We start from the raw sequence: 121,896 nt of genomic DNA on the forward strand, positions 1-121,896 counted from the left end.
ATCTCTAAGGGAAGCTAACAATACTGCATTAGCTCTATTTGGGTGAGTTTCTACACTGCCCTCAAGAGAGACGTTCATCTCATAGCAGAAAAGGATGCACCCTGAAATCCATTTTGACCGCCTCGGGGAAGAAATGGCCTCTCCTTTCATACAGTCCATGAATGAGACAAAACAGTTTAGAAGACTTTCGGGAAAGTCTTATTCTGTGCAGGCAGAAGGCAAGAGCCCTATGCACGTCCAGTGAGTGCCACACTGCTTCTTCTCCTTTACTAGAGAAGAGTTGAGGGTAAAACACAGGTAGATGGATACTTTGGTTGATGTGAAAGTCTGACACCACCTTCGGGACAAACTCAGGATGCAGCTCCTCAGAAACCTTGTCTTTATGCAACACTGTACAGGTATGCTAAGTCATGAGCACCCCAAGCTCCCTGACTTTTCTGGCCAGCACGATATTAACCAAAATTCTACCTTCTTAGAAAGATGTAACAGAGAGCAGGATCCCATGTCTCAAACAGAGACTTAGTGAGGGCTGATAAAATAAGGTTCAAGTCCCAGGATGGTACCAGTTTTGATACCAGAGGGAAGTCTTAAACCCTTCAGGACACGAGCAGTTACTGAGTGGGAAAATACAGAGTAGACGTCTATTGGAAAATGAAACAAGCTGATGGCCAACAGGTGTACTTGGAGGAAGCTAATAGGTAACACCAAATATTGTAAGGACAAGAGGTAGCCCAATATGTCTGGGGTCTTAGCCTGTAAAGGGGAAATTCCTTGTTGTTTACACAACAACATAAACCTATTCCACTTCACTTTATAACATCTCCTGATAGAGTACTTTCTACTGCTACTCAGGATGTCCTGGACTTCAGATGAAAGGGCCCTCTCTAACTCCAACAGCTTCCAAATACTACGTCCTCAGATGAAGCATGACTGGGTTGAGAAGGCTAGTCCATCCTTTGTCCTGGGTTAGTAGCTGATGTATCAGGGGAAGATAGACAGGTCAGGCCGATAGCTGCAGAAGCACCGGGTACAAGACTTGTCAGGCTCAAGCTGCCACTATAAAGATGACTTGTGTTTTGTCGGGGCAACAATCGAGGTAAGAGGGGAATCAGGGGGAATGTGTACCACAAGACTCCCAAACGTTGTATAAGAAACATGTCACCCAGAGAGCCCAGGCTACAACCACCTCTGGAACAGAACTCCTTGCACTTATGGTTCAGATGGAACACAAACAGGTCCATGGATAGAAGACCCCGCACCTGGAACACCACCTACAGAGTTACATCATGCGGCTCCCGCTCATGTTCTGTGGAGAAAGGTCTACTCAGAGAATCTGCCAGGTGTTACGGATCACAGGGAGGTGGACGGCAGTTAGGGTAATCTGCATGGGAATACACCAGTCCCAAAGGGCAATGGCCTCTGTGCAGAGCTGTGAGGAGTGCGCTCATTGATATAACAGCCTGCCATAATGTTATCTGATAGTACTTGGACTGACTATCTGCAGATGCAAGAAAGGAATTGTTTGCAGGCCAATCTGATTGCTGTTAGCTCCAACACACTGAAATGAAGCATAGATCCCTGAGTGGATCACGTTCTTTAGGCAACCTGACCCTCTAGAGGTGCACCCCCAACCTAAATGGGATGCAGCTGTGGTGATAGGCCTTGTTGGGAACAGTAGGTTGAATGTTACCCCCATTACGCACACCCTTGCTCTGTCCTCCCATGAACTAAGGGAGGTTAAGACCCTGTGGGAATCATATCAAGCAAGTCAAGACTGTACTTGTCTGGAGTGTAAACAGGCCACAGCCAGTCTTGTAAACATCTGAGATGAAGCCTCATGAATGGGGTCACATAAGTGCTCATGGCCATATGACCCACCAGTGTCATGCAGGATCGGACAGATGTTCTGGAGCTCGAAAGATTTGTACGAGCCTGATGATGGAGAGGAAGCAGCCATCTGGCAAGTATGCTGTAATAGCACCCAACCTTGCCCTGATGAATTCTATCGACTGTAAGGGTTCCAGGGTGGACTTTTCCAGGGTCACTCTGAGGTCCAGCATTCTGGTTGCATCCCACATTTCCTGGTAAGATTGCACTTTAGCTGTCAGTCATCTAGGTAAGGGTAAACAATTTCCTGTTGCCAGTGAAAGTGAACTTCTACCACCAATAATACCTTAGTAATCATGCACACTGCCGTCAAAAGCCCCAAAGGGGAGGACCCTGGAGGGATAGTGCTGTTGTCTGGCCAAAAATCTTAGGAATTTCCTGTGTGCCAGCTGAATGCCTATATAAAAGTAGGCACCTCTGAGACTGAGGGCTGTGAATCAATTGTCTAGATCTAGTGATGGGATAATAGATGACAGGGTCACATTCCTGAACTTTACACAGTGGATAAACTTGCTCAGTTCCCTGAGGTCCAGAATGAGTCTCCATCCCCTGTTTTCTTGTGGACAAGGAACTATCTTGAGTAGAATCCCTTTCCCCTTGCTGCTGGAGATACTAGTTCTATTGCCTCCAGTTCCATTTTCCCTCATGCAGAAGAATCCTCTTGTGAGAGGGGTCCCTGAAGAGGGTGGGGAGGGGGATGAGGTTGGGCAGGGAAGAGAACTGGATGATGTACCTTGAGGAGATGACCTCTAGCACCCATTTGTCCACTGTGATTTCTGTAGCAGGAAAGTCAGCCTCCAGAGGAGGGGAAAAAGCAGAGAGGTTGTGTAGATCTGGAGGGACAGTTGGTGTACAGCTCTCAAAGGTCCCATCAAACACTGGTTTCAAGGATAGAAGAGGTTGGAACATGAACAGTTGTTGACTTTTGGCACCCTATGTGTCTGAAGCTCCTCTGGGATTCCCAAGGAGAAGAGCCATGACAAGCATCTCATCACCACAGCAGTCGCAATGTATCTTGCCAGTGTGTCAGCCACGTAGGGCACTCTGAAGTGCCGATCTCGTTACCAGCCTACCTTTATCAATCAGGGCATGGAACTGGTTTTTAACATCCTGAGGAATCTCCACAGTGAAGCTGGTAAAGATGGTGAAATCATATCTGGTCATTAGAGTTTGGCAGTTGGAAATTCAGAATTGTAGGCAGGCTGAGGAACACTCCCTTCTCCCAAAGAGGTCAGGCCTCTTAGCTTCTTTCTCATGCAGATTAGACCTAGATTGTTTCTGTCTAGTATTCTTGGTGGCTACTGACACCATCAAGGAGTTGGGAGATGGATGAAAGAATAAGTATTCTAACCCAGTGGTTCTCAAAGCCGGTCCGCCGCTTGTTCAGGGAAAGCCCCGGCGGGCGGGACCGGTTTGTTTACCTGCCGCGTCTGCAGGTTCGGCCTATCGTGGCTCCCACTGGCCGCGGTTCGCTGCTCCAGGCCAATGGGGGCTGCGGGAAGCGGCGCAGCCCAAAGGACATGCTGGCCGCCCTTCCCACAGCCCCCATTGGCCTGGAGCGGCGAACCGCAGCCAGTGGGAGCCGCGATCAGCTGAACCTGCAGACGCGGCAGGTAAACAAACCGGTCCGGCCCACCAGAGGCTTTCCCTGAACAAGTGGCGGACCGGCTTTGAGAACCACTGTTCTAACCCATTCACTAATACCTTTTTCCAGACTGCTTGGACACTGATGCACTTATGGCAGCTGTATGTCTGATGGCCTTGGCAGGTTCGAGGATGGCCTTAATTACAGGAAGAGCCACTCTGCTTGGACCCAAACTATGTAAAACGTCTAGCAGTTTGAGTGATGCTTCCTGGACCTCTTCAAGAGGAATCTGAAGTGACTGCCGTTCTGCTAATTAAGTCCTAAAAGGCTTTGGGATAGTCACGGTGCAGCTGGGAAGTTAGAATCACCACATCATCAGAGCGAGAAGAGGACAAAGTCACAGAAAGATTCTCTCCCTTCACTCCTCTTCCTCATGCTGCTGGAGCTGTGGCTCTTGAAGAGGCTGATAAAGTTCCTATTCTACCCTGGAAGCCCTAGAGTCCCTCAGGTCTTCACTATCACGGGGTTGATATATTGGACAGAGATCTTGCGAGTCTTCCAGGACACTATACTGCCACTGTAGGATCTAACTGCTCAGAACCAGCTCCCAGGGTATTGGGTACCAGTGGCTGTAGGGAGGTTATTCTCTAGAATTAGAATAGTAAGATGTGCTGGACACTCCTGATACAGTCTGGGCTGAATCCTCTCAAGGAGCCTCTCTGGGCAGGGTGTCTATCGTAGTCCTCTTCCAATTCCAAAGTTTCTGATCCTGGATCCAGTAGGGGAGCCTTCAGTACCAGAGGAGGCAGAGATGGCCTGCCTCTATTCGCTAACAGTACCAAAGACAGTCTGGCTCAACCCCTACATGAGGGCAGGGATGGAAAAGTGTACTGAACTGATAATTGGTATTCACTGGAGTCCTGGTTCCAGCCATTAAAGCCTAGAGAGGGTGCAATGACACTGGTTCCAGGAGCAGTAGACGATCTTCTAGATCCAGGAGGCAAACTGGAGTTGATAGAGATGTCTCCACTGCTCAGATTTCCAAAGAGGATGCCCTATCCAACAGTAACAACAAGGGTTTTGGTGCTGAAGAAGCAGCCCTCGTACTAGTGGATGCTGCGGTTTTGCCCTTAGAAGAAGTCCCACTCTGGAGCACAAAGCACGCAACAACTTGGTATGGGTCAGGGACTTCTGCCTCTTTTTAGAGGACTTGGATGGGGAACCTTCCCTCTTGTCCTTATGAGAGCACTTATGTCTCCCTTCCACACCCCACCGTACCCCGCGTCTGCCCTAGCCCTGCTCTCCAGAGTCTCTCGGAGCCAGGGAAGTGAGGGTGGGGAAGCAGAGGTCTTGGAACCACTCAGAACTGAAGAAGAAGAGGGGCCACTCCTGCCTTCTTCAGGTAGTAATACAGGTGGTCTCTCCACTAAGAGGTTGCTCCCACCTTCATGGCTTGCTCCATCAGGAACTTGCAGCACCAGTACTTCCTGGACGGTTTAGTCCTACTCAGGAACCACCTGCAGATACTGCACCTGGAAGGGATATGCTCTTCCCCAGGCAGTACAGACAAGTGTTGGGATAATCTGTGACTGGGAATGACTTGTAGCACATATCGTAGCTCCTAAAGCTGAGGATCCTTGGCATACTTCACACAACTGTTGGAAGGCTGGGTCAGGGCAGATATGGAAAATGGCTCCTCACCTCAAAGGGGGATTCCCAAGGGAACCAACCCTTAGAACTATCTCCTAATGAACTAAATTAAGAAAATTAGCTAAGAAGAATTTTAAAAGTATTTTGAACAGGAAAAGGCTGAAGTAGTCAGCACAAACACTGAAGCTCCATCCTAAAGCATAAGTGGTAAAAAGGAACTAAGATGGTGGTGGTTTGGCAACCCCCTTTATTCCTTTGGTGAAGAGCACAACAAGAGCTGTGGTGCATGCACAAACCACATGGACACTGCTAGAGAAAAATCCCCAGCCCTCAGCGCATGCACAACCTGAAGGAACAAAAGTGTACTACACATAGGGGCAATCAATCGAAGAAATAATAGTTCCATTCTATTGAGTGTAAGTCTATATTTTTAAGGGGTTTACTTTTCCCAGATAACATGAACTCATATAGTCATTTTATATCATATTCCTCCACACATCCTTACCAATGGGAAAAAACAACTTTAAGATTTTATCAAAACACAGTATATTTTAGTAATTTTCCAGTCATTTTAAGATATCCCCCACTTCTGCTCCTGCAAGTACAAAACTCCTATTGGCCTTAGAGATGCTTTTTGTTTTGTTTTTTAAAAAACACAGCATTTATAATCCAAGACTTTTCAGATTAGTGATGATGAAAGATGAGGTAAAGACAGCCACTGAAAGAAAACTGGAACTTGCAGGAATAAAGAAATGACTGGCCTATGTATGCCCCAATCATCAGTCAACCTGCTTCCAAAATTGGTAATGTTAGAAAAACAAACACAAGGTATTCTATTCAAACACACAGCTCTCAGCAGTAAATCAACAGGACTAGTCAACATTCAATGTTTTTGCACCTTAATGCCGGTTCTGTCTCCTTGCAGAAGAATCAGTATCATCTTGCCCATAAACATCAGTCTTCCAGTCAGCCTTAGATCTGAAGTCCATTTTTCCACAGTTTTGACATATTTTGCCTTAGCTCTCATGTGATCTAAATGCAAAAGGATAGTCCATATACCATCCTCTGTATTTATGCATCTTGACAAAGTACTTTTTTCATTGCAAATTGAAGTTTCTGATTGCCCAATGATGTGCTTAATATTCTGTTGTATCCAGAGGACCAGCTCATGTACCATGGGTTCAGAAAGATGTCTCTTGGCTTGCTCAAGTAATCTTTCTTTCACATCCTTACACTGTGCCCTTGTAAGCTGTTCTGAATTAATGGAGATATTCGGCAGGCTTGAGGGATAACCGACCGGCAAGTGAAATGACAGCTTTAACAGTATATCTGAATCCAAAAGTCCTTTCACGCTGGTTTGAATTCTTAATGTGATTCCATCTGTCTCTGGAAGGCATCCAAAAATAATCATAAACTGCATATAAATTACGAACTTCAGTAGCACGTAAATAAGTTAATACATTATTTTCTTTCTTAAAAAATGCAATTCAAGTGACTGATACTCTTCATAGAAAATTTCTGAAGTCTCTTACAACTCGTGACCTAAGCTGCAAGTCTCTTGCTTACATGGAATCCTGAATGAAATATTTGCATTCCATTCTAGCAGGAAAGTTATTAACATATTCTAAGAAAAAGAGTCTTGACAAGTCAATAACACAAACGATTTTCTCACAAGTAAAAATCTGTATGAGGGGAGCAACAATGAGGGCAACTGAAATAAAGATTTTTTTCAAAAGCACTCAGCATTGTCTTAACTCTGCTCCTACCAAAGCTGATAGGAGTTTTACCATCAAATTCAGTGGGAGTGAGGTTAGGCCAATGGTGAGTACTTGTGAAGATTCCACCTTTAAAGAGCAGTTCTACACTAAAAATAACATTCTGAGGTTCCATGTTCTCAGTGACTTCCAGACCAAATTTTCTCAATTTACAAGTTAAAAGGTGTTTTTTCCAAACTCTTTCTTGGATTAAAGTCAAGCTTCGTTTGTGGCTCATCATGAGTAATAAAGGTTCTGAAGGCCAAATTCTATCCACAGTTATACTTATACAGCCTTCAGTGTAGTTGGACAGTTAGGCACCCGAACAACTTTAACTCTGCTCTGTAGTGACACCATAAGAAAACAATATTGAATAGATCTTCAAAAATCTAGTTAATCTCAGCTGGACTGACAAACACTAAAATACCTCCATCATATTCATATGGTTGTTGCTTGATGTCACTACAGGGAAGAGTTAAGGTTGTTTGAGTTTCCTAATTGTGTGTTTCCATATCTTAACATGTTTAGATTTCTTTGAAGTTGAACCTTAGCTCTGAATTTTCAATGTTTACAACACTTGGTTTGGGAGAATGAGAATAACATTTCTGTAGTGCATTTTACCCTAAATTACTTGTATGCATTCTCAATCTTAACTCCCTCAAAATAGTTTTTTGTTGGTTTGGTGGGTGGGTTTGGTTTGGTGTTTTTTTGGCCTGGAAATATTTTAGAGTAAAAATCATACTTGAAGTGTTATAAAGGGACATTTTCGAGTAAGTAAAGTACAGACCTTGCTCCATGCTAGAGTTGGGATAAAATGACTCTAGACAGCATTACAGTTTGATTCCCACATAAGTATAAAACTGACTGTCACATAATAAGTCACATAAACAAAGGCAGTGAAATTGGAAATTGCATATACAATTATTTTTGTTATAAAACCCTTTTTTGATTAAGATATGGTTCAAAGAGAAATAAAACAAAACTTCATTACATAAAAAGAGGGGACAAAGACCTAATCTGGCTACACAGCAATAAAAGAAAAAGAGGGTATTCAAAAAAGAAGCTCTTCCTCAGATCATTTCTGCTTCAACCTTTTGATGTATTCCAAACACTTCACCCCATTTCTTAAAGAATTGCTAAAATGTCAAGTTGTTTTTAAAATGAGGGCAAGAGGAGACAGATTTGAAAGGCAGAGTAAAGCTGACTTAAGTTTCAGATGAGTTCTTTTGAAGTGACTTGTCTTCTCAGTGCCCTTGTTTTACTTTCCCTTACATGATAGGCAGTTGAAGAATGTCTAATTGTCATTGCTGACACTGCCAACCAACCTCAGTGCCCCTCTATAAAATAACAGTTGAGCCCTGTTTAATAAGTGAAACAGCCTGAAAATGATCTGGACACTCTTTTAAGAGATTAGCCAGAGTTTTGTTTCCAAAGCCTCATCCTGGTTCATATGCAGAACCCTCTGTAACACTGTAGTAGAGTAGAGTAGAGTAGAGTAGAAAAGAAAAGAACCAAGCCCTTCATACTGAATGATCAAACACTAACATTACATTCAGAAAGGTCTCCAAACACTCTCAGTCATCCTTATTCTGAATAAAAACACAGGGCCAAATCCACCAGTGGCACCAGCAGATGCAAATCCATTGAATTCAGTTGAATTGTACCGTCTTATGCTGATAGTTTGTTTGGCACCTGAGTACTAATACCAGGATTTTCAAAAGTGTCTGTGGGCATTAAGGGCCAGATTTTTAAAGGCATTTAGGCACCTAACTCCCATTTAACAGCCCAATCCTCATTCGCTTTCAAAAGGACTCCTTTGAAAATCCCAGCCTTTACAGTTTTTTAGAAGCAAATTTAGTGTTCATGAAAGGTGCAGGTTGAGAGCAGATTAAAGTCTCCAGATCTATGCCTAACGTAGACACATCCAGGCTCTCCCTCTACAGGCAGCAGACCGCTGGCCAAGCAGTTGTTGGCCCACAACACTTCCAATGAACCTCAACCCCGACCTAGAAAGATTGCTTCTCAGGGTAAGAGATGAGTTCAGTATTCATCCCCCTTCGGTCCTTGGCCTCTCTGCTGAAATTGCCCATTATTATTATTATTTGTTTTATTATTGTGAGAAGTTTGTGTATAGTTCACATTTGTTTGTTCTCTCTCTCTGTATACATATAATTTCATAAAAAGTTAATAGGGAAAAATATTATTTGTTTTGTAGTAGCGCTAGGCTCTGTACATACATATACACACACGACAAACCCTGCCCTGAAGAGTTTATAGTCTAAATACTATAATGTGTAACTACAATCTAAGTAACTATGATGGTAGTTTTGTATAACATGGACAACTGGACAATAAGAACTATAATGAGACCGTCATTTTGTCTCACACACATCACTAAATAGCAATCAATGGTAATTACTTGGTCATTACCACCTTAGGTCAGACTCAAACTGGAAAAGGGCTCTATATTCCATTTCCAATCTTTGAGTCACACAGTCCTCCCCTCCCCACTCTGCTTTCTGACTGAAACAATTTATATTATATTCATAACAAAGCATAAGAGTTCACCATTAATGTCCAAACTCTCTGGGCTGACATGAAGGGGGAGGAATCCTCACACAGACCACAGTTCTGCTATGGAGTCTCTATACAGCCTTCTCATTGGGGAGACAGGAAGATCCATCTAGCAGCAGATTCTCCAGCTTTATCACTGGCCTCCCCGTGCCCCCAACATCTTGTGTACTGCCACACAGGGACCTGGCACATACTTTAGCTCTCTACTGCACATGGGATAACCTGTACATCCTTCTCACTCTAGCCTCTGTCAGCACAACAGGTGCATTGCCAGCAAAGGTGAAGGCTGTATTTGCTCCTAATAGTACTAAGCATTTTTATATTCCTCTCCTTGAACCATCTTACTTAACAGTGTTGCCAGTGAATTTTAAAGCTCAGACACTAAAATCAATTGGAGAAAAATTCATTTCCTGTTTAATTACTGCAACAGAAAAAGATGTTGCCATTCTGGTAATCCTACCATGTTTTTTTCACTAATTTGTGGTCCCAGATCTCACTGACTCAGAAGTAACTGATAGGGAGACAGACAAGCCAATCTTACCCCTCCGGCAAGAATCTCATGCTGCAGCGATAACATCCTTAAACCTACAACAATCTCACACCTTTCACTGTGGGAAACACATTGCTGTGATGGTGAACTAATCTGAAAGAAGCAGCACAGCAGCAAATCTAGAGGTGTATCACTCTGAGCCATCATGAAAAAGGGCAATAAAAACCAGCCACACTCATTTACGTCTGCTGGCGGCAGTTACTTTTAAACAGAGGACTCGTGCAAAATCTTTGTGGTCTTAGAATTTTTAAAAAAATCTAGGTTTCAGAGTAACAGCCGTGTTAGTCTGTATTCGCAAAAAGAAAAGGAGTACTTGTGGCACCTTAGAGACTAACCAATTTATTTGAGCATGAGCTTTCGTGAGCTACAGCTCACTTCATCGGATGCATACTGTGGAAACTGCAGAAGACATTATATACACAGAGACATGTATATACATATCTTAAATATATCTTATATATATATACATGTCTCTGTGTATATAATGTCTTCTGCAGTTTCCACAGTATGCATCCGATGAAGTGAGCTGTAGCTCACGAAAGCTCATGCTCAAATAAATTGGTTAGTCTCTAAGGTGCCACAAGTACTCCGTTTCTTTTTTAAAAAATCTCAGTATATTTACAGTTGATTTAAGCATGATATTGGCCCTTTTATACACTCAGGTTGTAGACTGCTTGCAGCACAAAGACAGCAAATGATCAGCACCCTTCACAAATGTATTCTACAGAAACTGTTCCTACATTCGCACAAACTACAGCACCTGAGTTGACTTTATTTCGGCTATCACATTTTGATATGAAGAGCAGCGTATTACCATTCTGATGACATTTAATGTGCTAATAAAACTGAGCCCAGTACAATTTTTTTCAAACATGTCCTCCTTCCCCTTCCCACTTACCCCTAGCATGCTTATCAGTAAATTCAGCTCTGGCATACTTCAGATTTTTTTTTATGTTCCATGTCAGGCAGAGAGATCCCCTCCTCCTCTGCCAAAACACACAGTATGCAACACATACATTCCACTTTTAACTCAGAAACTACCTACAAAAGTACAAGCTTTGAATATGTACATATATTTTTATTGCAAGATTACCAAACAAACTAGAAAGAAGACAGTGGATTAATTAGTAAATTATGGAATTTTATCTGTAATACTAATCCTTCCAAAGAGGCATGTAAAGTAAGAGAGACATACTGTAATTAGCTCATTTAAATTAATCAACACATCATTTTTAATAAAAAACATCTTTTGCATGTTGAGCACATCATTGTTAAACCTTGGAAAGCTAAAGGTTTTAGTCTACCAAGAGATGTGCAAGAGCTTCTCCTTACATCCCTCAAAACCATCAGTCCCTAAAGGCCCCTTTTCTGACCATGTGAATCAACCCAAGAATAACCTAAATTTCTCAGAGATCACATCATTTAACACAGAAACCTTAATGTAAAGTATCTCTGTGCACTGTTTATTAATGACAAGTTGTATTATCAGAGAAAATTAAGCATAAGCAAATAGCATAATATAATAAATAACATAAGCTGTAAGACCTTAGTTTGCACAAACTCAGGGATTCTCTAATCCAAAAGAGCTGGAAATTCCCTACAAAATCAATCAATTACAAAACAATGTCCACACCCAAAGTGTTTTTCAGATTCCAGTGGAGAATGCTAGAGATCAGTCTGAGAAATAAGAGACCAATGGATCGTAAAGAGAGCTTGGTTAAAAGCCATGCAAAGTCATATAACATTAAGGTAATTTAAATCTAGGAAGGCTTTTGAGCCTTTTACATTGAATCACTTATGAACATCTGAGACTATTCTCTCTATATATATGAAAAAAGGCACAACAACTCTAATAGAATCCAAGAAATACATGAGTGTGCAATATTTGGGAAAGACTGGTATTTTAATATAATAACCCACTAAATTAGTTAACTATAGTCTGGATGCTACAGTTTAAAATCATGCTTGGAATAATTTTTCTGAAAAATCCAATTTTTGTTTTGTAAAAATTAAACTTCAGCTGTTTCAGTTAAAATGTTTTAGCTAAGATGTTTTAAAACCATGACTTTTAATTCTAGTCTAGGAAAACTTTAATGTGTGTCATGTCAAGGGTACCCAGTTACAATACAATTCTATTTTGCAGTCCAGACAGATCATTAAAAGTGCCCCTGAATCGTGCTAATTCCTTTGGCTGTCTAAGAGTTTGTGTACAAACTACCACTGAAGTAACTCAATCAGTTTAAATCACACCTTTTATTTTGGTGCAAGTCTGTGTGTGGACATACATTTCATAATAAAACTGTCTTACTTTGATTTAGTTTAAGTCAATACCCTACTGATTTAAGTTAACTGAAAGAAAAGTGACATGGTAAGTGAGGTAATATCTTTTAATGGACCAACTTCTGTTGGTGGAAGAGACAAGCTTTCAAGCTACATGGAGCTCTTCTTTAAGAGCATCCACACAGAAACTTGCACCAAAATAACAAAGACATGAATTAAAACCAGTTAAGTTATTTCAGTCCCAGTATGCTTGTAGATAAACCCTAAGGCTTGATCATGGTTTGGGGATAAAGCTATGGTCTTCTTTAAACAGGGTCCTGCAGCTCTGATTGTAACTGTAGGGTAGGCCCCTTTATATCACTCCAGCAGCATAAAGGGATCTTCACGTGGGTAAAAATGGCCCCCTCAGAATATCCTATGTGCAGGGGCCACCCTCGAGGCTCTAACAGAACTAGTGTAATGGCTCTACATTTACCCTGTTCCCCAGCCTTCAGCATAGGGGGCCTGACCAGAGTGCACATTATGGCTATTCTCTGCTTCCCCAGGGCTCATAGGGAGTCCTGGGAAGCAGAGCATAAATTACAGAAGACCTGAGGATGGTCTAACTTACACCAAGCAGACCCCATGCAGTTCAAGAATATGGGGAACACAAACGTGCACAAAGCCACCTGTGATCACTGCACCAAGTGTAGGGCGGGAGTGACTGACTGAGATTCAGGCCCCATGTGCGTAATGATAACTACCACCTATTAAACATTATACAATGCTATGTGGCCTCCAAGCCTTGTTACTTATCTGAAGTATAACTGCTTATCAGGTTAGTTTGCTACTGGCAGGTAGCAAATTCAGATTGGTGTCATTAGCCTATTGTTATTTACTGAATGCAGGTGAAATGCTGGGAACTAGAGGAGATAGCAAATTCTGACAGGAGAGTGACACCCATTAGGATTTACCCTGTGCCAGAGATGCAAACATAAAAGTAAAGATACATGGTAGGAAATTTACAGGCAAAAGACACCTTTCTGAATTTGCTACCACTAATAAAAGGCAAGAGATTACATGAGTACTTACAGTAGCATTTTTTGTGACGGGAAAACATGCAAAAATAGATTAAGATGTCAGAATTTGCTATGAGAAGCAAATTCTGACAGTCACGCATTTTATAATGCTACAGTCCAGAGAAACTAAGTGTTTCTCCAACATATTGGAAGCATATTTTATGGGCATTCGTATTGTTTAGTAGCCTAATAGTGAACTTCAGCAAAGCACCATAGAGGAGTCTAGGGTTCTTTAGCGGTGGCTGGCAGCAGAAAAGAATGCTTAGCTCAGCTCACAAGCAGATGCTAGGAGACAGGTACAATACAAGGGGTAGTGCTTGCTGTGAGGGTATATTATGGAAAGGTTTTTAATTTTCATAGATATTAGAGACCTCTTAGATCATCCAGTCTATTGCCCTGACAGCACAAACCTGGAGAGAAAGTCATCCAATATTAAACAGACAAAAAAAGGAACCTGATAAAAAAGGAACAAGCCTGGGAAAATCATTAAGGGGTATGGAACAGCTTCCATTTGAGAAGAAATTAAAAAGATTGAGACTGTTCATCTTATAAAAGAGACAGCTAAGGGGGATATGAAAGAGGTCTATAAAATCATGAATGGTATGTATGGATAAAGTAAATAAGGAAGTGTTTTTATGACTTCACATAATACACAAACCAGGAGTCACTCAATGAAATTAATAGGCAGCAGGTTTAAAACATACAGAAGTACTTCTTCACACAACACACAGTCAACCTGTGGAACTAATTCCCAGGGGATGTTGTGAAGGCCAAAAGTATAAGTGGAGTTTAAAAAAGAATTAGAAAAGTTGATGGAGGACAGGTCCATCAATGGTAATTAGCCAGGATGGCCAGCAACACAACCCATGCTCTGGGTGCCCTAAACCTCTGCCTGCCAGAAGCTGGGAACAGATGGATCACTCTGTAACTGTCCTGTTCATTCTCTCTGAAGCATCTGGCATCAGCCACTGGCAGAAGACAGGATACTGGGGTAGATGGACCACTCCCCAATCTTATAATCCACAGAACAGCAGAGAGTTAAAGGAACAAGATACCAGTTTTCCAGAGGAGAAGACACCCGAGGAGGTATCCCTTAGAACTTGTCTGACAATGCTTTCCTCAGACCAGCACAACATCCTGCGCAGGATGGGACCCCTGAATTCAGGACAGACTTGGCAAAAGTCTGCCTAGGACTGGGTGGGAAAGGGGGAGCTATGCCAAATACTGGTCGGATTAGACACCCACCACCTTTGCCCCATCCCACCTTCACTGACCCGCTCACCCACTACAACTGATAGGAAATCTCCACGGACACTCAACCCGCGAAGGGGCCAAGTCAGTGGGCAGGAAAGGAAAGGAAAGGAAAGGAGGCGGGGAAGGGGGCAGTGGGGGACTTGCTACGAAGTGCTACCTAGCGGTCAGGGGCTACTGGCTACTCGGCCTTGGGCAAAGTGGCATGTCTGCGGGGAGGGGACTGGGGGCTGCTGAAACAAGCGCTGCCGTGCGGCCTGACCCAGCCTCGCCCCACGGGACCCGCGCAGGCCGGGGGCTCCCAGCTCCCCGAGCAGGGTCTGCGCCGCTGCGGGTCGGGCCGTGCGGGCAGCCGGCACAGCAGCCCCGCCTGCGGCCGCGACAGTCACCTGACACCGCTAGCACCGCGCACTCATCCGGCTGGCAATAAATAGCCGTCAGAGCCGACAGCTCCTCCAGGGCCAGCGCCGACATGGCGACCACCGGCCCCTGCCAAGCGCTCCGAGGCCCGCCGGGGCAGCCTGCACAGGCCTCTTCCCCTTCCGCCGTCGCTAGAACCCGCCTCCGCCCTGCGGCGGCGTGAGCCGGACCCGCGGCCGCCAGGGGGCGCCCTGGCCCCTCCTGTCGCAGCCGCCGCAGGTCAGTGGGCCGGCCGGGCGGAGCGAGCCGCCTGACTCGTCACCTTCCCAGCGCGGCTCTCAAGAGGGGGGCATTCCAAGGCAGCGGGCTCACTGGCCGCAGAGCGCCTTTGATGGGCCTTGTTCGTGTTCAGCTCTGCCACCTCCTTGTTGGTGGCCTTGGACAAACTCCTTGAACCTCTCTGGGCCTCAGGCTACTCCTCTCTAACATGGGGATAAAAACATTTATGAGCCTCACAGGAGCGTTGTGAGGCTTAAGCAGTGAACAAAGCTAGCAAAGTGCTTTGAGACAGGCCATGAAAAGCACCATTTGGTACTAAACAGTAATAATAAAAATAAATAGTCAAAGCAGGGGGATTATAGTGTTTATCTGGTAGCAAATGCTATAGTTGAAATGTCCAGTGAGGGGAAAGAGACTGCAGGGCACCTAGCACTTTTGCCTCAGAGATCAAGTACGGTTTGTGGAATCCTAAACTGTCAGTGAGTGGCTTTTCTAATTGCCCCCATCTGAATGGACACTTCCCTATATTTAGTGCTGAATCAGCTTAGTAGAGACAGAGCCAGTTGTCAGACTTATTTCCTTTTTTAAATTGTTGCCTTAATCAACATAGTGATAGCATTAACAAAATTCTTCTAAAACCATTAATTCCAAATATTATTGTTTGTATTGCATTGGCATTTAGTGAACCAAACCATCATGCTGTGCTAGACATAGTAAGAGACAGTACGTATCCTGTAGAATTTACAATCTAAACAGACAAGGTGGGGAAATTATCTTCTTTTTACAGATGGGAAACTGAGGTACAGAGAGAGGAAATTACTTATTCAAGATCACTCAGCAAGTCTGGGCAGAGCCTAGAACTGAACCTAGGTCTCTTAAATCCCAATCTAATACCTTCATCACAAGACCATCCTTCCTTTCTAATTGTCGGTCTAGAGAAGGCCCCTCTAAATTCTCTCTCATAGATATAAACCTGATAATTCCAGCTAACACCAAGATAGTATAATGAACAATAAGATAGTATTAAATATTTTCGGTATTTAAAAGTCCCCACACTCCATATGTGGCAGGATGTTATAAAGACTATACAAAAACTGACATCAGTGGGGCCCTTTTTTTTTTATTAAAATTTTATTTTAAAAGCAGTTTCTGAAAACTGCAACATAAACCCGCTGCTATTTTTAATTCCTTAAATCCTGTTAAAATAATGAAGAAATATTGGAGGCTGAGCTGCAAATGAGTGAAATAGTGTGAAAAAAACAGAACTGAAGCTGTCAGAAGAGTTGCTAGGTAGTTCCTGAAGCTGTCAGGAAAGCATCTGTGGAAATTAGCCTTAAAATCGCCTCATTCTGTTATTAAGAACTTTCTTGCCACCAGTTCCCCCCCCCACACACTTTTCCTAATCCACTTTGCATATTTCATTTTACATGTTTAAATAAAAAAAAGGTCACTGTAAACGTCTCTTAAATTGACACTATCACAAGACATTGAGGTCTCCATGAATAAGTTACTGCACTCTGACATTTGGAAGTCATCAGATAAGACAGTATAATATTAGCTTGATATTTCTCATAGTATGAAAATATCAGCTTCACGTCAAAGATCTAAATTCCAACTTAATGTAATAAATGTTCTTGTATTCACAGACTGGTGAAATTGCTACACATTTATATGTGAACTGAACTTCTGCAGTACAGCCAAGCCTTCATATTCCATTGTTATTAAAATGTAAGTCAAGATCTCTTTTCCTCTTTTTAAAAAATTCTTCAAACATTATGTTTGATAGAATATCATTAACTGCACTCACTTCTTCAAACGGATGCTTTCCCAGCAACACAAGAGAAATAGTTCAAAATTCCTCAGTTCTTTTGAGTCAGTCTATCTTAAAACAGCTCTGGCATCCTGTCATAAAATGGATTTTACTCTGATGGAGCTAATATTTTCCACACATAGCATACAGCATTTGGGCCTTAATATATAAACACCAACAACTTTGGCAAGACTCTGATCTTCCCAGGGCTGTTTAAAAAAAAGATATTGTCCTACACTATGATCACCTGCCCCAACAACTGAGAGACTGCATCATCACTCATTATTGTGTATATATAAAGGGCATTTTAGACCTCTCTATTCCCCCAAATTATTTGACTTGAAGAGGAACCCACAGCAGAGCAGCAGGAACCCAGCTGGAGAGGAAAGAGTAGCATGGAATGTTGCACGCCATATATTTACCACCAGCTTCTCCACTTATTCTCCATACAGGCTGCCTGTACAAAATTGAAAGGAGGGCGGCCTTGCTACAGTGGACTGCCAGGGAACAGGTGGTCCATGTGCTCCATTTCTCTTTGTAATGGACACCTGGCACTTTGTAGGCATCCCTACAAATGTGTAGAAGAAGGATTTCATTCATTATGCTCAAAGTGTCATTATCTTTCCCCTTTTAGGGGTCACAGAACACAAATCTTGACTATGAGCCAATAATAGCATTGTAACTTGGATGGCTGAGATGTGGGGGTGAAAGAAGCATTGAGGGGTAAGATTCTCTGTATAACTAGGGAGGGTTCCACTTAATTTGATCCAGGTTTCCAATCCCTGACCTATGTCTCCCACCTTCTACAGCACAGGCACTAATCACACCAGAATATGGGCTGCTGCTTCCGAAACAGATCCTCTAATCCTCCCCAACCCTTCGGGAAAATGCTATCCCTTGTCTCCCCCCGCCCCCCAACCCCAGAATCTTTTTATACTGAGCACAGAAAGTGAGAACCATTAGACTCTGTTCTGACAAACACATACATGAGTAACTTTACACGAGTATAAACTATGAGCTCAAAAGGACTAGTCACCTATGTAAAGTTACTCGTGCCTGAGTGCTGAATCAGAATCATAATTAACTTGTGGGACTTTTAATAATAGCATAGTTGCTTTATGACAACATTGTGGAGTGCTATGCAAACGTGACTAACAGAATAAAGAGTGCATTTTTAATAAAAGCTTTCCATTACTCTGTAATGTAAAAAATGCATAAAGATCTCAAGTAATTTGTTCTTGGGACAAAGCCAGAGAACATATGGTAAACACATATGGTATTTGTAGCCTTAGCTGAAATGAGAAACCACAGGTTACCTAATCCATCCAGGGTATGAATATATGGCTTACGATTTCCAAGCAGATGCTTCACCAGTTTGGAAGAGCTTATTTTACAGCTTCAGATTAGATGTCATAACAACAAGCACTTGTAAGTCTCTTTATAACAATAAAGATACTGATGAAAAACCAACTGCACATTATACATTGTAAAAGAACTTTGATTTTAACTTTAAAAAGTACTTAATATCTACCTGACAGACACTGTACTTCTCAAGGAACTCAATATGCTACTGTATTATACTGCCGTTTATGTTAGGAAAAATAAACCTGTTGTGCACATGTCATTCCCAGACTTTCTAGACAAACATAAAATTCTACTAACTTGACAAAACATTTCTTCTCTCACTTTCCCAATACACACATTGATAGACACCACATTAATTTTGTCTACAGTAGCATTTGTTGGGAAATCTCCTCCTGTTGCACCAGGAATAGTGCAGATCCTACAATCTCTGCTGACAGAGCACAGGCATTTTTACCACATAGACTTGTTCTGTGTAGGATTAGATAACATGGAGGTTTGAGTTAGCAAATGGTCGATATTAATACTTCCACTGTAATAGTCTTTTCAAAACAAAATTGGTCTTTTCAAAACAAAAATTTTGTCAGAAAAAAATTATTTAATTTGAAATTAAAAAATAATTGATGATAAACTGAAAAACACTTTTACAAACAAAAAATTGTTTTAAATGTTGGTGTTTGTTTTTTGAAACTGAATATTTTGGTTTTTGTCAAAAAGGAAACAAAGGATCAAGATGCCTAAGAATATAGAAAATATCCGATGGTATTTGGCAAGATTTCAAGGATAGGCAAATATACATGAGCTAAATTGATGGGTGGCTGCATTTCAGTAGCAGACAAGAAGATCCCTATATATCTCATTGTTACCTCAATGTATTGTGGTAGTACTGGAGGCTTTCAGCAGGCAGCAAGGTTCCATTAGGCTAGGCACTGTATACACATCTAGTAGAAAGACTGCTAGTCTCAAGAAGCTTACAATTTAGTTATATGATGACAGAGAACAAGACGATTAAAACAAATAAAGGGCGCACAAGATAACGGAGACAATTATGATAAGCTTGATAAGCTGCAGTCATGGCACACTAGCTGCCCAGCCACCACCCACTGTGCTGTTTCAGGCATTATATAATTATTTATAAAGCACATTTATATCCTGACAATAAATTCATTATGTAAATATCAGATTTGTATGGAAGAGATGTGCTTGTATGTTGTGCTTTGCATGTTCTGTACTTCTGTATTTTACCAGTGTGTGCCAGCAGAAGCTATGATAGCAACACAAAAGTGTATTTCATTCCTGTATATAGTTTGTAAAGTACTTTGGTAGCCACTGTGAAAAGAGCACAATAGTAATAAAGAAAAGGAGTACTTGTGGCACCTTAGAGACTAACAAATTTATTTGAGCATAAGCTTTCGTGAGCTACAGCTCACTTCATCGGATGCATCACGAAAGCTTATGCTCAAATAAATTTGTTAGTCTCTAAGGTGCCACAAGTACTCCTTTTCTTTTTGCGAATACAGACTAACACGGCTGCTACTCTGAAACCTGTCACAATACTAATGTAAGCTTATACCTCAGATAATACCATTGTTGCCAACTCTTGCAATGTTATCTCAATGTGCTGTTTATCTTAAAGCTAAATGAGAATCTCAACTTTCATTAAAATAATAAGTTGCTAGCTGTCGTGGTTGCAGAGAAAAGCTTGAAATCATGAACCACATACACGCTAAAAGCTAAGAAATTGGAAAACAAAATGAACCCATTTTTAAAAAACCTCATGATTTTTTGAGGATTGACTGGTTTTTGAAAATGTGGGATTGGCAGTGCTGTAATATATAGAGCTTTTCAACCATAGATTTCAAAGAACTTGGCAGAGCTGGATAAGTATCATTATCCCCATTTTACAAAGGGCTGATAGTATAGTAAGTATGTTTTCGCTCACAAAGCAAGCATCTGGCAGAGCCTGAAACAGAACTCAGGTATCTGGACTTTCAGTCTGGTGCACTATCAGTTGGGATAGGTTCCCTCACCATGGAGCCACAAGAAGAAATCTGTCCTTTCTTTTCCCTTCCTTGTCTGGTTTCTCATTTCTTTCCTTGGGCTACCCTCATTTTTTCTTGAGCTTCTTGCCCTCAAAACATCCCAGATCCAACTGCCTTCTCCTACTCTAGCATTTAAAGCAATAATTCTCCACTATACAGAATTACCCTATAAGGACTTCAATCCCTTCTAAAGGTGACCCGCAACAGATGAAAATGGACTTGTGACTTGGACATTTAAAGGTGTGAAAGTTTGGGTTTGTTTGTTTTAAACAGGGATGTTTCAGGGCCGGTGCAAGGATGTTTTGCGCCCTAGGTGAAACTTCCACCTTACACCCCCCTCCGCCCTGAGGCGCCCCCCCCCCGCGGCAGCTCCCCGCTGCCCCCCTCCGCCCTGAGGCACCCCCCCCGCAGCAGCTCCCCGCCCCAGCTCACCTCTGCTCCACCTCCTCCCCGAGCACGCCACCGCCGCCGCTTCTCCCACCTCCCAGGCTTGCTGCGCCAATCAGCTCTTTGGCATGCAAGCCTTCAAGAGAGAGAAGCAGAGCGGGGCCACGTGCTCAGAGAAGGAGGCGGAGCAGAGGTGAGCTGGAGCGGGGAGCTGTTCCCCTGTGCGCCACCTCCCCCAGCCCCGTTACTTGCTGCAGGCAGCCCTCCCCGCACCCTTCTGCCCCAGCTCACCTCCGCTCCACCGCCTCCCCGGAGCGTGCTTTTGGCTGCCCCCAACCACTTGGCGCCCTAGGCGACCGCCTAGTTCGCCTAGTGGTTGCACCGGCCCTGGGATGTTCTGCTTTTTTACATTACAAATTCAAGTCCTTTTTTAGCCTGGAATACAAAATAGTAACATCACAAGAGTTAAGAAAATGTAAGCTGAGTAACTCTGGGGGGAAGAGCGTTTTAAATCAGGCTGTTTAAATGTTTGCGGTTCTGATGTATGAGAACTAACAACTTCATACTCTGAGATACTCAAGTTCTCCAGCAAAACTACAAAAGACCTGTGATGATGTTTCTGATATTCCTCAAATAAAATCAACACTTACCCTCGCTATTTGGAGCTAACATTAGTCCAGTTATCTGAAAAATAAAATTATCTTGAAGTATTTTCAGGTCTAAATTTTTATGACCTAAAGGGACTCATTTTATGAGAACACTCCCCTTCCTTAGTGTTTGAAAAAAGTAAAGCTCTGGCTACACTGCTAGCAAATCTGGGTCTGTGCGACCCATGCCTGGAGACTTGGTGTTTCCAAACCCGTGCTTGAGCATCGACACTGCATTGGAAAGCTGGGCCTCACAACCGTGCTGGCATGTCCATACTACACTACAGACCCATCACTACTTCTACTTCTGGGGGCTTATCCCAGGGTTCCTAGTGCTCTTGCCAGCTGTAGCCACTCTACGACTTGGTTCATAATGGTTTGTGGGAGAACTTATCTGTCCAGCTCATTGAACTTGACCAGAAGTGGGTTGAGCCCAACACATCCAGCTAAGACACGTCTGTATCCGAACACTCCGAGCAGCTAGGAGTCATCAACATGAACCCTGACCCAGTGGAAGAATGTCTTCAGCTCACACTGTCAGTCCTATTTCAGGAATCAGGCAGAGCATCTGTGAGACACTGGCAGTGATATCTGATCTGCCAAAGGCAGATTTCAGAGGATGCTATTGACATGGCAGCCATGACCCAACGGATGCAGTTCATGCCTGTTGCCGCAACCTCACATTCCCCAGTGCTTCTGGAGCAGAGCCACAGACACAGACTGGTGGGATCACATCATCATGTGGATCTGAGATGACAAGCAGCAGCTCCAGAACTTTGTCATGAAAAAGCAGACATTCTGGAGGTTTGTGATCAGCTTGTCATGACCCTCTAACACCAGGACACACATTAGGGTTGCCATGCCAGGCCAGAAATGAGTTAATATAACCATCTGAAAAATGGCTACTTAGGACTGCTATAGGTCAATGGCTAACCAATTTGGAGTTGTCAAGTCACCTGTGGAGGCTGTTGTGGCAGAGGTTTGTGAGGAAATCAGGAGTGATGTACCCAAAGGTTGTGGGCACTACAAATGTTTCTGAAATAATTGCTGGCTTTGAGAGAATGGGCTTTCCCAACTGCACCAGGGCCATTGATAGGATTCATATGCCCCCAGTTTGCCCTCCACAAGAAGCATGAATACATAAACTGCACACTCCACTGTTATGCAGGCACTGGTCAATCACAGAAGCAGATTCATTGGACACTAACATGGGATGCAGCAGCAAGGTCCAGGGACGTGATCGTTCCCCTCTATTCGACATTGGTGAGGCCTCATCTGGAGTACTGTGTCCAGTTTTGGGCCCCACACTACAAGAAGGATGTGGAAAAATTGGAAAGAGTCCAGTGGAGGGCAACAAAAATGATTAGGGGACTGGAACACGTGACTTATGAGGAGAGGCTGAGGGAACTGGGGATGTTTAGTCTTCAGAAGAGAAGAATGAGGGGGATTTGATAGCTGCTTTCAACTACCTGAAAGGGGGTTCCAAAGAGGATGGCTCTAGACTGTTCTCAGTGGTAGCAGATGACAGAACAAGGAGTAATGATCTCAAGTTGCAGTGGGGGAGATTTAGATTGGATATTAGGAAAAACTTTTTCACTAGGAGGGTGGCGAAACACTGGAATGCGTTACCTAGGGAGGTGGTGGAATCTCCTTCCCTAGAAGTTTTTAAGGTCAGGCTTGACAAAGCCCTGGCTGGGATGATTTAGTCGGAGATCGGTCCTGCTTTGAGCAGGTGGTTGGACTAGATGACCTCTTGAGGTCCCTTCCAACCCTGATAGTCTATGATTCTAGGTGCATGATGCCAAGAGTGTCTGGAGATTGGGACTTTATCTTCATGGACAAATTGGGACATTATTTCCACTGAATGACATTGTTATAAATGGAGTTCTCACTGTTATTTTAGGGAAATTCCACTTAATTCTTTTGCCATGACTTCTGAAACAGTATCCTGAATTTCAGAAGACCTGGCAATAGAAGGTTCAACGGCACACTCAGTAGCTGTAGCATGATGGTACAATGTCTGTGAGGACAAAGGAAAATCCTTTCACCTGGGTGAACTCAAGACACTGCTGGACTGCTGAATCAGTACACACAGCCAGAAAGTGCACCTGTCATTACTGGAGCTGGATCCACTCATGCAACACAAATCAGGGTTTGCATGGTCCCATGCATGAGGGGGAATGAAATGGTATTTTTAATTGTGCTGTTTGTGGATGTGGGGCAGCTCTAGGAGATGTGTATTATTAATTGTGAACACTTGTAATGTACTTCTATACAGAGTGTAGTGCTCACTATGCTGACACATATGGAGTTTTTAGTGTATTTTATAAAAACTGGCTACATATATAGCAACAGCTTATGGATTACTGTAATGAGATTTATTGAATTTTACTGAGACTGGACATATACATCAACCCACATCTTATGGATTACAGTGATGAAGTTCTACTTCATGACATATAATTAAAACTTGCTAATGAAGCCTTGTGTGGAAAGTCACTACGTTACTTCAACTATGACATGGCACTGTAAAAACCAGAAAGGTAAGCTAGCTGCCATCATAACATACAACACAATAGCCAAACAATGCAAAAACAATGAAAGATGCATATTAATGCAATGGACAACTATTTTTGGGTGTCACCTGTCTGTTATTCTCAGCCTTTCTAGTTCATTTTTGTCACGGGTGCCACAACAGGACTGGAGTGGAGGAATGCACTGAGTATATTTGACTGTTTCATGTACTAGTACTCATTACCTGTGACATGGTCCAGCCAACACCTGAATCATCCAAAGGCCGCATAGGCTGATAGCATGGAGGGAACTGACTGTGCATGGCTGAAGCAGGAACTAGAGCTGGCACTAGAGCCTACAATCTGGTGGACATGAGTGCAAGTAACCGCTCAAACAGCTCTTTGTGCTGCACTGTCTTCCTCCCTCAACCTGCTGTCATTTCCCCAGAACTGTGCTGCCACTCTCTCCTCACACTGTGTGGTCTCTTTCCCCATCTTTCTTGCATCCTTATTTTTCTGACACTCAATCTGTTGATTGGTTTTATCAAGAACCTCTCCCATGAACTCATCTTGCCTATAGTTGGAGGGTCCACTCCCACAGGTTCCTAGCTTACCGTGTGTGCCATTCAGAGGTGACGCTCGAGGGCCTTGAAAGGAAAATAAAAGAGCATGTTATCTGACCATGATAAAAATAATTACATTTTCTACTCTTAAAGGAGCTGCTTCAATTCAAGGTCAGAAGATTAAAAAGTATCATCAATGGATTTTATTTTATTCACACAAAAATCACTGGCCAATTTAGACATCCTTTAGAACATGGTAACATACACGTACAAAATTCAATTAAAATGATTAATAAATCCCCACCATTATTTTCTGGGCAGGACAGGAGGTGTCATATGAGGGGACCTTGTCACTAGCTAGTATCCTTTGTGCCTGGCAAGCTCTGGAGGACATTGATATTCTGAAGGTCCCCGAGTGGAAGCGGGAACTTTTGTTCCAGACCAGTGGAACACAGCTATCTGTGTATGCAACAGAGCTTCTTAGGCACCTAGTGGCTGACCAGCACATCGCCAAAAGGAGGGAGCTTGTGAGCTAGAGGCAGCCCTAAGTAGGCCCTGCCCTGGTGCATAACCAAGCATTTGGAGTTCCTACTCTGTGAGAGGTTTTCCATTCATCCCCAGCCAGCAATGGGTGAAAATTCTCAGTAAAATCAACAAGATGCTCATTTAGCATGGAGACATAGTACAGCCTCCTCATATGAATATATACAGAGTGTATTCTCCAGCGAAGGCTCTGACAGTTCTGTGTAGTTATGTAACAGATGTAGAAAGGCTAGTCAAGTACAGGGTGTAAACAGGATCATTTCATTAATCACCAAACTTGGGGAAAGCCATCACCAGCACTAACAGCTTGGGTCTAAAACTAGAAAATATTACAACAGCAAAGTAAAAAAAGTTCACTTTATTAAAACAGAGAATCAAATGACAAGATATCACATTTAAGTAATAGTATTCAAGCATTGCAAAGAATAAACCTGAATCCATACCACAGTCAGTGGAGCATACTAGAAAACAGGTAAACTCAAGTCGTGGTGTATATGACATCTTCTGGTTCTTCATTAAATGAATACTTCAATGATAATGAAGCCACTATGTTTCTGCAATCATTGAGGTAGGTGAGGGTTTTGGTTTTGGCTTTTGTTTTGTTTTTTTTTTTAAGTTTTTGAATACCGATTTAAGAATTGCTACCGTTTCTGTTTTGCATGAGACATACAGCATCAGGACTGTATGTATCACAAGTATCAAAACTGATTTGTAAGGTGTGAGGACACATCATACAGGGAGTATCGACGTCATAATCTCAACTGCTTATGTTGGGTTTGTAACCCTTCCACTAGCAAATGTAGGATTTTATGAGCTGTCCACTTATCTTCCTAGTAGCTCTGCCTCTTCTTGCACAATAGTAAATCAATCTCAGGTGAATTATTTATTGTCCAAAACTGCCTTCAATTCAGATGGCTATAGAACAGGATTATGCTGAACAAGGACAGAGAGAGAAAATGCACCTCGGTTATGTTAGACTTTAGGCTATGCAATACTTTCTGGAAGCCTCTGAAGGGGGATCTTTTCCTCTGGACAACAAAGGTGGTCTCCACTACAAGCATCAAAGTAGGAGCTATATGAGATCACTTCCTCATGAAGTGAAAGTCACTTGATTGCAAAGCAGCTCTCTGAAGGCAGCTTCCTATATAAATCCAATTACACACAGTCCTTCATCCAAAAATTAGGATTATGTACATATTGGAGAAATTTCCCACCAGAGGGACTAGAATACGGTATTCAGTTACTCCTATCAATCCAAAGTGAGATGCATGGATGGATCAGTCTCAAGAACAGGACATGCAGGAGGGAAGGAAAGATTAATTTAAACTTTACACTAAGCTCCTGGTACCACAGAACCCCGAAGTATGATTTATAGGGTATATCAAGTTTGTAATAGTTTTCTAAGTAATTTCCCTTCCTATACACATGTAAGATTGTTCAAATTGCTACACGATATGCAATAATTTTCAATATCTACGTTACGACAGCAAGAAACAGCAAGTTAAATCAACAGCTTAACATTTCTGATACCCTACATTTATATCTTTTACATGACAACACATTTCAGCATACAGTAATTTACTGTCTACCAAATCTTCAAAACACTGCCTAGAAATTTTAATTTAAAAATATACTCTATAAAGTGTGAAAACTGAACACTGTGTCCAATTATCTTTTCTTTAAGAGAGGCAGTTACTTGCCACAAAAATTAAAATTTCACACACAAGACTTAATTCTGCTTTTCACCGTGTCCATGTAACACCTACTGAAGGCAATGGGCTTTTAAGTACCGGTATATATACACAATTAACTCAAACCCTATGGATTTTTCATAACTTCAAAAATGAAACTTAACTACTCTGAAATGTCCATTTTATTTCCTGCTTTTTGGAATACAATACAGAGGCAGCATTTTAAAAGAAAAAAGTAACCATCACACTGTTTCAAATTATTAATTGCATTTCTTTTTAAAAAAAGTGTTGAAAATAGGCACAACTCTTTCTACATTAGTTTCAGTTGAACATACCTTTAAAAATATTCACATGCCATATTTTTTATTTAAACAGTTACTCCAACTGAAATCATCTCAGCAGATTTAGATACGGATGAGTAAAATACTGGTATATAACTGTATATAAATTAATTTGCAACAATAAGTTCTCTACCTAGATTTTTACACCCACCATCATGGTATCCATATACCACTTTTAATGACCAAGTAAAAACATTTACAAAACTCCCACTTTTTGTCATCTATACTGCAGTAGTGCCTAAAGGCTCAATTAGCATCAAGCCCCATTGTGCCTGGCATTTTGTGAGAGTCACTGATTTTGTGTAGTTTAGTCTTAATTGACTGTAAAGTACACAAGATTTTCCAGCTAGGAGAGAACTTGACCACTGAAATAAACCTAAATAGAGAAAAGCATGTACCTTACTTTTAAATTAAAGATGGTATGAAGTATCTGTTCATACAAAACTGCATAGTGTTTTCCCCCACAGAGAAGGACAATGTTGGTTAATGAAGATAAGCACAGTTACTATAATCTTTATTTAAAGTTCAAATGGCAGCTCATCTTCAATCTGAGAAAGTACAGTTTCAGTGTAGTTATGAAGTCCAACGCCACCAAGCTACTTTCATTCTGTCCCATACAGCAGAGAGAGAATCAAATGCAGGACGGACATCCAAGATGGTGAACTGATAAGAATTATCTACTTCACCACCATCATAATAATCAATAACATATCTGACTTCCTTCCCACAACGATCAATAATCCAATCATGTCTGTCAAAAGGAAGTTCATATCTGGAAAGAGAATTCAGTAAATTAACACCAGCTATGAAATCAAGATGACATTTCATAAAATGGGCACAAGTCATATGTACTATATAGGCTACTCCTGCCTCTGTTCTGGTAAATAGAGTTTAAAATTGTCGTTCTAAAACATTTTTAAAAAAATCTACTTCTACATCACATTTCAACATATAAGGAAAAAACCCCACATTTCTGGTCCTGTAAACGTACCCCATCCATGAGCGAATTCTGGCTCTGGGTGAATACTCTTTAGCTTTACCTCCAAACCGGATCAATGATGGTCCACATGGGCATTCCCTAAATACATTTTAAACAATTAAAAAGACACTTTCAGTTTTAAGACAGATAATGTACAGTTTAAGAACTTGTTTTACTGATACATAAATTATATATTAGAAAAAGTTGTGGTAAAAAATCAGTTATTCAAATAATAAAAGTTACTTTAATAAATCTTTAAAATAGATTTACAAGTCAGCAGTAAGCCCTCAGTAAATGTGAAAGTAACAGCGTGACTAACATATCTCATCGGTATCTCCATCGGGGAGGACAGCAATAAGAGTACCCGTGACAGAAGAAAACACTAGAGATCATTTCTGGTCAATGGGATCACACTGGGTCAGATTCTCTTTTTTGAATAGACCACTCAAATAAAGGAGGAGACTGTGGCCAAGCATTACCCACAGCAGGGGAGCGCTCAGTTGGTGTAAAAATGGCAGAGTTGGATCCTACACCAAATAGCCGCTCACCCCAGTGTAAAGGGTGCGTCAGAGGGAGATGGTGAGGTGGACCTCTGCTGATTCTCAGATGACATATGGTTCCCTAGGGTGGACACAATAGAGGTCGATAAAATCATGAATTGTGTGGAGAAAGTGAATAAGGAAGTGTTATTTACTCTTCACAGAACACAAAAACCAAGGGTTGCCCAATTAAATTAATAGGCAGCAGATATAAAACAAGCATAAGGAAGTACTTCTTCATACAACACACAGTCAGCTTGTGGATCTTCTTGCCAGGGGACGTGGTGAAGGCCAAAAGTATAACTGGGTTCAAAAAAATAATTAGATAACTTCATGGACAAAAGGTTCATCAACGGCTACTAGACAAGATGGTCAAGGATGCAACCCCATGCTCTGGGTGTCCTTAAGCCTCTGACTGCCAGATGCTGGGACTGGATCACACAATAGTTTCCCTGTTCTATTCATTCCCTCTGAAGCAATAGCATTGGCTACCATCAGAAGACAGGTTTCAGAGTAGCAGCCGTGTTAGTCTGTATTCGCAAAAAGAAAAGGAGTACTTTTGGCACCTTAAAGACTAACCAATTTATCTGAGCATAAGCTTTCGTGAGCTACAGCTCACTTCATCTGATGCATAAAAGTGGAAAATGCAGTGAGGATGTTTTTATACACACAGACCATGAAAAAAATGGGTGTTTTTCTCCCCCCACCCCACTCTCCTGCTGGTAATAGCTTATCTAAAGTGATCACTCTCCTTACAATGTGTATGATAATCAAGGTGGGCCATTTCCAGCACAAATCCAGGGTTTAACAAGAACGTCTGGGGAGGGCAGGGGAGGGGAGGAAGGGGGTAGGAAAAAACAAGGGGAAATAGGTTACCTTGCATAATGACTTAGCCACTCCCAGTCTCTATTCAAGCCTAAGTTAATTGTATCCAATTTGCAAATGAATTCCAATTCAGCAGTCTCTCGCTGGACTCTGGTTTTGAAGTTTTTCTGTCTTTCATCAGAAGACAGGATACTGGGCTAGATGGACCATTGGTCTGACCCCGTATGCCCAGTCTTATGACCATATATTGCCAACACGAGTTAAAGAAGCCCCTAGGTTATTCTAACTTACTCTGAGAGACTGGAGCATTCTGACCCACATGACAGGATCCATAACCAGCTTTCAGATAGCCTCCGCCACCAATATCCTGCACAAAGTGCATCTCAGATGTATGATAATCTAATACAATAGATTTTAAGGCCAGAAAGGAATTTATGATCATCTAGTTTGATCTCCTGTATATCACAGGTCATAGAATTTCACCAGTAATTCCTGCATGTAGCCCCAGCATCCTCTGGCTGAATTACAACATATCTTCTAGAAAGATAGATCATTTTGATTTGAGGACTCCAAATGATAGAGAATTTACCCCATCCTTGATATGTTCCAATTGTTAGCTTACCCAGTCAATATTTTCATCTTGTTTCCAGTTTAAAAACATTGCTGACTTAAACTTCCAGTCACTGGATCTTGTTAAACTTTTGTTCCTAACTAAGGGATTTTGGTACTACAGCCAAAAAACACACAAGTCTCAAAGTCTTGGAATTATAAACATCAGGTCATTTTCTGGATAAATTGAAACCATTCCGACTTTTAAAGACTTACATTAGCAAGAACCAAAGAAATTTTTTGTTTTTCCATCTCAAATGTACTTACACAGCATGAAGAGCTTCCCACTTTAAAATCTCTTTCCAAGCCTGCTCATTGTTCTGATTGTGAATCTTGATAATATTATTCATATCTTTGGGGTTTATGTCATCATCTTTCCACCTCCATCTAAGAAAGGAACACTATTTTGGAAATTTTTACAAATATTGGAGCTTAAATTCCCCACCTCCTCCGAGAGGTGAAAGATCTGCCCCAAGGTTACAGAGCAACTCTGTCAGAGTCAGAAGTCATGCATTGCTAGCTTCCAGTCCCCTGCTTTAGTCCTCTTAACTTTCTACGTACAACTTATAGTTATCTAACACTAATCATAGCTTGAACAAACAGCATGAGCTAAGTCATGGTATTGGAATGTGCTGACAAAGCTATCTATAGTTAGTTTACATTTCACAACGCTTAGAAAATTTTGTGCAGGATGCAACCCAAATTCATTTTTGATAGATAAATGTACTAGATAAAGAAAAAAAATCATGTAAGAGTCATGTACAAATAACTCTTATTCCCTAATACGGCACACACGTATACATGCGCTTACATTTAAGTTAAACATCTGCATATGGGTTTGCAGGATCAGGGCCTTAGTGTTAAGATCGTTTATAATAAATGGACTAAAGTTTTACTACTTTGAATACAGTGATATAAATAACTACTGTATTTTATCATCAATTGGACCTTAAAAAGATAAGTTTAAATATGACAGTTTCAACAAAAACCCACTTTACACATGTATTATTTGTATGAAAAAAAAAGTTGTCTCACTCTCCCATTACTGATCCAAAGCATTTTTTAGGCTAAGAGACTTGTGCGCTTCATTCAGGCCTCGTCTACACTTAAAAAAAAAAACAAACCCACAACACAGAAATCACACTATTGCTAAACCCATTTCTATACTAGTCAACACTAGGCAACCCATATTGCTACCCAAAGCTCCTGCAGCCACCAACATTTTTAACACCACTTTCTCTTAACCTGTTTAGTGAATGTCTAACTGATACTGACAGACACAGAAACCTTGTCTACACGAGGGGTTCCATGTTGCTAACACCAGTGGACCTGATCTAATGTTCACAATGGAGGAACTTTCGTTAAAAAAAAAAAAATCCACAGTCACCAAGTTTTTAAGACCTCTTGGGAAAACTTTTTAAAGGGATACTGACTTCTCTGAACAAGCTGACTGATTACTGCCCGCAGCCCACCAACCCCTTAATTAAATGCCTACAATATCAACACAATGATTTATTTTGCAGTCTTCTGGCTAGCACACATTCTACTGGGTAAAATCAGTTTACTTACCCTTTCCTTAGCATAGCATTCCAAAACATTTGTTCTGACGGATAAACCCATTTTTGTTCTGAATGCGCTCTAGGAATGGAAGACTCTTTTCTGATAGTTGATAATGGAAATGGTTGATTCAGGGATGGCATTTGATTAGGCGGTGGCATCTAAACACAAATGATTGCTTTAACAAAATCTCAGAGCCAAAAGTGTTTTGATATATCATAGTATTTTTTAAAAAACAATCACACTATAACTATACAGTTGCTACAGACATCAAAAAGCATGGCCCTCTGAAGAAATAACTATTTCTCTTCTGAAGTTGGTACTCCTCATCCATGCCTAAGACTGCCAGATGTCCTCTTTCTCCTCTTTAAACCCAAAGCTCCACATCACGATTTTACTTTAAACAGAGAGAACCTTCCTGAGGCCCTGCAAAAGACCGATCTGAGGAACTCCATCAGGTAGAGCTCATCATTCAACATACCACAGTGCTCACATCCCTGTCAGCCTTGGAAATATTAAACGAACCCTTAACACACACATAGCAGTGGCTCTATGGGCCATCTTGTCTTTGTTGTTAAGTAGACATTTATAATTGTGAGGGCATTCCCCACCCCAGTGGAATGATTTTAAAAGAAGATCAAATTTTAGGCCTTAACTATTCAGCAGTTTATCTTCAAGTGTATTCGCAACACAAAGATAGAACAGCTTTAACATCGATAGTTCTTTTGTCTGTGCCAGTGCTACTACTGAGATCTCGCTTTCATAGCCACTTTAGAACGGAACAGGTCTTAAGACACACAGACTACACAAAAGTTACCATATTTCTAGGATCTATGTCATCTTTCATTTGAGATGTACTAGATTTCATCGGACACTCCACATATTCATATGCTCGTTCCTGATGTGCAGGAATATTATTATTTTGGTTCTCAGCACCTTGGTCAGGAGATTTCATGTGCATTGGACAACCTGAAAAAAAGAAAACATTAAACCATGGATTAGTACAAAAATACAATTCATAATCAAATGTAATGGGACTTGGAAAGGGAAGAACATGGTGTGCAAGTAGGTATACAAGTCAATTTTCTTAGAGCTCACCAAACCACAATGTAAATATAAACCAACCCCCTCCCCCCATCACCCCTTTGCTCTTTTCAGTTGAGGAATGGTTCCAACTCCCTCTGAACAAGAGGATATTATTTCTTATTTTTTAAGGGACAGCAACATAATGATATTGAGAGTTCCAATTACACACAAGTACTCGTCAGTCAAATAATTGGCAGCTTTTTTCATTCCTGTGCTTGTCGTTTCAACACACCTCTTGAATTTATATTACCAATAACAAATTTTGCAGCTTTTGCATAAGTAATCTGATGATTCCTAAGAGAATGATATCCACAGATTTCATCTGATAAGTAACACACCAAAGTCTCTTGTTAAATGCTGACACCAAGCAACGTGAAAATAATTCACCTTATTTTTTTACATCCATATACAACAAAAACCCCTGTTCCTGAAATCCCAGACCCTATGTGGAGCCCCACTGACTTAGTTCAGACTCTCTACAGGTCTGCCTATACAGATGAGATTGCCTGGGCCTAAGGAGGGAATGATGAAAAAACCAGACTTAATAGAGAAGAGTTAAAACACTAATTTTGTAATCACTTGATATAACAGAGCAGGTCATTAATTTAATGGAGAACCTATAACAGTTTCTGTGATGAACTCTCCTTAAAAACAGCACTCCCATAATTATTATTGCAAGTGCCTAGTCGTGACCAATACAATTCAAGTTCCAAAAGAGTTTCTATTATAAAACCTTTTCCACATATTCAAATCTTTCAAACCCAGTTTATTTGGGACTGATGTTTCCATGCTTGTTTCTGCTCAAACATGAATTTATTGGGATGTTTTCCCCCAAACTTTGTAGCCAACCAAATTCTCTAAGGGTATCAAATTTGCCCTGGAAGTTATAGGGAAGCAGACAGAATTTCACAATGCTATACTTACAGTCATTTCAGAGAAGACGCACACTTCAAGAACATATATTTCTACATCCCACAGCATTTGAGGCATCTTAAACGCCAAGACCACATTAAAGATTTTTAATTACTTTTAAGAATTCTAAAAACTGCAATTTAAGATTCATAGTTAGTTACCAACAGTCAAGAAATACAAATGCTAAGGTTTGGGGGAAAAAGAAAATCAACTCTGCTGCTTTGCGCATATACTGTATTTTCTGCTTCTGTTTTTCTGATTAAATGTGTAGTCTAACCATGTTTGCAACAGTATATACATAAGACTACAGGGCACGCAACACAGCTATGCAAATATTGCTGTTTGTTAGAACCTAGTCTTCTGCATGTTAATCATTATAAGTCAGAAGACTTATGTTCTTACTGTGGAACCCCAAACTTTAAATTAAATTAAAGTAGCTTCTGGCATTTACAGTTTAAAAGATCTCAAGTCACTAAGACTAGCCAGACTTAAAGAGTACATGCCTATACATTTTAAGAATGCATTTGGGAATCAGCTCCTCTTATCTTCCAAGACCTCAGTTCAGAGTTCTGTAGTTGAGGACACGAACAACAACTATAGCAATGTAAGAAATGAAACTTTAGACATCAGACACATCAGTCACTGTTACAGGAGACAGAATCCTGAACTATCACTTTAGCAGGTAAAACAGCTTGGTAAGAAACTCACACCTCTTTACCTTTAAAAATACAACTACTTGCAAGTTGCATTTTTGTGAAGGAAGACACTTGTCATACTAATACTCCTTTACTGATAAATAGCTTTCCTTTCTTGCCAAATATCTTTCAAAGCACTTTTCTGAGATTTAGATTTTGTTTCACTCTATTTTGGTAGGTAGTTACCTTCCATTTTTTCCTGGTGCATGGGACATTCTGAAGGTGGAGATGCTGTTTGAGGGTGTAGAGATACATTTTCTGACTGAGCAGCAATAGATGGAGATGAAGCAGACAAACCCATCACAACTTCTAATTTTAGATCAGATTTGAAGAGAAAAAATTGTACATCTAAAAGACAAAACCATAGGTAATTGTTACTAAAACATAACCATGAATACATTTTCCACAGCAAATCACTAAAAAGAAATTAAAGTAAAAAACAGGCATTGGATGGTCAGCATATATAAACAGTTAAACAGTCAGCATTTACAATTAATGATGAATTCATAAACACCAGCAAAATATCTGACTTTTTAGCAAATGTCCAAGACTATATCTATAAAGCTATATCAGAGCAATGTAAAAATGTTATTCCAAGTCCCTCACTCATCAATAAAAAAAATCAGAACTATTATTTTTATGACAGTCACAAGCACCTTGAGTTATAGTCCGGTTCAGCCCCAATTTACCATGTGACCCCCAGTAAGCGTGGGTCTCCTCTGAAGAGTATCTTTAAAAATAGCACCTTAGGCAAGCCATCTGTTTCCTCTGTGTATACTGCCACATATACCAAATCTGGTGAAAAAAAAATAATTCCTTTCACTGTTTTTTTTAGACCTACATGAACTCATTAATACTGGTAACGGAGCACAAACTGAATTTTATACTATTTCCTATATCAACAAAACTGCTTGTTTAATTCTATTTGTAAGGTTAAATTTTACCATCACCGTACTATAGCCTAATTTGAAGAGAAGAACAGTCCTGAGGTTAAAACACTGTATGTGGATTTGGGAGATCTGCATTGAACTTCTAATCCTGCCAGACTTTGGGTGACCTTGGACAAATCACTAGATTTCTCTGCACTTCGGATCCCCAGCTGCAAAATGGGGAAGATGCTTCTCTACCTCCTTGGGTGGCTAGGAGAACAAGTGTGAGCGTCTCCGGCAGGTGCCTAGAAACTACGGTGATGGGGCCGTACACATCCAGCCGTAACCCAAGGCCTACCTTGAACAGGCGGGGGCCCAGGTCTAAGTGGGGCCCTAATCTGGCCCGGAGAGGGGCGCCCCTCGCAGTGTCATGCGGGGGGCGAGAGCCCCGGCCGCCCAGGGGCGCAGGCAGCCCCGAGCCCCAACACACGCGCGGCTGAGGGAGCCCGAGGGGCAGAGGCGCGCAGAGGTCACAGTGTACGGGTCTCCTCCAGGCGGTGGTGCCCTGCCGGCCTGGCGGAGCGGCAGAGAGACGGCGGACGGGCGTGGGGGCCGGCGGAGTAAGAGCACCCAAAGGCCCCAGTCCGCTCGGGTGGGCGCCAGGAACACGGGGGTGCCAGGCCCCCCGAGCCCGGCGGCCTCCGCTCTCCCAGCGGGACCTGGGCAAGGTCAGGGCCGACTCCTGGCTGGCCCCCCAGCGCCTCTCCGCGGAGAGCGGCCCACGCGCCCGCCCAGCCACGGTACCGCAACGTCCAACGCACCCGGCCAGTACCGGCCACCAGCCCTCCCCGCGGCCAACAGAACCCAGCACGCGCTGCGGCTTCTCGCGCAGTTCGGCATGCGCCGCGCGATCTGCGCATGCGCCAAACCGGACGGGGGGTGGAGCTAACGCGATGACGGAAGGGGCGGGGCCTACGGAGCAGCAGGGTGAGGCGCTGAGTTTTGCCCCTGCGGGTCGGGGACGTGAGGGGTGCTGGGCGACCGAGCAGCCGTCAAGGAGGTATTTTCTTTGACCACTTTTAAAAGGAGTGTCATGTAAACACCTTCCCTTCTTCCCCAAGCGGTGTCAGGCTGCGACCAGCCGGTAACAGCCGCAGGGGTGGTGAGAAACGGTAGCACCTCATGATAAAGGGGCTGCCCAGTTACTTCCTTTAGCTGCGGGTCCCTGAGGCCGGACCTGAATGAGCTCTTCATTGCCCGCTGCAGCGTTTTAAAGTTGTGTTTACTGTGCAGCTGGATTTCCTGCCCTACTAGCCTTTGCTTTGGTTTGCAATCTGTAATACACCACGTCATATCAATTTAGAAGTGGAGCTCCGTCAGCTTTCGTGGACGCTGGAAAATGACAGTACGATTCGTGGATTTACAAAGCCCTGACCACTAGCCCAGCCCCTCTAACCTAAAGTAGCTGAAGAAACCTCTCATTTGTGTAGCTGCTTCCTCAGCTCTGTTCAGTTCTCGCAGACAAGTGGAAGTGGGCAGCTTATTTAATGCTGCAATGCAGGTCGAAGCAGGAGAGGTTGACGCAGACTTACATAAGGAACCAATTCTTCCCCTTGCACTTAAGCATGTAGCATGAAAATTGTTATGATGAATTCTCTAAGTCAACTACTATTTCTTAATTTAATAATTAGGTCACTACTATGATAGAGTAACATGTAAAATGTAACTGAACATAGTTGAATTATCACTAGGAAATCAAAACACATTACCTTGCTATTGGTTGTGGGTACAGCACTGTTCTACTACATTTCAGATGAAGTTTCAGGTTGAGAAGTGAGAGATAGTATTTACCTTATGGTTATACCAAAGAGAGAAGCCTATTTAACAATGTAGTAGTAGTTATAAAAGTTACAGAAAAAAATCCAAGTACACGAACCATAAAACCTTGTGCTGAAATCAACACACTTGCCAGTTTGGGTAGAGATTTTTTTTTTTTTTAGGGGGAGTTTAAAAAGAAATGAGAGAAGGAGAAGGTGGGAGTGGTGCATTGAGAACTTAGCATTTTGGGTGCCAAATATTTGTCTATGGAAGAAGGAAACTATCCCAATCACTTTCCTGCTGGTGAAAAAGTTTTAGTTTAAAGCATTGAAGAAAATGTAACTAGATGATGCATTTTACCCTATATAGTTAAGTGTGACTAGTAACTGAATACACCAAAAATAGCTATAGAATATTCTGATTCTAGCCTCATCAGTGTTCACAGGAATGACCAGAGTCCTCTCATTTAGGAGGTAACTTTCACCCTCGGCTAAGGCCACCCACTTGAACACATTTGCTTTGAGGAAAAATATGGATCAATCATGACCTACTTCATTCTGTATGGCAAAATAGAAACACAAGTATTACTCATCTAGTAGTACTATAAGGAGGAAGCATGGATGTTGTCTCAGATGCACTCAGGAAAGCCTCTTCCTTGGTAACAAATCTCTCTCAATTTTGGGATATACTCTCTGACCTAGTGTAGTGGGTGACTTCCTTGTGATTCATCTAGGAGTTGATGCCCCACGAATTGCTTTGAAATTTGCTAAAACATCCGCTAACGTGATTATGTATGTCAGGGCTCAGATTCAGTCAGTACTCAGGCTACTACCTATTTCTCTAGAATCTCAGTATTCAGTTTTAAAAAATACATTAAGGCTCTCACGGTTATGACTGCACAGAAAAGTTAAAAAATCTGAACTCTGTAACCAGTGCAGAGATGTCTACTAGAGCCTACAGAGAGCCTGGAACAATAACTCAGAAAGACATGCACTCCACATTCATCTCAATGAGATGTTCACTCAGGGTACATCTACAGATTTCTTACTCCTGGGGAATTTTGCACCACTGTGCGCACACAGAATTCATGTGCCCTGCAATTTTTTTTTCTCTGCAGAAAATACATTCTGCCAGAGAGGCTCTGCAGTTATGCCTTTTGCCCACAAAGGGCTGCTGTGGTGCCAGAACAGAGGCAGCTGGCTTACCACTTACAGGCTGTAGCAGTCAGCAGCTGATAAGGAGAGAGCAGAGCCTGCATTCCTCACAGTACACTGTCCATAGGGCCAAGTGAGGAGGCACAGGATATTGGGGGCAGGAGACAGAGAGAGCAGAGCACAAGGGGCTGCTGGGAGGTCACATAGACAGGGGTTCAGAAGGGCTAGCTGGGGGGGGGGGGGGAAAGCCTGGAACAGGGACTGGATGGGAGTGGGGTGGCATGGGGGGCAGAGCCAGACAGGGGATGGCTGAGTGGGGGGGTGCAGGGACCCATGGAGATGCGGGGCAGGGAGGAAGGGACACATGGGGACAGGGGCAGATGTGCCTGAGTGAATGGGAGAGGCTAAGGGTCAGCCAGGATCTACATGGGTGGGGGAGCTCCCTAACGATCCTCAACCCTCCACTCCCCACCAAAAAACCTGTTCCATACTTCTCCCACTAGCACCCAACAACCCTCCACTTTCACTCCCCGGCTCCTTCCCAGAAATTACTTCCCTTTCCCTCAGCTCCTCCGTTACCTCTGACTCCCCAACATTTGCACTGTTTCTGAGGGGTGCAAAATTTTGTTTCTGTATTGTAGTTTAAATGAATTACTCAAAGTTCTGTATTAATATACCTGATAAGGATCTATTTGTCAAAAAAACATTTCCTGAATCTTTTATGTTGTCTATATTGTTACAGACATAGTTGTTGACCGGTATTTTGAAATAAATTACCAAAATAATTGAAACTGGCATGATTATATTGTGTTATTTTGACAAATAAAATATGCAGAATTTTAAAATATTGTGCACAGAATTTTTATTTATTTTTTTTTTTTGGCACAGAATTCCCCCAGAAGAAACTTTTGTTGACATAGTTATATTGGTCAAGGGGCATGAAGAGGTGTGATCCCTGATTGACATATAGCCATGACAGCAGAAGCCCCTAGTGCAGGTGCAGTTATACCAATGAAATTTGCCCTTAGCAGTACAGTTTGTTTTGTTTGTAGGGAGCAGTTTTACTATTCCAGTACAAACTGCAGCTTTGCCTGTATATAGACATTATCATCTCAGGAATCTGAGGCGATAATTTAAATGTCAACCTTGTTAACTGTTTTATTGCTTATGTAAGAAAGGAGCAGGAGGATTACAGATCTGCACAATTTACTGCAAGAGATATCTCAATTTGGTGTCACAAGCAGGTGCCGTGCCGTCCCCTCCCCCCACATCCATGAAAGAGGTAAGCTGAGGGAGCCACCAAATCCTGTAGGCATATTCAAGCTTCACCAAGGGGCGACCCAAGCTCAATGAGCACAGTGGAGTTCACAAAGCAAGCATGATCATAAGCAACCGTGAGTAGCACTGCAATTTGGTGTCTCACATAGGTGCTTATTTTGTCGGTAGAGCTTGAAAGACTTCTACCACCTCTTCCCCCCAACCCCAATTTTACTCCTGCATATGGTAAAACCTAGATATGCAAGTAAATGGAGCAGGAAGAGCGGGATACAAAACTAATGAGACTATAAGACTGCCCACAAATGACTTACCAAGGAAAATGGTCAATATGTTGGATCATATTAAAGACGTTCTGTATTAAAATCACAAATGAGTTTGATTTCCCCATAGTTTAAATTTCAGGGTATTACTAATTAAGAGGTCTCTTGGTTTTTAGTACTGTTTCTCTCCCTCTGTGTGTGAAAATTGCAAGCTGCTTATTGTATTAGTACAGTCTAAGACCGAGTCTGTTCTCAAAGCAATTCTTTGTAACAACAACCACTCACACAGAGAGAGACTCAAAGCAATACTCTGTAACAACAGAAACAGCACCCAGAGACTCCCCGCCCTTTTGTTGTATTCATCTCGCTTTGTTAACAATTGTGATTAAAATAGAGATAGAGGATGTATGTGGATGGATGTTTGGTGTGGATAATAACTGAATGATCAGGGAGGTGCCAGCCTAAGAATCCAGTGTCCATCGGCTGAAGAAGGCGTCAAGTGGAAATAACCAGAGAACCCCCGGAGGGAAGACTGGAATCCATCCACCAGCCTCAAGAATGGGAGAACCAGAGAACAAGATAACATCTAGCAGCACGGTGCCATCAGGAATGTGACATCTGCTGATTGATTCAGCAACAGCATGATGAAGCAATTCCCATAGACTGACATAGGAAGAAATTCCTATAAAAATGGACTCTGGAAAGTGAGAACTTTGGGGTCTGATTCTGCAAACCAACTTCCAGGAGCATCAGATGTGCATCTGACGAGGCCCTGCTCCCTCCTCATGTCCAGGCCACCTGGCCAGTGGCTTGGCATGAGCAACTCTAAGGCTGGTAACTATGATAACAACCTTGCAGAACCTGTGTGTGTGTGTGTGTGTGTGTGTGTATGAATGAATGTATGAATAAATATGAGATTGAATGGAATGTTATAGCTATAACTAATTGCTTACTATGATTCTTTCTGTATTCACAATAAATGTGGTATTTTGCCTTTTCCCCTTTAATAAGATCCTGCTGGTTTTTATTTTATTGGTATAACAAATATACTGCTAATGCCACACGAGAAAGTCAAGAAACATGCTTTACACATTCAGATTACAAATATGTTTCACAATCACCCATTTTTTGTAGGAGTCACTGTCCAATAAACCCATTAAAATTAAAAGTAGTTTGTTTATAAGAAGATCAAGTTCTAATACTAACCTCCCCAAATTAGAATTTCTCTCATTAAAAGAACAGTCACAATTTGAAATGTGGATAGTTTCAAAAATTGAGTTAGAAAGAGTGTCAGGTGTTATACCTACCCAAGTCCCCCCACCAATTGTTGCCATTTTAATCACTTTTAAAAATATATATAAAAGAAAAAGTCTCATCTTTTTTGCTGCGAGGAAGAGCTACCAATACACCAAGGTGAAAACAGACTATCATTAAGACAATGAAACTGTCTATACCAGGGGTGGGCAAACTATGACCCGTGGGCCAGATCCGGCCCCTCAGGGCTTTGGATCCGGCCCACGGGATTGCCATCGCCGTGGCGCCGCGAACCCCGCACCACCCGGGAAGCGGCCAGCGCTACATGGCTGTGGCCCTGATGGGGGTGGAAGAAAGAGAGCTGAGCGCACTGCCCTTGTCTGTGGATACCTCCCCCAAAGCTCCCGTTGGCCATGGTTCCCCATTCCCGGACAACGGGAGCTTCGGGGGAGGTACCACAGGTCAGGGCAGCGCGCTCAGCCCTCTGCCCCACACCCCAGAGGCCGCAGAACGTGGTGCTGGCCGCTTCCCAGAGCGGTGCAGGCAGGGCAGGCAACCTGCCCTGGACCTAGTGCGCACCACGGCCACCCCAGAGCTGCTCCAGGTAAGCAGCGCCAGGCCGGAGCCCGCACCCCTCCTGGCCCGTGCACCTCAACTCCCTGCCCTGAGCCCCCTCCCTGCATCCCCTACCTGCACCCAAACCCCCTGTACTGAGCCCCCTGCTGCACCTCACATTCCTCCTGCACCCCAACCCACTGCCCTGAGCCCCCTCCTGCACTCTGCTGCCCTCCCTGCAACACTGTGCTGAGCCCCTCCTGCACTCTGCATCCCAACCCTTTCTCTGAGCCCTCTCATACATCCTACACCTCTTCTCTGCTCCAACCCCTTGCCCTGAGCCCCTTCCTGCACACCACACCCCCTCCCACACCCCAACCCCCTGCCCCAGCCCTACATTCATGGCCCTGCATGCAGTTAAATTTCCCCACCCAGATGCGGCTCTCAGGCCAAAAAGTTTGCCCACCCATAGTCTATACAAAACGTCATGTCAAGTAAAGAAACTGAAAAATCATTTCCCTCTAGTCTTTGTTATAGAAATCTTGGGTATTACTAATTTCAGACAGAAGTGTGATTTTTAAGTTGGTGTTCTTTTAAAAACTTGTACTTGATACCCCTTTTATAAAAAAAAAATAATAAAAGCTCTAATCCTGTAGGATGAGCAAGGGGAGCTAACCTAAAATACTCCACTCCACAGGCTTTGAAACGAGAATCAGACCTTCACGGTCCTCTCCACTTCCATAAGCATCCTTATTTACCATAAATCTGTCTGTTTCTAAGTCACTCTTAATACCAGCAGAGAACAGACTGATGGGACTAGAAAGCTATTACTTTGGCCTTTACTATCTGCATCAAGTCATGGAGTGTGCCTTGCTACCTATATGAGAATAGGCTTGACTTAAGTTACCTGTAGCAAACCCATATTCTACCACTGAAGGACAAAATTTTCTGTAACAGCAATAGACTCTAAATCTCAGGTGGTCTAGTGGCTAAGGGGGAGATTTTTAAAGGCACAAAGGACTGTTAGGTGCCTTACTACCATTTGTGCCTTTGAAAATCTCGCTCCAAAAGCTTTGTTAAACAGGCACATGCATGGTCATTTGTTGTGAAGTTCATGGTATTTAAAATTAAATTTTAGAGCAGGGCACTCTCCTTTTCCTCCTCAATCTATACCTGTGTGACGTGCTCTGGCAGATTGTCCTAATAGACCATTTTCCCTCCCATGAGCCCCATGTGGAGTTAAAGCACTGAAATCATGTGAATGCTTGCTACTGTTGCTTGGTAAATCTGGCACCCATATTTTCAATGGCAGCTTTATGCATACATATCTGATTTTTCTGAAGCTTTAGAGGTAAAGATACAGGAATAGTTAACCCTTGAAATTTGCTATTCTTAAGTGTATTTCAGATATAAGGGCCAAGTCGGTCTTGCACAACTGAATTCCAGTATAGCACTTTCTAGCTTTTGCAAAACCTCAAACAGATCTTCTCTTTAAAAAGTGAGAGGGAGATTTCAGTCATAATGGCTATTAAGCCCATCTTAAAAACAACAAACAGTGTGCCCACAATTTGCTTGTCTTGATCTCCTTAAGAATTCCTATCATTCAGGCTACATCAGGTTCTGAGTCAATTTCTACAAATCTCTGCATGGGCAACAGCCAAATAATCATTTTGATCATTGCCTTCGTTCCTGATAAACAAGCCCAGAGTATATCAAGAATACCTAACTCTTAGCTACCTCAGAGGCATCAGCAAGGGCTTGAAGTTGCCAAAAAATTGAAAACATCTTTCAAAATAAACTCAAGTCTTTTTAAGAAAGAGAATCTATTTTGAGATGCAGATAAGCAAATTCAAGGTTGTGGTTGGTGTAGTGCACAAATGCCACCATGAGAAGTGTCTGGTCTGTCTTTGGCTGCATGCTACTAAAACAGCCCATATTTACTGCTGTACCATCTTAAATCAGGCAAACAGGCCAGTTTTGATTTGAGCTTTTCTGCAGTAATCCCAAATCAGTTTTTATTCCTTATGCACTACCATCAGCGGTTTCAAATTCCAAGTATATTATGTCAGTAAAGAGAGCATAAGGTTTCCCTTCATGCACAAATTGGATGTATACTACAGACTCTCACTCAGTTACTGACCTGTCAGTGGATCCACCAGCAAGCCCAATAATAAATTTAACTTTCTACATGGATTTCTAAAGACACTTCACTGAAAGAATTTACATTTGCCTCTTTCGAGTCTTTCATTCAGAGGGTTATAGTTAGATACAAAATTCTGGGCACATTTGGAGTGCAAGCTGCAGAGTATTGCCAAAATCTTTGACTACATTCATATTTAGAATGTATGTAAGCACGGTTAAAGGCAGCAAACATTTGGCTCTCTTCTCCTCATGTTGCATTTTACAGAGCAATCCTGGTAATAAGAGCTTCTTGTGAGCAAATTGGAACCTTTTCTGCATCTAGGCATTTAACATAACAGGGGTGTCGATAACTGTTTATTTGTGGAGACTAGAGTTAAATAATAAAACAACAGCTGTTGACTATCACTTCAATGAGTAGTTTTGTACCATGATTAAATTTGTCCACTTTTAATTAAGTGATCTTAGTGATCACACTAGCAGACTATCTAACCACAGTGAAATGTGGTAAACTAAGGCAGACTCTCACCAAATACAGGATCAGTGACCGTGAACTAGAGGTGGATATTGGAAAGCACAAAGTAGTCTAATTCCAAAGAAGAGCAACTGTGCACCCAAATGTGATAGAGGAGAGTGAGATACAAACACTTTTTATATCCATATCTCAAATACAAAGTAGTACAAGAAAAAGATTTTACACTCTGGCTACACTTGGCTAGCTTGTCATGACAAAAAAAACCTCACTGAATTAAATCATACATTTGTCCTAATTCCATTTAGCTCCTCCTTTTTACTTTTCCAAATCCAACAACTCAGTGCTGATATTAACGCCTTCACTGAGACTGAGACTTCCTGCTTGCTGAACAGGGAAATAAGACACTTGTCCAAATAGCACTTCTGGGCCATTAGGTTTTCCACAGCATGCCTTACTTCATAGTAAGTGTTCACACTAAAAGGAGACCAAGTTATTTAGTAAACCGGTAGAAGAGGACCCATTTAATAAACAAAGACTATTACCCAAGAATGCCATCTACCAATTCAGGTAATTTTGCATAGTTCAGATTTAAAAAAAAAAAAAAAATCACAAGCAGGGGAAATAAAACCCTTGAAGCATTGGAGTGCTTTCATATTTTCTTGTAGTAAACAATTTGTGGTATAATATTAAAGAAAATTTAAAGCACGAAGAACATTTGTGGGGTCAGAGAGATTAATGAGTAAAATAAAAGGTAGCTTCTTCTGAGGAAGTCATTTCATGAATTCTTTACAAAAATTCTTGTAGCTATCAGGTTAAAGATTACAGATTGAATCACCTTCCATTAAAGTCAATAGTTAAATTCTTATAAACTTCAGTGGAAATAGGATTAGAGCCTGCATTTTTTTTTTTAAAAATCAATCACTTCAACTTGGAAAGATGCCTTTTTATTTGAGCAGTTACACAGACAATTACATTGTATAGACATATCCATCTAATGATCTTGGTGCACATACATTTGTCAAGAGCTTCAGAGATTTGTAAACTCTGGGGGCAAGGACTGTCATTATTTGTTTGTACAGCACTATAGGGTCCAACCAGATTGCACCCATTTGGCACTATCACACTACAAAATGTTAAATAGTATCTGGCTCTAGGGTATAGGCAAAGAGCCTGATTAAATGTCCTCTGATTCCCATTGGCTTCAATGGACTTTGGACAAAGCCCAAAATAGGCACACAGGTCATTCAAAATGTTCGGTAACTGTGGATTAATAGGTAATGATGTTCACCTAAGGCAGCAGAATCCCTACTCGTGGATCTCTCTTCCTTTTCCTTCATGCTCACTAGCTTTACATGGTATCCATATGTATGTATCTGTTTGTTCTTGCCCACATTAGGTGGCATTTATATAGTCTCAACATGATCTATACACTCAAGTTAAGTACAACTTAAATTATTTTGTATTGCAGTTAAACCTAAACTGCCACTGGAAGTACTGCATAATCAAGATGTAGAATCTCAGATGAGCATCCTAAAACAGAGAATTTCAATAAATAAATTTTTTTTTTGGTCTTTTTAATGGCAACCATACACTGTACAATAATGCAATTTCTAAGTTCAGTGTAGTGTAGTTGAATAAGCTGGTACCACTGATTTTTTTACTTTTACTTTTCCAAAAAGTAGTATTTCTGGCACTTTAGAAGCTGCCCAAGCAGTTGTGCTGCCAGGTTTGGAGTTGTTCTAGGCCTATAATTGCCTGACCATATGGCATTATACTAGATGCCATATTCCTTGGATGGAATTTGATCCTGGGGGTTTATGGAGGCAGTCTTTTCATCCACCAGTAAATATGACTCTGTAAATCTCTCTATCCAGGTGGCTTTTAATCATAAGGAATCCTCTGTTGCTCATGTTTTAAAATTACCACCACCTCACTATTTGAAGCGTCAGTACAGTCTCCTGAAGTTAAACTTCATTTTCCCATCTCTCCCCTCATGTTCTTCCCCAACCTTAAAGTGCTGTATTTGCTTTGAGCTATAGCTACTCCTTTGGCAGGCTCTCCCCATTCCTGGGCAGTCTGGAAAATGTTCATGCTGCTCTTACACTGTCAGTTCACTTTTGCAGCATTTCTAATCAGATCTCTACTAGATACAGGTTTTGGAGAAGTTGTGGATCTCAAAACCACAATTAAACTTAGAAAGATGGAGATATGAGGAAAGGTGGGAAGAAGATTGGGACAGAAGAGGTGGCAAAACAGTTCTTTGGGTACTTGCGAGACAATACCTGAGGCCTGAAAGCAAGAGTGAGGAGCCTTTAAGTAATCTCAAGTCAAGAGGAGAACATAATAGCAGGAGCTCTAAGATGTGAAAAAAAGAGTGAGGTGCATGGCCTAAATTAAGGGTGGCGTTTGCTGGGAATGGCAAAGGCAGTAGTTAAATGGTTTTTGTCCAACCAAAATCCAGTTATTCAGTTTATTTATACATGTGCAGTTACATGTAGGCTTCTAAAGAAATTAACTCTCCAGGGATTTAGCTTCCTTTGTATTATATCCATCTACTATAATAAAATCTTACTTTAATACATACACACAGTCACTTTATGATTGTTAGATCATTTTTGTTATCAAGATAACTGGAAGTGAGCACATAACTACATATGAACAGAATGTAAGAACATAGGTTAAACTGGATTATAACAGCGTTCTGTCTAGTCCAGTATCCTGCCTCCAAAAGGAAGATGCAACAAATCACATTTGGAATGATCTGCCTAGTTGCCATTTTTTTTCTTAACCCCTGTGATTTAGTACTTCTGTCCTGAAGCATGTGATATTTTATCTGTGATATATTTATCCTAGCTGACGTAATTGTGGGCATCCTCAATATCCATATAAAAGTGTAAATTTATTTGAATCCTTCTAAGCTCTTTGCTTCAGTGATACCTTGCATACATATGCAGCCTTAAAATGTAACCCTTAAAATTTAGCCATCACAAACAAAATTCTGACTACATTCTTCCATAGCACAGAACTATATTTTATGAATGATATATAACATGCACAGTTTCTAGCTACTGTACAAAAACACAAGCCTTTCTGAAAGGAGCACAAAAATCCCAGTCCATGGGGCAGTTATTTTATTAACCACACCACATCATTTTAAAGAAAGAATCCCACAAAGGTGAAACTGCATTCTCTTCCTTTATTATGAAGTACTAGTACCTTGTGTACAACATGCAACTTATTGCTTAGACATTATTGCCTACGTCAATTTCAGCCTACAAAAATCAGTTTACATCAATTTATACAAACTGCAAGGCTGTTCAACTAAAATGTAGAAATACTTACAATCCTAGTGAAATACAAATATTGTTCATATGATTATTCTACAAGCAAAACCCATAACATTTAATCATTCACACATTCATCTTATTACAATGTATGACTTTTGTAATCAATCCACAGTATTACCATTACGTTCCTAAATTCTTGAACACTACAATGGTTGCCATACAAACAAGATACATTATAGTTTGCAATTAATAAGGTTTCCATGATCTTCTCAGGCAATGCTGCAATATTAATTTTACTGCAAACAAAACTGTAGAGTTAATGGCAGTCAACGTAGCAAAATTTAGTTTTTAAACTTCACTCTACATATAAGGCATTTCATACTGTATTTACCAAGTTTGTGTTTAGACAGAGGCCTATGTAAGGCCTTTAAGGACTCAACTGCAGTTGTCTAAATTGCAACTTTTTTTTTTTAAACAATCTGTAAAATCAGTTTTGTATTTGGTTAGTTTAAATGTTAATTGTAAATAGGTATTTGAGATAAAGATCTGTAAACATTAATGGTATATGTATAAATATATTTGTTAGGGTATTTGAAAATACATACACCACACATGAGATATATTTATGCCAGAGTTTATTAGTAGCCAAAATCTTTTTTTTTTTTTCCCCAGTGTACTGATTGCTTTCAGTTGAAATTCAGGATAAATTAAAATAGTAATTAACTTGAAAATAAATTCTTCATTACATTCAGAAGTTGCCTTTATGCCTATCACATTGTATAAAATACTAACTTTCAAACTTCAAAAAACAATCCTCATGCAACTTGACTCAGTCAGGAGCAATTCCTCAGAGCGCTAATATTTCATATGCTCAAAAAAGTGTGTTACAAAACTAGTACAATATTTGACAGCCAAAGCATATACCAGGAGAATATACTACAAAGGATTTTGTTTGTGTCCATGTTTTAGATTTTACTTTCCAGGCATATAGCCCTAATGTATATTGAGTTATAATATGGTTCAAATTGAGACAGTAAGGACTGAATTATACTGAGTTCAACACATTTCGTTCACAGGCATTTCCTTTATGCAGAGAAAAAATAAACTATTTTAAAGTGACATTTACTATTATACTCCTGGGTGCCAGGCACCACATTATGACACTGACCTCAGATCAGCCAGGCATGTGAATAATTTTGTTTCCTAAAATCAGTTACTCTATAGCTACCTTCGGTTCATCACCAGCTGCAGCATGCCTTCCCTTTTGCTATTAATTTAAAAAAAAGCAAGAATTTCAGGGTAAAATGTAGAGAGTAAGGAGGTGGCTAGTGGAGGTTTCTGATTACTACACTTTTTTTTTATATATAAAAAACCCAAACACATCCTGAGTAATCTGCGTGCTGATAGAAAAGGAGTACTTGTGGCACCTTAGAGACTAACAAATTTATTTGAGCATAAGCTTTCGTGAGCTACAGCTCACTTCATCGGATGCATTCAGTGGAATGAATGTGCTGATGTTATATACAATGTTGTTGTAACCATCTCAGTCCCAGGATATGAGAGAGACAAGGTGGGTGAGGTATTATCTTTATTTCAAGCTCTGGTGTAAGCTTGTTTCTCTCATCAACAGAAGTTGGTCCAATAAAAGATATTACCTCACCCACCTCGTCTCTGCTGGTATTAGGTCATACACATGTCACCACATAAAAGTATGGTTTGGTGCTTGTCCCTAGAGCGCTACACAGCGCCGAGTGGCACACCACTTCTCTGTACAGAGAAACTTGAAATTGAATCAGGCAGTGACTGATTTCGCTCATTGTTGGGTGAATGCTAAAGTTCATGTAGATCCACCATTTCCAGTTTATTGACATCAGGATCTCACTAGTGAAGCAGTGTTTTCTCCATGTATTAATTATTTGATATAATACATAGGTTGTATTACAATGGGTTAGGAACAAGGAATGCTTCTTCATCCTTTGTTGTCAGTTGATGAAGCTGTAGAACACAGGCCTTTGTGGCAACAGTGCCCTTGTTGCCAAGAAGGCCAATGGCATTTTGGGATGTATAAGTAGGGGCATAGCGAGCAGATCGAGGGACGTGATCGTTCCCCTCTATTCGACATTGGTGAGGCCTCATCTGGAGTACTGTGTCCAGTTTTGGGCCCTGCACTACAAGAAGGATGTGGATAAATTGGAGAGAGTCCAGCGAAGGGCAACAAAAATGATTAGGGGTCTGGAACACATGAGTTATGAGGAGAGGCTGAGGGAACTGGGATTGTTTAGTCTGCAGAAGAGAAGAATGAGGGGGGATTTGATAGCTGCTTTCAACTACCTGAGAGGTGGTTCCAAAGAGGATGGTTCTAGACTATTCTCAGTGGTAGAAGATGACAGGACAAGGAGTAATGGTCTCAAGTTGCAGTGGGGGAGGTTTAGGTTGGATATTAGGAAAAACTTTTTCACTAGGAGGGTGGTGAAACACTGGAATGCGTTACCTAGGGAGGTGGTAGAATCTCCTTCCTTAGAAGTTTTTAAGGTCAGGCTTGACAAAGCCCTGGCTGGGATGATTTAGTTGGGGATTGGTCCTGCTTTGAGCAGGGGGTTGGACTAGATGACCTCCTGAGGTCCCTTCCAACCCTGATATTCTATGATTCTATGATTCTGTGAAAGGCTCTTAATACCTTTGCTAAAGCTGGATCTTTGTAAAAGTTTCAGGATCTTGACAATTCCCCTTCAAAAGTTTGTTTCAGATATATTTTTTTTCAGTGATAAACATGGCCACACTTGGAGTCATCTTGGAGTGACCCTTCTTTTCTTGAAGATGAAGCAGGAAAAACCTTATAGATTTTTCGATTAATCATCTTTCATATACAACCTACAAACTGATCAATAGCCATGACAAAAACCCCTTCCATATGTCTGTCAGTGACTGATAATTCATCATACATAGTGTATATCAAGAGAGTGTGGTTACATTCTAAAAAGACCCCACACAGTTCAAGTATAATTTTGTGTTTCACATATCCCCAAACCTCACGGATGAGCCGAAGAGGGATATATCCCTTCCCTGATATTTGCCATTCTATAAACATCCTACTTAGATCAGATATAGGACTCCTGGATTCTTATGCCCTGGACCCCTTCACTCCTTTTTACAATAGTGTTGCACTTATGTTTGTTACTTGTGTAAGAGGTTTTGTTTGGTTGGTTTTGCTGATTACAGTAGCTTTTTAATACTAGAAATCCCTCTTTAATTTATTTTCAAAATAAATCTAGAAGTATTTTTATTTAAACTTTGTCACTGTAAACCATCAGTGGAGAACCCCTGAAAAATGTGGACATTCTCTGTACCTTGGCAGCCACCTCTCCCAAACAGCCAACATTTACACAGAAATTGAATACAGGATCTGCTCTGCCAGCACATCTTTTGGAAGACTACTCAAACGAGTCTTTAATGATAGGGATCTACAAACGGGTACTAAGATCTTGGTTTACAAGGCAGTTGTCATCCTCACCATTCTCTATGGGTGTGAGACCTGGGTAACCTACAGATGACATCTCAAGCAGCTGGAGTGGTCCCAGCATCGCTGCCTCGGGAGGATTCTCAGGATCAGCTGGGAAGACCGTATGCCTGACACTCACCTCCCGAAGCAAGTACTCTTCTCTTAGTTAAGACAGGGAAGAAGGGCTCGCGGAGGGCAGTGGAAGCGTTTCAAAGGCATACTGAAAGTACATCTTAAAAAGGGAGGCATCAACCCAACAAACTGGGAGGACTTGGCACAGAACAGAACACAGTGGCGCCATACCATACACCAAGCCACAGCTCACTTTGAGGAGAACAGATGTGCTCATGAGACACAGAAGCGACAGAGGAGGAAAGAAAGGGCACAACACTCCAGCCAACAACTATGCCTCCTCCAAGATTACACCTGTCACTTCTGTGGGAAAATCTGCAGGGCAAGATTTGGGCTCCTCAGCCACTTAAAAACTCACCAATGAACCCCCGGGCAGACATCATCCTCGCATTGAGGGATAGCCAAAGACGACGACGACTGTAAATTTAGAGCAATTTTTAGTAGATTTAAAAAAAAAAATCTTACCAAAATTAGAGATTGTTAAGAACTAAGGTCAGCTTGTCTCATCTCTGTCAATGGGATATTTTTTGCTATAAAGAGATGGTACATTATAGTTTAGAAATTAGGCTGAGAACTTACTGAACAACTTTGTATGGGCATATATTTGTAAAGACAATATGATCCACATGCAAAACTTAAAATTAGACTAGGAAAGAAAAACTATTATGGAATTCTTACCACTTTGAAGTAGGATACAGATATCCATTCAGAAGCTCTCTGACATAAGGCTATAAAACTCTGGCTCCTAACTCAGTTGAAAATCTATTAGAACACACATCAGGCAGAAAATCTTTTCCTGCAATAAAAACATTTTGAAACAAATTCTCTACTCTATGTATAGTATACATAATTATGAATGGGATATAACAGTACAGTCAAATATGCCATAACACATCCAATTGTTTTGAAAGTGGCCATTCAAAAATGCAAAAAAAAAAGTCAGAAAATAGTACATCAATGCAAGAGAAGCTATGTTTCAACATTTGCAGGTAACATCCTCCCACATCATATTACGTCTATGCCACATGCTATTCACAGAACAAAAGGCAAAAAAAATCCCCCCCCCCCCCAAGTTATTTAGGCACAGAATATTATACATGACTAACTCCATTAATCTACATTAACGAATGGAGATGAGGCTAGGACCAAGACATCTGATGCCACAGCAATCTTTTGATATACAAGACAATGATTGTCAAAAATGGAAGATCACAAAATGTGTTCATATTTCTTACATTATGAAGATAGTGTTCTACTGCAAATGGATTTAGCCAATTTGTTTTTTTCTAGGAAATACAGAAGAGATGGTAGGAAACAAGGCAAATTGTAGACAGAAAAATAAAGCAAATATTTAAGTCTTCTATATCAAGACTCTACATTTTGATTGTGAAAATGTGTGCAGGAAAAGCTCCTCAGGGACCATCTTTGGGTATGTCTATACTGAAATGTAAGCCCAGGCTCAATGTTGTGAGCCTGAGCGTGCACACTGAGCATTGACCCCAGAAGGAGAATTTCTGCAGCCTGGGTATCACACCTGTGCTCAGGCATTTACACTGCATTACACAGGCCCAAATCAAACTACCCTATCCCAGGCTTTGTAGCACCCTCCCCAACTGTAGATGCTCTAGCCCTTTGTTCGTGGTTCACTGTGGGAAAATGTCCAAACCACACGTTACGGGAAGCTGTTGCAGCCCGCCAAAACATCCTGCTGAGCCATCTTTTGGGTCTGCACACTCCCAACAAGCAGAGCCACCAAGATGAGAATCACCATTTGAAAAACTTGTTTTGATTGGGCTTTCACTCCCGTTTCGGGAAACAGGTAGAGCATCCATGAGACAGTGGTGAATATTTAAATTGCATTTTCTGACCTATCGAAAGCACCTATTAGAGGAAGGAGGAGGATACAGACTTGAACTGGCTGGTGCTGCTCATGACTCCGAGTATTGCTCCTGATGCTCCCTATGTAGACTGGCATTTTTGGACTAGGGCCACAAGCACAGACTGGTGCAATCGTTGTCATGCAACCTGGGATGACCTGCAGTGACTCCAGAACTTTCACATGAAGAAAGCTACATTTCTGGAGCTACGTGAGCAGCTTGCCCCAACCTTTCAGTGTCACAACACACACTTGAGGGTTGCATTGCCAGTCACAAAGTGGGTTGCTATAACCATCTGGAAACTATCACAGATTACCCAAAGTTGACTTTCCAACGCCAAACTGGCTAGCAATGGACCTGTAGCAATCAGGCATGTGATTTACCCAAAGGTGGTTGGTATAAAGAAACAATATCCATGAAGTAATTGCTACTTTTGAGGGACTGGGGTTTCTAAACTACACCAGGGCCACTGATGGGAATTGTTTGTCCATAGTTTGGCCTCAAGGAGCACAAATACATAAACTGCAAAGGGTACTACTCCATAGTTATGTAGTCCCTTATGGACTACAGAGGCTGTTTTATGGATGCCAATGTGGGCTGTGCTGGAAGGTTGATGATGCCAGGGTTTTTGGCCAATAGTGAGTCTTCCTTCATGGACAGGCCAGTACACTATTCCCACCAAATGACATTGTCATAAATGGAGTAACTGTCCCCACTGTTATTCAAGTTTGGTTACAATTTGCAGGAGACAATGTCACCTGAAAGTGAGAACAGGTGTTCGCATGGCACTGTTGTAGTCGGCGTCGCAAGATATTTACATGCCAGATGCGCTAAAGATTCATATGCCCCTTCATCTTCAACCGCTATTCCAGAGGACATGCATGCATGCAGATGATGGGTTCTGCTTGATAACTATCCAAAGCAGTGTGCAGCGACGCATGTTCATTTTCATCAGCTGAGTCAGATGCCAACAGCAGTAGGTTGATTTTCTTTGATGGTTCGGGTTCTGTAGTTTTCACATCTGAGTGTTGCTCATCTAAGACTTCTGAAAGCATGCTCCACACCTCATCCCTCTCAGATTTTAGATGGCACTTCAGATTCTTAAACCTTGGGTCAAGAGCTGTAGTTATCTTTAAAAATCTCACATTGGTACCTTCTTTGCATTTTGTCAAATCTGCAGTGAAAGTGTTCTTAAAACAAATATGTGCTGGGTCATCATCCAAGACTGTTATAACATGAAATATATGGCAGAATGCGGGTAAAACAGAACAGGAGACATTCAGTTCTCCCCTAAGGTGATCAGTCACAAATTAAATTAACACTTTTTTTAAAAAACGAGCATCATCAGCATGGAAGCATGAAGGGACATGCAAACGTTTAGTATATCTGGCACATAAATACCTTGCAACGCCAACTACACAAGTGCCACGCGAACGCCTGTTCTCATTTTCAGGTGACATGGTAAATACGAATCAGGCAGCAGTATCTCCCATAAATGGAAACTAGCTTGTTTGTCTTAGCGATTGGCTGAACAAGAAGTAGGACTGAGTGGACTTTTAGGCTCTAAAGTTTTCTATTGTTTTGTTTTTGAGTGCAGTTATGTAACAAAAAAATCTACATTTGTAAATTAGACTTTCACAATAAAGAGGTTGCACTACAGTACTACTACGTGGTGAACTGAAAAATACTATTTCTTTTGTTTATCATTTTTACAGTGCAAATATTTGTAATCAAAAATATATAAAGTGGGCACTGTACACTTTGTATTCTGTATTGTAATATAAATCAATATATTTGAAAATGTAGAAAAACCTCCAAAAATATTTAATAAATTTTAATCGGTATTCTATTGTTTAACAGTGCAATTAACTGCGATTAATTTTTTTGAGTTAATCGTGTGAGTTAACAGCGATTAAATTGACAACCCTACTTGTAATACATTTTGCATTGGATCATAAATCTGAAATATCTCCCATTCCTATATTAAGAGCAACAAACATGGATCCAGAAATGTACCAGGCTCTGGGGCTACTTATGTCTCTTCTGTTTCTGCAGTTTCTACTAGTTCTGTAGCAGGCTCCTCCCTGGGAGTGGGGGGAAATCAAACAGCTCCTTGGAGTATGGACCCAGCATGTGCTGCAGCTGCTCTGGTGGTGGAACCTCTTTGGAAACCAGTGTGAGCACCAGAGTCACTTCATTAGCTTGATCTGGTGCCTGCTGGTTCCCCTCTAGTATAGGAGTAGTTCAGGGGTCAGAAGGTCACCATCCCAGCTGACCAGGCTATCGAACTGCTGTTGGTTCCGTGCTTGATACAGTAGCCAACACCCAGTCAAACTCCTCATTAAAGAGGCAGGATGTTGGGGAGTTCCCAAAGGTGTGGTTTTCAACCCTGGCTTTCCAATAGTCTTGAGCTGCCTAATCCAGATGCAGCACTGGTCACCAGTCCGGTGAATCCTGCACACTGCCAGTTCATCTGCAATTTTGTAGTGAAGAGAAACTTGTTGCTTGCCTCTCACCAGAGATTAACCAATATCTGACTGTGGTCCTGTCACCAGGGAACAATGTGTTTGTCAATGGACTTCTTATCGGTGGCCATAGCTAGCACAGAAGATGGTTCATTCTGTTGTCTGCAGCTCAGCAGTCAGAATACAATGTTAAACACTGAGCAGCTATACTTGAACAAGGGGAGGCTTCCATTTCCTGGGAGTCAGCTGGTTAGTCTCGAGATAGAAAGAACAAGGAACGTTGGCCCATGGGACTGTGTGATAGAATTGGCAGACTATCAGGACATGAGTCTGGGGGACCCAGGCCCAAGCTACATCCACACTACATAATGATGCACTGTGGACTAGTGTGGCTTGTGTTTGGATGAACCCCTCTTGCTGGATCCTGAATTCTGGGTCCAGGGGCTTACTGGCCTTAGCTTTGTGTGTAGACAGAAGGGGGGTTAGCACTCAAGCCTGAGTCTGAGCCCAGGCTTACATTGCACTGTAGACATACCCTCAGTGTTGTCTCTTCTACAGCACTGAGTGCCAAGTATGTAATAAGGGGAAGTGCCGTGGTATTCTCTTAACACATCAGCCAGTAGAGCTCACTGAATGCAAAGATGGCAGGGGAAAAGGCAAACAATAAGCTGTGCTTTGCAATGGGCTGTTCAGGTTACTACCTCTCAGCTCAAAGAGGGAATCACTGACTTCTTTTTACTTCCTAGGATGGCAAAATTCTAAGGAGAAAAATCTAGTCCCAAATGAATGTCTGCACATCTGCACACACCCCTTCAGATCTGCCACCCCAGACATACACCCACCAAAAAACCCTGCAACAACTCCTCCTCCTGCCCAGAAAAAAACAAAAAACAAAAACTCCATGCTGCTCACCACAGACCTATAGAATTTTGCAAGACTAAGGTGCATGTGTGTATTAGATATTAATCATAAGTCCTTTACAAGACAGATGCTTGTGATCAGAAATTCTAGCAACAATTCTATTTTGAATAAAGGAGACAATTTAATCTGTCCAGTTTTAGATTGATACTTCAGATAGAGAAATGTAACTACTAAACTGAGTCTAGTAGAGGAACAAAAACAGCAGCTGGTTTCAGTATATATATGATGCAGCATATTATATAAATCTTAGTGGCCTGTGAAGGAGCCCTAAAAATAAAGGTGTATTCTGTCCATCACATATGTGCAATCTGTATATTTCTGTCCTTGCCCAATACATTGGCATTCATGACCATTTAAAAATTATTTTAGCACACAACTTCTGTGTGGTTATAGTATAGCCTTGTAACACCAAATCAAATAAATCAGTTGAATAAATTGAAATTAATTCAAACCAAATGGACATAGCAAATATGGTTGGATATATTTGCTGATCTTCTTTTACAATGCAATTGAATCCTAGAGGATAAAAGCTATTCGGACCAAATGGATTAGTAGGTCATCTAGCCCATTCCTCTTCCACTATAGATTGTTCCCCATGCTGTATTTTCTAGGACTTTGTCCAATCTAGTTTTAATATAATCTTTCATACTTTTATGATAAACCTGAGTCTTAGTCACTATCCAAGATTTATGTATAATGGAGAATACAAGGGAATAGACTATTTTAAAGTTTATAGCTTTAGTGAAGACTCTACATTGGAAATTAGGAATTTAATTTACTGTATGTAGGATTCAAATGCCATTAAAGATGAATGCTTAAAAAAGGATGGACTTCCAATGCAGTTGTCATGAAGTCCTTACTTCCTGTAAAATCATTTTCCTTATGAAAAATGTTTCATCCTACTGTATTTTCAGAATTAGTAAACACCATACTTCTATGTTCAAGGTGTATTTTATCCAAAGTGCTTGAGTCTACTCAATTACTGATTTTGAAACTGGCTAAGAGAAAACCAAAATGTAAACATAAAAGTTATTACAAATGTGCAAACTTAGTTATTAATCAGATTACCAAAGAAACCCTCTCTTTCACTAGTTACCATCTTGAACACTAATACATTAGAACTGCCTTGGTGTACATATTGAATTAAATCACTATTTTTAAAAGTATCTGAATCTATATGTTGATAAAAAGGTTTTCCTTTGTTTTAATAAAAAATGTAATGGAGGGCAATTGACTGATAATATGAATTTATTGGTACCAAAGACAAAAAACAATGTGCTAATTCAAGAATGACAATTAAAGAAAATAAAACACACACTTCAGTTACTATGCTTTCTAGGACTGAACAACTCATCTACATAATAAAGCAACAGGACTGCCAAGAATATAGTGTAAGGAACTGAATGCATTAGCAATCTTTGCCTCCCACCCATTGAAAAATAAAGATAATGCTGAAAAAAATTACTGTTAAATAATGTAACTATGCCTGTAAAAGTGAGTATTATATCAACCCATATAATGATCTATTATACTCTTCAAAGAGAAGAGCTGAACTGCTTTAGCCACAACTGCCTTGGCTATACTGCAAGACAACGCAAAAGACCTTTGCTAGCAGTTTGTGGAGTCTTCTTGGTGACCTAGGGAGACATAACCCTGATTTACACTACAAACTTATGTCAGTATTACTGCGGCACTCGGGGTGTGGAAAATCCACACCCTGAGCGATGTAGTTATACCGACCTAGCCTCCAGTGTCGACAGTGCTATGTCAACAGGAGGGCTTCCCCTATTGATATAGCTACTGCCTCCTGGGAAGGTTGAGTACCTATGCCAACAGGAGAAGCTGTTCCATCAGTGTAGGCAGTGTCTTCACTAAGTGCTACAGTGAAGCTGTAAGTGTAGACAAGCCCTCAGTAAATCATAAAGGGACAGCTAGTTCCTGGAAAGTGTGTGTTTGTTTTACAGCTCTCCCTTCTAGCCTACACTAACTAATAGCCAGACACCTGCATTTGTTTAGAGGAAAGAAGAGAACAGCACACACACAAAACACATATCCCAACAGGACAAGAATTTGATAAATGTTAACAAAAGAAGTTGCTTGAATAGTTTGCTACAATGTTTTTACGTAATAGCACCACACTAGTGAGTGAAAATGCAGTTTCAGCAGCACATACTAGCAGATGGTATCACAAACTACAAGTGATGACAAATCAAGTGAAGAAAGCATTGTTCCAACAAGCAAAAACCACCACAAAACATCTAGCCCCTCCACAACAGTTATATGGGAGAAAACAAAATTCTCTCAGGTTGGCATCTCTTCCATATTCTGATCTTCCCACATTCTCAAATTTCCCCCATCTCCCATGGACATCACTGGAAGTTCTAGAATTGAAGAGAAAGCAGAATATCTGCCAAGGACTATGTGGATCCAAAAACAGAATGTTGTCCCTAACAAGGTTAGCTGCTTCTGTGACCCACTCTATAAATCTTCTCAACAGTTTTGAAGAGAACAACAAACTATTCTCTGTTGGGGCCACTGATAAGTCTTCTTGCTTATAAGATGGGATTTCTTTGGCCAGCACCTCAAATTTCCAGCCATATGAACAACAAGGAAACAATGACAAATACATATTTATATGAGCATTTGAACACAATATGAGCATTTTCATACTAAGGTGGCAGTTCTGGAGGGGAGAGGGTTACTGTGACATAGCCACATATACAAAAGTATTTAGTCTCCTATACTTAAGTTGTTTACACCCTAGAAGTCTCTTGGTTAAAATAATAATAATAATAAATAATAATAATAATACATTTAGAAGCAGAGTTGCAATACTTTTCAAAAGTAGTAGTAGCAGCAGAAGCAGCCGCCGCCTTCACAGTGTGAGCACTGTAGTAAAAAGGAGTTTGTTTCCACACACTGTTTATCATGGTAACTTCGGATCAGAATTCTGATCAGATTTAAAAGTAATACTACTAGAAGGACATTAGCACAGCCGTCCCTCCACATAAAAGATTTTTTAAAAGATAATACATTATACCAGTATCTGTAAAACTGTTTCATAAATCCCCAAAAGATTGTGTCCATGCATAAGGCAACAAAGTCAGTAAAATATTCATAGCATCAAAGCTAAATTCTTAGCCTTTGTTGCAAAAAAATAAAAAAAAACTTGTCAAGGATGAAATCTTGATTGTTAACACCAAATACTAATAAGAGAAACCACAGAAACATGGCAGGAAATTTGCCATATCTGCATAACTTACAAAAGATCTTAACATTCACAGGCTTTAAAAAAAAAAAAGCCACACACAACACATTGAGAAACCTGAGTGAAAACATTTTAGGAACATACTGATAGAAGACCACCAACTAATCAGTCTGTTCCTTTTTAAGTTCATTTGTCAATTAAGTGCTTAGAACACAAGCTAGACTCATTTGTATGAACCTATACATACAGTATGTCATATGCCATTGTTTCCCATTCCATAGAGTGGGATTGTCTTTAAATGAAGCGACCCTGGGCATGCAGGCAGTGTGGCAAGGGAAAGGTTAAGATCAATAAAGAGGCAATACCTTGTTTCCTTAAAGGAGCATTTTATGGCAAAAGTGTGTATTGTTTCAATGAACCCAAATGATCTTTATAGAGAAGTTCAGTTTTACATATATGATTTCTAGTCAGATTTTCCATTCTTACACATTTTGACTTCTTCTTGTCTAGTGAGACAAATAACTTTGTAGCATCCCTTTGTAATTTTGACCATCCACATCAAGTTCATCACATCCAAGACAACACTAGAGATAATCCAGGCGCTTTGGGCTGCAACTCCTACTCTGTGGAAAGCCTCTGTTCCAAACACAGAAATGACGTTGGCATAATAAACAGGCATGACTACAATCCTCACCATGAAGAACATGACCGTCATCAGCACCCCATTGATGATGTTGGCTTTTGAAGACCTGGGGTACCCCAGCACTTCAAAGAACCACCTGCAAGAGAGAAGTGTTCACAAAACCAAACAAGTTTCAGATTTTTCAAATCCCTTCTTATGACCAGTCACTATTCAATTTATCCTCAAGCCCTCCCAATCCTAAAATGCTGCCTTGTATTGTGGCTTCATCTAAAAGCTCTTTAGGCCAGTTAATTGTCTTGGTGCAAAGCATCGTGTAATCTCCATTACTACATTAAAAAGTTTCATAACAATATTTTAAGGAACAGCATGTACAATAATCTCCTAATTTGAATTGTAAACTAATATGTAATAAGTATACATGTTAGTTGCTATTACTGTAGTGTAGAGGAGTGGTTTTCAACCTTTTTTCATTTGTGGACCCCTAACAAAGTTCAAATAGAGGCTTTGGAAATCTTAGACAATCTGTGGACCCCTAGGGGTCTGCGGACCACAGGCTGAAAACCACTGCTGTAGAGCATGGATAATTTGTTTTGTAAATTAACTTTAAAATGACTACTGTGAAATAATTTTTTGTTCTTTGAACATTTTAATTTGCACTTTTTTTTTAAGAAGTGAAACTAAGCTGAGAAATTTAGCTCCAAACTTCCTCAGAATTATAGATTAAGGCCCCTACCAAATTCAGGGTCCATTTTGGTCAATTTCATGGTCATGGGATTTTAAAAATTGTAAAATTTCATTATTTCAGATATTTAAATCTGAAATTTCACAATGTCGTAACTGTAGGGGTCCTGACCTAAAAGGGGGCTTTAGAGCAGGGGTCTCAAGGTTATTGTAGGGGGGCGGGGGGGATGTCACACTATTGCCACCCTTACTACTGCGCTGCTGCTGGTGGTTGCGATGCCTTCAGAGCTGGTCAGCTGGAGAGCAGCGACTGCTGGCTGGGATCCCAGCTCTGAAGGCAGCACTGCCGCCAGTAGCAGCATAGAAGTAAGGATGGCATGCTATGGTATTGCCACCCTTACTTCTGTGCTGCTGCCTTCAGAGCTGGGTCCTCGGCCAGCCTAGCCTCTACTCTCCAGCCACCCAGGTCTGAAGGCAGCCCCGCAGAAGTAAGGGTGGCAATACTACAACCCCCCCCTACAATAACCTTGCGACCACCCTGCACCCCCTTTTGGATCAGGACCCCCCAGTTTGAGAAACGCTGGTCTCCCCTGTGAAATCTGTATAGTATAGGATAAAAGTACACAAAAATGACCAGATTTCACAGGGGAGACCAGATTGCACGGTCCGGGATGCATTTTTCACGGCCGTGAATTTGGTAGGGCCCTAATTATAGGGCAAGAAAGAAGTTTGGAATTGGTGTTGTGAGTAGGACCCCCATCTGTTATTTCACATTTGCTGGATTTGGGCTTTTGTGATTGGTGCCTTGCTACTGTCCTAGTAAAATCCTTGGGACCAGACTGATCTCTAAGCCAAAACCTCAGCTCTAAACATTACAAGTTGAATTCCATTATTATATTAATGCTTAGCTGTATGAAAAATGTCAGTGTGGTGGAGTAATTTTGAATAGGTTTTCTATATTTTGATGCCCTACTAGAGAGGTGTAACTATTACATATAGCCTATTGCCTGGCAACTAGAACCTGTGGGTTGGGTTCTTAAGAAAGTATTTATATTATTGTATGTTCCTCTCTTTCCCCTTCACTCACACAATAAAATCACTGCATTGAAGATTTGTACAGCTGTGACAGGTCAGAGAAAGGACAGAGAGGACCAAACCATAGAAAACAGCTTAACTGCTGAACCTGTGAAGGCATAACCAGCTAAAACTACTGACCATTAAGCAACAGATGTAATGATTGTTAGAACTTCCACTTTGTAAAACTAATCGTATAGCCTGTTACAAATTTATTACAAATTATTTATCTGCCATATTGACAGATACTTGTGATATGACTGATTATAATTACTAGGGATCTATAATGTCCAAAGTCAAATATTTTCTTAGATATGCATCAAGATGCTGATTAGGTACTGTGCCGTGCCAGCATATTAATTTATAAATGCTTTTTAAACAATAAATGAAAAAATGGTAATAGCACAACTGCTCACAACCAAAGTCAGAATGACAATTTATGTTTTGCCTATCACTGATTAAATCCATGCTAAAATTAAACTTGCCTTTTATATGGACAAGCCCAAATCAGAAAACAGTAGAAGAACAGAAAGGAGATGCAAGGTAATAATTTAAGAAAAAGTAAAACCTCTATTTACTGTTATGACAACTGTGCAATTCCTTCGTAATTTTTAAAAAAATGAATTTAATGCTTGTGAAAGTGCTGGATTATTAGACAGCGCTGGAGACTCCTAACTATAGAACAGATATAGCACAGACAGCGTCAGGGCAGTTCATACTGCCCTCACTATTCTACTTATGTGCTTAATGCTGAGAAGAGTGACAGTCTCTAGGGAAGAGGGAGGTTCAGTCTCTAGGTCCATTTAGATCTTTGTCTTTATGCCAACAAGAAAGGAAATTGTGATAGTGGTTTTTGTGAAGTGAGCAGAGTAGTGCTCTGCTGGACTGTGGTTTAAACCTTTAAATTTTAGGCAGACAATTCAATTCTACAGCTCAGCTATTCCAGATAGTGTAGGTTCTGTCAGCTGGGTAAAAAAAAAAAAGCATACATCTTTCAAAGAACAGAAATCTGCTCTACAAGAGCAAGACTTTAGTGTCCTGTACTATACTTTTTTTGCAGTAAGTTAGTCATTAGGAATACTGAACAAACTCTTTTCAGTAGTATTCATATTTACAGCTCTCCAGAAACAGTTTCATTTGAGTCGTAAAATTACTTTCTCAAAATATAAAATCAAGAGGTATATTATACCAATATTTTTCTAATTGCAAGATGGAGAGGAGAGGCAAGACTTACACTAAAATCCAGAACAATGGTCTGCTTTTTCTTCTACGGTTTTATTGTTCTAAATTTTGTCTTTAGACTACAATTTTTAGAAGAAATTATTGTAAATAAGAGGGTGAAAATATTTCACTTGCCAAGTATGTTATTTCATAACATTACATGCTACTATTAATTGGGCTACAAGATTGTTATAGTTTTCCTTTAGGGTTGTATTATCCCTACATTCAACTCTGGCACTTTCTGACAAGCTAAACAAAACAAATTTCTTATGTTCTTTTAAAATTAAAATAAGGATATAGTGAGGTACAAATAGTTTAAAATGGTGAGATGAGATTTTTCATATGTTACAAAGAATCCTAAATTGAACTAAATTGACCTGTATTTTTATACCGTCTGGTGAGAATTTAAGCCAAATCATGAGTGATAAGTCCTGGCACAGTCAAAGAATTATGATGTGATTGGAACAACAGAGACTTGGTGGGATAACTCACATGACTGGAGTACTGTCATGGATGGATACAAACTGTTCAGGAAGGACAGGCAGGGCAGAAAAGATGGGGTAGTTGCATTGTAAGTAAGAGAGTAGTATGACCGCTCAGAGCTGCAGTATGAAACTGCAGAAAAACCTGAGAATCTCTGGATTAAGTTGAGAAGTGTGAGCAACAAGGGGGATGTCGTGGTGGGAATCTGCTATAGACCACCAGACCAGGGGGATGAGGTGGACGAGGCTTTCTTTAGGCAATTAACAGAAGTTACTAGATCAAAGGCCCTGGTTCTCATGGACTTCAAATCACCCCGGTACCTGCTGGGAGAGCAATACAGTAGTGCACAGATAATCCAGGAAGTTTTTGGAAATTGTAGGGGACAATTTCCTGGTGTAAGTGCTGGAGGAAGCAACTAGGGGCAGAGCTCTTCTTGACCTGTTGCTCACAAACCGGGAAGAATTAGTAGGTGAAGCAAAAGTGGATGGGAACCTGGGAGTCAGTGACCACGAGATGGCAGAGTTCAGGATCCTGACACAGGGAAGAAAGGAGAGCAGCAGAATACGGACTCTGAACTTCAGAAAGCAGACTGACTCCCTCAGGAAACTGATGGGCAGGATCCCCTGGGAGAACAACATGAGGGGAAAAGGAATCCAGGAGAGCTGGCTGTATTTTAAAGAATCCTTATTGTGGTTGCAGGAACAAACCATCCCAATGTGTAGAAAGAATAGTAAATATAGCAGGCGACCAGCTTGGCTTAACAGTGAAATCCTTGCTGATCTTAAACACAAAAAAGAAGCTTACAGGAAGTGGAAGATTGGACAAATGACCAGGGAGGGAGTATAAAAATATTGCTTAGGCATGAAGGAGTGAAATCAGGAAGGCCAAATCACACCTGGAGTTGCAGTTAGCAATGGATGTTAAGAGTAACAAGAAGGGTTTCTACAGTTCTATTAGCAACAAGGTGGTGGTCAGGGAAAGTGTGGGACCCTTACTGAATGGGGGAGGCAACCTAGTGACAGAGGATGTGGAAAAAGCTAATGTACTCAATGCTTTTTTCGCCTTTGTCTTCACGAACAAGGTCAGTTCCCAGACTACTGCACTGGGCAGCACAGTATGGGGAGGAAGTGACTAGCCCTCTGTGGAGAAAGTGGTTCAGGACTATTTAGAAAAGCTGGACAAGCACAAGTCCCCTTGGATGCAGTGCATCTGGCCCCATGTGCTAAAGGAGCTGGCAGATGTGGTTGCAGAGATATTGGCCATTATCTTTGAACACTTATGGCAACTGGGGGAGGTCCTAGATAACTGGAAACAGGCTAATGTAGTGCCCATCTTTAAAAAAGGAAAGGGAGGAGGATCTGGGGAACTACAGGCCAGTCAGCCTCACCTCAGTCCCTGGAAAAATCATGGAGCAGGTCCTCAAGGAATCAATTTTGAAGCACTTTGAGGAGATGAAAGTGATCAGGAGCAGTCAGCATGGATTCACCAAGAGCAAGTCATGCCTGACTTACCTAATTGCCTTCTATGATGAGATAACTGGCTCTGTGGATGAGGGGAAAACAGTGGATGTTATTCCTTGACTTTAGCAAAGCTTTTGATATGGTCTCCCACAGTATTCTTGCCAGCAAATTAGAGAAGTATGGGCTGGATGAATGGACTATAAGGTGGATAGAAAGTTGTCTAGATTGTCAGGCTCAACAGGTAGTGATCAATGGCTCCATGTCTAGTTGGCAGCCAGTATCAGAGTGCTCCAAGGGTCAGTCCTGGGGCCGGTTTTGTTCAATATTTTCATTAATGATCTGGAGGATGGCGCGGATTACACCCTCAGCAAGTTTGCAGAGAACACTAAACTGGGAGAAGTGGTAGATACGCTGGAGGGTAGGGATAGGACACAGAGGGACCTAGACAAGTTAGAGGATTGGGCCAAAAGAAATCTGATGAGGTTCAACAAGGACAAGTGCAGAGTCCTGCACTTAGGAAGGAAGAATCCCATGCACTGCTACAGACTAGGGACCAAGTGGCTAGTCAGCAGTTCTGTAGAAAAGGACCTATAGGTTACGGTGGACAAGAAGCTGGATATGAGTCAACAGTGTGCCCTTGTTGCCAAATGAAGGCAAATGGCATTTTGGGCTGTATAAGTAGGAGCATTGCCAGCAGACTGAGGGACATGATCATTCCCTTCTATTCGGCATTGGTGAGGCCTCATCTGGAGTACTGTGTTCAGTTTTGGGCCCCACACTACAAAAAGAGTCCAGCGGAGGGCAGCAAAAATGATTAGGGGGCTGGAGCACATGATTTATGAGGAGAGGCTGAGGGAACTGGGATTAGTCAGGCTGCAGAAGAGGAAAAAAAAATGAGGGGGGATTTGATAGCTGCTTTCAACTACCTGAAAGGGGGTTCCAAAGAGGACGGATCTAGACTGTTCTCAGTGGTACCAGATGATAGAACAAGGAGTAATGGTCTCAAGATGCAGTGGGGGAGGTTTAGGTTGGATATTAGGAAAAACATTTTCACTAGGAGGGTAGTGAAGCACTGGAATGGGTTACCTAGGGAGGTGGTAGAATCTCCTTCCTTAGAGGTTTAAGGTCAGGCTTGACAGAGCCCTGGCTGAGATGATTTAGTTGGGGATTAGGTCCTGCTTTGAGCAGGGGGTTGGACTAGATGACCTCCAGAGGTCCCTTCCGACCCTGATATTTTATGATTCTATGATAATTGAGTTGTTTTATATAAATCAATGCAATTCGGAGATTAAAATGCAATTGTATATTATAACTGCAGCTTGGTGTTATTTTTGTTAATACTATAGTAGAGTACAAACAACAAAAAGACATAATATAAACTAATCTTTATGAACAATTTACATTAGTTACTGTCTCAGAGGTCTGGTTCTTCTCAAATTTAATTAAAGTTATATATATAAATTTATGGGACAATAAATCCCTTAATGTAATAGACTATCACCATCTTCTGCAGAGATTCCTGTTTGTCTGCTAAGATGATAATTCTGGGTATTTGAGGACACTTGGCCTCAGTCAAGGAACTTTTAAACAAACATTTAAAGTAAATTGTGTATCTTTAATGATATGATATGTTGTGATGCTTCATATCACAATCTTAAAAAAAAAAAAAAAAAAAAAAAAGAAAGGATTGGTACAGATACCACTGAAAAAATCTGCGTGAAATCCTGGCCCTATTGAAGTTAATGGGAGTTTACCCATTGGCTGCAATGGGGGGTAGGATTTCATCCCAGGGAGGCAAGAATACCTTTTTATATAACCTTGATAAGACCACAACTGGATCTTTTTCCTACGGACTCCTCAATACCGAAGTAATATTGATAGATTAAAGCAAGAACCACCACATTGCAGTTTCTGAACAAATAAAAAGTAACCTTTATGGATCATTATAATCTCACTCCTTCGCTCTAACTGAAAAGCTGAGCTTGCCAACCCAGTGTTTGAGACAGACCCCAACATGGCACCTTCTCATAGAGCTACTAGAGACTATGTAGTATACTATACTCTACTGCAGGGGTTCTCAAACTTCATTGTGCCGCGACCTTCTTCTAACAAAAAATTACTACACAACCCCAGGACGGGGGACTGAAACCAGAGCAGTATTATAAAATATTGACCGCAAGTAATCTAGAACAATGATGAAGCTTTCTAAATATCAGAGGAGTGAAGTTCTGGAACAGCCTTCCAAGTGGAGCCGTGGGGGCAAAAAACCTAACTGGCTTCAAGACTGAACTTGCTAAGTTTATGGAAGGGATGGTATGAGACTACCTAAAATGGCATGTAGCTGATGTGTGACTGCTTGAAGCAAATATCTCCAATAGCCACTGATGGGGAGGGCTCTGAGTTACTATAGAGAATTCTTTCCCAGGTGTTTGGCTGGTGGGTCTTACCCTGGGGTCAGATTGCCAGAGACTGTGAGGGTGTTTTCCCCCCACCCCCTTCCTCTGCAGCACAGGGCACGGGTCACTTCCAGGTTTAAACTAGTGTAAATGGTGGATTCTCTGTAACCTGAAATCTTTAAATCATGATTTGAGGACTTCAGTAACTCAGCCAGAGGTTATGAGTCTATAACAGGACTGGGCAGGTGAGGTTCTTTTTTATCTAATAACCTATTTATACCCATCTAATTTATACACTTATGCATACTCTTTTGTTCAATAGATTTATGCCAACTTCATGTTGCATACAGAATGCTATTTACAATAAGGAGGAACTCCTCTGGAATGCACTGGAACAGTTCTAGAAGTATAATAGCCCGAAATTTTCATAGCAAGCAAGCTTTTTTCGGCTTATAAATCTGGCTATGTTCAAGTGTGACTACAGAAAGTGAATCAAATTTCTATTAGTTATTTACAGTTAAATTCAGTTATCTAACAAGACACAAGTTAAAGTAAAATAATTAACAACCACCTACCGCTGATTCACAAAAGGAGTAGAGAACTCTGCAAGCAGACGGAAGTTACCAAAATATGCCAACATTCCTTCATCCTACATAGCAAGATAAATATTAAAAAGAAGAATCAGGGATGTAAACTCTAGTCAGAAATTTAAATCTGAAGAACACGTTGACCATTTCCATTTTGTTAAATTTTCCCAGCATTTGTAAAATTGTATAGGATCTCAAATACTTTACCAAAACTGAAAGTGTCAAGTAAATGTAATAAATTTCATAATCCTCTTTATAAAAAACTTTAAAGTAAACTGTTTAACATCTAATACTGCTGCCCTTTGATTTTTTTTAAAAATGATAAATTAAGAAAGCAGGGAAATATGCAGTGTGTCTTGTGTCTCCAAATCATTGACCAAGTATTCAAAATACTTTAGTTATTTGTGGAACATTAAACAAATGCCAAAAGTTGGCTAATAAATGATGGCACTCCCTAATCAACATAAAAATAGTGGTAAGTTATGATAAATTAAGATGGATCTATTTTACAGTGATGATCTAAAATGATTCAAGAACATTTTGAATTTCTCATGTTTTAAATAAATCCAGCAGAACCATACTTTAAACTCAGAGAAAAGGAGTACTCATTTAAGTAAGTTAGCCAAAACAGAGCCTGAAGGTCAGATCCTTGGTTCTGTTCCAACTCTTCTGCACTGCTCCATCACTGCAAAAGAGCTGGAAAGCCTGCATAACTAGCCAGCTGGATTCTCTCAGCTCAGGGGAAATCTGTAGATGGTGTAGAACAGACTATGCAAGCTCTACTCTAATCTTGTTAGAGGCCCCAGCAAAGGGGATAGGTTGGAGGAAGGGCATGTGGCTAGAATCTTGCTGTTCTCTGGCAATCTGCAGCTGGCAGAAAGGCACCAAAGCACAGCTGCACAATTAAATGCACAATTTTGTAAACTGCCAAATTACGCAAAATAACTTTGGATTGAGATTTCCACTTATAACCAAATCTTCCACTTATCTGCCCTGGTTCTTTCTGTCTACAGAGGAGTAAAGATATATTCTTCATCTCTATTACTTTTTGGCAGCATCACACACTCCTAAGAGTGGCAATTAAATGTTTGTGGGAGAAGCAGTTTGTGAGGCTGAATTCTACACTGGAACCCATTAAAAAGGTAGCATTCACCAACACTTGCCATACAGCAGTAGGTCAGGTGCCACGGTTTTTCCCCTATACTTGGAAAGAGGTAATAATGGCTGGCAAATATTGACTTCTTAATGACGACCACTGTATTGCTATAGGAGTTTATTAGTGTGCTCAGCATGTATAAAAAACTGAAAAATTGTACATCCCGTGCTCTTACATTAAGGATCAAATTCTGCCATAAGATATATGTGCACAACTTCCACTGAAGTCAATGGTAATTTTATGCATATATCTGAGGGCAGAATTTAAACCTCGATTCAGTGATGACAATGACTTTTTTTTTTTAAATTCCAAGATCAATGTCAGAGATCCTATTATTTACCTCTTAAATCTCTGGGACTTGTTTTACTGTCATTGCAACTAAAGGAGGACAGTAAATATTTGGCATTCTTTGACTGGCCCTGGGAGGGATAATGTTGAATTTCTCTAATCTGGTCTCAGGAGTTCCATGATTCTACTGATATATCTATTATCTTCAGCTAGAAATAGTCATCTTCTCTGATCCAGGTAATAGGAATCCTGAGACTAAATCCAAACCAAAGATTTGGACATGCAGATGAACTAACAGGCACACTGAACGATTTCAAGTGGCAGTAAGCAACTTTATTTAACACAGGGGAAAGCATTGTACGTGAGAATGGGGGATGGCATATCAGACATTTAATGGGGTCTAGTACAGGGTTACAGGATTCCTGCCATAAAACCAATAACTGAGGATAGTTTGTTTCTGAATCTTCTTTAACAGCTCCTGCCCCTTCCCCTTCTCCCTCCCCCACCCCATGTCTATAGAAGGTGTAAAAGTTACCAAGAGAGGATTTCAATGCATCAAGACTTCTTGTCTCCCCTTTTTCCCCATAGGTAAATGGGCCACCAGTGAAATCCAGGATCTCATTTACCTCTGGGAACTGGTCCCTTGTAGCCTTATCTGTACTGGACACTGGCTGCAAGTTGCAAAAAGCTAAAACATTTAACAACTTTAATATTAGGAAAGGAAGACTTAATTCTTATAACCTAACTGTGCTTCCATGATGCTGTGAGGAAGGGGGGGGGAACCCACACTTTTGCCAATTAGGTCCAAGGGGAAAAATTTCTTCCTGATGCAGGCAGTTAAGTCAGACTTGCAGCATCCTAAAAACAAAGCTGTCATGCTACAACTAAGAGGAGTGAGTGCAGGGCAACTAGCTGGAACAAGAGGCTTTTGAAAACCCGGGGTGGGGGGAGGGAGTCTAAATAAGTGTGGGTGAAAGAGGCACTATGAGTACCAACTGGCTAGCCCATGCCCCTGTCAATGGGAAGCCTGTGGTCTCTCCCCCACCCCCATTCCCACCATGGGTGGGATCTTGCATCCACCTCTCCTTCCCCACCTCCTGCTAGGACTGTGTACATCAGGGTGGGGCATTAAGAGTATTAATTTGTCAAACTGTAATTTTATATAAAAAAAGACAACCTCAGCTTTTATTTACATATAGCCTCCCCCTGATGTTTACAAGAAGAAGGTAACAAGTGAAAGCTTGCTGATATATTTGTATTACTGTATACTAGTTGCTCTCTCCATATTTACTTGCAAGGAACACCATTAGCTTGTGGGGGGAGGAGTCATTGGTCTGAAAAATTTTTACTTATGGGATTTTCAAATGTGCCTAAGTGATTTAGGAACACCACAAGACTTCCAATGGAAATGGTCATCTATGCACTTAGAAAATCCTACCCACTATAGTTAAAATACATAAGATTAACTGAAATCAGTTAGTTTTTCTATTTCCCTTCAATTTAGTTTGTGTATTCAAACAGCACTTTGTGTATAGTCAATACCACTGTTCACCCAATAAAGTCATTTTTTCCCTTGCTGAAGGCACCCTTATCAATAGGAAAGAAGAAAAGTGTCTACACTGCATTTTAAAAAAAATTAAAATATTTTCAGGGACATTTTAAAGGATTCCATACCAAAATCTGGAACATTTAAAATTAGCTTTGTCAAAAAGTTGACAGTGTCTCTTTAATAAATACTTAACAATTTACATCTTCAAAGCACTGTACCACCAACGTTAAATATTAACATAAAGTGAGTGAGTGTCAGATATTAAAGAGACACCAACATAAATTAAAGTAGGATTCATTTCAGAAGTCTGCCAAAATAGGGCAGAGTTCCATTAACAATGAAAAGAGCTGTTGGGCTAAAATATGAAAAAAGTAACTTGGGACAACAAGTTTTAAATCCCTTTTATCATAATTGGATTTTTTTACACAGTAAAAAAGAAAAAACACTGGATATATATACACTACACTTAGAGATCACGGACTTGTGGAAATGCATTGCAAATACAATGAAAGTGGAAAACATGCAATAGCTTTTGGCTGTTTTGTCTTCTTCCTATGTGCAGCAAGCTACAGCTAAAAGTTGTAATCTACTTTTGGTCAGAGTGATTTATTTTAAGTAGTTTCCTACAGCTGTGTGTGTCACCTAAATAATTTGCATCAAATATCTAGTTTAACAAAATTAAGAATTTTAAATTCATCTCATTAAACCAATGATTCCCAAATCATATCACAATCACAATCAAAATAGAGACTGCACTTAATCCCTTTTCTGGTTCCTTCTTTTGCACTTTCCAGTTGTTTGTTCCTCTTTTGTTTAGTCTTTCCCCTGCCCCCCTTTCAGTCTCTCCTTCTAGTGTCTTTGGAGTGTCAGGGGACAGAGGCTACTCATTTGCGAGTGTAGTTGGAGCACCTTTCCATTCCAAAGTCACACTACTGGGGAAGTGTGCCTGGGAACTAGCAGCCCCCAAACCATCTAGAAAGCAACGACCACAAACTCTATTCATGCCCCCTCATAGACCTAAAATGTCTAGTGCAAAAAACAACAATTTTTCATTCCTTTCACCAAATTCAGAACATTGGGTAAGGACTTCAAAGTAGTAGGATCTGCAGAAGCCATATACTGGCAATTCTCCATCAAGAATTGCCATATATATCCATCCCCTCTTGTATCTTAATTCCTAGGTTTCAAAATAACTTGTTGCTCTGTAATTTCAAGGTCAACTAGATGCAACAAGTCTGGATCAGGTAAAAAATGTGGCCATCCTTTTGAGACAGAAGATCCGAAGACATTAGAAGAATGGCTCCAATGCTATTGCTAGGAAGTCAGATTATCCCCCCCCCCCATACACACACAGAACAACCAAACCCCAAACAGTAGTGATCATTGAAAAGTCAAATATTTTATATTAAACCTGCCATTAACTTAAAAAAAATATTTAGTACTTCTGAGGATGATTAAAGTCAGATGTCCAGTTACAAATGTACAACTTAAAGTATTAACTGACACCAGTTTTATACCTAGTATTTAGGTATCAGTAAATAAACATGGAGAGAACAGTATACAGCAACAACAATGAAGTGCAGCTGCAACCTCCCACCCTATCCTCAATATAACTATTGTCTACACTTTTAAGCAGCAATAAGCCTATGATAAAATGAAACTCACTGTTAGTCATGATTTGGAAGATTAAAATGTGCATGCATCATTGTATGTTATGTGGATTTCTTCGAAAGTGTATAGAAGTACTTCATTTTAAACAGATATTTGTTTCAAACTTTATGATGGGCAGTGATGCCTAGTGGATAGAGCACTAGACTAACTCTGGAGACTTGGGTTCTACTTCTGGATCTGCCACTGGCCTAGGGGGTGACTTTGAGCAAGTCACTTTGCTGCTCTGTGCCTCGGTTTCCCCATCTGTAAAATGGGGGAAATGATACTTAACTCTTGCGTAGCGCTTCATCTGTAGATCACAAAAGAGGTAAGTATGAAATACAAGAGCATTGATGTTTCTTTCATTCATTTTATCAAATTACAATATATTCTTGACATAAAATTAGAGTCTTTCATAAGAAGGTATACAAAAGGACAATGCTGGTACACACTAGCAAACAGTTTAGAAACTTAAAAATAATCAGTACAATATGAAAAAAGGAGATTGAAGTTATTACAAGTCCTAAATTAAAATTTTAAAAGGTCTCTTTGAAACAAACAATAGTAAGGAAGTTTCAGCATTCATACTGACATTTCATACAAATAATCGTTTCCTTTTTTATGTAAAACTTCACCTGGGCACCGGTATAGCATTTTGCTGACTGTATTGGGATAGATTAGATGGCTACATAAAATATTTTTTTAAAACACTACATTCAGTATACTCTAAAGATGAACTTTAAAAAAAAAAGTTTAAAAAATCCCAGTTGCTGTTTTAAAAGAGTTATATATTTATAAATCTATATCTCCAGAGCTATTCAAAATGAATCTCAGTAAAAGTTATTTTACTGCTATTCTCCAGTAGGAAGTTTATGACCCAAAAAAAAAAAAAAAAAGTGTTAATGAGCAGGCAGATGCTAAACACAAACTGCGAGCTTTATAGTTAAACTTATTATTTGGTAGGAGAATTGTAAATATGGAAGTATCGTCGTTCATATTAAACAAAACCATTAGAATTTACCTTGACAAAAGGTGTTGTGAGAATTTGTTATTTATAAAAGCACTTTGAGGGTAAGTGCTCTGCCAGTGATAATTTCTGGCAGAGTCAAACCTCTCTTGTGCATGCAAGTGATGAGTAGTACATTCTGCGTGACCAGCTATGGACTTGGTCCCAATCCCATTGAAGTCAGGGTCAAAACTCCTACAAAGGGAGGAGGTGTTAGATCAGACAGCAAGCTGATATTTTCTTGAGATTTAATCATTGTAAAGCTGAAAGATGAAATAAAAGTTACAAGGCTTTTGAATAGTAGGTTTTTACAGGCAATATGTGCTGTAATACCTAGATAAATAGTGCTGGTTAAGTGCAAATTTTCAGCATTTACTCTGAATTTTGCAGCTTTTGTTGATGTAAGCAGCCATATACTCTTGCTGCAACTATATCCTTAAAATATATTATATACACTGTATGTTTAAACTAAAGACATTAAAGACCCTTCCCCCACTAAGGAACAGGAAATAAACTTATGTATTAGATATCAGTTGATAGCTCAAGTTAGCTCCCCCACAGCCCTTATGTAGTACTGCATAAAAATTTATTGCAATAATTTGTAAACACCACACAATTAACAAAAGTCATTAGCTCATTGCAAAATAAAGTCTGAATAATTCCAAACTATGTCATATGTAGAAAAAAGCTTTTTGAAAAGTCATCTTAATTGCTGACATTCATGGAAAGTTTTAAGATTTAAAAGAATTCTAAAAAAAAAAAACCTGATTGTATTAAGATCCTGATTCACCAAGATACTTAAGCACATCAAAGCAACTGCCCATAAGTTTAAAGTTCCATGTTTTGCTGACTCAGAGTCACGTTTTAAACTGAAGACGTTTGAGTTTGGGGAGCGGGAGGGTAAGACATTGAAATGTTCTTCTTAAGCTACAGCCCTTTAACACAGAGCATATTTTTGTACTGACAAGCAATAAACTGGTAGAGAAAGTATCTTGCATTAGAAATCAAGTCAGTCTTAACTTTGTAAAAAGAGTTTTAACAGCATATACAGTAATTTAATCTGTGAAAGAAAAATGTTCAGTTCAAAAACACATACTGGGTCAACTAACTCAAAGCTTTATCTGGTGGCCAAAAAATAACACAGAGAAATACTTTATAGGATGAGTCATTGTAACCCAATTTACTGAAATTGCAAATATGGATAGAAAAAAACACCACCAAGAACAAATGTATGCTACCATTACATAGCTCAATACAGCTCTTAGTCTATTGACTTTTAAACTTTTACATAATAAACCCTATTTCAGAAGCCAAACTGGGATCAACCTCCTTGAGCTATTGAACCCAATATTAGAGTCCACCAGCTTTGGAGTTTTAGAGGCACTTATTACTTCCCAGTTTCACAGTTTAGCTCAATCCATGCTGTTTGACTTACTGTTAGAGATGAAGAGATGTTAGAGGTATGAAAAGTTCTGGACATGAATGCAGAAGCCACCAGTGAAAGTCTAATTAATGGATTTTAGGATCTCAGATGATTATGCTGTGGGATTTAAGGTCTTAAAGTAAGCGTGCCTATGCGTGTTTAGGAACGCCTATGCAGCTGCTGGGAGTGTATTTCCCAGTGTGGATAGACAAACACTAGCTCTGCTCAAACTAGTGTCCTAAAAATAGCTGTGTGGCCACAGCAGCATGGGCTAGCAACACAAGTCCATACCCATGAGAAGAGGGGTCAGGCAGGTTTGTACTTGGGTGCCTAGTCTAAGCCACCATTGACATACTGCTATTTTTAATATGCTAGCTCAAGTATAGCTAGCGCATGTATATCCAGCCAGGCTGGGAAGCACACTCCCAGCTGCAGTGTAGACATACCTACCCTTGCCTGTATGTAAAATATAAAAACTGGAGTTTCTTGGGGCAACACTGTTGAGACACCAAACAGCCTAAATTCAGAGCAGTGATATTCACCCTTAGTCACTATTCCCAATCTTGTCTGGTTGTTAGGATATTGGAAAATATGGCACTCACCAGTACAAAGTAGTAGGCATACAGAGCTGCCAAGTGATGAATTACAAAAAATTTATCACCAATTGCCTTCCAGTAGTAAGTAATAAGAAACAAATCTGTAAGGGAAAAAAACTCATTACTACAACGTAAGCTACCTAAGGACTATAATAGTTCTCTTTAAAGCTTTCAATATTACAGCAATCGAAAAGGAAAAACCCTTTTTGGTTATCTGAGCTATGCATATATTTTGAATGACAAATGGTGTCCAACTCAACCCACAAAAAGAAAAAAAAATCTGAATTGTCTTTGAATAGAGCATTTTAAGCTCAAGACTTCTGTATTCCCCCCCTTCCCCCCAATCACCCTGCACTTCAGATGGACATTAAATGTGAAAGGAAAAATTAGGCCTAATCACTGGTTAAAATACTTTAGCTCTTCAAAAAAATGTTCATAAATCTTTATATTTCCTACGTGAAGGGAGCTGCCTGGCCATAGGAGGTACACTGTGAGCAAGAGTAGATCCAGGTACCCCCCAGTTACAGGTCTTGGTCTGGAAGAGGACTCATGAGCCCACAGTAATTGTATCAAGAAACCCAGAGAGAAAGGAGCTTGAGGACACTGCCAGAATACGACTAGGTCTACTATGGGAATGGTGGAGCAGCAGATATTAGCAGGGCAGGGACCCCTAATGCTAAAAACATTAGCTCTTTGATTTGTTGGTTTCATTTAGTCATAGTCCACCAGTGATCACAAAAGATAATGACAACCTATGTCAGATTATTTAAGAACAAATAATTGAGTGAAAGAGCACAACTGTATGTAAGGATGACAGCCACATCAGATAAAATTATTCAAGATATTTTCAACCTCTTTCACATAGGATCAGACTCTGGCTTAAAAAATGTACAGGAAGACAGGGACAATGGGGAGAGGAGTAAGTATGCAGCTGTCTCCCCCAGCTTTGTTGGGATTGCTAAAAACTTGCAGCTTGCACTCTATGGGCGCAGGGGAGAGTGAGGACGTTAGAACTGCCAGCAGCAGTAGACATCCCAAAAGGGGTTGGGGTCACAACTCCCACTCCTTCTGCATTGTCTGGAGGGCCAGAGCTGAGTATTAAAGGGTGTTCACTGGACCATCTTAAAGCATGCAGTAGTAGCCACACTACTGTTGGGTGTTCCTTCAGCACCTAATAAGGCAGTATTTCCATCTCTCTCCTCCACTAGCAGGTTACCTCCAGACATTGTACCACAGCTCACGAACAGAGCAGTAGCTTTAAAAGCTACACTGGAACCTATATTGTTTATAGAAGCTCATCACATCTTCAGAATAAAATTTAGATGTATCTTTGTAAGTGATAGACAACGTATAGTTACCAGAAATGAGGTAGCCTGTGGTAATAGCAATATTCAGTTTCACAATTGAAGGGTCACCCCTGCCAACATAAAAACGTACAGTTTCAGCCTTTATAATAAAAAGTTAAATTTGCATAGGACATACAAATATCACAAACTATTCCCCTCCCCCCAGGCCACTCATGCTTGATCCAGCCATGTAGCATCATGGGAATTCGGGTGAGAGGGAGAGGAGAAGTTGCTAATTAGGAAGACTGATTCCAAAGACAGAACACATCTGCTGCCCCAGGGAGGCCAGCAGCAAGGATCACCTCATGCCTTGGGCAGCTGGCAAGGGAATGGAGCTGAAACTCAATAAGTCCCCTGGCATACCGAGGAGATGAACAAAGGTCAGCTAATACAGAGTGCTTGTCAGCACCAGGGCCGGCTCTAGGTTTTTGCTGCCCCAAGCTCCAAGAGCACAACTGCCCAAGCAAAAAAAGGGAGGTGGCGGGAATGCCGCCTCTGGAATTGTGCCGCCCCAAGCACATGCTTGCTTTGCTGATGCCTAGAGCCAGTAATAATGTCAGCAAAGGTGCTGACCAGGAAACACCCCCTTTTATGCCTCTGATCCTGCTCTAATTTTAAAAAATGTAGTTTGGGATGATAAGTACCAGTTGAGTGAGAAGTGATTTTTAAAAAAACCTAATCATGAGATACCATGTTGACAGCTAAAGTGCAAGGGAACATGAAAATTACTCTCCTGTAACCAAACTATTTAAGAGGACCTCAGCACATTCTCACTTTTGGGAAGTGCTGAAATTGTAACTTGGACTGATGGAACCTTCTAACAGCAGTGCCCACCGCTGCACTCTGTGCCCCCTGCACCTCTCCTCATGGCTCCTCAAAGGGCAAAGCCATAAAAGCATACATGGTGTGCCAACCACCTCAGTTTTTACCACCTCAAGTCCAAAGTTGTAATTAGGACTCAGAGGGAAAAGGTGGGAAGCGAGTGTATTATGCAGAATCCATCTCCAGGAGCTCTGGTTACAGGTGAGTAACCTTCATTTGTTCTTTGAGTGGCCTCGGCACATTCCCACTCCTAGGAGTCTGGCAAGCAGTATTCTTCACTCTATACAGTGATCCAATGAGGTCTCATTAAAAAGATTGTAAACTGCTTTACCAAATTGTGCATCTGATCTAGACGCCACACATAAGGAATGTTTTATGAAGTATGAATTGAGACTAAGTAAAAGCTGTACAGATGCAGCTTTGTTCTCAGAGTGCACTCTAAGGTCTTTTGGAAAAGGTGTATTTAAAACAAACACACTCTTCAATACAGAGTCCAACCCATGTAGAAAGGTGTTGGGATGTGACTGCCCAAACTTCACTCTTTCCCCATAACAGACAAATAGTCTTGGCAATTTTCTGCCAGTCATATAAAAGGCTAATGTTCTGTTAGCATCCAAGGTATGGAGTTTACCTAGAATGTAGCCTTGGAAAAAATACTGGCAAGTTTATGGATTGATGGGGATGATAGATGTTCATTAAACCCTTCAGAATCTTTTTAATTTATCATGACTAAATACAGTATTTTGTTCAACTAAGATATAGTGAGCAGACATGGCTGCGAGACGTATTTTTACCAATGATATGGAGAGTCTCAAGCATTTCAGATTAATGAGATACTCCCATATGAATAGGAACTAAACCCAGGTTGATTGTTAGTTGCCCACAAAGAGAACCTTTTCCACTTACGATCGTAAAAGTCGATGTTTCCTGGAGTTTAAACAGAATTCCTGTGCTTTTTACTCAGAACAGAACTATTCTATATCTGTCAAAATACTATTCTGCCCCATGGAGGCCTGGATGGCAAATCTGACCTCTATGCTGGGCCCGTAATTCCAGGGAGAGACAGAAACTGTTTATGATAGTTGCAGTAGATCCCACAACCGCTGTTGTCTCACACAGGCCAAAGTAACTTTAGCTTTCTCTTGTTTGAATATTCATGAGAACCCTGAATTAGAAGAATTTGAGGCTGAGGGGACAGAGGAGGAAACCTACTCCCTAGTCTACAAGAAATGAATCAGAGATGGACCGGTTGTCCATTCCTTCTCTGGGTCAATACCTCGGACATTTGGTGTTACATCTTGTTGCAGATAGGTCCATCTCCAGGTACTCCCATGGGAAAGGGATGTCACTCTCTATAGAGTTCCCAAGTGACCACCTGTGCTGATCATGAAAGTCTCTGCTCAACTGATCTGACAGTATGTTGTCCTTGTCTGCAAAGTGAGGAGCTATATGATAAATTTGGTGTGCCATGCACCATTCCCACAGAGCCACCTGCCTGGAGCGGGCAAGACTGAGCTGCAGTTCTTCCTTTTCCTTCACCGAAACACAAAATTGCCATATCACATCAGACCAGTCATCTTTCGATTCTAAAAAAACTTCCATAGCGGACAGTGCTCGTTGGTGAAGTTTCATATTAATTCCTGTCAGCTAGTGATTTACTTATGACCTGAAGCATACCTTCCTCCTCCCACCAATTTATCTCTCCTATTCTCACAACCTCCGACTTCTCCCTCATTTTCATAACCTTAAACAATACCTAAGTAGTCTATAAAGTCAAATGGTATTAAGAAGAAGGGGGGAGGGGAACCTACTAATATGGAACCAATAGAAATCAAGGGAGCTTAGAATCTTGCAGGACAGAACCCTAAACAATTATAATATCCCTGTGAGGAAATAGTGAAAGCATTATCCTATTCTTATCAATGAAAAACAATAGCAGTATTAAAAAGAATATTCCCAAAGCCACACATCAAGTCAGTTGCAAAGCTGTGATTAGAACTCCTAACTTCATAGCATCCAGTCCTGTTCAGTAGACTAGACCATATTGCATTCTATTACTGATCTGTAAACTGAACAATATGAAATGCAAACATTTGTTCTGTTCTTTTAAAACTAGATGAAATATTTTTTGCATTTGAGTTTAGTCAGATTCCCATGTTGTGATTCAGTTTAAAATAAAGTTATGGTGGAAAGAAGAGTTAAAGCTTTAAAAAAAAAAAAGTTTAATTATACAGGTAAAATCAACAGTATTTCTTATATTTAAAGAAAGGGAAAAGTCAGTCCCAATAAAGGGTAACAGCTTCAACTTTCTGCTAACAATCTCATGAATCAACTCAAAAAATCCTGTATTGTACTGCAAAAGTCTGTTGGGGGGTGGGAAAAAAGGACAAAATGCCAAGGACTAAAACTAGTAAACTTATTTTCTTTTGAGTTTTTAAGTTGTAATGCAGAAAGATCTTCTAGTTAGAGGAACTACTGGAAAAAATCAGTGAAGGAGGAGCAGCAGCAGCATTTATTAGAGAGAGTACCTCTGTTGTACCACTATTGACAAAAACCTTTTCGGAGGGGGTGGGGAGCTGAAGAAAAACTGTTATAGTGTCTTGGTTATACTAAAGAAACCAAAAAAACCCCACCAATCTCATCTAATCTAACTTTTGGTCATAATCCCCCTCCCCCCGACATTCTGAGGGTGCAACCAACCTAATTCTCAATTACTAAGGGACAATCTCCACTCATTGATATATTTTGCTTTCCACAACCAAATCTCTGTACAGCTTTTCATGAGTGATGTACCAGAGTATTCAGATTCTAAAATCTAAACTGTGTTGTTAAATCTATTTACCTAAATTTGGGTTATTGCCGATTATGTACGCTATGTATCGTATGACATTTAAAAACTAACTTTATATTTGTGGATAATCTAAGCACTATATCCAGATGTACAGACACTTTCCCCAACCTATTATATATATATTTTTAACATTAGCTTTAATAAAATTTATAATTTCGCTGTTTCACTTTACAAGCAAAATAGTAAATAGACGCAAATAATGATGCTAAATCTTCAGTCACCTTTTTGACTGTTTAGGGTTGTATTTTCAGAACTGTGCATTAAAATTGGAGATTGAAATTCAGTTAATAGTCTTGAGAAGTGTGTCTGTCTGTTTATACTAAGTTGTAGAAACAGTTATACAGTAGACTTAATGGCATTTTAATTGGCAAAATATTTTGGATTTTACCAGAGATAGTCAGGACAGACCTAAAATGGCTCTCTACATTTTAAGAGAAACTGAGTGATAATTTGGCTAGTTAATACTCTAACATGATAGCAACATCGTGAGACAAAGATGTGGGGAAATGGGAACAAAGAAAAACGTCATTCTTAAAAAGTCAGTTTGATATAACTTGTCTTACCAGACATGGTCAGCATTAACAGCTTCATCATACAACAAGATATATACACAAAAAGCACCAACCACCAAGGCATGGAATGTGGATACGGTCCTGAAAAAAAGAAATATTACATTTGTGATTACCATTCTGAACGATACCACAATTTAGAATATACCACCTTAAGTGCAAGATGGTATATTTCCAAGGAAATTCTAAATGACATACAGAAGTTCTTGAATTATAAAAAGACATTTCATTTTTATATTATATCTATCAGCTCACGGAATGACCGGTTTTTAATACAGACAGCAAAAGTATACATGGGAAGCAGGAATTTTTTTTTTATAATGACAAAGTAGTTAATTTTATATTTTAACATACCTTGATAGCTGTCCTATTCATTGACACTTATCTGAAAAAGCAAACTCATGATTAAGCTCTTTAAATTCATTCTTCCAGCAGTGATCAACTTGTTAAATGGACCAAAAGACGTCTTGTACTTTATACTGAATTCAAACTGGTCCATATATGCTATCTTGGCAGATTTCTGTTTGTAAGCACTAAATTTAACAGCTGAAATGCTTCCCCCCCCCACCTTTTTTTTTTTTTTTTTTTTTTTTTTTTTTTTAAAAGGTAGGTGGAGAGGGCTGGAGATTAAACAGAAACTCTAGCACTGACAGCTTCAGAGAGGGACAGTCTTGTGCATATGACCCAGCTTCTAGGTCTCACAGAACAAAATTTAGTAGTGCAAGACTACAATACACAAATATGAGCATCATAGGTGTGCTGAGGGAATAGCAGCTATAGTATAAATGATCATGCTTATTTTGACACACAGCTTCATCTTCAGCAAGATTCCTAAACCCAACATATTCCCTCCCCTGCATTAAAGATGGCTTTGGAAGGGGGTCTGGCAGCATCTACGCTAGGTCAAATGCCTGAGAATTTCAAGTTGGAATATTCCATAGAAGACAGCATAATAAGGGGTGCATAGATCCAAAATTTGTGAAATGTGCAAACTAATCATTGTTCATCCAGTTGTGGATTTAAGACACTGCACAGTCAGACACAGGGAACACCATCTTCTCTCAAATTAGCACTCACCCCTACCTTTTTAAAATTTTAGTGCAAAAGGAAAAGCAAGGTGCAAAAATTGTGTTTACTGTAACAAATATTTCAAACATGAAATTTCAAAATTATGTCATACAATCAAGTCTAAGTGTCAGACATTAGACAATTAAGGCTATATAATGCAATGCACACATGTGCAAGGAGGCAAAGGGAACCCTATATTTGCCTTCTGCATTTAAAATACTAATAATTTGGAAAAAAATCAAATTTTCAATATATATATATATATATATAAACATTATCAGAGTCCCAAACACGTCTCTGCAGGATTTAAATGGAAAACTACTTGTTCCTCTCAAGCCTTTCCCAAAGTTAGTTTCTTACTCTCCCTAGTTACAAAAGCCATTCTTTCCAATCCCAATGGATTATACTGTAAATCTCCAATAAGAGAGGTCTGGATGGTTTCCACTCTAATTTGTGTTACTGTGCTGCTTTCAGCAATTGCTTTTAATGGAATGTTCTACCAAATGGATAGAATACAGTCTTTTAATTAATCTTCAGAACAATTAAATATAGCTGTATTGCACAAGTGTATTTACTGCAATAGGTTTTTTGGACAAGTGTACAGAGTTGCCCACTCTTGTGATTTTATTGAAAATCTAATGAAAAACTGACGCTTTAATAAAGGTCCACCTCCTGGAGACAAGCGATTACAGGAGAACCTCAGTTTTTATGTTAAAAAAGTTTCTAATCTTCATGTTTAGATAGAAAATGTAATCTGAGAATACCCTGAAAGCTCATAAACTAGAAGGCAGATATTAAAAAACCCAAAAGTTTTCTTTTTTTCTCCCTTTAAATACATTGTGATTTTTAAGCCAATCCCATGGGGTTTCTGCTCAGGATTTTTGAACATTTGGAGTGGTCAGTACTGAAAGTGGTAAATGTTAGATAATTTGTACAGATCTAAAGTACAGATCTTTACTTTAGAATCAGTTTCTTTTAAGAATGGCTGTTTTATCCAGAGTTTCAGAGTAGCATCCAAAGTTCACATTTTAGCACTTAACTTTTAAGATACACTACTGGTACAGAAACTGCAGGCTTCCTCCTTATCTATACACATCAGAGGTCCTCCACAGGGAAGGGGGGAGGAAAAGTACAACTCCTTACATTTACTTACAAATCTAGATCAAGTTTAATATATGCCTTGAAACCACTGTCAAATCCCACATTCTGAATCTATACACTTTAAAAATGTAAAGGAATACTTTGCATAGTATTATTTTACTATAGTATCAATATTAAAATTATTTTTTGCAACTGAATCACGACCACTACAACCAATAAGAATCAAATTATATGAATGAAGATTAAAATTTTAAACAGTAACTGTGATGCAGTACAAATTTTTGACTTCACACTTAAGAATTGCGGAAGCAGTTACTGTAATGAAGCATAATTCCAAATGATTGGAATAAACAATCCAAATGAAGGCCAAACATCTGATCTATTAAGTCCTTGGAATTCTAACGGCTTATCTACACCACATCAGTTAGCTCAAATTAGTACACTCAAGTGACTGCACCCATGCTAATCTAGCTTGAGTGAAAGCAACCGCACTAGGAAAAACTCAAACCATGTAGAGTAAATTGGATTAGCAGTACAGAGTGATGAGATAAGCAACTGATCGAGCATCAGCGGCACTAAAGCTTCAATCCATACTCCCCAATAGGCCAGCCACCTTGAGCTTAGAGTACCACTTAACTCAAGCTAAACAACTTTCAAAGAATAGCATTCATGGAAACGGCACTGGAGCAGGATAGTCGATAGTGTAAAGCAGTGTTGCAGATGCTTTACGATACTCTGGTCAACCACAAAACCAAGGAGTCTTGGTGACTTTTGGACCATAGAAACTAAATGAAGAATGGAAGGAAGAAAGAAAAAAGTATGCTGGCTCAGTCATTGCCCAGACAAACAAGTGCCAGAAACTGAGGCGGGGGTGAAAAGTGTGCAATTGGAATAAATACAAACTTAATATTCAAAACAGGAAATTATGTGCTTAACTTCAAGGAAAAATACATTTATTGGAACATACGAACAGTATATCAGGCTGGAGAACTTGATGCACAAGTTGAAAAGATATGAGTGGGAAAACATCAGTCTATGCCAAAAGAGATGAGAATGCAAAGGAGCAATTCTACCATGATAAACATAGGATATTGACATTGGGAAGAGAAGATGGTGGATACCAGGACAGAGCTGAATTGTGCTAAAGCCAAAGACAAGGCAGGGTCTTATGGCATTTAATCCAATATCTTCTCATATATCGAAGGTGAGATTTGGAATCAAACTTGGTACAGTTACAATAGTACAAATATGTGCCGACCTCAGTAGTGCCCAAGGAAGAAATTGATTATTTTTATAATGATCTGCTGAAAACAATACAAGATGTTTCAAGACAAGCTCTGTTATTGGTGATGGGAGACATTCATGCCAAAGTAAAAGCAGACTGGAATTCCTGGGCTGGAGCAGTAACCAGATTTGGGACAGATGAAGAAAACAAAAGGAGAAAGACTTCTAAGGCTATGTCTACACTACAGCTTATGTCAGAATAATTTAGGTCACTCAGGGGTGTGACTAAACCACCTCCTTAAGCAACATAAGTTAACTGACACAAGCACTGGTGTGGACAGTGCTATGTAGAGGGGAAAGCTTCTCCCGCTGGCATAGTTACTGCCTCTTTGCGGAGGTGGTTTTATTATGCAACTGAGGGAGGGGTCTCCTTTTTGCATATAAAACCTTCACCAGATGCACTGGAGCAGTGCTGCTGCAGTGCTGTAAGTGTAGATAAGCCCTATATCTCTGCGTAAGCAACAACCTGGTGATAACAAACATGCTATTTCAACAAAGCAAGCTGCAGAGGATGTGGACATGGACATCACTGACACTGGCAAACCAGGTGCCAGCTCTTGCCAAGTCTTTAGGCCTCAGCTGTGCACTGACAAAATTAATTGCTGGAAACTAGTCTGTTTCACCTGTGCTTTAGTATGTTTAAAATGGGTATTAAACTTGTAACAATATGTTTAGAGTTTATGAAACACTTGTAAATTGCTGCATGAATTAGTCTCACTTATAGTAGATTTATTACTAGGTAGAAGGTAATTATTAAGTTTTTGCTTTATAAAACTCTTTTAAAAAGTTTGCTCTGAAACTGAATCTGTTAGGAGGGATCATCTCCTGCTCATCAAGGCAACTATCAAAACTAAAGGGGCAATTGTGGGATACCACAATACAAAGACTTTGTTAATTGCCCCTTGACACCCATGAAGAGGCTAAAAGCAAAAGGGCTCCTCCCATCAACATGAATTCTGGAAGAAGAAGAAGAGCTGACAAGAAATTCTCTCCTCTCTTTTGCTGTTTGGACTATGACAGGGCGAGAGCTATGAAACAGAAACAGATCTCCATGGTCAACCTAAAAGGCCTTCCGAGTGGACAGATTACTACAACTCTGTCACCTTTTGGAACCATAGTCTGTAACTCATTTGTTTATAGACGTTTACTTGGAAGTGTTATGAGAAGGAGTAAACACATGAACTAGGGATCACCAAATAAAATTAAATAGGCAGCAGGTTTAAAACAAAAAGTATATCACAATGCATAGTTAACCTGTGGAACTCCTTGCCAAAGGATGTTGTCAAGGCCAAGATTAGACTAGGGTTCAAAAAGGAACTAGATAAATTCATGGAGGATGGTCCATGAATGGCTATTAGCCAGGATGAGTAGGGATGGTGTCCATAGCCTCTGTTTGCCAGAAGCTGGGAATGAGCAACAGGGGATGGATCACTTGATGTTTGCCTGTTCTGTTCATTCCCTCTGGGGCACCTGGCATTGGCCACTGTCAGAAGACAGGATACGGGGCTAGATGAACCTTTGGTCTGATCCAGTATGCCCGTTCTTTTGTTCTTAACCTTCTAATAACTCATTTCTTTTTTAGTTAATAAATGCTTAGTTTATTACAAGACTGGCTACAAGTGTTGTCTTTGATGAGATATAAAGAACAAATTGACTGGACTGCGAGAAACCTGAATATTTTGTGATCTTTGGTTTACAGCAACCAACTATCACTAAGGCCTTCTTGCCTGGGTGGCAAGATAGACTGGAAGGCCCAAGGAGACAGTGACTCTGTGTAAGGTGATTATAGTGCTTTAGGAGTTCACATGTGTTACTGGATTGGCGAAATCCAATTATAGATTTCTCCCAACTTGGGGCCTTTGCCCTGTTTCTTGAAAGTCTGCCCTGAGGTTGGCACTCATGGTTGTGAACCACTCCAGACAGTGTAACAATCATCTGATAGGTAATTAAAGAACATGATGGACTTTGTACTTGTGAATCACAGGTGGAAAACAATTGTTGTGCAGATCATTTGCAGTTGATCATAAGTTAGTGCTGGCATCAATTGGGATGAAAAAAGTGCCAAGAACTAAGATCTATGATGTGGACAAATTGAAAGAGACAGGTATGAGGAAAGGATACAGAAAAGCCATGCAGAAAATCATCATACATCTGGTGAAAGAATAAACAAACATTGAAGAGACATGGAACAGTAAAAAAAATGGGGATTACAGGAGTGGTTGAACAAATGTTGGGCTACAAGGCCAAAATGAAGAAAAAAAGTGGAAAATGGATTAAATGCTGCAAACGAGTGACAAGTGTAGGAAGCTGAAGGAGAATAAAAAGGAGGATAGAGAGTTTAAGAGCTCAGTACAATAGGCTGACTAGACATAAAACAGGAAGCAAAGACTGATAGGAACAACTGGATAAGCGAACAGTGTAAAGAGCCAGAAGACTACACAAAGAAATGCAACACAAGGGTTGTATTGCAAGATAAGAACTGTGTAAGACATGAACTGCAGAGGTCAGTGGTGAAAGACAAGTGTGGAGACATAATTGAGGGTTAACAAGCAAAGAACAAACGATGAAAAAAATATTTTGAAGAGACATACAATGTCTAGAACACAGAAGATGAAATGGTCTTGAACAAGCTTCCCAGCACAAATGAGGGAGAGCAGATGCTGGAATCCTTAGAAGTAAGGATCCCACTGGAAAGTTTCAAAGAAAAAAGGAGCCAGGGAAGCAACAACATAACCAAAAGCTGCCGCAAGCAAGGAACACTTGGTAAAGGCAATGCACAAGCTATTCAACAAGATTTACAAACAAGAACAAGGGCCGAGTGAAAGGGGGAAAGCGACAGTAGTACCAGTCTATTAAAAAAAAGTGAATGCAAGAACTACAGAGGACTCAGCTTATCAACTGTGCTGGTAAAAGCATTCACCAAGATATTGCAGAGATCAAAGAGGCGTGTGGAAATGGCACTTGCAGAGGAACAGGCCAGATTTAGACCAGGACAATATACAGTATATCCGTTATTTGTGATATGATAGATATAAGAGGTACATGTAACACGTTTGGTTGTGTGCTAACAACTGTATAGACTTCAGAACAGGCTTTTGACAGCACTTGGCAGAAACAGTTATGGCAACTTATGAGAATACACGGCATCTCAAAGAAAACTTCTACAGCAAGTTGATGAGTGCAGTAAGGGTAGACATGAAGCAGAGTGGATCAGGACAACCATAGGAGTGAGGCAAGGATACACACTATAATCAGTTTTGTTCACCTTGTTACTGGAAGCATTAATTAGTGCAGTACTGAGAGATGAAACAGGAGGAGTCATATTATGTTTTAAGATAATGCATAACCTTAGATTCTCATACAATATTACAGATAATTGACAAGGTAGATCAGGAAAACAGAAAAGTCAGACTGAAGAACACCATGGTGAAGAGAAAAATTATGGCAACTGAAGACAAGATCAAACGCAGAGGCAAAAAACCAGAACACATGGGGAAAAAATTGTGTACCTTGGAGGACCAGTATTGAAGAACAGGAATTGTGAAGAGGATATCAAAAGAAAAAAAATTCAGACTAGTAGTATCTGAAGGGAGTCTGCCACTCATTTAAATGACATCTTGGAATATCTAAATTCATCAGCCATTGATGGAGGAGAGGGCATTACCACTTCATCTGGTGAGTGCTGATTAAAAGATAAGAAACAAAAAGGCAGGAATAAATGGTCAGTTTTCAGAACGGAGAGAGGTAAATAGTGGTGTCCCCCAAGGGTCTGTACTGGGACCAGTCCTATTCAACATATTCATAAATTATCTGGAAAAAGGGGTAAACAGTGAGGTGGCAAAATTTGCCAGTGATACAAGACTGCTTTGGACTTAACTATCTTGAGTAGACTGAAGAGTTATAAAGATATCTCACAAAACTGGGTGACTAGGCAACAAAATGGCAGATGAAATTCAGTGTTGAAAAATGCGAAGTAATGCACATTGGAAAACAATCCCAAGTATACATATAAAATGATGGGGTCTAAATTAGCTGTAACCACTCAAGAAAGATCTTTGAGTCATTGTGGATAGTTCTCTGAAAACATCTGCTCAGTGTGCAGCAGCAGTCAAAAAAGTGAACAGAATGTTGGTAATAATTAAGAAAAGGATTGATAATAAAACAGAATATATCTATTGTCTCTATACAAATCCATGGTACGCCCACATCTTGAATACCACTTGCAGATGTGGTTGTGGTCACCCCTTCTCAAAAAAGATGTATTGGAATTGGAAAAGATTGAGAAAAGGACAACAAAAATTAGGGTTATAGGACAGCTTCCATATGAGGAGAGATTAATAAGACTGACTTTTCAGCTTGGAAAAGAAATGACTAAGGGGGGATATGATAGAGATCTATAAAATCATGACTGGTGTGGAGAAAGTAAATAAGGAAGTGTTATTTACTCTTCTCATTACACAAGAACTAGAGATCACCAAATGAAATTAATAGGCAGCAGGTTCAAAACAAACAAAAAGATATATTTCTTCACACAATGTACAGTCAACCTGTGGATCTCCTGGCCAGAGAATGTAGTGAAGGCCAAGACTATAACAGTGTTCAAAAAGGAACTAGATAAATTCATGGAGGATAGGTCCATCCATGGCTATTAGGCAGGATGGACTGGGGATGATGTCCCTAACCTCCATTTGCCAGAAGCTAGGAAAGGGGAACGGATCACTTGATGATTACCTCTTCTGTTCATTCCCTCTGAAGCACCTGACATTGGCCACTGTTGGAAGACAGGATACTGACCTTTGGTCTGACCCAGTATAGCCGTTCTTATGGTACTTTGAGGGGTGGTCTCCTTATCTGTCCTAGCTTGTGTTCCGTCTTTTCCTGCTAGGGAATGGTTTGAGGTTTTAAAGATTGTGTCTCCCTATCATCCCAGTGGGCTAGGCTCAGAGCCCCATAAAATTGCTGTTTGCAGGCAGCCCAGGGATCCCAATACGGCCATTGTGGGGCTCCATATGGGAGAGGAGGTGGCATCCAGGATTGTCCCCACCATTTGGAGTGACCTTCCCAGGCTTCCTCCTTGTCTCTATGACTAACATGGAATGGGTTCCTATGAAGGTGGGTGGGAGAGCCCTACACTGAAATAGGAGAGGCTGAATAGACTCATTGGAGGTCCCCTTCATCTTCCATTGAACTATGAGGAGGAAGAGCCCCAGCTGAAAACAGTGCAAGGAGTCAGGCAGTACTGGTGACAGCTGAATGTCTGGTGACCAAGCGGGTCTCGATGCAAAAAGGCATTTGGTGCCCATGATCAGCAGCAACTCCTGTTCCTCTGCTACAGACAACTCCTTCAAGTACTTAACTTTTTGAGGTACCAAATAAAGCATTGGTACCAATGCGATGATTGCTCTCTAAGTGGACAGTACCAAGGTTTGGATTGTTCTGACAAGGACACAGACAGAGGCAGATGCTTCAACTTACAGCATACCAAGGGACCTGTCATGGGGCAGTACAGGAGGTAGGGTTGTGTACAGTAGTACCAGCTGGAGGAATGTCTCTCCTTGCCATCTCTGACATGCCCAGATGGTACTAAGCTTGCTTGGAGCTGAGTTTGCTCTTAGAAGAGCTATGGAGTTTCCTGGCTCCACTGGTACTGCCAGGGTAGCCTGAATGGTACTGGGCAGAGAGGTTGATGATCCTGAGACCATTGACCCAGTGGGAGATCGAGATCTTTTAGGAAGAGACTCCCTGCAAGGTGAGTTGGAGTTCCTCTTCCTGGGGCTTCTGGAGGTCTCAGAAGCCTTCCCTTTTCTGGGGGAGTGATGAACTGAGGTTGACAGGACACTGGATGTGTCTGAAGACTGATGTACTGGAGGGGGAAGTCTCCTGACCTGCCTCTGAAGCAGAGAAAAGAGAACATGCCATCATAAGCCTCAGCTTGATCTTCCAGTTCTTCCTCACCCTGAATTTAAGGGCTAAACAGAAGTTATGCTCCAGTGGGGCATGCAAGTCTTCCAGGCAGTGAACACACTTGGAGTTGTCATTGCTAGCTGGGATGGCCTACTGACAAGTGAGGCACCATTTAAAAAGAGGTGGACATGCCCTCCCCAGGAAAGCATGGAAAGGAAAGGAGAAAAAAAATGTAAAAACTAAACTAAACAGCTATACTAAGCTAAGACAACAATAAAATTTTAATAAATGAGGCACACTCAAGGTGGACATGCTAGAGCTCCATCTCAGGCTAAGGTGGATGAAAAGGAACTAAGGGCGATTCACCTGTCCAGCTTGATGTAGCCTCAGTGCGGAGCATGAGGCCGTGTAGGGTGCATGGACAAGTCGAATGGAAATTTCCAATCGAAGGCATATGTGCATGTAAGCAGAGTCAGAATGAGCTCTACCCTGACATCTGGTGGTGAGCTGCAGAAAAGGACTTCAGGGGCTGATCTCCTTTGCCTGGGCACACCCACTCTGCCTAGCATGATGGGACTGCTTGCTCAAATGGTTGCTTTGGCTGCTGTGCGATCCTCAGTCTTCGTTATAGGGGCAGGAGTAATAAAGTGTTGTTATCCTGGTTATGTGAATCAAGGATAGTAGAACTGTACTTGGCATTTTATGATGGAGGGACTCGCCCTCAACTAAGTAGCACTCATTAGGCAAGGGACATGGGTTCCAAAGCCCAGTGAATTGAGAGAGGCTGGCGATAGGTATTTGTACCTGGTAGTGTGGGCCCCAAACACCACTTTGACCCCCTCCTCTCTCCACTGTGTAACAGAGCTAATTTTGACTCCATAAGGAGTCTTGTTACATGCTGCAGAGCTGAAATCACTGATACCTAGGTATAAACATTAGACCTACTTTGAACTAGTGGTTGAGTGCACCAGCACTGAGGCTCCCCTACTAACATAGCTCTCAGTGATTTCAGCTGTTAAGTGTGAGGGGAGGGGGCTGAAGACATATTGGTGAGCAGCCAGCAGGGCAGCTGGTAGTGAAGACTGCAGCAGAATCCCACGGAGAGGTGTGGCAATTGGTTGTCGACCCAAGGAGTGGAGCATGTAAGGTGCCCCCATACCTCCCCCTACTTCCACCCAGGCTGGGAGGTGAACTCTGCTGATGAGCTTCTGAACTCTGGGAGCTGCACTGACCAAGGACAGAAACTGTGGGTGGGGTGACTTTTGGGTCGCCGGACTTAAGACCCTGAGGGGAAAAGGACACTGCCAAACTTACTTGGGAGTGGGTCTTTTGCACATGGTTTGTGTTATGAATCCTGTTTGTGGTGTTTCCCCAACATAATGGACATTGTTTCCCTCCTTTATTAAAAGGCTTTTGCTACACTCAGACTCTGTGCTTGCGAGAGGGAAAGTATTGCCTCTTAGAGGCGCCGGGGGGGGGGGGGGGGGGGGGAGTGTGGTATGTAATTGTCCCAGGTCATTGGGTGGGGGCTTGAGCCTGTTTTGCATTGTGTTATTTAAAAGGAACCCCTAGATACTAAACTCGGCCCTTGTTGCTGCCAACGCTGACAGGCAGAAGGGTTACATGCACATGAAGCAGAGTACCCATAAGATGGACACTATTCAAAGAAAGAAAGATGACCTCTTACATACACATTCCTTCTTTGAACTCCTTAAAGCCAGATGTAATCCAGCATTTACAGTAAACGGGAGGAAATTTTGCTTAGATCTTCTCATATGTTTTGGGAGATGCGGGGGGGGAGAGAAAAAAAAAAAGACCTTCCAGTCTCTTCCCTTTTCTAAACTGCATTACAATGAAGAAACATTCTAGAAATTCATTAAATATTGCTTCTCACCTTAGCCTTTCATTGCTTTTTAAACTTTTCATTCAAACTTCATCCTGTATTCTTTTAAAAGGCGTTTATGATCTACAGGAGCATTTGTAATGTCATCTGTTCAAACAAACCCAGAATCCTGAATTCAGAATCTGTCAGGTGCTATAGAAATTTTTGGTTTAACATGTATTTTCATACTTTACATCCTCAGTTATATGCGGTTATATATTTGGGAGCTTAAAAACTGCTAAATTTCTGAATCAATTCATCATTTGTATTTAGTTTTAAACACTTTACCTTGAATTCCATTCAATCTTCCTTTTTTGGTTGAGATTATTAAAAGCAGGAGTTATTCTTGTTGATGCCCAAGAACTTAGAACATGGAACAGAAGCTGAAATATGGTAAAACTGGCAACAGCAATGCCAGTAATCAGTGTGTTGAAGGTAGCCATTATTCTTCAGCCTGTTAATTGGAATGGCAGAATTATTGTCTCAGTCCAGACATTGATTAAACTATTTTGTTTAAGTAGCTGCAAAAAGAATTTTCAGCCTCCAAGATAGTATTTTAAGTAGAAACAAAAATAAAATGTAGTGCTACACAAAACATAACCTTCAGATGTAAAACAGTGATATATTAAGCAGCCATTTGAGTTGCCCTATTAAAGAGTGAAAGGTGCAGACTGAACACAGAGGGGAAAGGGGAGGAGAGGTGGGGAAGAAGTGCAAACAATTTTTTGGACATTCTTAGATATTTTCTAGACAGACATTGCAGACAAAGGCTCCAGTTATGAAACTATTATTTCAGAACCATTCTCAGGGATTTAACCATTTGACTTCTATTGAAGTTACAGGGATTTGCAAAACTAAATTCCCATACACCACGGGTGGGGGGGAGAAGAAAACACACACACTCAACTAGATGTTCCATACTGAACTCCATTTACATTCCTGTATCCCAAAAATAATCCAACCCTTTCACAAGAGAAGCGAAACAAAAGACAGGATAACTCATAGTAATTAAAAGATTTAAATACTTTCAAAGGCAATATTCTTAAACTGTCTTAAGAGACCAGTGTATAGAAATAGCTTTTAAGTGTATTTTGAAGACCTTAAATCTAATTAAAACACAGCTGCTTAACCAAGACTTTGACTAATATTTCACAAATGGTAATAATGGTCTAACAGTCAGCATCTTTTTCTAGAATGTCCTAGGAGTCTTTTTTTTAAAATAGAAAGGGGGGAGAAAATGCCCACACCACCTTCCCTCTGTTCCCCTGGAGCTGGCAATAGCCAATTGGAATTATTTGCATACACTCCAGCTGCAGTCAGTGTGTTAAGTGTACATACACTAACTGGTGGAAGCAGTAGTTGGGCCTGTTTGCTAAATGTGTGAAATACTTTGAGGTGCGTGACAGAGCTGTGATCATGTATGAAGAGATCTGTATCTTGCTCCTTCATGTGAAGACTGGGAAGAGGTGCATACTTCAGCAGGCAGTATGAATAATTTCTATGCAGAATTATGTAGGTTATTGCAAGAGTTATTGTCAGCAGTGAGGTGGAATATGAAATGATTCTTATGATGGTTAAGTAGAGTGTAGGTTGAGATGTTATCCTGTGTAAGAGGTATAAAAGGCTGTGAAGTGATTCTTAAATTGTACTGTGTGGTATTCTTTCTGGGGAGTTGACCAAGTGTGTGAGCCTATGCCAAGATCTGGAACCTCCTGAATTTTATAGTGCCACAGGCCAGCATGAGGTATTGCTCAAAGAGAGTAGAGGGAAGGTGGCATAGACAACTTTTAAGCAAACCTTTAATAGTGTTAGATGGAATCCTGTGGGTGAGAGTGAATGTGTTGTAAAAAAAGAGGGGAAGAGAAACTGTGGGGTTCGCAGAATAAAGTTATTAACGGAGTATATTGGTACACTGCTAAAAGACAGCAGAGTTAAGGTTGCATGGGCACCTTAACTGTACATTTCATGTTTTTCAGAAATTTGAGTTTTGCTCAACTCAGCATTCTGCAAGGATGACATACCACCAAGTAATCTTCACTCTGCATTAACGTAGTTTATTGACAAAGAATTTTAGCTTTTTGAACAGGCAAAGATAAGTTGTTGGTAGGAATTAATAGTCATTTAGGCAGTTGTACATATCAAGCCAGCAAGGCCTAACCACCCCAGTCACAAAGGCCCCACCAGCCCTGCTTTGACACATCCACAACCATACCACTGATCCATTCACTGCATTTCCCCCTCCAACCTGGCCCCCTTCCCACTACTGCACCCTGGCCCTCACAAACAAGCAGGGATACTCCCCGATATCCAAACATTTCTATTGCTGTTACTTCCCACCTCTAACCTCTACCCCCAATAACATGACTCACATGGAGTCCTGGAGGGAAGGATACCTGTTATAGTGGACTGGTATTCCTGGTCATGTTTCAGAATGATTGGAAGGTGAAGTGCTGGCTCTGCCACACAAGAGATAAAATTGTCCGTATTTTGGAACAAAAACCTTATGTCTGAGAAATAGATCCTCTGATCCCTGTCCAACGGATGTACCCTATCTCCAAGAAACAGTGAGGCAACAGAGCTTGTAATGTTTCTATGGCAAACAGTACACATTTTCCAGTCATCCATGAACCCTCCAATTTCCCAATTAATGTTCTTCCAACACTTACTACTAGCTTTCACATTGCCCCTGTAGTCATTAGTCAGATGCTCAGACAGAGAAAAAACTTTCACAGCTCTCAGACACCAATCTCTGATGTGGTCCAAATCTTCTTTCATACTTTGTCCGACGTGTACACCAGGAATATGATCCAGATCATTTACATCCAAGTAAACCACCACAGCGTCCAACAGATCACCACCTCTTCATCACCAGTTAGATACTATAGAGTGGGCAAGACTTGATGCCAACACAAGCCACCTCTCTCCACCCAAATCAGCAATCCCCTGTTATGGTGTACTCCTTGCTCTCATTCAAACTTCTGCAACATCATGATCCAGGAATCACCCAGAATCTATGCAGTAGGAAGCCTGCAGCACACACATTTATTCCCCCTCAGAAGTCCAGGTGCATGTGCTTCAGTTCCAAACTTCCATGCTATGTGTCTTGGAGGAAAAACAAAAAACCCCCACACACAGATCTGCCCCAAGATCAGAAAGTAGCCACTTGCTGCCCTTGACCCTGCCCCTCCCCGGGGCTAGTAAAATACAGGTTTTCCCAAACAACCAGTTCAAGGCTTGCCTACCACCCATCCTCATTTTCTGCCCTCCTCCACAGCCACAACTCCTCTCCCTGTCCCCATTCTTTTGTCCATCATACACAGATGTTTGTCTCTGGCTTTTCCCCACCTAACATAACAAAAATTTTGGTTAGACTATTCTGCTGTCTTCACGGTCAACCTCCCCACAAAATAAAAACACATCATATCATAATAGACAACTTGCAGCAAGCCGCATGAGTTGTTAAGCCTATATTGCTCAGCTATACAAAGGCCTGAACTAGAAACATCAGTGGCAGGTTGTTCACCAGGGGGAAATTGCATTGGCACATTCCCTTGTACTTCCAAGGCAAGCATGAAATGGCTCTGTAGAAACCCTCTCTTTTTTTCTTTACTGGAGCATTTGCATCCTTCCAGACTGCACATCTGTGCAAGTGAAAAAATTCTTTAAAAACCATTCACAGGTGGATCCCCCAGAGACTTAGTGAGTGCCATGCACTGCCCTGGGTTTAAAAAAACCACACACACTAACCAACTGAGACCATTTTGACCTAGATCACAGCAATAGTTTGATCTCATCCAGTCATTAGTGCCTTTCAGTTTAACAGTACAACACAAGGCAGAAGGAGGAAAACTTTTGGGGGGGGGGGGGAAATGCCTTTAACTCAGGAACCCAAATGACCCCATACTTGGATCACTAATGATACTCTGCACCCCGAGGCACACCAAATTTTAAAGCAATCGCTTGGATTTTAGAGCGCTTACAGGAGTCAAGCTTTAAAGCACATAAAATGGTGAGAAGAGAAGCACTCTAGCTTTTTTTCCTGTATTTGTGCATGTGCACTATAAAAAAAAAGTACATTCTTAAATATTGTTCTCAATTTGGGTAACCCAAAGATTTAGTGGGTGTCATGTGCTACCTTGGTAAAATTCAACAGACATTTTGACCCCCAGATCTCTAGCTCTGCACAAAAATACTCACCTAGAAACTTTTTTGAAAAATGGCAATTTTGGCTGTTTATATCTCCACAACCCCTACATCAAGTGACCCCATATTTGGATCACTATTCTTACTCTGCATCCTCCTAAGGCACACCAAATTTCAAAGGAATCCAACTGAGCATGTTGATTTTGGAAGACTTCAAAAAGTCAAACTTTATACAGAAATCATGACAACACCACTACATCTACACTTCAAACTGGGGTGTGATTCCCATCTTGAGGACACATCTGTCCTAACTCCAATCGAGCTAGTGCGCTAAAAATAGAGTGTAGCCATAGCTGTGCAAGCAACAGGAGGGGTTACTCACCCAACATATCTATCCAAGACAGTAGGCACATATTAAGGGCAACTAGCCCATTGTGGTGCAGAGGCTACAGACCTATCAAAGGTATGTCTCAGAGGGGGGAGTCTGATTCCCAGCTTGAAGTGTAGATGTACTCCATGATGTACAAAACAAGTAAAAATGTGAAGGAAATTGGTTCAGTAATTCTGAAGCTATGAGCAGTTGATTTTAAAGTGGAGTGCCCCAGTGATAGAGACTTCCCAATGTTCTAATGTAGTGATCCCCAAACTTTTTCCATTGAGCCCCCCCCCGCCCCTTACCCATAATGGAACCTGTCTGAGCCTCCCCCTTGGGAGCTGTAGTCAGGAGCAAAGCTGTGAGCCAAGGCCAGAGCTGCAGCTGGATCTGTGGCTGGGAGCAGGGCCGTGGCTGGGAGCCCGTGCTGCGGCTGGGGGTGGGGGCAGGACCAGGACCAGAGCGGTGCTCCCTCCCCACCCCCTGGACATTTCTCCAAGCTGCCTAAGGGGATGCACCCCACAGTTAGAACAGTGGTGCCCAAATGCCTGTTCGCTCTCAAATGAGACACAAATAATCCTATTTGTTTATTTCTAATTCAAATATGTTGACTATCATTTCAAAATATTATGAACCAATTTTCCTCAAACTTAGTTTAGCCTTTATTAGAATAACCTTATCTCAGAGATGGTTTTTCCTATGTGGTACCCTCTATTGTAACAGTTACTGTACTTGCAGTGTAAGGGAGCATATTTGCATGCAGACAGCACCCCAAAGTATGTAACTTCTCCCAAATGGAAATGGCTCATGAAGTAATTTGTGAGTAAGTCAGGTTGTGTGTTTTTGGAGAAAAAAATGCATGCATGCAACAGCAACACTAGTTGCCTGTTTACTCTTTTCCAGTGCTAAAGAGACCCTTTGTTTTGTTTAAATGAACTTGCACTTGCTGTCATTTCTCTGGGGATTGCGCCACGCCAAAAGGTTGTATAACTAGTACATTAAAAATTGCTCTTAGATAGCACCACTGCTCAAACATTTACAGATATTAATGAATTAAGCCTCAGTACCCGGCAAGATTAGTGCCATTATCCCCATTTTGCAAATGAAGAAATAGAGGCTCAGAAAAGTTAAGTGCCTGGAATGCACTTGGATCCTGTGGCATAAATGTGGGTCTAGTCGTTGAGATGCCTGGGGCCAGATCTTCAGTTGGTGTACCTGGGCACAGAGCCTTCAAAGTAAAAGGAGCTATAACAGTTTTCACCAGCTGAAAATGTGGCCTTATGTTCTAATCCTGCTTCTGCGGTTGACTTGGTGAGGGGTCTGGGGGGGGGGGGGGTCACATGACAATCATTTAATCTGTCTCAATTACTCCACCTGGAAAATGGGTGATAACATTTACAGGACTAGAAAAATTCACCTGACATCTTAGCATGACCCCCCCCACCCCATATACCCTGTCCCACCATGCTCCTCCAGAGTGATACACCCAAAGTCATATCCTCTACAATATATATAGAAATTAAACAGTTGTGTACTGTATTTAATTGTAACACTGCCAATCAACTTTCCATTCACACATTTTAAAATATGTAATTTGCTACTAGGGCTGGTAGAGTAGCAGAAAATATATTTTTCTATTATTCAGTGCATTTTCACTGGTGTTCAAGTAATATAGTCACCATCTACATTGTTGGTCAAATACAAAAAACCACATTTTTGGAATAAGTTATTTTATGAATACTAATGACAATGTACTTTTCAAATATTAATGAACAGGCACTTACTACTACTTCCTTGCTTTTGCTGTACCTTCACTGTCTTGTATCCTTCATTCTTTCCTTTAAAATTTCTCATCTCTCCTACATTTTGTCACTGCTTTCCTGTTCCACTTCTCCATGCAGAAATCTCTAATTCACATCCATCGCCAGCCTTCAACACACAACCTTGCATGCATACCCACCCTAACATATATAGGGTTTGTACAGACACTTAATAGAGCAAGGGTTCTCAAACTGGGGGTTGTGACCCCACATGGGGTCACTAACTGCACCTTCCACTCCCAAACTCTGCTTTGCCTCCAGCATTTATAATAAATTTCAGTATAAAAAAAAGTGTTTAATTTATAAAGGGAGGGGTCACACTCAGAGGCTTCCTGTGTAAAAGGGGTCACCAGTACAAAAGTTTGAGAACCACCGTAATAAAGGACTAAACCTACTAGCCAAAGTCATATATGAGATGCTTGTCTACAATGTCTAGGGGACAAAACCAAACTGAGGTGCAAAACAGGAGGGTGCCTAAGTTTCATTGCCTTCTACCTGATGAATGTGAACCTTTTCAGCACCTTTTGCTGCTGCAAGTCAGAAGTTGGCTCTCTCGCTCTCTCTCACCACCCCCCGAAGCTCCCCATGTGCTGTGAAAGTTGGTGGAGAATCACTGCCCTTCTATACTCCAGAATCCTAGATGCTGCAAAGGGGGTGGGAGTGTGACTCAATCCACTATTCATCCTCTCCCCAGCCTCCATTTTGGGTCCTCCCCCGTAGTGAATAGTTTCAAGTGGTTACCTAAGCTACTGCTCAGAGCTTTCCTCAAGAAGCCAGAGAGTAAAAATTGATCTCATTGTCAGTTTCACTGTTACCCATGGGGTTCTGAAAAGGAGAAATAAAACTCTAAAGATTCTGGTCGAGAGTTTTCAGCTCAGCATAATGGCTGTAGGATTTGATTTTATTTTAAATTAAAGCTTAGATTCTCCAAAAGTTAGACACTCAAGAAAATTTCCTACTCATCCCAGGGGAGTGAATTTTTCAAGCACTAGATATTTGCTTACTTCATAGAGTGGTTATGAGGCCTAATTAAGTATTTGCAAGCTGCTATATACCTACAATGTATTATTAAGGTCAGTCTCTCCCAGCCCTATGGTAATTTCCCCAAAGAGCATTGTGGCTTCTGGGAAAACATCATTATCTACTCTTTTACAAGATCCTAAAACTTCCTAGAACAGAGGTTCCCAAACTTTTTTTAAAATGTGCCTGTTTGGAGATTTATGTCCCATGTGTGCCCTCGGTCCAGGTGACAAGGCTCCACAGTCTGAAAGTCTCTGTTCTAGAGTGATCAGAAGGGTTGATCAAAACTTTTAATTAATGTAAAGCACTTCATAACATTGGCAAGTCTTTGAATCTATTGAAAAATGTATATTTTGTGGCAATTTTTTAACACACACTTTAAATTCTATTGAACAGGAAAAAAAATCAGTAGTGTTTATGGTACATTCAACACCCCCCATCTAAGTCTTAGATAAAGCAGAAACCAAAACAGCAAGTCATACTGTGCACTTTTTAAAAAAATTGGTTGAGCACTACAGAACCGTTTTTTTCTTAGTCTCTGACAACATCAACAAGCTAAGTCTGAACAAAATCCAGGTAGCCACATGCTCAAATTTTCCTATTGAAACAAAATATTCAAAGTTTGTTGTTTTTTTTTTTAAAACAATCAGGAAAAGCTGAGTGGATTTGCTGACAACTACCTCCCTCTCCAAAAAAGGTCTATACCATCGGGCGAAGGACGAAGTATGGACAATTTCATACTGAAGTATTTGTTTGATGAACTTGTGAGCTTAAGGACATGCAAGTTTGTCTGTGCAGAACATCAAGGTTCCAGAGCTCAGTTTTGAAGAATTAATACCCAAGAGAAAAAGTGAAACAATTTAACTCCTAACATACATGAAGTAAAGAAGCTGAATTACCTGCGGAAGCCAGTTTTCCAGAGAAAAGCAGCAAACACACTGTACATTTACAATAGCTTCTTCACTCTTTCAACTAGTACATTACAACAAATAGTTCTGCAGGGCCCATTCCTATTGATCTCATGTATGTAATAATATACTCCCAACTATTTATGCTGTGTTTTGTACAAATATTGATGTTACACTTATTAATGGAGAAAATCCATTTTTGCTTACTTACTTTCTGTAGCACCAGACATGCATATAAAATCAAGCAAATCCCTGGTGCTATCTACTTATATGTAATATCTTGAAACAAACATTCATTGCAAGATAGGATATCTAAGATGTCTACAAAATAAACCCTCTTTCAAAACAGTCTCTAGAAGGAATTCTACCCCTGCCTCCAATTCCCCCCCCCCCCCCCATTCTGTAGCATGATTCTCACAGGTATTAGCCATCCAGAGCTCCTGCTGCTTTTAATAGAAATCATAGGTAAACACCACCACTGGAAAAAAATCAGGCCACATACAGTTGCTAAAACATGCACCTACATGAAAATTTTGTTTCCCTATGGCTACAGTCTGGTCTGTTAGAAAGCCACAAAGCATTTAACTGTGCAAAGTTTTCCTCAGACTTTTTTTTTTTTTTTTAAATGGGCAAGAAATTCCTGTCTCGGTACAACCATTATTATAGAAAGGGGCAAGCAAGTAAGTTTTATTCTTGGTCTGGTAAACATTCATGACAATTTTGCCAGACTGAGTTCAAGAGCTAGTTTTACACAGGTTCTCCCAAAAGACTTTTGTACATACTGAAATTAAAATCTAGGAGCTAACTTGGAATTCCACTTGAGCAAGCGGAAAACAGTGTTGGATTTTAACTCAAATAAAATAAAGGAGTTGAGTGTGTACGTAATTTCATAGACAGAGCAGTTCAACCATAAAAATATTCATATGAGCAAAAATTTAATCTTTTAAGTGAGGGGGTTAAGTTAGCCCTAATTGTGTGTCTTGTTTAATTTAGTAACTTTTACTAAATGTGGCTTTTTAAACACAGAGGATTATATTGACAAAGAGGACATAGGTGCTTAAATCCAACAAGTGCAATAGGCATCCACCACTTAGCTGCCATCTAATCCTGTAGGCACCTAAATTTTCCCCACTAGTGAAGTCCACTCAGTGCCTAAATTTCTGCCTGTGCTCATGTGCAAAGCTGCCTAAGTCCTGGTGACACCAAGCTACTCAGCACCTAACTCACTCCTAAGCCCTGGCACGATTTACAAACTAGGTGTTCCCCTACCTATCTGGTAGGCATGCTCAGAACACAATTGACCTGCACAAAAGATAGGAGATCTACACCTCCTTATCTAATAGCTCCATGATGATGCTGTTAGTGATTCTGAACAGTATGTCATACTACACTAATTATCTGATGTAATGCTTCCACTTAAGAAGCAATCAGTTGCATACATACAAAATGGGAAATGAGAGCCTAGGAAGGAATATTGCAAAAAGGGATCTGGGGGGTCATAGTGGATCACAAGATGAGACAACAGTGTAACTCTGTTGCAAAAAAACAAAACATTCTGGAATGTATTCATAGGAGTGTTGTAAGATATGAGAAGTAATTCTTTCACTCTACTCCATGCTGATTAGGCCTCAGCTGGAATATTGTGTCCACTTCTGGGTGCCACATTTTAGGAAAGATGTGGACAAATTGGAGAAAGTCCAGAGAAGAGCAACAAAAATAATTAAAGGCAGGGCTTTGGAGCTGTGCTCTGGCTCCGCTCCAGCTCCAGGCAAAAACCTGCAGCTCCACTGCTCCGGAGCTGCTCCACGCTCCAGCTCTGGGCTCCGCTCCAAAGCCCTGATTAAAGATCTAGAAAACATGACCTATAAGGGAAGACTGAAAAAATTGGGTTTGGTTAGTCTGGAGAAGAGAAGACTGAGAGGGGACCTGGTAACAGTACATAAAAGGTTGTTAAAAGGAGGAAGGAGAAAAATTGTTCTCTTTAACCTGTGAGGGTAGAACAAGAAGCAATGGGCTTAAATTGCAGCAAGGGTAGTTCAGGTTGGACATCAGGAACAAACTTCCTAATAGTCAGAGTAGTTAAGCACTGGAATAAATTGCCTAGGGAGATAAAAATCTCCCATGATGGAGATTCCACAAAGAGCAGGTTAGACAAACGCCTGTCAGGGATGGTCTAGAGAATACTTAGTCCTGCCATGAGTACAGGGGACTGGACTAGATCAGTGGTTCTCAACCAGGGATCTGTGTACCCCAGGGGTACAGAGAGGTCTTCCAGGGGGGTACATCAACTCATCTAGGTATTTGCCTAGTTTTACAACAGGTTACATAGAAAGCACTAGCAAAGTTAGTACAAACTAAAATTTCATAGAGACAATGACTTGTTTATACTTCTCTATACACAATACACTGAAATGTAAATATAATATTTATATTCCTATTAATATGATAAAAATGAGAATGTACACAATTTTCTGTAATAGTGTCCTGTGACACCTTTGTCTTTTTGGTCTGATTTTGTAAGCAAGTAGTTTTTAAGTGAGGGGAAGCTTTGGGGTATGCAAGACAAATCAGACTCCTGAAAGAGGTACAGTAATCTGAAAAGGTTGAGAGCCATTCGACTAGATGACCTCTCAAGGTCCCTTTCAGTCCTATGATTCTATGAACATTTTATTTTATAAACTGTCTTGCTTCAATCATCATAATAGCTGGACAAGTGACAACAGACTGGATAAAATTTTTCCAAACTTTTTTCCCCTAGTGAAAAATGCATATTTGGCTCAACTGAAACATTTTTCAAATTCATGTTGAATTCACCAAATTGTTTTGAATAAAAACACTGAAAAAGCTAAATGCTTTGCATCAACATTTTTGAAACAAAATGTTTCACTTTTCTAATTTGAAATTGCTTTTCCTTTCAAAAGTTTGGTTCAATTAAAAAAAACCCCTAAACTAAACATTTCATTTTGAGTCAAATGAAAGATTTGTAGGACCCTAAACAAAGTCTGACATTTTCAGTTCCACAGCTGAATTAGAAAAAAAAGCAAAAAACAAAACAAAAGTAGTTATTTGCATAGCTCTAAATGATAAATACAGATTGCCCACAGCACAAGCAGCCTCCTTCCTGTTATAACTCAGTCATTCATTCCTAATGACAACTTGTATTCAAACAAAACAACTAAAATGCTTAAAAAGCAATGTGTTTTGTACCCTGCTCTGAAACTGCAGAGATTAGTCATATTCCCCTACCAAAAACAAACTGCAAGGTGAATTACGTTTTGCAAATTATATCACTTATCAAAAAAGCTTTTTTCTTCAGAGGTTTCAGATACATCAAGAGTCTTTAGTAGGAAAGAGAGAGCTATTTTAAAAAAAATTCCCACTTTTCCTCTCTAACTTAAAAAACAAACAAAAAAAACCATATGGGTACTGTTAGTTCAGGAAGATAAGTTTCTAAAAATCAGAAAGATTAATAAAACATTTCCTGAAATTTCAGTTTCAGAGTATTAGGTGGGTGAAGGAGAAGGGAGAAGAAAATAAATCAATTAAACCTAATTTTGTAATTTGTTGAGATGCGAACATTTGCAATGTTCAACAATCAAACATTGCGATACTAGCTAGCAGAGGAAAGCCAGACAGTAAACAAACTGGAAATAAAATGTAATTACTAGTATTATTTCTTTGTCCAAGAGGACAGATATTCAGACACACCAAAAGTTAACATTACATTAGTATTTACAAAGTTCAGTTTAAACAACAAACAATCTAAGTAAGGAAATAAGGACATCGGATTTTAAAACGGTATTTTGAATCTGAAAGTGTCCCTTTAAAAGCATTAGTTTCTTCAGTGCAGCATTTTAGAGAGGCTGGACCAGTTTCACAGCATTATAGCGGTAGCATATTGTAGAGACAGGACTTGATGCAATTTGACAGCAAGCCCGCGGTTCTAGTGGGCAAAACCTGGAGCTGCAGTACCAGCTGTCTTCCCCAACTCCAGCTTTCATTTCCCCTCTCCCTGCTAGGACTACACAACCTCCCCTCCCCCGCGCCACCATTCCCACTGACCCGCTCCCTCCCGGGGCTGCACAGCCGCCCCCCTTTCCCCATTAACCCTCGCCCTGCTGGGGCAGAACCCCCCGCCCCCTGTCCCGTTCACCCCAGACCCTCCGATACACTGCCCCGAGCCCTTGCTCCCGGCAGGCAGGGGGAGAGGATTAATGGGAACCTGCCCGCCGCCTGCCCCTCACACGGAGTGGGGCGCCCGGCCGCTCCCGGTTCCACCGCCCCCGAGTGCCGTGCCCCGCCCCCACCCGAGGCGGGCCGGACGTTTCCCTGTGGCCAGCAGCCGGCGCTCCCTCCGGAAGGCTGCGGGCACTGCCCCACCCGAGCCCCGCGCACCCCTACCTGGGGTGGGAGGGCAGGCGGGGGCTAGTGTGGCCGTAGCACCTCCCCCATCCCTGCCGGGAGAGCCCTTCGCTGCTTGCCACACGCAGGATGCTCCGGGGGCAGCGGGTGGCGACAGCTCCGAGGGCTCCTCCGACAAGCCAGTCACTGCGGGATCGGGTTACGGCAGCCTCGGCCTTAAAGGGGCCGAGCCTCCGCCACCTGCGAGGGATGCTGCTGCCTGTAAGTGCCAGGGCTGGGTGCGCTGAGGTGGAGCTAGCGGCCTCCGCACGCACACGGTGCCCGGTGGGGATGGGATCTGGGGGAGGTAGGCGGATCGAGCGCCCCGTCTCCACCCCGTGGAGATGGGATTCAGGATTTGGGGGGGGGGGCAAGTCGGGGTGACTGCCTCCTCGCCCACCCGCAGAGCCCCCTGATGCTAGGATGTGGGGGGCCTTCCTAGTTGGCTCCCAGCCTCCACCGTTCTGAGATTTCGAGACCCTAGGCACGAAGTAACGAATGTCTGATGTTTGGTTTTAAGGGCTGCTACGATACGAGATATTAACAGGGGGTGTGGAGTGACTAGGACAGCACAAGAATTAACGTTTGAGATTTTAACTACAAAGCAGTCAGACACAGCTGAAGTTATAGGTTCCACAGCAAACAATTTAGTATCTTCGGTGCAGGACAAAGTGTGTGTATGTATAAACACACACACGGGATATTCTAAAGAAACTCAGCCTTGATTTTCTGAAGTCTCAATTGTACCATTGCATTAAAATAAATGCAAAACTATCTAAAGAGACAACGATCAAAATAAACGTAATCTACAAGAAATATGTAATAGAGCAAAAATAGGCGAAGCTCATAGTATGTGACTATCCAGATCTCAACTCCGGCACTTGGTTAAGTAATTACTGTACCTAGGAATAGACATAGTGGATCAGACCAGCGCTCCATCTAGTTCAGTATCATGTCTTTCTCACGAATACCAGACAGAAACACTACACTAGGAACTTCTAAAATCTGCCCAAAGTTTCTTCCTTAACGCACATCAGTGTAGAAATAAATGCACCATACCAAATTCCACCTATGGCTATGTTGGTATGGAAATAAATTCTGATTGAAAAGACCCGGATCTACACAGATTTTATAGTTTAGGGGCAGACAGCAACTTTAGATCATTCACACACCATATATGTCAGACTAAGGTACCAACAGAATTTGGCCCACTATACTTGTCAACGTACAGTTTATATAGCTGAATATTCTCATTGTCTAGAAGAAATCATTTGCTGATTTTATTGTCTGAGGTCTAGATGTACATTCATGCATGCCTCACTACAGTGTGAAAAATACCATAAAACAAAGCGCCAGCTCATCCAAAGGAACAGGTGCATTAGCAATATTACCCTTGGACTTTCTCCACAAGATTACAGGAATAGAAGTGGTTTCATTTTAGGGCCAATCCTGCAGGACTTACTCAGAGTTATAACTGAAGTCAAATAGAATGCTGCATGAGTAAATACCGTAGATAGATCCCAACCCTGCAGTTTTACAGTAGAACCTCAGAGTTACGCTCACCTCATGAATAGAGATCGTTCATGACTCTGAAATGTTGGTAACTGAGTAAAACGTTATGGTTGTTCTTTCAGAACCTTACAACAGAACATTGACTTAATACAGCTTTGAAACTGTACTATGCAGTGGGAAAATGCAGATTCCCTTTATTTTTTTTAAAATTAATTAGTTTACATTTAACAGTACTGTATTGGCTGGGGGTGGAGGTCTCTACTGCTGTCTGATTGTGTGCATCTGGTTCCAAATGATGTGTGGGGTTCATTGGCGGTTCGTAACTCTGGTGTTGGAATCTCAGCTTCTATAGTAATATTCATATTATAAACAGAGGAAAAACAATGGAAACAGTTATAAGCACATAGGTTTGTTGTGTGTGAAGTATGGAAATTCCATTTCACGAAGGATTGGAATTTTTTAAAATTTGGCTTCATTTCAAATTGGAACAAAAAACTCAAATTTTGAAATTCTCCACAAAAGAAATTTTTTTAAAAAGTTATTCCATATCAGTTGAAATACTTCATTTTGACTTTAACCTTTTAATGTTCTAATAGAATATATAAAATACAAAATTCAAAACAAAAAGTTGGTTAAAAACAAAAAAATCAAAATGTTTTGTTCCAAAGCATATTCCAACTAGTTTAGAAATCCAAAGGAAGATGTAAATATTCATAAAGAAATATTTTATAATAAAGAGATGTAAATAATGGATTGGTATATACTAAACAGAGCTGGTCAGAAAAACTCAATTGAAAATGTAGTTCTGTCAAAATGGAAACACTTTACAAAACCATAGATTTTGCAGAAATTTCATTTAACAGAAAAAACTAGGGAGGAAAGGTCCGACAACTTCCCATTTCAACATAGTTGGAATAAAATATTGTTTTTTTATTTTGTTGTAGCATGGCAGGCACTCACCGCCAGCACCTCCTGCTGGTCATCCAGGAATTAACTCAGTTCCAGCTTTGGAGCTCCTCCTGCTGACTGGTGTATTCCTACCAATGCTTGTTTCCTCCTGATCTCCACCACTTATAGCACTTCAGGCCCCACGTCCCTCCCAGACTCCGGTGCCCCTTACTTTGGGGTGCTGCCCCACAGCAGTGCCCCCACACTCTGTTCTCCCCTTCCCAGGAACCCCAATCTTCTAAGACCACTATGCCCCAGTGACCCACTACCAGGCCTCATCTAGCCCCTTCCCTCAGGGGCAAACTGCTGTCTGAAGTGGTCACTCATCATCAGCAAGGGGGTTTAGACCTGCCTCCCTGTAGCCCTAGTACCTCCCCTGGCCTTTAGCAAGGCCTCAGCCTGGGGGGTCCCCAGCTCTGCCTGCCCTTCCCCAGTACTGCTGTCTCAGGTACCCTACTTGCTCGCCTGGTCCTCTCTACTTCTCAGCTAGAGCAAGAGTCTTCTCTCACTCCCTCAACCTGCCCTTTTATCAGGGTCAGCTGGACCCTAGTTGGGTGTGGCCACACCTGTGACTGTTTACCCAACCAGCCTCCCCAGGCTGCTTTTAACCCCTTCCTAACCAGAGCGGGGTGACCACCCCACTACATTTGTATTATATTTAAAAATTCAAAATCCAAACAAAACCATTTTGTCAAAATTAAACATTCTGATCTAAACAACTTTTTTTAAAAAATTTTCTTGGAGAATTATGAAATTTTCAGGTTTTGTTCCTATTCAAAATGAAGCTAAAATTCAAAATTCTTTGCAAAATGGAATTTCCATCATCTGCACAGTTCTTATACTAGGAATATATTTTGTAATAAAAACAATAATTTAATCCCTCCCTTTAAACACACACACACACACACACACAACATTCAGGGTATCCCACCCTAAAGAGACATTCAGATAGTGCCAAATTCATCAACAGGGTTTGGAGAATAGGCATTGCCTTTAATAAAGTAATTTGCAGGGTCCTGTAGCCTCATTCTGATCCTTGTCATAAATGCTGGTATTCACATTTGTGATCATTTATGGTCCCAAAATACTTATACTGGAATTGGGTAATGTGTGTCTGAGCTACTGGAAGATGCTATGTTGCTGCTTCCACAGATTTTACTATGTCTGTTTTTGTGCCCTTATCCTATACACTGCATAATTAAGTCTCAAACAACAAATTTTAAAATCACTTTTTAAGTTGTTATTCTTTATTAAGGGTTCTGTATGTAAAATCTTGTTTTTTCCTCCCTCCATATTCCCTACTCCTATGTTGCTTTGTATGCTCTTCCCTCAAACTATGTGACATAGGTAAATCAAAAACCTCATACTCCACTTTCCCTATTCTGCCTCTTTATACAGTACCATTAGTCTCAGGACAGAAAACAAGCTATTTTCTTTACCATCTTTACAGGCATTAAGGAGGCAAAACAACCATTGAAGTCTGTATGAGTTTTACCTGAATAAGGACTGCATGGTGGAATCATAAAGTACTTCCAGGAAGAAACACACTACAGAAGTGCTAAGATAATTTTTCTTCACTATTCCAACAGAGAGCAGCCCATCTACATTATTCAGCAAAAGACCATCAAACCCTCAACATTTCCTTCACCATACTCCTTCCCCTCCTCAAAGCTGGGAAGGCTGCCTTCTTTCTAGATAAAGAACTGGTCTTCAGAATTCTGGAAGGCTTTGAAGTGACAGTTAAGACTGTAACTGTCATTGTCAGAGCTGACAGCTATTCAGGTTGTCTGTGGGCCCTACGACTAGGGAGAAGGCTTTTCAGATCAGGATTCTACTTCCTGGAAGTTGTAGACTGTCAGGATAGCCCTTGTCCTGTCATTCAGGAGTTACAGAGCTAGAATACAGCAAGGGCATCAGAGATTGGATTTACTTCCAGCCTCTAGATCCTTCTCCCAGCTGAAAGTGATTTTCAGTGGGGCACTACACACGTTAAATATTTAGGGCCAAATTCTGCTCTCATATGATCACCTGCAATTCCCATTAAAGACAGTGGGAAAGATTGGGTCATTAGTGGAAAATCATTCTATGCATTCGCAGTACACATTTTTCAAAGACTTACAGCTTTGTTATTTCAGAACCAAAATTCTTTACCTCTGAGGCACTGCTCCTCAGGGATGGTTAAATCTATATCGAGTTTGCTGTGTTAAAAAGTAAGGCATTTGTGAATCATTCAACTGCATTTGAAAATGGTTCCAGTTATGAGAAACTCTTTTTTTATGTTCATCTTACTGAGAAACAATCTAACAGAATTTTACCCAGCTTTCCACACAATATGCAAAATTACTTTTGGTCCAAGAACAAGAATGAGAAGTTTCATTCTAGAGAGAATTTTTTCAATAAACTATCATACAAATAAAAAACAAGAGCTTATAATGAGTGGGGTGCTGTAGTTCACAGAGTCAGAATTTGTTGTATGCCTAAACAGAGTTCCTGGGTCTCATTGTCAGCAGCAGGAACCACTTCCCAAAAATCAGTAGGGCATGCAGGCAGAAATTTCCTGAGGATGAAAAAGCACATAAAAGGTAGAACCTGAGTCTCCTGTCACAATGGTGTGGATCCGAAGTAACTCCAATGAAGCCAATGGAGTTACACTGGTGTAAGTGAGAAGAGAACCACACTCATAGTTTGGAAGCTGCTTAGGCCCCCAGTGGAGTCCACTCATAAATCTCTGGCAGGTAACTATGGGCAGCTAATATCACAGTAGCAGTTGATCCAGATAAACCAAGGGACAAAGGAAGAAGAGATGGCATGGGAAGGAGCTGAATTTGATATTTGTTGTAAATCCCATGTTGGTGGAGGCAGCAGAGGGAATGAGGAGAAGAAAAAAAGGGGGAGGCCTTAAAAAAATACTTCTGTAGAAAAAAATCCAACCTTCATGCCTTTTTTAATATGGCCCTTATGCTTGGGATAGACTCCCAGTTAATGGTTGCCAAGTTTCTTCTCTTCACCAAAAGTTTAAAAATTCTCCAGTTCCATAGGCCTGAATGCTTCATGACATGATCCCATTCTGTGCTCTACCAAGTCAGACTTTAGGCTACAAGGTCTGTAGAATATTAATCTTATGTTTTCAGCACAGTTCACCTAGACCAGTGGCTCTCAACCTTTCCAGACTACTGTCCCCATTTCAGAAGTCTGATTTATCTTGCGTACACCCAAATTTCACCTCACTTAAAAACTACTTGCTTACAAAATGAGACATAAAAATACAGAAGTGTCACAGCACACTATTACTGAAAAACTGCTTACTTTCTAATTTTTACTGTATAATTATCAAATAAGTAATTTAGAATATAAATATTATACTTACATTTCAGTGTATAGGGCAGTATAAACAAGTCACTGTCTGTATGAAATTTTAGTTTGTACTGACTTTGTAGCCTGGTGTAAAACTAGGCAAATATTTAGATGAGCTGATGTTCCCCGGAAGACCTCTGCATACTCCCAGGGGTCGACATACCCCTGGTTGAGAACCACTCACTTAGGCCATGTATATGTATGGTGCTACATAGTAATTCGATAAGCATTTCAGTGTCCAAAGAAGCTACACCATTCATTACTTTGTTCCTTCTTCACTGCATTTTTCCGCCTCCCCTCCCTTGATTTATCATCTTTGATCAGACAAGTGGGGCTCTCCTGTGCTTCTGCCACCTCCCATTGCCTGAAATCATTTTTCTGGTATCAATGCTTCCTGTCAATAAGTGACCAAAAGTGCTGTTTCTGGCAAGATGTACTCTTGGTCCCTAACCTTTTTCTCTGTCTGAGCATCACCCCTTCATAGACTCACAGACTCATAGATTTTAAGGCCAGAAGGGACAATCATGGTCATCTAGTCTGAACTCCTGCAGGCCACAGAACTTCACCCATCGACTCCTACAACAAGCCTTTTGGCTGAGTTACTGAAATCCTCAAATCTTGATGTAAATACTTCAAGTTACAGAGAATCCACCATTTATTCTAGTTCAAATAGCAAGTGACCCATGCCACATGCTGCAGAGGAAGGCGAAACCCCCCCAGGATCTCTGCCAATCTGCTCTGGGAGGAAATTTATTCCTGACCCCAAATATGGCAACCAGTGAGACCCTGAACATGCAGGCAAGACCCACCAGGTAGACACCTGGGAACTCAGAGTCCTCCCCTTCTAGTGTGCCCTCACCAGACATTGGAAATATTTGCCAATAAAAGGCTTAAAACAAGTTAGTTTTTTTGCCCCCACTACTCCCCTTGGAAAGCTGTTCCAGAACTTCACTCCTTCAGTGGTCTCATTTCAAGTCCAAACTTATTGATGGCCAGTTTATATCTATTTGTTCTTAAGCATTGGTGCTTAACTTAAGTAACTCCTCTCCCACCCTGGTGTTTATCCCTCTGAAATATTTATAGAGGGCAATGGTATCTCCCCTCATCCTTTGTTTGTTAGGCCAAGCTCCTTAAGTCTCCTCTCATAAGGTAGAGTCTCCATTCCTCTGATCATCCTAGTAGTAGCCCTTCTCTGCACCTGGTCCTGTTTGAATTCAACTTTCTAAAACATGGGAAACCAGAATTGCACACAGTATTCCAGATGAGGTCTCATCAGTGCTTTGTATAATGGTAAGACTACTTTCCTACCTCTACTGGAAATGCTTTGCCTGATGCATCCTAGGACTGCATTAGCCATGGCTGCATCACATTTGTGGCTTATAGTCATCCTGTGATTTACCAATACATCCAGGTCTTTCTCTTCCTCTATTGCATCCAACTGATTATCCCCAGTTTATAGCAAAAATTCTTGTTGTTAGTCCCTAAGTGCATGACCTTGCACTTTGTACTACTAAATTTCATCCCATTTTTATTACTCCAGTTTTTAAGGTAGTCCAAATGTCTTTGTATGATATTCTAGTCCTCCTCCATACTGGCAATGCCTCCCAACTTTGTATCATCCACAAATTTTATTAGCATATTCCCATTTTTTGTGCCAAGGTCATTAACGAAAATGTTAAATAACATCAGTCCCAAGACTGATCCTTGAGGAACTCCACTAGTATCATCCCTTCAGCCAGACAGTTCACCTTTCAGCATGACCCTCTGCAGTTGTCACTTTAACCAGCTCTGTATCCATCTTGTGATTTTTATATTAATTCCTATCTTCTCCAACTTAACTAATAATTTATAATGGAACTATATCAAATGCTTTACTGAAGTCCAGGTGGATTAGGTCTACTGCATTTCCTTTGTCTAGAAAATCAGTTATCTCCTCAAAGAGATCAGGCTGACCTGGCACGATTTACCTTTTGTAAAACCATGCTGTATTTTATCCCAATTACCATTCACCATTGTGTCTTTAATAACTCTTTCACAATTTGTTCTAAGACCTTGCATACAGCTAAGATGAAACTAATGGACCTGTAGTTTCCTGGATCACTTTTTTTCCCTTTTTTAAACATATTTTATTTGCAATTCTCCAGTCATAGAGTACACCCTCTGAATTGATGGTTCATTAAAAATCCCTGCTATTAGGCATGCAATTTCATGTGCCAGTTCCTTTAATATTCTTGGATGGAGATTATCTGGGCCCCCCAATTTGGTCCCATTAACCTGTTTTGAGTTTGGCTTCCACCTTTGATATGGTAATTTCTACTTCATATCCTTGTTCCCATTGGCCACCCTGCAATTTGCCCCAAGCTCTTCATTACCCTTATTGAAAACTGGCAAAGTATTCATTTAGGTGTTGGGCTACACCTAGGTTATCTTTAATATCTACCCCATCCTCAGTGTATAGCAGTTCCACTTCTTTCCTTGTTTTCTTTTTATTTATATGACTAAAGAATCTTTTACTAGTGGTTTTAATTTCCTTTGCAAGGTCCAACTTTGCTTGGCTTTTGGCAGTTCTCACTTTTTTCCCTACACTTTCTAACCTCTAAGAGGTGGCGTTCCTTGCTGATCCATCCCTTCTTTTATTCCTTGTATGTTTTCTGCTTTCTCTTAATCACCTGTTTGAGATGCTTGTTCAGATTGCAGTTTAGTCTGTAACCCTGCCCTACAAACTGTTTCCTCTTGCTTGGGATGTAGTCTTCAGCTAGCTTCTGCAACTTTAACTTTAAAGTAATTCCAAGCTTCCTCCACATGAAGATTCTTGACTTCTTCAGTCCAGTCTACATCCCTAATACCCTTAATTTTTTAAAGTTTGCCCTTTTGAAATCAAGGAACCTAATTGCAGACCTTTTTTGTTTATTGTTCCATTGAGTTTAAGATGAATTAACTCATGATCATTCAAACCAAGATTGTCCTCTACAACTAGTTCTTCTATGAGGTCCTTCTTACTTTATCAATACTAAACCTAAAATGACACCGCCTCTTGTTGGTGTGGTGACTATTTGGTAAAGAAATCAGTTTGCTACAATATCCAGGAATATCTGAGCCCTACCATTATTAGTAGCACTTTTTGTCCAATCTATATCTGGGAAATTAAAGTCTCCCATAATCATACAATTCCCAATAGTATTTATTTCATTACAAATATTAAAGAGGTCTCGAACCATATCCAAATCAGATATTGGCGGTGCAACAATTTCCAAGTGCTATCTGAATCAAGCGTCTGTTGCCTTTCTTCCCCAAAGTGATTTTGGCCCACACATATTCAGTTTTATCCATTCCATCACTTCTAATTTTTTAAAATCTACCTCATCATTAATATATAATGCTACTGCAACACCTTCCCCTATATTTCTGTCTTTCCTAAACAGCACATACTCTTCAATACTTATATTCCAGTCATGACAACTCTTCCACCAGTTTCTCTTATCCGTAGAATATCTGGTTTCACTTCCTGCACCAGTAGTTCTAGTTCCTTCATTCTGCTACCAAGATTCTTTCCATAGGTGCACAGACATTTTAATTCCTTCTTCTTGGCTTCACCCAGATTCCTCATCTGATTAGGTACAGTCATTTTACTGACAGCATTACCTACTTGACTGTTACTGTCAGTGGTATTATCTTTCCTCTTGTTGTCCATTCTCCATTGCTCTATCCTCTTTTACTTGATTCTCCCCCATCCCGGTCAATATCAACATCTGGATTGGAAATTACATGAGCATCTCCCAACCATCTCCCCTGAATTTCTAGTTTAAAGCTCTTTTAGTCAGTTGTGTCACCTCCATCCCAGAGGTCTATTTCTCCCCCTACTCAGGTAGAGTCCATCCCATGAGAACAGTCCTCTGTCCAAGAATGCTTCAGAGTGGTCAAACAGAGCCCTCATTGCAGAACCATTACCTCAGCCATCTGTTGATCATCATAATCTTGTTTCGACTTTGCTCTTCTCCTCTAGGAGGTAAAAGATCACCTGAACCTCCATTTCTTTAAGATAGGGTTGCCAACTTTCTACTCACAAAAACCGAACACCGTTGCTCCGCCTCTCCTCTGAGGCCCTGCCCAGACCCCACCCTTCAATGAGGCCCCGCCCCCTGCTCACTCCATCCCCCCCGCTTCTGTCACTCGGTCTCCCCAATCTCACTCACTCATTCATTTTCACCGGGCTGGCTCAGGGGGCTGGGTGCGGGAGGGGGTGAGGGCTCCAACTGGGGGTGTGGGCTCTGGGGTGGGGCCAGAGATGAGGGGTTTGGGATGCAGGAGGGGGCTCTGGGCTGGGGGGTGATGCCAAGGGGTTCAGAGCATGGGATGGAGCTCTGGGCTGAGGCAGGAGGTTGGGGTGCGGGGTGTGCGTGAGGGCTCTGACTGCGGGTGTAGGAGGGTGCTCCAGGCTGGGACCGAGGGGTTAGGAGTATGGGAGGGGGCTCCGGGCTGAGGCAAGGGGTTGGGGTGTGGGAGGGGGTATGGTCTCTGATCCACCTCCTGCACTCCGAATCCCTCATCCCCAGCCCGGAGCTCCCTACCTTCTTTTCTCCATTTATCTCCTGCCCCATGATCTCTTTCCCCTACTTACTCCTAGGGTTGCCATCTGCACTGGTATGATTGTCTTAGTTACAAAGGGGCTGTTACCCGCAGTGACTTTATTATGAGTTTGTCATGTTGCATCACAACCTGATATTTGATGCACTACAATAGCATTGTGGTAAAACATTGAGTTGTGCTGTGAGAGTCGTGCTGAGTTTGTTCCAGAGGATAACTGTCAAAAATGTTACCCCTTCTGTCTATTCCATGTCCTTCTGTTTCCCTTTTCTCTCTTCCTTTTCTTGTTGCTTTTTCCCTCCTCATCACAATATCTTTTCTTTTCATCCTCCCTCACATTCACTCTCTCCATTCCTTCCCCCATTGTCCTTCCCATCCCACCTTCCTCCACCAATCTTCTCCCCTCTGATGTGCTCTCACAAAGCACCATAGCGGAAGCGGCACTGCAGCTTTACTGAATGCAACACTTCCTCTTCACAGTGCTGCCATGGATGCGTGAGCGTGACAGGCAAGCTGGGGGTATGGAAAGAATCAAAGGCCTAAACCTGAGGTCTCCATGGTTAATCTGACTTCTCAGTTCCCAAGTGTGTGACACTGGCACACCAAAACAACAGAAACTTGAAATAATGCAAGATTATTTTCTTTAACAGGCATAAAATTCATTTTGACTTTGTGACAGTCAGTGCTCTTGTCATCTCATTCTATAATCTCCCTGTTGCCAATAGTGAATAGAATCTGGTGACATCAGAACAGCAGAAAATGAAAGGGTGTACTTTGTAATAAAATAAAACCGTAAGGCATGCTGCCTGGAGCAGACCAGCACTAAACAAAACAAAAACAAAAAACCAAACAGCTTTTGCAACACAGCCCCAAAGATTAGCAACTATTCAAAGTTCAAATTGTCCAAAAGAACTGCCTTTTTTGTTAATATTCCAATTTGTTAATTAAAATAGGTGTAATATGGAGCAGAGAACAAACAGTTTTTGTAGCTGTAGTTTTTTGTCTTAAATGATATCAGATTTTGAAATAAAGCACAGCAATTAGAAATATTTTATACAAATTCAAAATATTATTGACTATCTGCAGAAGCCTTGCTATAAACCAGTCAAAACTTAATGATCACACAGTATCACATGCCCTAAAGACTGTGTGGCACTTAACTGTACGTCTTTCAAATGCACATCAGTATGTGATTAAGATAGCTACAGAAGGAATGGTTTATTAAAATATTATAAAAGATACTAAACCTGAAATATACCCAAATTAAAAAAGTTAAGTAGTTTCAGATGATACACTTATCTCTGAGTCCCCATGCCAATTTCTGTGATTCTGCAATCACTTTTCTATTATTTTTTATTTTTTTATCTCCTCTATTGATGTGTGAAAGACCCAAAGAAACAAGAATAGAAAACTATTTGATTTCATCGGAGAGACAGAGAAGCTCAACAGTTTGTGGGATTAAGTCGATAATGATCTTTCTAGTGGACCTCTATCGAAGACATCCTTATACATATCTCTTCAGGGCAGGGACAGTCTCTTTGTTCCATGTTTGTATCATGCCTAGCACAGTGGGGTCCTGGCCTCTAGATGCTACGACAATACACATAAATATTACTACTATAATTGTTATTTATTATTTGTATTACTGTAGTGTCTATGAGCTCCTAATTATAAACCAGGGCCCCACTGTGCTAGTCACTCTGTACAAACACAGAATAAAAAGTCCCTGCCCCAAAAAGTTTACAATTCAAGTAAATAAATAAATAAATAAATAATCCTTAAAAGTGCTAAGTAATTGCTACTCCCATCAACTTCAGTGGGAATGGCAGGTGGTCATTGCTTCTCAGGAACTGGCTCTTCGACTAAAATATACATAACTTAGGGAAAAGATAGCATATTATAACAAAATTTCAGAATCATGTACTATGAGTTTCTGATTAATTGTTTTTCCTTTTGCAGATGATGCAGTTCAGAACATTATTATTAACTATTTTGCAGAAAAATATACGGAATTGTAAAAAATATATGCTACTACAACTTCATATTTGACTGTCTTACATTGAAGTAACATATTTATAATTGCAATTATCTTCAAGTTTAAAGACTGTACTCACAGAACATGGGATATTTTCTCTTTAAAATATTGTTTAAAAAAAATCAATGAACATTTGGTATAGAATTTACTTTTGTAGGACATCATTTTGAAATTTATCTGTGTATTTTTTATTGGTCAAGTGTTGGTAAATCAGCAAATGGATTTTTCTATAAGCTAATATGAAACCTTATAGGTGTTACCAAATGCAAAATATTTAATTCTATTAAACAGTGTACAAATGAGCTACCACTGGTAGTCAATAAATTAATTATTATTGTCGTTTAATTCTAAGCACCTATTTCTTTACATTTTCATGATTTATTTCACTTATAACAAGAGGAACCCATCCAATACACTGGGCACCTTTACACTACTTTAAAATCCACAATATTGGATACAATCAATAAATACATTCTAACACTGTCATTTCATTTGTAATACATCATTTAAGTACAGAGCAGTGAAGACTTTTAATGTACTGTATCAGGCACTAAGAGAACACAGTAATGGAAAATGCTATGCACATATATAAGGTTACTGAAAAAACTGTAATTATATTGTATTATTTGTGAAAAAGAGTATGTGATCGTGTAATTAAACACTATATTAAAATGCATATGCATAGGTGGGATGGAGTTATTTTTGACATTTCCTGACTCTGAAATGTGAAACCCTAACTTTTTATGAACGCAGCTTATTGTGTATAACTTCATAAACATTCTAAAAGAAAGAGATATAAAATCAATAGAGGACGCTTCAGACTTCATGATTTCAGAGTTCTGCTGCCTTCCAAGAATTACAGACAACGCACAGAAATTCAAAAATCCAGACACTTTGCATCAGCTCCTGTACACTTGACAAAGGGCCCAAATGGCTCCCTTTAGAGTCAGTTGAGAAACACAACTCATTTTAATGGGAGTTGAATCAGGCCTAAAATCCACAGACCTACCTGGCAACATCCTCAAAACAAAAGCCAATTGATTGCATAAATTTAAATAAGTCTGCAAAGAGAAGGAAAGACTCAACATTTCTTTCCTCCACCTTTAATATTTAATTCTTACTCCCTTCTTTCCCCTTTAGGATCTTCTACACAGCAAAAGCTGTAAGTGAACTAGCCTACCTGAGCTAGGTTGAATCCAGCTAGCACAGGTCACAATAGCAGTGAAGACAGTACTGTACAGGCTTCAGAGCATGCTAGCAAGCCAAGTATGTACCCAGGGTCTCTTCCAGGTATTTACTACCCGTGCTGAAGCCCATGTTGTGCTGTTTTCACTGCTGTTGTTACCTGCACTCATTGGATTCAAGATTGTGTGGGTTAGCTAACTTGTGCACATCTTTTGCTGTGTAGACAGACCTTTAAAAGCCCAGGCAGGTCCTGGAAGTTCTCTTCACGCCCTTTCAGGCACAGGAAACTCCCTTCACACACACAAAACCCTTTCAAGCAGTGGGGTTGCAGGAGCAGGTCCCTGAGGCTGTCTTCATGCCTCTGAAGCCTGGGGGATGGAGCAGCACTGGACGCTCTCTCAACCTTCTCCCCCTGGGGCCTAGTAGAGTGGAGGAGTAGAACACTGGGAGTCAGAGAAGTAGCTGCAGAGCCAGCAGCTTCCCAGCTTCCCAACTATCTGCCCTTCAGCAGCAGGAGGGGAAAAGAGCACTAGCTGTTACCTATGGTGAAGGTCTCAGCTGTCCCTCAGTACAAGCAGCAGATCTGATTGGCTGCACTTCGCCATAGGGTGGCCAACTTTCTAATTGCACAAAACCGAACAACCTAGCCCCGCCCCTGCCCTAGGGCCCTGCCCCTGCTCTGCCCCTTCCCCGAGGCCCCACCCCCACTCACTACATTCCCCCTCCCTTGGTGGCTTGCTCTCCCCCACACTCACTCACTTTCACTGGGCTGGGGCATGGGGTTGGGGTGCAGTCTCTAACTGGGGGTGAGGGCTCCAGGGTGGGGCCAGAAATGAGGGGTTTAGGGTGTAGGAGGGGGCTCCACACTGGGGCAGGGAGTTGGGGTGCAGGAGGGGGTGAGGGCTCCGACTGGAGGTGAGGGCTCTGGGGTGGGAATGAGGGGTTTGGGGTGTAGGATGGGGCTTCAGGCTGTGGGGTAGGGATGAAAGATTTGGAATGTGGGAGCAGGCTGGGGGTTCATAGAATCATAGAATATCAGGGTTGGAAGGGACCTCAGGAGGTCATCTAGTCCAACCCCCTGCTCAAAGCAGGACCAATCCCCAACTAAATCATCCCAGCCAGGGCTTTGTCAAGCCTGACCTTAAAAACTTCTAAGGAAGGAGATTCCACCACCTCCCTAGGTAACGCATTCCAGTGTTTCACCACCCTCACAGTGAAAAAGTTTTTCCTAATATCCAACCTAAACCTCCCCCACTGCAACTTGAGACCATTACTCCTTTGTTCTGTCATCTGGTACCACTGAGAACAGTCTAGATCCATCCTCTTTGGAGCCCCTTTTCAGGTAGTTGAAAGCAGCTATCAAATCCCCCCTCATTCTTCTCTTCCACAGACTAAACAATCCCAGTTCCCTCAGCCTCTCCTCATAACTCATGTGTTCCAGTTCCCTAATCATTTCTGTTGCCCTCCGCTGGACTCTTTCCAATTTTGCCACATCCTTCTTGTAGTGTGGGGCCCAAAACTGGACACAGTACTCCAGATGAGGCCTCACCAATGTCAAATAGAGGGGAATGATCATGTCCCTCGATCTGCTGGCAATGCCCCTACTTATACATCCCAAAATGCCATTGGCCTTCTTGGCAACAAGGGCACACTGTTGACTCATATCCAGCTTCTCGTCCACTGTAACCCCAGGTCCTTTCTACAGAACTGCTGCCGAGCCATTCAGTCCCTAGTCTGTAGCGGTGCATGGGATTCTTCCGTCCTAAGTGCAGGACTCTGCACTTGCCCTTGTTGAACCTCATCAGATTTCTTTTGGCCCAATCCTCTAATTTGTCTAGGGCCCTCTGTATCCTATCCCTATCCTCCAGCGTATCTACCTCTTCTCCCTGTTTAGTGTCATCTGCAAACTTGCTGAGGGTGCAATCCACACCATCCTCCAGATCATTTATGAAGATATTGAACAAAACTGGCTCGAGGACCGACCCTTGGGACACTCCACTTGATACCAGCTGCCAACTAGACATGGAGCCATTGACCACTACCCGTTGAGCCCGACAATCTAGCCAACTTTCTATCCACCTTATAGTCCATTCATCCAGCTCATACTTCTTTAACTTGCTGGCAAGAATACTGTGGGAGACCATGTCAAAAGCTTTGCGGGTGTTGTGGTGTGGGAGTGCATATGGGCTCTGGCCTGGGGGTGCGGGCTCCAGAGTGGGGTCAGAGATGAGGGGTATGGGATGCAGGAGGGTGCTCCAGGCTGGGGGGTGGGGCCCAAAAGATTCAGAGTGCGGGAGGGGGCTGTAGGTTGAGGCAGGAGTTGGGGTGCAGGAGGGAGTACGGGCTCTGGGCTGGGGGTGTGGGCTCTGGGCTGGGGATGGGGGATTCAGGGTCTGAGAGGGGGTTCTGGGCTGGGGAAGGGGGTTGGGATGCAGGGGTGGGTGAGGGCTCTGGCTGTGGGTGCAAGTTCTGGGGTGGGACTGGGGATGAGGGGTTTGGGGTACAGGAGGGAACTCCAGGTTTGGGGGGGCTCAGGCCTGGGGCAGGGGATTGGGGCTCGGGGTTGGGTGCAGGCTTACCTCAGGAAGCTCCCAGTCAGTGGTGCAGCCGGGCTAAGGCAGGCTCCCTGCCTGTCCTGGCTCCATGCTTTGCCCCGGAAGCAGCCAGCAGCAGATCTGGCTCCTAGGCAGAGGAGGCCAGGAGACTCCATGCACTGCTCTCACCCGCAGGAACCTCCACCCCCCAGCTCCATTGGCCACGGTTCCTGGCCAATGGGAGTGTGGACCAGTGCTCAGGTGGGGGCAGTGCATGGAGCCCCAGGCCCCCCTCCTAAGAGCCGGACCTGCTGCTGGCTGCTTCTGGGGCACAGCACGGTGCCAGGACAGGTAGGAACTGGCCTGCCTTAGCCCTTCAGCACCACCGACCAGACTTTTATTGACCTGGTCAGCAGTGCTAACTGGAGGTCCCTTTTTGACCGGGCATTCTGGTAGAAAACTGGACACCTGGCAACCCTACTTCACCAGCCTGTAAGAAAATGGAGAAGGACACCCAAT

At 41.1% G+C, this 121,896-nt stretch overlaps 3 protein-coding genes across 6 annotated transcripts in view; all 3 read right to left on the reverse strand.

Moving 5' to 3' along the window:
- Positions 1–15,168, reverse strand: part of RWDD3 (RWD domain containing 3) — a 17,261-nt gene extending 2,093 nt beyond the window's left edge. The window contains exons 1-2 of the mRNA XM_074961288.1: positions 14,979–15,168; positions 6,021–6,508 (exon numbers count right to left, since the gene is read on the reverse strand). Of these exons, the coding sequence (XP_074817389.1) occupies positions 6,021–6,508; positions 14,979–15,063 (573 nt within the window). The 5' untranslated portion in view covers positions 15,064–15,168. The remainder of the gene's footprint in view (positions 1–6,020; positions 6,509–14,978) is intronic.
- A 10,519-nt stretch (positions 15,169–25,687) lies between these two features.
- HCCS (holocytochrome c synthase) lies at positions 25,688–36,128 on the reverse strand. Of its 3 annotated transcripts, XM_074961290.1 has the most exons (8): positions 36,020–36,128; positions 34,986–35,124; positions 34,516–34,677; positions 32,454–32,605; positions 31,649–31,797; positions 30,347–30,466; positions 28,119–28,205; positions 25,688–27,899 (listed from the first exon to the last, which is right to left on the reverse strand). In XM_074961290.1, exons 3-8 carry the CDS (start codon positions 34,628–34,630, stop codon positions 27,701–27,703), a joined length of 822 nt encoding a protein of 273 aa, XP_074817391.1. In that variant the 5' UTR covers positions 34,631–34,677; positions 34,986–35,124; positions 36,020–36,128; the 3' UTR covers positions 25,688–27,700. The 3 variants fall into 3 exon arrangements, with proteins under 3 accessions (XP_074817391.1, XP_074817390.1, XP_074817392.1); XM_074961289.1 differs by lacking the exon at positions 34,986–35,124 and having other exon boundaries at positions 36,020–36,122; XM_074961291.1 differs by lacking the exons at positions 34,986–35,124; positions 36,020–36,128 and adding an exon at positions 35,557–35,924.
- Positions 36,129–57,487: 21,359 nt separating this feature from the next.
- Positions 57,488–105,496, reverse strand: TLCD4 (TLC domain containing 4). Of its 2 annotated transcripts, none has more exons than XM_074961293.1 (7): positions 105,226–105,496; positions 92,849–93,014; positions 81,316–81,405; positions 77,092–77,150; positions 75,740–75,834; positions 68,054–68,127; positions 57,488–58,693 (listed from the first exon to the last, which is right to left on the reverse strand). In XM_074961293.1, the coding sequence occupies exons 2-7, from the start codon at positions 93,001–93,003 to the stop codon at positions 58,522–58,524; spliced, it is 645 nt and encodes a 214-aa protein (XP_074817394.1). In that variant the 5' UTR covers positions 93,004–93,014; positions 105,226–105,496; the 3' UTR covers positions 57,488–58,521. The 2 variants fall into 2 exon arrangements, with proteins under 2 accessions (XP_074817394.1, XP_074817393.1); XM_074961292.1 differs by having other exon boundaries at positions 58,579–60,299.
- Positions 105,497–121,896: the final 16,400 nt, after the last annotated feature.

Source organism: Natator depressus, chromosome 8, assembly GCF_965152275.1.
Source record: "Natator depressus isolate rNatDep1 chromosome 8, rNatDep2.hap1, whole genome shotgun sequence".
Classification (NCBI taxonomy): Eukaryota; Metazoa; Chordata; order Testudines; family Cheloniidae; genus Natator; species Natator depressus.

Coding starts and splice junctions, on each gene's coding strand:
- HCCS (XM_074961289.1), bottom strand. CDS start 36,098: ATGCCGAACTGCGCGAGAAGCCGCAGCGCGTGCTGGGTTCTGTTGGCC. Junction 34,678..36,019: donor TGGTGGCCGGTACTGGCCGG/GTGCGTTGGACG, acceptor TTTGTCTTTTAG/ATGTACAATTTTTTCTCTTC. Junction 27,900..28,118: donor AGAATTCGCTCATGGATGGG/GTACGTTTACAG, acceptor TTCTCTTTCCAG/ATATGAACTTCCTTTTGACA.
- TLCD4 (XM_074961292.1), bottom strand. CDS start 93,003: ATGGCTACCTTCAACACACTGATTACTGGCATTGCTGTTGCCAGTTTT. Junction 68,128..75,739: donor ATGCCTACTACTTTGTACTG/GTGAGTGCCATA, acceptor CTTGCTATGTAG/GATGAAGGAATGTTGGCATA. Junction 60,300..68,053: donor ACTCCTTTTGTGAATCAGCG/GTAGGTGGTTGT, acceptor TCTCTCTTGCAG/GTGGTTCTTTGAAGTGCTGG.